Below are 144,179 nucleotides of genomic sequence, written 5' to 3'. Positions count from 1 at the left end.
ATATAAATGTAAGGAATTATTATTATTATTAAAATTTAATACGTTTTTTTTGTAATAATATGCAAACATTTACCGGCTAATATGGATGTCCTTCTCCACCTCTCTCTCTCTCGCACGCGCGCTTTGACGGTGAACTCTGAAAGTAAAAGATGCATAACGTTAACTTCACGAGTGAAAACTGCAAATATAACAATATATGATAAAATAATGAAAAAATAATGAGCAACTTTACCTTTCTGAGGTCAAAAAAAAAAAAAAAAAGTTGCATCACGTCGGTTAATCCAACTGAGAAAAAAAATCCCCCTCAAAATTACTGTACTATGACTCACAGGAAAATATAATTTTACTGTAAAATTATTAACCTGCTTTTGTAATTTTACCAATGATGCTTTGCAGATTTAAAGCAAAATACTATACATATATTCTACAGTATGGATTTGTTCATTTTACAGTAATAATGCTGTGAAAACTACAGAAATTTGTTGCAGTGTAGTGACCTTCAGTAAGTGATGTTTTATTAACAAGGTTTGGGAGGAGCACGCTCAGATAATCAGTCAATTCAACACAGGTGGAGCTCGTCTAGATAATCAACTTAACTAGCATGATATATAGGCTATATATACAACTCACCTCTGTTCCACTTTCCGGCATCCCTCCTCCACCCCAACTCCTCACTCTTAACTATTCTCATCCCAGACTACTGGGATTTGGGGGTTCTCTGGGTTTGGGTTACATTCCTGGCTCGGAGCCCTCTCTCAGGACTGCACACCAAATATGCCAAATATTTTCTCAATCCGATTATATTTAAGTGCAAACTCATGAACTTTTGATTCTGGAAGTCTAAAATATTTTCGAACCTGTAAGGCTTGGGGCATGTAATGTCATTATTGTTTTCATGCTTATTAATGCTTGTTCTTATAATGCAGGGATTTCCAATATTATTATTATTATTATTATTATTATTATTATTATTATTATTATTATTATTATTATTATATTTTTTTTTTTTGTCAGCCAAACCCCTTTAAATAAAATATTTACTTGAAATATATCTGAGGAAGTTAATACTTCAGTAATTTAACAGCACATTTGGACCTTTACAGTTCTCTAATATTCTGACATGCAGGTAAACACATAAATATTCATATTTTTAGTATTCAAGTGTCAAGTGTTGAGTATTTTATTTTACATTTTTGTGATTTAATTAATTATTATCTTTTTATCAACTCACAAACCCGCTTCAGTTCTTATATTAAGCCCAGTTTGGGAAACCCTGCAGGTGTAATGTTTAATGCATTTTATAATACTTATATATATATATATTCTTTCACTTTGCTTTTTTCTATATCAGCATGATACATTTAATGATAAGTATAAAACAAGTTTGATTGTAAGTAATCTAAAAATCAGTGAGAATACATTATTTTAAAATTTTTTTTTTTTCTAAAATTTATATAATTTTCTATCATTTTAGAAATATTTCTAAAATTAGTTACTAACTACAGTTTTCATCATGTAATCTGTAATCAGTAATGGACTACAATTTGGTTTTATTTAAAATCCACCCAGCACAGCTTATCAGTGGATGATGGCAGGTCACGTGACTCATCAGGAGCGGCTCCTGCCAGTCATCTGAACATTGAACCCATTTCTTTTAGAAAACATATCAATCTGTGAGAACATGAAGGAACTGTAAATCTGGACAAAGTTTTCAGTCCTACAGTAAAAGTGTAGCAATCAGGATGCAGTATTTCTGCAATTTTTAAGGCTGTTGTTGATTTATAGACTCGCAGACACACCTGTTTTACACACGTGACTCAAACTGAACCAGTAATCACAAGGGTTCAGGGAAAGAGACACTGAAGTGTAGTTGAGCTGTTGTGTGTTGTGTCTCTGTATTCATGCAGTAAAATGGCAGAAGCCAGAATTTCTCAGGATGAGTTCATGTGTCCAGTGTGTTTGGATCTCCTGAAGGATCCAGTGACCATCCAGTGTGGACACAGTTACTGTAAGAGCTGTATTGAAGGCAGCTGGGATCAGGAGGATCAGACAAGAGTCTACAGCTGCCCTCAGTGCAGAGAGACCTTCAGTCCAAGACCTGCTTTAGCTAGAAACACCATGCTGGCTGAACTGGTGGAGAAACTGAAGAAGAGGAAACGTCCTGCTGACTGTGATGCTGGAGCTGGAGATGTGCAGTGTGACGTCTGTACTGGAAGAAAATACAAAGCCGTCAAGTCCTGTCTGATGTGTCAGGAATCTTACTGTCAAATTCATTTTGACATTCATGAGGAATTTCATTTACGTAAGTCACACAAAGTGATTGATGCCCCTGGACGACTGAAGGAGATGATCTGCCAGAAACATGAGAAACATATGGAAATGTACTGTATTACTGACCAACAATGCATTTGTGAGCTGTGTACAAAATATGAACATAAAAACCACAACACTGTATCAGCCGCAGCCCAGAGGACAGAGAAACAGGTATTTAACACTAGCAATCAAGTTAATACTCAGTGTAGTGATCCAACAGTCAGATTGTTTTCTGTTTAGAGCCACAGATTAATGATACAGAAACACTTTAAATTTGAAGCTCTATGTCTGTGTCTGTGTCAGTTTCACTTTTATAATACTTACACTTGTAGCGTGAAACAGTTTTTAATATTCATTCACTCATGTACAATAGTGGTAAACTATCAATAATCCCTTTTAGAGTTTGAACCTACAGTCATTAGTTATCAGTTCCACTTTTACTTGATTCATCTGTTCACATGATGATTTAGTGCCAGTAGTTTTCTGTGAGATTCACTATCATCTGTTTGTCCTGCAGAAGCAGCTGAAGGAGACGCAGAAGACGCTCCAGCAGAGAATCCAGCAGAGAGAGAAAGATCTCCAGCAGCTGAGAGAGACTGTGGAGTCTCATAAGGTGAGTCTGGAGAAGAAGAGAAGTTTGTCTCTGTCTCAGTTCAGACTCACTGAAGCTGAATCACTGTGTGTCCTAACAGCGCTCTACACAGACAGCAGTGGAGGACAGCGAGAGGATCTTTACTGAGCTCATCCGCTACATTGAGAGAAGCCGCTCTGAGCTGATACGACTGATCAGAGATCAGGAAAAAACTGCAGTGAGTCGAGCTGAAGAACAACTGGAGCGACTGGAGCAGGAGATCAATGATCTGAGGAGGAGAGACGCTGAGCTGGAGCAGCTTTCACACACACAGGATCACATCCAGTTCCTGCAGGTAACACAGATCTACAAGAACAGGGTCAGAGTGGACTTGAGCAGATCCTGCTGTGACAGAGACTCACAGAGAAACATTTCATGAGTGTCTTATTATATAATCATCTTTTTTTGAAAGAGACGCCGTTTACAAATGGATCTCATCTCTGGAAATCTCTTAGGAATTTTTTCTCTGAGCTCTTTCTGCTGGAAGATATATTTAGCTGTCAAACACCACTAGCGCCACCAAACTTCTATAATTTAATGGTCCTTTTGAAATTTCTGTGCCTCTAACTGCTCTAAAAATATAAATGTTCATTCTAATCTCTGCCTTTCCTGAGCAAATCTACTCAACCCTACAATCAGACTCCATTGATGTGCTTGATCTCCCTTACCAAAAAGTAGTATACTCCAAGTTTATTTTATTAAGTATACTTAAGTAAAGTTCAAGTATATTTTTAAGTATACTTTATGTAGCAAGTATACAAATATCAGTGTTCTAGTAGCATACTTGTAAGTGTACTGTTTCAATACTCCTTGTGACAAAATTGGCCCACTTTCTAGTATATAAAAGTATACTTTTAAGTATACGCTAGTATATAAGTGTAAAATTTTGAGTACACAACTAGTTTACCTCTATGTTTGTAGTTTGTACTGCAATTATACTAAAAGTGAACTTAGGTATAGGTATACTGATAGTTTACTAATTAAATACTTTGTACTTTTTGAAGTATAGTCTCAGTAAACAACTAGTTTATTAGTTTTATACTGCAAGTATACTCATACGTTTTCTTTAAGTGAACTTTACATCATACTTTAAGTATACTACAATGTGCCTATTTAGTTATATGAATATTTGAACATAAAAAACATCCAAAGAAAGAACAGGGTATCTGCTTGTAAACAAAAACATTTTATTCTAGTTTCATGCATTCTTTTTTTAAACACTTTAATGTGGGTAAGTTTCATAAAAAATAAAGAAATAACATTTTGAACAAAAAGCTGAAAAAAAGACTATGAATTGGATTCAGAATGATAATCAAAACGTAGATGGAGTCGATCAACACCCCAAAGCTTGACTATAATTATTACCTCTTCGTCTGTCAACATTTTATTCCATAACGTCACAGTTTTGATGCTGTTTCATGTCAGATGATCGTGTTACATGTGTTAGTATCTGTTGTTTCTTTTTCTTCTTCACTTGTGTTTTCATGGAAATTCTGTACAGAAGATGTGTACTAGCGCCCTCTACTGTATAATAATGAAAACACAGATTCTAGTATAGTTCAAATATATTTACATTTACATTTATGCATTTAGCAGACGCTTTTATCTAAAGCGACTTACAGTACAGTGCATTCAGGCTAACATTTTTTTTAACCTAACATGGAACACTATTTAGAATATTTAGACTTTCTGTAAGTTTAAGTCAAGCATACTTAATGTCATTTTAAGTATATTTCTGAGAAGTACATAAATTGTGGATTAAATTTTTTTTTTCCTAATTTTTAGTTTAAAAGAAGTATACTAATAGCACACTTGAATAAACTTCCTTTTCGTAAGGGCTGTTAGATGGATATTTATTGTTTTAACAGATATTTAATCATCCAAACTATTTCCAAGAAGGTTTACATATAGTGTAAGTGGCAAATACTAGAATCAGTAGCTCTAATGTGATATAATGAATATGAGAAGAACGAAGCTGATGCTGTGAAAGTGCTGGATTGAGGTGAGTTACTAAAGATCAGTCAAGTCCACAAGAGCCGAACAAACCTGATCTTCCTGGAGGTTATTGGGTGAAGTGCGGAGCTGATGAGTTTTGATTTCTGTTTTCTGTAGAGTTTCCAGTCTCTCTCAGCTCCTCCTGAATCTACAGATGTAAATGATGATCTCTTCAGTTCTCTCTTCTCTTCTGATGCTCTGAGAGAATCTGTCCATCAGCTGAGAGACAAACTGGAGGATTTCTGCAAAGAGGAGCTCAAGAAGATCTCAGACAGAGGTAAAGTCCTGGAGATTCATCTGCCCTCAGAAATGGGTCCATCATCATCTCATATCGTGGAGAACATCATATTAGAAATGTCTTAGGAATAGATACAGGATCATGAGAATCACACTGTTCATGTCTGTTAATTTCCACAGTCACATTCACCAACATTGTTCTCTGGACCAGGAAGGACTTCCTACAATGTAAGTCAGTAAGACAACAAGCAGAAAACTCTCTGAGTGTGTTCATGTTCTTCCTGTAGAAGGTGAAAGAAGAGTTTTATAACTGATGATGTAAACAATGATTTGCACTGATATCTGGTCATCTGTACTGAGACACTGATGATACGCTGAACATGAAGAGTTCAGCTTCATGAAAATATCAAACAGATTCATAATTCCTGATTCTGGTGTGTTTTATCTCCATCAGATTCCCGTCAGCTAACTCTGGATCTGAACACAGCACATAAACGCCTCCGTCTGTCTGAGAACAACAGAGTGATTACTGAGACTGACACAGTCCAGCCGTATCCTGATCATCCAGACAGATTTGATGTGTCTCAGGTTTTGTGTAGAGAGAGTGTGTGTGGACGCTGTTACTGGGAGCTGCAGTGGAGTGGAGATAAAGGTGTTTGTATAACAGTGTCATATAAGAGCATCAGCAGGAAGGGATCAAGTAATGAGTGTTCGTTTGGATGTAATGATCAGTCCTGGAATTTGGACTGCTCACATTCCAGTTACTCATTTGGACACAATAACATATGGACTGATCTCCCTGTAAAGTCCATCAGCAGTAGAATAGGAGTGTTTGTGGATCACAGTGCAGGAACTCTGTCCTTCTACAGCGTCTCTGACACAATGAGCCTCAACCACACAGTCCAGACCACATTCACTCAGCCGCTCTATCCTGGGTTTGGTGTTTATATTGGATCATCAGTGAAACTGTGTTGATGAATCAGAATAGACTGATGAGAAATTCTACCTGTAATGCTTGAGCTGCAAGATAAATCAGTAACACTGAGATGTTATAGAGTCTCTTCTTTTCTCTTCATGACATTAATACTGCAACTGAGCTTCTTTCACTATAATAATGTGAATAATGTGTGTAACAAATCCTCATATAGACAGTAAGATTAGTGTGTGTGTAAGTCCTGTTTCTGTGCTTTTCTCAAACTCTGGGTGCTTTCACACTTAGTTCGATTGCCTGGTCCAAACCTGAGCTCGATTGCTCTTTGGGCAGGATAAGCCATAAATTGAGTGAGTAATATATAGTGAGTGTGTGAGTGGCGCACCGATGATACAGGAAACTGATCCAACACAAAATATATTTATTTATGTACATAATTGTAGGAATTTTACATAGTAAGGACTTTATTGATGACTTTAACAATTTTTTTTGGCTGGAGTTATGACAAAATATGATCGGGTCTTAATAGTTGGAGATTTTAATATCCATATCCGTTGTCCCTCTAAGCCATTCGTTAAAGATTTTTTAGATCTTATTGACTCTTTTAACTTGGTATAGTTTCTGAATAGCCCTACACATGAGCATGGGCATACATTCAGTCTGGTTTTGGCGTATGGTTTACCTGTTTGCAATATTGAGGTATGTGATGATACCTTCTCTGACCACATGCCTGTTCTGTTTGAAATGTATTTCTCTTGTAATCCTAAACCAATTGTCCCAGCTCGTCATTGTCATTCGTTTAGTCCTAAAACTGTTGAATTGTTTTCTGATGCTTTTAAAAGTATTGATGAGGAGTATGCAATGTCCTCTTTTTGTCTAAATACTGAAGAGTTAACTCTACTATTTAATTCAACATGCCATAACATTTTAGATAAAGTTGCTCCATTTAGGGTTACTCGTGCTTAACCAAAAGTTGAACCTTGGCTAAATGACACCACTTGTGCAGTTAGACAAGAATGTAAGAGAGCTGAACGCAGTTGGTAAAAAAGATAGGCTACAGGTGTCTTCCAATATTTTAAAGGAAGGTTTGCACAAATATCAAAAGACTGTTCAAATTGAAAATTCTAAGTACTTCTCAGATATTATTTCTAACAACTCACACAAGCCTTGTGTTCTTTACAGTACAGTACTATTAATAATGCTTTGAATACTCCTCAATCAACTAGTTTGGAGTTTACTCTCCAGATGTTTGAAAACTTTTTACATGTTTTTGTTGATAAGATTGCTGTTGTTAGAGCGCTCATTTTACTTCCTTCTGTCGATTTGTCTATCACCATTATGTGCTCTGCTGTTTTTGACCAGTTTGAGCCTGTGTCTCTTTCCTTTTTGAGAGATATCTTAACTTAAATGAAACCATCTGCCTGCTGCATAGATATCATTCCTTCTCAGTTTTTAAAGAATGTTTTTGAAACCCTTGGACTGAAATCATAAATAATAATCTGGCCTCAGGAGTTTTAAACATGCAATAGTGGTCCCATTGATTAAGAAATCAAATTTGGATAACTCAATTCTTGATTATTTTAGACCTATCTCAAAACTTCCGTTCCTTTCTAAAATATTAGAGATCGTTGTTTTTATTCAATTACAATCATTAAGTCAACATGGTTTGCAGGAAGTGTTTCAGTCTGGTTTTAAATCACTCCACAGCACAGAAATGGCCCTGTTGAAAGTTTTTAATGACCTGTTACTTGTTACTGACTCGGGTGATTATGCTGTCCTCATGCTCCTGGATCATACGGCTGCATTTGACACTGTAGACCATAACATCCTGGTTTCTCGGTTGGAGCATTGCGTTGGAGTTAGGGGAACTGCGCTGGAGTGGTTTAGATCTTTTTTGTCTGACAGAAGTTTCTCAGTCCGCCTTGGGGATTTTGTGTCATCCTCTGCATCACTCTCGTGTGGATTCCCTCAGGGTTCCATCCGTGGACCTATCTTATTTTCATTATATTTACTTCCGTTAGGGTTCATTTTTAGGAAATACACAATCTTGTTTCATTGTTATGCAGATGATACACAACTTTATCTCCCCTTTGAATTGGAAAGATTGTTGTATTTACTTCCGTTAGGGTTCATTTTTAGGAAATACACAAGTTCAATGAAGAAAAAACAGAAGTCATGATATTTAGACCTGGCAACACATGTGACCCTCTTGATGTAGGTTTGAGTGTTATAAAATCATTTGTAAAGCCAAATATTAAAAACCTGGGTGTTATAATGGACAGTGTTTTTAAATTGGATAAACAAATTTAATCCGTAATTAAATCTAGTTTTTTTTTCAGTTGAGGCAGTTATCAAGATGCAAAGTCTTTTTTTGTCTTTCAATGATTTTGAAAGGGTCTTACATCCTTTTATCTTGACCTCTCGTGACTATTGTAATGGCCTCTACGTAGGAATCAATCAGGCTTCCCTTAAACTGTTCCAGATGTTACAAAATGCTGCTGCTCGTCTGTTAACAGGGACACGCAAGTGTGAACAAATTACACCCATACTGGCTTCTCTTCATTGGCTTCCTGTTAGTTTTATAATTGATTTTAAGATTTTAGCTTTAGTTTATAAGTCATTAAATGGACTGACACCAAATTACCTTTCTGATTTAATACAACGGCATAATCCATCAAGAGCCCTTAGGTCAGCTGACAGTTTACTCTTGGTTGTACCTCGAACAAGGCTAAAAAGCAGGGGTTACCGGGCTTTTGCTGTCGCAGCCCCAAGGCTTTGGAATAACTTGCCCCTATATGTTCGGCATTCCCAGACACTTGCTGTTTTTAATTCCAGTCTTAAAATGTATTTGTATACTCTGACATTTAACTCAGTATGAGAGCTGTTGTGTGTATTTTTGTTAGTGTTAATATCTGCTATTTTTTCCCTGTGTGTAAAATTGTTTTATTTTGTTTATGCTTATACAGCACTTTGGTGAACAATTGTTGTTTTAAAAAAAGTGCTCTATAAATAAACTTTGATTTGATTTAATTTAGCAAGATATTAAACATGAACATATATCTGGTATAAATATCTGAAATTGATTCTAATATACAATGAATAATACAATACAAGCCTCTGTTACTATATTGCTCTATATTGTATTGAAATTAATGGTTTTGGATGTATAGTTTTGTGTATTTAGGTTTGTGTCATTTTAAGTCAGCATTATTTCTCTAAATAAGTTATGATGTGTATATTTTTAATGTTCTGATTGAACATCTATTTCAGACTCTTAAAGATCTCACAAATTTTATGGCATTTTATTAGCATTGTTTCCATAGAAGTAAAATGTTATCTTGAATTAATTAATAATTTAACCAATGTTAAAATCATTACCTACTTCAAAATTAATGTTGTTAATGCAATCATTGCTGAAACATTTGAAGTTAGCCTACTGTATACAGTAAATACAAACACTGTAAAAAAATTACATAAAGAGTAAATAACTGTGCAAGGCGAATTAAGGTATATATGCATACAAATCATAAATCTTTATTCAGATTTTGTGAGCACTTTGTCATTTGTAATACATATTTTGAAGATATAAAATGCCAGTTAGGTGACGATTTCAATGCTATAACATTAATCAATAGGACGTATGGGAATAATACTAATATGGTGGCACAGAGGCTTCACGTTTGTGACGTCATGAGTGATCCGGTTCTCTATTATAGATTAGTAATATTTACAAAGTTTGTCCAATTCAGGATTCAGGATAGCTGTTTCTACGTGTAATTAGCTTTGATTTGAAATAAAACGGCACATCTTTGTGGTGCAGGTGACACAGAAGATCATACGCAGCATACGGTGATATGGAGAGACATAGAGGAGACCGTTGACAAAGGAATTATTGAAAAAAGTTGTTATTTATGTTTTCTTCGCTTACAAAAAGTGTTCCGATTGCTTCATATAACCCAGATTGCCCGTCTGATGGCAGATGGAGTATTCTGACGACGACTTTCAGACCTTTTCTGGACCTTGACACTGTTATTTACTTGGCAGTCTATGGGACAGTCACAGGCCTGCCGGTTATATCTTAAATTGTGTTCTGAAGACGAACAGAGCTTTTACAGGTTTGGAACGACATGGGGTTAAGTGATTAATGACAAAAAATTTCATTTTGGGTTGGAGTATCCCTTTAATAGTGGCCCACTTCCATGATTCAGTAGGATTGTGAACCGTGCACTCCCGAGTTCAGAAAACAGATTCACATTATCCAAAAGAACCGAACTCTAATGTCAAATGATCCCGGGTACACACCAAAAGTGCTCGTGTAAAAGCCCCTGAAAACATTTAGTTTTTAATGTAGAGCCACATATAATTTTTATTATAACAATCAAAATGACCTTTTAATTCAAATAATCACACACAGTCAATAAATCATTTTCATTATTCACCTTGTGTAGCCCTGACCTTTTTCAGTGTTCTATGTTATTTTGTCTTCCAGTGTCACGAGTCAGTGTTTTTTTTTTCATGCATTAAATAGTTAAACACTTTTAACTGTTAACTGTGGAATTCCTTTTTATTTTATTTTTGTGTCTCTCCGTGTGTGTTCAGTAGTTCAGCAGTCTCCTCACTGACCGGAGTGTCAGGTCAGCTGACCGATCAGAAGTTCTGGGGTGCGTTTCCCAAAAGCATTGTTAGCTAACTATGGTGGTAAGTTCTATTGAACTCTATTGGTAAAGACAGATCTGGCGACCATAGTTGGTTTTGGGAAATGCTCCTCTAGGTAGTAATCTGGATTACATCATCAGATTCCAAAAATTAAGTACATGAAATTAGAGTATAATACATTTTAAAATGCTCATACTCAGATTATAGTTACTTTTTATGAATTACATGATTACATATTATTCACACAATGGCAGTAAATTATTCATAATTTATTGATTCTTCCTAATTACTTTTTTTAAATTATTTTTTATGATCCTTTCTAAAAATCCTGTCATAACATTTAGCTTGGACTACATTCACAAATGTCATGTAAATAAATTAGCAAATCATGCTTCTGAATTTGGGGGGAAACCACCTCTCAAGCAATTAGAGCATGTATGAAACAAAAAATTATGCAAGTTACCAAACACTAGTGATGTGTAGCTGTGAAAAACTTTTTCTTCATCATATCTAGTGACTTTCAGTAAGTGATGTTTTTATTAACAAGGTTTGGGAGGAGCACATTCAGATAATCAGTAACTTCAACACAGGTGGAGCTCGTCTAGATAATCAACTTAATTAATTATTAGCTTTTTATCAACTCACAAACCCGCTTAAGTTCTTATATTAAGCCCAGTTTGGGAAACCCTGCAGGTGTAATGTTTAATGCATTTTATAATGCTTATATATATATATATATATCAGTATCAGTATGGTACGTTTAATGATAAGTATAAAACAAGTTTGATTATAAGTAATCTAAAAAGCAGTGAGAATACATTATCTAAAATTAGTAACCTATAATACGTTAATAACTACAGTTTTCATCATGTAATCTGTAATCAGTAATGGACTACAATTTGGTTTTATTTACAATCCACCCAGCACAGCTTATCAGTGGATGATGGCAGGTCACGTGACTCATCAGGAGTGGCTCCTGCCAGTCAGCTGAACATTGAACCCATATTTCATGCTTTACAGACTCGCAGACACGTCTGTTTTACACACGTGACTCAAACAGAACCAGGAAAGAGGAATCACAAGGGTTCAGGGAAAGAGAAACTAAAGTGTAGTTGAACTGTTGTGTGTTGTGTCTCTGTATTCATGCAGTAAAATGGCAGAAGCCAGAATTTGTCAGGATGAGTTCATGTGTCCAGTGTGTCTGGATCTCCTGAAGGATCCAGTGACCATCCAGTGTGGACACAGTTATTGTAAGAGCTGTATTGAAGGTTGCTGGGATCAGGAAGATCAGACGAGAGTCTACAGCTGCCCTCAGTGCAGAGAGACCTTCAGTCCAAGACCTGCTTTAGATAGAGTGACAATGCTGGCTGAACTGGTGGAGAAACTGAAGAAGACCAAACTTTCTGCTGACTGTGACGCTGGAGCTGGAGATGTGCAGTGTGACGTCTGTACTGGAAGAAAATACAAAGCTGTCAAGTCATGTCTGATGTGTCAGGAATCTTACTGTCAAACTCATTTTGACCGCCATGAGGCATTTCATTCACGTAAACCACACAAAGTGATTGAAGCCACTGGACGACTGCAGGAGATGATCTGCCAGAAACATGAGAAACATCTGGAAATGTACTGTATTACTGACCAACAATGCATTTGTGAGCTGTGTACAAAATATGAACATAAAAACCATGACACTGTATCAGCCGCAGCCCAGAGGACAGAGAAACAGGTATTTATGATGCCAACCCCGCAGAGGACCTCAGATGATGCTAACCCTAAAACAACATACAGAACTACCAAATTTTGCTATAAGTTTGAGTGCATAATTGCTGTTAATAGTGTTCATCGTCTGTTTGTTTACGTCTTTAATTGATTTTTCCGAACATTTTTGCCGTATGCACATAAAGTGACAGTCATCACTGATAAAATACTACTAAATATTGTTGAAACATAATTTTCTGTAAAGTTGCTTTGAAATGATTTGTATCATAAAAAGCACTATACAAATAAACTTGAATTGAATTGAATTTAAAATTAGTGATCAAGTCAATACTCAGTGTAGTGATCCAACAGTCAGATTGTTTTCTGTTTAGAGCCACAGATTAATGATGCAGAAACACTTTAAATTTGAAGCTCTATGTCTGTGTCTGTGTCAGTTTCACTTTTATAATACTTACACTTGTAGTGTGAAACAGGCTTTAATATTCATTCACTCATGTACAATAGTGGTAAACGATCAGTCTTCTCTTCTAGAGTTTGAAGCTACAGCCATTAGTTATCAGTTCCACTTTTACTGTATTCATCTATTCACATGATGATTTAGTGCCAGTAGTTTTCTGTAATATTTACTGTCATCTGTTTGTCCTGCAGAAGCAGCTGAAGGAGACGCAGAAGACGTTCCAGCAGAGAATCCAGCAGATAGAGAAAGATCTTCAGCAGCTGAGAGAGGCTGTGGAGTCTCATAAGGTGAGTCTGGAGAAGAAGAGAAGTTTGTCTCTGTCTCAGTTCAGACTCACTGAAGCTGAATCACTGTGTGTCCTAACAGCGCTCTGCACAGACAGCAGTGGAGGACAGTGAGAGGATCTTTACTGAGCTCATCTGCTCCATTGAGAGAAGTCGCTATGAGCTGATACGACTGATCAGAGATCAGGAAAAGACTGCAGTGAGTCGAGCGGAAGGACGACTGGAGCGACTGGAGCAGGAGGTCAATGATCTGAGGAGGAGAGACGCTGAGCTGGAGCAGCTTTCACACACACAGGATCACATCCAGTTCCTGCAGGTAACACAGATCTAGAAGAACAGGGTCAGAGTGGACTTGAGCGAGATCTTGCTGACAGGAGACTTATTTATATAGTGCTTTTAACAATACAGACTGTAACAAAGCAACTGAACAGCATTAAATAGGAAAATAGTGTTTCAATAAAGCAAAAAGGCAGTTCATCATTGAATTCAATGTCACCATCCAGCTCCGATAATTTTAAATAGCATCTGTGCAATCAAGTCGATGAAATTGCTGGAAATTAAGTGGCCCCAACTAAGCAAGCCAGAGCTAGGAAGGAACAAAAACTCCATTGGTGACAGAATGGAGATAAAAACCTTGGGAGAAACCAGGCTCAGTCGGGGGGCCAGTTCTCCTCTGGCCAGACGAAACTGGCAGTTCAATTCTAGGCTGCAGAAAAATGTCAGATTTTGCAGAAGAATAATCTGTTTCCTGTGGTCTTGTCCTGGTGGTCGTCTGAGACAAAGACTTTACAGGGGATCTGTATCTGGGGTTCATCTAGGTGTCCTGGTCTCCGCTGCTGATCCCTGTTTCTTGTGGTCTAAGTACTGGGTCCAGGTGACTGCAGTAACCATCTGATCTGGATACAGACTGGATCTGGTGGCTATGGTGACCTCGGAATAAGAGCGAAACAAACTAATATTAGCATAGATGCCATTCTTCTAACGATGTTATGGGAAGTGTTCCCGGTTCCGGTTTACCTAATTGATGCAGCCTAAAAATCCTTTAATGGATTTGAGTATTAGAAATGTGTTATTGTGTTATGTGTAAGACAGGTTAAAGAGGTGGGTCTTTAATCTAGATGTAAACTGACAGAGTGTGTCTGCCTCCTGAACAATGTTAGGTAGGTTATTCCAGAGTTTGGGCGCTAAATAGGAAAAGGATCTGCAGCTGATCTGCCTACAGTTGATTTTGATATTCTAGGTATTATCAAATTTTCTAGGTTGTTGTTATCTTGGTTATGGCGGAGAATTGGAGTACTATATTGGATTGTTAGATTGTTTAGGTGGTTAGGTGTTAAGGGATTTATGGGTTTATTAGTAAGTTAGTTTTTAAGATTTTTAAATTGTTTGATAGGGAGCCAGTGCAGTGTTGACAGTACCGGGCTAATATGGTCATACTTCCTGGTTCTAGTAAGAACTCTAGCTGCTGCATTTTGGACCAGCTGGAGTTTGTTTATTAATAACCAATTAAAATGTATTAACCAATAAAGCATAATCTAACCTTGAGATCATGAACGCATGAATTAACGTTTCTACATTTGACATTGAGAGCATTTTTGAGATGGAAGAATGCAGTTTTACAAATGCTAGCAATGTGGCTTTCAAAGAAAATATCAAATAGCACACCTAGGTTCCTAACGCCTGTTTCACACATACTCCGTCTGCAGTGCGTATGCGTTGCATTTTTTTTTTTTACGCACCCATGTTAACGGATTCCAGCGTTCACGCGGTTGTGGTCCGTCAGTGCGTTCCAGGAGCGGTGCGTCTGCAGCAGTGCAGCGATCGTTTACGTACCGAGTCTATTTTTGCTGCGCTGCACACGCTGAATTAAAGTGACAGCGGATTGTTTGCGCTGAACATGGATTGACACGGAAATGCAGTAATTTCACAATAAATTGATACAATTAAAGTGTACTGTGTTTCACAGTCAACATGTGGCTTTTTGGCTATTTTTAAAACAAGACAAAAGGGCACTTTTAGATAAACAAGGAAAACAATATATTCACTTTTATGGAGGCAGAAAAACAAAGTTCTTTTAAAACCCGTGGGATTGCTTGTATTAAAGATTTAAATGCAAAAGACAGAACATGGATTGACCCGAGAGTCGACTGTTTCTGTCAGCGGTGAGTTTTAATTTTAAATGTTTGTGATAGCCTAACAAGAAAAGTAGGCTAAATCTTGTGTTTAACTTGAGCAACTTATTATACAAAGCTAGAAGTCAAATGCATAAATAATACCTTGTTTATATTTGAGTTTAAACTAATGTCTATGAAAGATTGTTACTGTACTGTGATAGAGTATCACAATGCTGAAAAAGCTTTTTTAATTATTATTATTTTTTTTTACATTATTTTTAATCAAAATAATGGACAAATGTTGTGTTTGTGGTAAAAAGCCGCAGATCAGTAGCGGACTGCAAACGCGTCCTGTGTGAAAGCACAGTGAGTCCGTGCTGTTTCTGCATCGCATACGTAACGCAAACGGACTGCATACGCACTGCAGATGGAGTATGTGTGAAACAGGCGTAACTGATGACAAAGAACAGAGCAGCCATCAAGTCTAAGACAGCGTTCTAGGTTATTACATGCAGAGTTTTTAGGTCCTATAATTAACACCTCTGTTTTTTTCAGAATTTAGCAGTAGGAAATTACTCCTCGTCCAGGTTTTTACATCGACTATGGTACTAAATTGGTATGTTTTTCCTGGCCTCGAAGAAATATAGAGCTGAGTATCATCAGCATAACAGTGAAAGCTAACACAGTGCTTCCTGATGACATCTCCCAAGGATAACATGTAAAGCATGAAAAGTAATGGCCCTAGTACTGAGCCTTGAGGTACTGCACTTGTGATCGATATGATACCTCTTCATTCACTGCAAGGAATTGATGGTGGTCAGATAAGTACGATTTGAAAGATGCTAATGCACTTCCACTAATGCCAACAAAGTTTTCTAGTCTATTCAAGAGAATGTTGTGGTCAATAGTGTTGAACGCAGCACTAAGATCAAATAGCACTAATAGAGAGATACAGAACAAGAGCAACACAAATCTTATGTTTGTTTAGGTTATTGAGTGAAGTGTGGAGCTGATGTGTTTTGATTTGTTTTCTGTAGAGTTTCCAGTCTCTCGCAGCACCTCCTGAATCTACAGACGTAAATGAAGATCCCTTCAGTTCTTTCATGCCTTCTGATGACTTAAGAGAATCTGTCCATCAGCTGAGAGACAAACTGAAGGATTTCTGTAAAACAGATGAGCTCAAGAAGATCTCAGACAGAGGTAAAGTCCTGGAGTTTCATCTGCTCTCAGAAATGAGTCCATCATCATCTCATATCACGGAGAACATCATATTAGAAATGTCTTAGGAATGGATGCAGGATCATGAGAATCACACTGTTCATGTCTGTTGATTTCCACAGTCACATTCACCAACATTGTTCCCAGAACCAGGAACGACTTCTTACAATGTAAGTCAGTAAGACAACAAGCAGAAAAACTCAAGAGTGTGTTCATGTTCTTCCTGTAGAAGAGTTTTATAACTGATGTTAATGATGATTTGCACAGGATATCTGGTCATCTGTACTGAGACACTAATGATGCACTGAACATAAAGAGTTCAGCTACATGAAAACATCAAACAGATTCATAATTCCTGATTCTGATGTGTTTTATCTCCATCAGATTCCCGTCAGCTCACTCTGGATCTGAACACAGTGAATAAACTCCTCCGTCTGTCTGAGAACAACAGAGTGATTACTGCCACTAGAAGAGTACAGTCGTATCCTGATCATCCAGACAGATTTGATGTGTATGTTCAGGTGTTGTGTAGAGAGAGTATGTGTGAACGCTGTTACTGGGAGCAGGAGTGGAGTGGAGATAATGGTGTTCGTATAACAGTGTCATTAAAGAGCATCAGCAGGAAGGGATCAAGTAATGAGTGTTCGTTTGGATGTAATGATCAGTCCTGGAGTTTGTACTGCTCTCATTCCAGTTACTCATTCATACACAATAACATATGGACTAATCTCCCTGTAAAGTCCATCAGCAGTAGAATAGGAGTGTTTGTGGATCACAGTGCAGGAACTCTGTCCTTCTACAGCGTCTCTGACACAATGAGCCTCATCCACACAGTCCAGACCACATTCACTCAGCCGCTCTATCCTGGGTTTGGTGTTTATAAAGGATCATCAGTGAAACTGTGTTGATGAATCAGAATAGACTGATGAGAGATTCTACCCATAATGCTTTGAGCTGCATGATAAATCAGTAACAGTAGATATTATAGAGTCTCTTCTTTTCTTTACGACATTAATACTGCAGCTAAAATTCTTTCACTGAAATAACATGTCTGAATAATGTGTGTAACAAATCCTCATATAGACAGTAAGATCAGTGTGTATGTGTGTCTGAGTCCTGCTGAGTGATGATATGTTTCTGTGCTTTTCTCAAACTCTGGGTGCTTTCACACTTGGTTCGATTGCCTGGACCGAACCTGAGCTCTTGCTCTTTGGACAGGATAAGGATTATATTTATATTGTTATTTTTGGTTATGTTTATATTTTTTTTTGTTTTTTTTTTTTTGGTGTGAGTTGTTTTTTTTGTTTAATTAATAATTAACTCAACGTTAAAATCATTACCTGCTTCCAAATGAATGTTAATGAAATCATTGCTGAAACATTTGAAGTTAGCCTACTGTACAAATAAAAACACTAACAAAATTAAATGAAGAGTGAATAACTGTACAAGGTGAATTAAGCTATATTTGCATTCAAAGCTTACATCTTTATTCAGATTTCAGAATGAGCACTTTCATTTGTAACACATATTTTAAGCGTGCCATGTTTATCATGTTCGTGTGATGTTCGCTGCTGTAATGTATAAGAACGTAACTTTTTAATGCACAGGTGAAATTCCCGACGTTGAACAAATAACTGTTTGCGTTGTAAGAATTTACTGAGATACTAAAGATATAAAAATGCTAACTGATTAGGTGATGCTTTATCATTAAAAGCACACAATTTTAATGCTAAAACATTAATTCAATAGAACGTATGGGAATAATACTAATATGGCGGCGCGGAGGCTTCACTTTTATGACTTAATGAGTGATCCAGTTCTCTATTATAGATTAGTAATATTTACAAAGTTTGTCCAAATCATATATCATTAATAGTGGCTCACTTCCGTGATGTAGTACAATTGCGTTCACATCAGAAGTGAACCGTGCACTCCCGAGTTCAGAAAACAGTTTTCACATTATCCAAAAGAACTGAACTCTGACGTCAAACAAACCTGGGTGCACACCAAAAGTGCTCGTGTGAAACCCCCCGAAATCATTTAGTTTTTAATGAAGAGTCACATATATTTTTTATTACAATCAAAATGACCTTTTAATTCAAATAATCACACACAGTCAATATGTTATTTTAGTTATTTGATTTGTGTGTCAATGAATTTTTTTAGTGTTTTGTGTTATTTTGTCTTCCAGTGTCACAAGTCAGTGTTTTTTTTTTTTTTTTAACTGTAGTTGAGTAGCTTTTTTTGTGAACTTCTACTTTTAAATTAATTTTTAAATCTGTGTAATTTTACTTTTACTTAAGTATATTTTGTTTGAAGTATTTTATTTTTTTTTTTAATTCGCATTAATTACTGAGTAAAAAAAAAAAATCGGTCCCTGGAAACTACTTCAGTAAAATAATGATCAGGAGAGCAAACTGGCGCTAAAATCACAAGAAAGATGCAGACGGACAGACAGGCGTTATGGTGCAGACCCAGCTGAAAATGAAACCCCGTAGTATTCTGCTGAAGTTGAGCTTGAAGAAAATGAACTGACCTGAACCCCATGACCATATTTATGCTCTATAATGCAGTGTAGCCTAAGCTGTGTAGACCAAACTAGCAGCTTATAAAATCTCGACATCAACCCTTCGAAAGCGTGTAGAGGTAAGGTTAATACTTACATTGTTGCATTGGTGGTTAAAATGAAGCTTTGACTAATTTGAGCAAAACCTTTTGCTCAAATTAGCCAAAAAGACAGTGATGCAGGGTGTGCGATCTGCGATAATATCTTAATTGTTGTTTTAACGATGTGCGATTTGACATTATCAGAACCTGACTTCACAACCTGCCTCAACATCAACTTCGGTGTTTGATAGAGGCTCTCAGCGCCGAAAAACAGAAGGTTTGCCTATACTTCCAGACTTTGTGACAGAGTTGCATTCTTCATGGAAGGTCCCAGGTTCCACTGCCCTCCCTAAGACACAGCTGGGCAGCCTGGCAGGGGCGGCAGCTTACGGGCTTGCTTCAGCTCCTCAGATTGGGCCCACATTTGCTATGTTGGCAGGAGCAACCACCAGGGCTGGCAAAGATGCTATACACCCTTACAAGCATTGTAGGTTAGTTGACAGTCAGGTAAAAAGAACCTATCATGCCTCTGCCTTGTCTGCAAGACTGGCATGCACCAATTCCCTCCTGTTGGTTTATTTAGAGGGTATACTGCAGGATTTGTCCTCTACCTTGACGAGTGATGACATTCCAGAAGCAGTTAAGGGTGGTTGACATGCTGATCCGAGGAACAAGTGCACATGCCCAAGCTCTGGGACAATCGATGGCCAGTGTGGTTCAAGTGCGTCGTCAAGTATGGCTGTCCCAGGCCAATCTTTTGGACCAAGACTGCATGGCAGTCGTAGCCACTCCATTGATCCCTGGCGAGGTCTTTGGGCCCCCTTCAGAGGCAGCATTGGAGCAGTCCCGTAAGACAAGGGAGTTGGCACGCTCTGTGCGTTGGGCACCAGTTATTCGTGGGCCTCAGACATCAGCGGGGAGCAGTAGCTGGACTCACCCAGAATCGTTACCCCAGGCCTACCCAGGGCAGCGAAGAACTGCTGGCCAAGGGGCTCTAGGGGGACCAGGCCAAGGAGTTCGACAGTCCTTTCGTAGGGGCAGACAGGCAGAGTCTTCCATCACACGGATGTCAGGCGGAAGAAATCGTCGCTGACAATCAGTCTCCGGCCACACACTTCTCCAGTCAACAGCTCCTCCACTGGCGCCAATGCACCCAATGTCCATGGGTGCTAAGCACCTTGGAGTTTGGATACAGGCTCCAGTTCAGATCAAAACCACCAAAGTTTTCAAGGGATTGTCCCTACTGTTCTGGGAGACGAGAAACAGTGCAAGTCTCTCACGGCAGAGGTATCGGTCCTTTTAGGAAAAGGAGCAATAACACACCTGCCCTTGGGAACAATGGGGCAGGGGTTTTTTTATTCCACCTATTTCCTGATTCCAAAAAAGGATGGGGGTCTTCTTCCCATCCTCAATCTCAAGGGATTCAACTGTCATTTAAAATGACTGCCTTTCCATATGCTCAACATATCAACCCCTTTTAACCTTCATCAGACAAGGGGACTGGTTCACAACAGTGGACCTTCAGGATGCTTATTTTCATATCCCAATTCACAGGAAACCACAGGAAGTACCTAAGGTTCTACTTTCAAGGCCACGCATACGAGTACAATGTTCTCTCCCCTTCGGTCTGTCATTGGCCCCCCGCACCTTTACAAAATGTATGGATGCAGCGCTCATCTCCCTTCTTCATCAGGGCATACGTATAGCAAATTACCTGGACGATTGGGTAATCTTTTCCCCTATAAAACAGCAACAACACAAAGGTGCTTCTAACCCATTTACAGAACTTGGGGCTGAAGCTGAACAGCAGGAAGAGTTGTCTCACATCCCACCAGGGCAGTGACATACCTAGGGTTGACTTTGGATTCAACAACGATGAGAGCATCTCTGACTTCTCAGAGGCGATTAGTGTTGGAAGAATGTCTATCCCGGCTCCTCTGGAAGGAGCAGGTTACAGTGAAATTTGGTCGGAGGCTGCTTGGCCATACGAGAATGGACAGTGACTGATTCCAAGGGACAGGGATTGTCTTCCAACAGTCCAGTGGTGGCTCTTGACTCCAGGCCTAAAGAAAGGAATCACACTGGGCCCTTTATGTTCAAGGGAGATGATAACAACAGATGCGTCACTGGAGGGCTGGGGTGCTGTCTGGCGAGGCAATCCAGCACAAGGACAATGGGATGCCTCGTGGACAGGAGCACACATAAATCTGCTGGAACTGGAGGCAGTATTTTGGGCCCTGATCCATTTTTCGGCCTCAGCTTCAGGAGAAGCATGTCATTGTTCGCTCAGACAGTACCACGGTAGTGTCATATATAATGGACCTTCTGTTATGGGCACATGCTCAGGGGGTGTCCCTGAGGGCCTTACACCTCCCGGGAGAGGACAATGTAGCAGCCGACCTTTTGTCCAGGGGAGGCCCCAGGCCAGGGGAATGGCGACTACATCCTGAATTGGTGCAGGAGATCTGGTCTCGGTTTGGGGTGGCTCAGGTGGGTCTCTTTGCCTCACTGGAAACCACGCATTGTCCCCTGTGGTATTCAATAGTGGGCCCCAAGGGGTCACTAAGGGTGGATGCTCTGGCAAACAAATGGCCTCCAATGCTCCTGTATGCATTTCCTCCATTCCCTCTTCTGCCAGTGGTCCTAGCCAAAGTAGGATCTTGAAGGCCAAAGTCCTGCTGGTGGCACCAGATTGGCCCCAGCAGGCATGGATGCCGGATTTGGTAGCATTACAGAGGGGACCGCCATGGTGTCTCCCAGTCAGGAAGAATATGCTGTCTCAGGGCCAGGGGAAACTCTGCCACCCGAATCCAGGGAGGTACAATCTGCATGTCTGGCCACTAGATGGGAGTCTTCCAGAGCTCTGGGAGAGGCGGTTCTAACAACATTGCATGCAGCCATAGCCCCATCTACAAGGAGACTGTATGCTGCTCGATGGGAAAGGCTCTCTCGATGGTGTCAGTCCAAGGGAATGGACCCAGTTTCATGTGGAGTGGAGTTAGTTTTGTCATTCCTCCAGTCCCTGTTGGAGACGGGTCTGACGGAGTCAACCTTGAGGGGATATATATCAGATAGCCATATGGACTATGGAGGCAGCACAATTGGTGTCCATCCTCTTGTGAAATGTTTTCTGAAAGGAGCTTGTAGATTAGGCCCATCTCAAGCTCGGTTGGTTCCCTCATGGGACTTGGGCATTGTCCTGAAAGCTCTGACAGAACATCCGTTTGAGCCATTAGACAAATTGGAGTTAGAAGATTCATCCATTTCTCTCCTTCCCGAACCCATCATTCCTGCCAAAAGTTTTTGGCTTGTTCTTATGTCTCCAGACCTTTGGGACTAAAACCCTTTCATCCCCTTCCTCATGATTCAGCAGAAGCAGCCAGATTACATCTAATCTGCCCAGTCAGAGCACTGAGGAGATACATTGCTTGCACTCAACAGATCAGACAGACTAATCAGCTGTTTGTCTGTTTCGGGGACTCAGTGCGAGGCCAGGCGGTGTCCAAGCAGCGGCTTGCAAGATGGGTGGTCAGGCTGATAGAACTAGCCTACCACAGCATGGGAAGGCCTCCTCCCAAGGGGGTGGTGGCCCACTCTACCAGAGGAATGGGGGCCTCTTGGGCATTATTTAAAGGGGCCTCTCTGGAAGAAGTGTGTGTAGCAGCAGGTTGGTCGTCCTCTTTGACATTTGCCAAGTTCTATCGTCTGGATCTTGCAAAGACAGTTTTCATCTACTATTCTGCAAACAGCAGAACAGGTATAAACTGCTTTATGTTAAGTTATGTCAAGGTATTATTACCTGGTGGTTTTGTTGTTATATGAAGAACTAATTTGTTGTTATATGAAGAACTAATAAAGGTTCTGTTGCATTAATCATGTCCTGGTTATTGCCCCGCTAGATTTCCCCTCATGACCTTATCTGGTACACAGTTGACCCATACTGTGGCGTGTTGACTAAAATGAAAGAGAACGAAGGGTTACACGGGTAACCTAGGTTCTATGAATGAAGTCAACACGCCACGAAGTGTGGTCACTCGGGGGACTGCTTTGAGCCAGTTTGGAAAAGAGAAAGGGCCGGCTGATTAACACCTGTATTTAAAGGAGGTGATTACAAGCGGGGAGTGGTTAATTTGATATACCGTCTCCTGACAGCTCATCCTTAATGAGGCTGACCCATACTGTGGCGTGTTGACTTCATTCATAGAACCTAGGTTACCAGTGTAACCCTTCGTTTTTCGACAACAATAAAATTCCAAACACAGCCACCATATCGCAGTTTGCGTCTCTGAGGAATGACGGTGTTTTTGTTCCTGAATGAATCACCCGTTTAAATGATTCAGTTCAATCGCAATGACTCACTTATTAACTGTTACTTGCTGACACCTACTGGCGATTTTAATTACACATTTAATGCATTTTTTTTATTATTTTTTATCATTTCAAATGAGTACTCAACGTTTTATGTTTTATGTATCAAAACCTTATTCATGCATTTGTAACTGCAGGTTAAATGCATTCATGTCTTGCATTAAACTGTGTGTAAGTACATCTAAATGCCACTTTAGATACAGCTTCTCTGCATTAAAAAGATGAATTTTGCTGATACTGGTAACAGCCCAAATGTCTTATTATTATAAATAACTGATTCCTTCAACTGGTTTGAGATTTAAAGGCCTATATGATTAGATTAGCTGGATCAGATGTGTTTAATTAGGGTTATATCTAAACTGTGCAGGGCTATGGCCCTCCAGGAACTGTGGTCCCATTTTTGCCTCCTTCCCACTGTTAAAATGTATTTAAGTAATATTTACTCTGAGTAAATTTTTAAATGAACTACTTTTTACTTTTACTTGAGTAGATTTTTAGACTGGTACTTTTACTTGTACTTAAGTAAAAATTCATTCATGTAATGGTATTTTTACTTGAGTAGAATATTTTTGTACTCTTTCCACCTCTGCATTTAATTGTTAAACACATTTAACTTTTAACCATGGAATTCTTTTTTTATGTTATTTTTGTGTCTCTCCTCACTGACCGGAGTGTCAGGTCAGCTGACCGATCAGAAGTTCTGGGGTGCGTTTCCCAAAAGCGTTGTTAGCTAACTATGGTGTTGAGTTCTATTGAACTCTATTGGTAATGCATTGTTGTTTTTTGGAAAACGCATCCTAGATAGATAGATAGATAGATAGATTCAGATTCCAAAAATTAAGTACTTGTAATTAGAGTATAATACATTTTTAAAATGCTCACACTCAGATTATAGTTACTTTTTTATGTATTACGTGATTACATATTATTCACACAATGGCAGTAATTACTAATTACTTTTTGTAATTTTTATTATTTAATGATCCTTTCTAAAAATACTGAGTGTCATAACATTTAGCTTGGACTATACTCACAAATGTCATGTAAATAAATTTGCAAATCATGCTTCTGAATTTTGGGGGGAAAGCACTTAGAGCATGTACACTTTTCAAAAGGTACACTTTTGTACCTATTGGGTTCTAATATGTACACTTTAAGTACTAATATGTACCTTTAAGGTACCAAAATGGGCCCTTAAGGTACAAATATGTACCTATTGAAAAGGTACCTCCCCAGTAACAGCTGTTGTACCTTTTATTTCTGAGAGTGTATGGAACAAAAAAATATGCAAGTTACTAAACACTAGTAACGGTTTTTCTTCATCATATCAGACTCAGACTCAGTAAAGGTTGTGGTTATATTGAAAATCTCTGGTCTTTAAAAGAGTCACTGAGGAGCATTTAAGGGTCTTAAAATTATCATTTAGTTCAGCTACAGTTCATCTAGGATAAATCAGACTTGACTTTAGTAAGTGATGTTTTATTAACAAGGTTCGGAGGAGCTCGTCTAGATAATCAACTTGAATGTTTTTTATTATGTTATCATGTTTTTGTTGTGTTTTATTGTGTTAGTTAGCTTTTTTTTAGTTCTTTTTAACCTAGTCAAAATAACCCAACTGCAGTTCGATTGAGATTAATTGGAATGCACAATGAAAAAACATGATTTCTGAGAATCATTAAAAAATGGAGTTATCTGTTTTTGCAAATTAACTCTTCATATACAGCCAACTCACCTCTGTCCTGCATCCCTCCTCCATCCCAGCTCATCACTCTTAACTATTCTCAGCCCAGACTATAGGGATTGGGGGGTTATCTGGGCTCGGGTTATATTCCGGGCTTGGAGCCCTCTTTCAGGACAGCATGCCAAATATGATTTTCTATTTTATATATTTTCTCAATCCGATTATATGTAAGTTAATATTTCAATAATTTTAACAGCACATTTTCATGTTTACAGTTCTCTAATATTCATATTGATATGCAGGTAAACAAATACATATTTATATTTTTAGTATTCAAGTGTTAAGTGTCAAATATTGAGTATTCTATTCATTATTTGATGGCAGGTCACGTGACTCCTGCCAGTCAGCTGAAGATTGAACCATATTCCTTTTAGAAACTAGATCCATCAATGAGAACATGAAGGAACTGTAAATCTGGACAAAGTTTTCAGTCCTGCAGTACAAGTGTAGTAATCAGGATGCAGTATTTCTGCAGTTTTTAAAGCTATTGTGCTGCTTCTCTGTAACTTGTATTCTTTGAGTGTTTGTCTGAGACTGACATCTAGTAGATATTTCATGCTTTACAAGACTCACAGACACGCCTGTTTTACACATGTGACTCAAACACAACCAGGAAACAGGAATTACATGACTTAAAGGAAAAAGAAAGTGAAAGGTTTGTTGTGTCTCTGTATTCATGCAGTAAATACAAAATGGCAGAAGCCAGAATTTGTCAGGATGAGTTCATGTGTCCAGTGTGTCTGGATCTCCTGAAGGATCCAATGACCATCCAGTGTGGACACAGTTACTGTAAGAGCTTCCACAACACTGTATCAGCTGCAGCACAGAGGACAGAGAAAACTGGTATTTAAAACTTGACTCTGATGAAATAAAGTAATGCAAGTTCCTTTGTTTTCCCATTTATTGACCCCCCCCACCCCACCAAAATACATAAATAAATACATTTACATAATTCCCAATGTATGTATAAAATGCCGAATTAAAAAAAAAGAAAGTGTTTTAGAGCATTTTAATACAAATTAGCATCAGTTAAGCTGCGATATCAAACAGGACCACAGTGAAACGCCAAAAGACGACTAAACCTGCTGCCTTAACCTGACTGTACATGCTACTATGGATCCATTCAGAATAATTAAACCACTGACCAGCACATAATCTATAATACCTTCAGCCGGCATTCATTATAAAACATCCAGACATGCATGAAAAAGGGCCAATACGATAAAGACTAAAATACTGAAGTGCCAGTACTTTCGTACCGGTGCGTACCGGCCCACTTCAAGCACCGGGTCCAACCCTAATCAAACACACCTGAACCAGCTAATCAAGGAGTTCAGGATCACTTGAAAAGTCAGAGAGCAGGTGTGCTGAAGCAGGTTGGAAATAAATTTTGCAGGGCAATGGGTCCCCAGGAGCAGGGTTGAAGACCTATGGGTTATAACATTCAGCAGAAATGAACAACAGCTGCAATAAGAGTTTTACTGTTTGGTGAAAATGCCCCGTAAACCTTTATCAACACAATTGTTGTAATATAGGCTTTGATTAAGCAAAATAAAATAATGGAGTGAACTATTCATCTGTTCTTTGACAAAATATATACTTCCATCTTTCAAAACACAAGTTAAATGCAGTGACAGATGACTTTCTATTCAGACTGAAGCCTGATGATTTCAGTCATTTATTCACTTTGTTCATTTTATTTTCTGTGTAGAGCCGCAGCTTAATTATATAGCAGAAACACTGTCAGTGTGAAGCTCTATGTCTCTGTCAGATTCACTTTTATAAGACTTATACTTTTAATGTGAAACAGGCTTAAACTTCATGTGAATTTGTGTACTCATGTCATGACTTCTGGAATTTGAACCTACAGCCATCAGTTCCACTTTTACTGGATTCATCTGTTCACATGATGATTTAGTGGCAGTAGTTTTCTGTAATATTTACTGTCATCTGTTTGTCCTGCAGAAGCAGCTGAAGGAGACGCAGAAGACGCTGTGTGTGTTCACTGCTGTGTGTAAAGTCCATAATCAGTAGAATAGGAGTGTTTGTGGATCACAGTGCAGGAACTCTGTCCTTCTACAGCGTCTCTGACACAATGAGTCTCATCCACACAGTCCAGACCACATTCACTCAGCCGCTCTATCCTGGGTTTGGTGTTTATAAAGGATCATCAGTGAAACTGTGGATGAATCAGAACAGATTATAGAGAAATTCTACCCATAATGCTTTGAGCTGCATGATAAATCAGTACCAGTAGATGTTACAGAGTCTCTTCTGTTCTCTTCATGACATTAATACTGCAGCTGAACTTCTGTCACTAAAATAACAATAAATGTGGGATAAATCCTTGTATAGACAGTAAGATCATTGCGTCTGTGTGAGTCCTGCTGTGCGATGATGTGTTTCTGTGTGTTTCTGATGTGTTTCTTTTCTTTTATTATTGCTATCAAAAATTACCTTTCAATTGAGTTACGTTTCAATTTTTAGGCTTACAATCAGGGTAAGATGTATTCACCTTATTTAGCCCCGGCCCTTTCCAGCGTTTTGAGTTTTCTGTCTTCCGGTGTCAAAATCTACTTTTTTTATTTTCATGCAATTAATTGTTACGTGTGTGTGTGTTTTCAGTAGTTCAGTAGTCACCTCACTGGCTGGAGAGGCAGGTCAGCTGACCTATCAGCAGTACTGGGTGTCACAGTTATGTTTAGATACTTCTTCAGAGAGATTAGAATATATTACATTTTAAAATGTTCATATTCAGATTACAGTTCCTTACTTTTTTATGAATTACATGATTACATATTATTCACATGATAGCAATCAATTGTTCATAATTTATTGATTTTCCCAAATAATTATTTTAATTAAAAAAAAAAAAAAAAAAAAAAAAAAAATTTTAATATATATATATATATATATATATATATATATATATATATATATTTATATACACACACTGCATATATATATATATTATCCTTTCTAAAAGTACTACTGTGTGTCTTACCATTTAGCTTGGACTATATTAACAAATGTCATGTACATAAATTAGCAAATCATGCTTCTGAATTTGGGGGAAAAAGCACCTCTCAAGCAATTAGAGCATGTTTGAAACAAATAATTATGCAGGTTAATAAACACTGGTGATATGTCGCTGTGAAACAATGTGGTTTCATCATATCCAGTGACCTTTAGCAAGTGATTCTGGAAATCTGGACAAAAAATATTTTAAACCTGGAAGACTTTGGACATGTAATGTCATTGTTGTTTTCATGTTTATTAATGTTTGTTCAAATAATACAGGGATTCCTAATTGTTTTTTTTTTTCAGTCAAACCCTTTAAAATAAAATATTTACTTGAGAAAATATATAAGTTAATATTTCAATACTTTAACAACACATTTGCATGCTTACAGTTCTGTGATGTTGAATAATGGTAATATTGACATGAAGGTAAACAAATAAATATTTACATTTTTAGTGCTCAATTGTTTGTCACGGACACACCAGGCTCATCCACCTACAGCGATCACAATCACCAAAGTTCTGAGCACGCACACCTGACAATCATAACCAATCATCAAACTGCACTATAAGAGCACACAGTTCACGCAGTCACATTGTCTGGTCTTCCTTGTGGAATGAAGACTCATCTCTACATGTTCACTTGCCTGCTTCAAGTCCCTTGATCTCCTTCGTCTCCCCTGTGTGCTCCTGTGTCTTCCCAACCCTACTTACCTGAAACAATTAATTGGAACCAGCTCCTGGATAACCCCTTCATCAATCCATTCACTCTCTGTGTGCTCCGTTATCCTGGTAAAGAGATCATCATCTTCATTATCTACATTCCCTGCATCAAAGACTCTATATTTGCCATTACTCACTTGCCATTGTTGCTCATTTCAATCTGTACAATAAACCTGCCTGCTTGGTTATAACTTGTCTGTGTCTGGAGTCTGATTTCAGAAGACCAGACATACCATCATGAACCGGACAAGGATGAACCCCTTCCAGGAGCTGGTAGATTCACTTTGCTGTATTCTCAATCCACCAGTCATGACCATGCCAGCACCTGCACCTGTTTCACCATCAGTCATTTCTTCTTTTTGAACAATCAACGCTGCCAGTCCCATGGTCAATCCAGCTCCCTACTCTGGCTCATTGGACGGTTGCAACGGCTTCCTCCTGCAGTGTTCGCTCGCCCTAGAAATACAACCACATCGTTTCCCAACTGAGAGGGCTAAAATCTTATTTATTCTGTCATTGTTAACAGGTCGAGCATTCCAGTGGACAGAATCCTTGTGGCAGCAAAATGGAATGGTCACTCAATCATTGGATGCATTCATCGCTCACTTCTGTGAAGTGTTCAGATGATCAGTAGGAGATTCTTCAATCGGTGAGCCACTTTATCATCTTAAACAAGGCATGAGTTCAATACAAGATTTTACTCTGTTTCCACACACTAGCAACCTCAAATGGTTGTAATGAGTACTCCCTGTTAACCTCATTTCGACAAGGACTAGAGCCATCTCTGCAGTTGCATCTCTCAGCCTATGACGACACCATCGAGTTTGAGCGCTTTATCCAACTCTCAATCCGAGTGGCAAATCAGATACAAGGCTGTATGGAGGACAATATTTGCCAAAATCTACCTTTTTCCGCCAGCCAGAACATCTCAGCACTCCAGAACCAACCCACAAGCCCATGCAAGTTGACAACACCTGTCTGACTTGTCTGTCCTTGGCCGAACATCAATGATGGCTGACCCAGGGATTATGTTTATACTGTGGCCAGAATGGACATGTGCTATGGGCATGTCCCATCCATCCTCCCCAACCTGTGAATGTGGTTTCCTCTCCTTTAGTTAACTTGCGTCCACTCACCATTGTTGTACAACTCCCTACTTCTCTCCACTGTATTCCAGTCCATTCCCACCTTGACTCTGGATCAGCTGGCAATTTCATCTCTGACAACTTATGCCACCAACTTCAACTCGAGACACAATGACATCCCGTACAAAGTCCAATCAATAACTAGAAGTCCCCTTGGCTGAGGACACGTCCGATACTGCGTGGGACCTATCAAGATCCAATTGTCAGTGCCACATGGAGGACATTTGTCTGGTTCTGGAGAAATCCACTGCTGTGATAATCCTAGGGTACCCATGGCTTTTTTTTTTTCTCTTCTTGATGATACCATTTTTTTGTGGGCTGGTGTAGTAGTGATGTTGTTGGGGGAGTGTTTTATACAATGTTTTCCTGATCTTCCAAGAGCCGTCTCATCAACCCCTTTGATTTCAGTCAACTCCACCTTCATCAAGAGTCCCATTGAATATCGCTCCATTGATGTACTTAAAGAATATGCCCACTTCAGTGACGTTTTCTGCCCAAAATGAGCCTCCCAATTACCACCTCACAGACCACGGGACTGTGCAATCTACCTTCTACCCGATGAACCAGTGCCCAGAGGTAAAATCTACTCTTTCTCCATCCCCGAACAGAAGGCCATGGAGGAGGCTCTACGACAAGGATCTGACCATCCATCTACTTCCCCTACTGCAAGTTTCTTCATGGCTAAAAAGGATGGAGGTTTGAAGCCCCGTAAATACCATTATCCACTTCCCCTCATCCCAGCAGCACTGGAACAGCTTTGGAAAAGCTGGACCTCAAGATTGCATAGTCTCATTCGGATATGTGAGGGGGACAAGTTGAAGAAAGCCTTTGAGACACCTACAGGCCACTATGAATACCTCGCCATGCCTAATGGACTTGTCAATGCCCCCTCCATATTCCAAGGTTATATGAATGAGGTGTTCCGGGAGTACTTTTAGTGCTTTGTGCTGGTTTACATCAATGACATTTTGGTGTACTCCCGGAATGAGGCCGAACATTGCCAGCATGTTTCTGAGGTCCTCCAATGGCTCTGAACATCAACTGTACCTAAAGGCTGAAAAGTGCACCTTCCACTAGTCTTCAATCCAGTTCCTAGGATATCACAGTCAAAGTATCAAGATGGAGAAGGGGAAGGTAGAAGCAATTAAGTCATGGCCCATTCCCACTACAATAAAAACTTCAACGATTCCTTTTGGTTTCTTCTATTTCTGTTTCATCCAGAAATACAGCTCAACTTACCAACCTCCTGAAAGGCAAGCCCAAGTCTGTCCTGGATGCCAGCTGTCACATCCGCCATGAAGATCCACCAAAAAGCCTTCACCTCGGCTTCACTCCTGGTCCATCCTGACCCACAAAAGCCCTTCGTTGTTGAAGTCGGTGCTTCTACTTCCTGAGTAGGAGATGTTCTGTCACAGCAGCAGGGGATTCCTCAATTCCATCCATGTGCCGCCTCTTCCTGGCGGAGTGAAATTATGACATCTGGAATAGAGAACTTGCCATCAAGCTCGCCCTTGTGCTTATAATTGCAATCTGGAATGGCTAGGTGGACAAGCTTATTGGCTTAATTCTATTTAGGCATGTTTTATTGTTTTGAGCAAATTCAATTTAAAATTATCTTATTGTACTATAAGAGCACACAGCTCACTCAGTGACATTGTCTGGTCTCCCTTGTGGAAAGAAGACTAATCTCTACTTGTTCACTTACCCCTGTGTCTTCCCAGCCCTACTTACCTGAAATGGTTCATTGGAACCATCTCCTGGAAAACCTCTTCATCAATCCATTCACTCTCTGTGTGCGCTGTTATCCTGGTAAAGAGATCTGTATCATCAGTATCTACATTCCCTGCATAAGACTCTATATTTGCCATTACTCTCCTGCCATTGTTGATCATTTCAATCTGTACAATAAACCCACCTGTTTGGTTCTAACTTGTCTGTGTCTGGAGTTTGATTTCATTACCATTAGGCCACAACTTCCCCAAATGCTTACATTCGACTACAGGTATAATAGTTGAATATACTAACATTGTGGGCACAGACACAAGAGAAATAAGGGCTGCTCCATGAGCGAGATAACTCCTCATGAATATCAGGGAAAAAGGGGAGAGACTGACGTTTTAGGTTCCTCCCCTTGGCCACCCGACAGGAATCTATCATCAAGCTTGGAGCGCCTGGGGTTCTCCTGCTCCAGTGGCCAGTCTAACTTAAGCCTGGGCACTGGGTGAGTAAGCACCTCGAGTAGCTTCCCAAATGATTTATCACATGAGGAGTGATCAGAGATGGCACTTTCGATATCCATATCACCAGAGGCAAAAGAAACCGCTCACTCTGAAGAAGCTCCAGGGCGTGCTTCAACAGCAGATGTGAGAATGCTGAGCTCTGGTGAGAGCACAAGAGAAGGGAACGTGCCCTCCTCTGATATCTCTGCCAACTCAATATATGAGCCCCATGATCGTAATGAGGATGCAGAGGCTTGCCCTTCCTAAAAGAAGGTGAGCCTGGAGCAGTGCAATCCTCACACCCCACGTTCTTTGAAGGTAATGTGAGATGGTGTGATATCTCTGCCAACTCAATATATGAGCCCCATGGTCTTAATTTGGACGCAGAGGCTTGCCCCTCCTAAAAGAAGGTGAGGGTATATATATATATATATATATATATATATATATATATATATATATATATATATATATATATATATGTATGTATGTATGTATGTGTGTGTGTGTGTATTGTTTATATTGCTTTACAGCACAACTCTTCTTCTACATATATTGCTTTACAGACAAAAGAAACACTCTTCTTCTACACACACACAGTGCAGTTTAACCCCTCAGGTGCACGTAATCCAATGACATCACCCACCAAGGTTATTTAAGCCAGTTCTTGGCGTGTTTGACATACGTGCTTCACAACAGGTCGAACAAGGAATGTTCTCATATGCATTATTGAAACACAGCTTCAAGAGTTACTTTTGATAGGGAACTGCATATGGCAAACAGTGTAATAACAAAAGTGGTACCACTTCAAGAAATGCTGCAGGTCCAGGCAAACAAACCAGTCAAAGTGACGCCACACCAAAACAATTAACAACACTGAATCACACCAGACAAACAGTGATGAAGAGGAGTAATTTTTCATTGATAGAGTAACTGCAGCGTATGTTGATTCCATTGCTAACCTAGCACAAAAGAGTTAACTGTACAGCACTGTCACGTACATGGTATCCCTGTAGAACTGAAAGTGGACTCTGGAGCAAACTGCAATATGATGGCGTTAGACACTTTTTATTGGAACCTTCACCTCTACCCTTCAGAGAGATCCATGCACAGCTCACAAAGAAAATATCTTCTGTGTGTCACAGTTATGACTTAACTAGTAAATCACTGAGCACACTCTTCACAGGACAAGTTGTGAGGATGCAAACCCCTCAAGTGTATGATAGCAAACGAATAATGAGGGAACTAAGGCCTTACATTGTCTTGTCTGGAAGATAGGATTATAGGAGAAACCCCAGACACCTCTGATCTGTGAAAGAGCCTTTGCCAATCAGCAGGATGATACTGATCACCAGTCCACATCCCAAACAGAGTGAATGAACCAGTTTCAGTGCTGAATGATGTACCCTTACAAACAGTTGATCTCTCAGTCTCACCCACATTTGAAAACCAGTTCCTATGTGACACAGTTTGGATGTATAGTTCGTCCTAACCCAAAATACAAAGACTTAAAAAACTAGACATGCTATTGAATTACACATTCATGTTTTGTTTCATTGTTCATCTAGATTAAGCAGACCAGTTTTGTGTTGTGACTGCACAATACACTTAACGCAACAGTTACTTGGTATTGATATTTTTTTCAGATTTGATGTACATTTGCTGTTCCAATTAAGATATGGGTTAAAAGAGTAGGAGACGAAACAAGAATTAATTGTGAAGAAGTTTCGATATAATGTGTCCACTGTATGTGGTTGTCATTAAAGCCATAACTTTTGAAGTTACAGTCTACATTTGTTTTACATTATACGAGTCAACTATCACGAAGAAACTGTAAATCTGGACACAGTTTTCAGTCCTGCAGCACAAGTGTAGAAATAAGGATGCAGCATCACTGCAATTTTTAAGTGTGTTGTCCTGCTTTCTGCGACTTGTGTTCTTTAAGTGTTTGTTTGAGACTTACATCTAATACACATTTTTTATATTTTTTTTTATTTTTTATTATTAATATCATGCTTCCCCATTCCTAGTCCAGGAGAGACAGTTTCTAACAGACTTTAGTTTGATCTCTACTTAAATGCACCTGAATCAACTAGTCAAGGACTTTGTGTTTACTTGTCAGTAGTGTTGAAACTGAACTCTGGCTCTACAGAAGCAGGTGTGATGTACCTGTTTTACAGACTCATCGACACACCTGTTTTACACACATCACTCAAACACAGAACCAGGAAACAGGAATCACCTGAGTTCAGAGAAAGAGAAACTGAAGTGTAGTTGAGCTGTTGTGAGTTTGTGTCTCTGTCTTTATGCAGTAAAATGGCAGAAGCCAGATTTTCTCAGGATGAGCTCTTGTGTACAGTGTGTCTGGATCTCCTGAAGGATCCAGTGACCATCCAGTGTGGACACAGTTACTGTAAGAGCTGTATTAAAAACTGCTGGGATCAGAAGAGAGTCTACAGCTGCCCTCAGTGCAGACAGACCTTCAGTCCAAGACCTGCTTTGGGGAAAAACACCATTCTGGCTGAACTGGTGGAGAAACTGACGACGATTACACTTTCTGCTGACTGTTACGCTGGAGCTGGAGATGTGCAGTGCGACGTCTGTACTGGAAGAAAATACAAAGCCACCAAGTCCTGTCTGATGTGTCTGAACTCTTACTGTCAAACTCATTTTGAGTTGGGTGTGGAGTTTTTAATTGAGGAGTATACAAAGCCACCAAGTCCTGTCTGATGTGTGCAGGAGATGATCTGCCAGAAAACATGAAGAAGCTCCTTGAGGTTTTCTGTTGCACTGACCAGAAATGTATATGTGTGCTATGTATGATGGATGAACATAAAAACCACGACACTGTATCAGCTGCAGCACAGAGGGCAGAGAAACAGGTATTTAAATCTTGACCGTCTGTACTGGAAGAAAATACAAAGCCACCAAGTCCTGTCTGATGTGTCTGAACTTTTGTTGCAGGGGTAACGCATTACAAGTAATGTGAATTACGTATTCAAGTAACTAGTAAAGTAACACATTACTTTTAAATTTACAACAAAATATCTGAGTTCAAATAAGTAATGCAAATTCCTTTGTTTTCACATTTATTGATGGATAGCTCTCTTGTGGGTTTTTTGATATTAAAAAATAAACAAGTAAGCCCAGCCAAGGTGACAAAAAGTAACACAAAAGTAAGTATTGCATTACTTTCCATAAAAGTTACTAACACAATTACTTTCCATAAAATGCAATTAGTTACTATTTATGGAGTAATGCAATATTGCATTACTTTAAAAAGTACATTTCCCCAAAACTGTTTATATTTGCACCCATATTAACAGGTTATAGCATTCAGCAGAAATGAACAGCAGCTATTAGAAGAGTTTCACTTTTTGGTGAAAATGCAGTGTAAACCTTTATCAACACAATCTTTTGTAAAATAGGCTTTGATTAAGCAACACAAAATAATGGAGTGAACTATTTATCCGTTCTTTGACAAAATATTTACTTCCATCTTTCAAAACACAAGTTAAACGCAGTGAGAGATGACTTTCTATTCAGTAAATCTGAGTGAATCCTGATCATTTCAGTCATTTATTCACTTTGTTCATTTATTTTCTGTGTAGAGCCGCAGCTTAATTATGCAGCAGAAACACTGTCAGTGTGAAGCGCTTCGTCTCTGTCAGTTTCACTTTTACAATACTTACACTTTTACTGTGAAACAGGCTTAATCTTCATGTGAATTCGTGTACTCATGTCATGACTTATGGAGTTTCAATCTACAGCAATCAGTTCCACTTTTACTGGATTCATCTGTCCATGTGATGATTTAGTGCCAGTAGTTTTCTGTGACATTCACTATCATCTGTTTGTCCTGCAGAAGCAGCTGAAGGAGACGCAGAAGACGTTCGAGCAGAGAATCCAGCAGAGAGAGAAAGATCTTCAGCAGCTGAGAGAGGCTGTGGAGTCTCATAAGGTGAGTCTGGAGAAGAAGAGAAATTTGTCTCAGTCTCAGTTCAGACTCACTGAAGCTGAATCACTGTGTGTCCTAACAGCGCTCTGCACAGACAGCAGTGGAGGACAGCGAGAGGATCTCTGAGCTGATACGACTGATCAGAGATCAGGAAAAGACTGCAGTGAGTCGAGCTGAAGGACGACTGGAGAGACGAGCTCAATGATCTGAGGAGGAGAGACGCTGAGCTGGAGCAGCTTTCACACACACAGGATCACATCCAGTTCCTGCAGGTAACACAGATCTACAAGAACAGGGTCAGAGTAAACTTGAGCAGATCCTGCTGTGACAGAGACTCACAGAGAAACATTTCATGAGTCTCTTTTTATATCATCAGTCAGACTCTCATCTGATCATCCCCAAACCTGATAAAATAGATTTTTGTTTGCCTGTAGAAATTGATGAATTTGACTATGAAGACCCCAAATATTGAGGCAATATATTAGCAATCAGTCCAATCAGGATTTCGCTAGAATTTTTTTTTTTTTTTTTTTGCACTAAAATGACTGAATTTGTGATGGCTTTTCCTCAAAAATTGTGGTATTATTTGTAATATTTGCAGGCTACTGGTGTAATCAGGTATTATGTGGACTAGCAAATATTCGGCCCAATATACATTATATTCAGTATCCATATAGTAGTACAATAGTAGCCTTTCTTTAAAGCTCTAGTCTAGAAACGTTAATTTTGTCCCACGCACTGAACACACAAATATAAACAAGACATTTGATTGTTTGTGCAGCTGTGTCTCTTGCTCTATCAGAAACCAAAAGGTTGAAAAGTCAATAGATGTGTAAGTCATGAATGAATGATTGGGAGAGATTACTTGAAATATTAAATATTATTACCCTGCCCATCACTCAAATACCTCTCATGTCAGAACTTTTCTTTAGCTTTATATCACTTGTATAAGTGGCATCCTGTGTGGAGCTGATGAGTTTTGATTTCTGTTTTCTGTAGAGTTTCCAGTCTCTCTCAGTACCTCCTGAATCCACAGCCGTAAATGAAGATCACTTCAGTTCTCTCGTCTCTTCTGATGATATAAGAGAATCTGTCCATCAGCTGAGAGACAAACTGGAGGATTTCTGCAAAGAGGAGCTCAAGAAGATCTCAAACAGAGGTAAAGTCCTGAAGATTCATCTGCTCTCAGAAATGAGTCCATCATCATCTCATATCATGGAGAACATCATATTAGAAATGTCTTAGGAATGGATGCAGGATCATGAGAATCACACTGTTCATGTCTGTTGATTTCCACAGTCACAGTCACCAACATTGTTCCCAGAACCAGGAAGGACTTCCTACAATGTGAGTCAGTAAGAAAACAAGCAGAAAAACTCACTGAGTGTGTTCATGTTCTTCCTGTAGAAGGAAAAAGAAGAGTTTTACAACTGATGATGTAAATGATGATTTGCACTGATATCTGGTCATCTGTACCTAGACACTGATGATACACTGAACATGAAGAGTTCAGCTACATGAAAAGATCAAACAGATTTATAATTCCTGATTCTGATGTGTTTTATCTCCATCAGATTCCCGTCAGCTCACTCTGGATCCGAACACAGTGAATAACCGACTCCGTCTGTCTGAGAACAACAGAGTGATTACTGACACTAACACAGTCCAGCCGTATCCTGATCATCCAGACAGATTTGATTATTATCTTCAGGTGTTGTGTAGAGAGAGTGTGTGTGGATGCTGTTACTGGGAGCTGGAGTGGAGTGGATGTGTTCGTATATCAGTGTCATATAAGAGCATCAGCAGGAAGGGACGGGGTTATGAGTGTGTGTTTGGACGTAATGATCAGTCCTGGGGTTTGGACTGCTCTCCCTCCAGTTTCACTTTCTCACACAATAACAAATGGACTGATCTCCCTGTAAAGTCCATCAGCAGTAGAATAGGAGTGTTTGTGGATCACAGTGCAGGAACTCTGTCCTTCTACAGCGACACAATGAGCCTCATCCACACAGTCCAGACCACATTCACTCAGCCGCTCTATCCTGGGTTTTGGGTTTCTGGATCATCAGTGAAACTGTGTTGATGAATCAGAATAGACTGATGAGAGATTCTACCCATAATGCTTTGAGCTACATGTTAAATCAGTATCAGTAGATGTTATAGAGTCTCTTCTTTTTCTCTTTAATACTGCAGCTGAACTTCTGTCACTGAAATAACATGTCAGAATAAATGTGTGTATTAAAACCTCATATAGACAGTGTGTGTGAGTGAGTCCTGCTGAGTGACAATGTGTTTCTATGCTTTCCTAACCTCTGTTTTTGTTGACTGAAATCATTGAAGAGTACAAATGCACCAAAGTGAGACTAGACATGACCCTGACCGAGTCTCAGGATGCTATAATACAAGCAGCTGCTCCCAGACTGGCAACTGGGAGGAATTGGACCCCAACTGAGAACATACAGCAAGCAAAACACTTTCTCAGACATGGAGACTTGTAGGGCAGGTTCAGCAGGGAAGAGGGTATTTTTTTGACTCAGGACAAGCCAACCCAAATCGTACAAGACAACATTTGCCCAGAGAAAAAAGCTGGTAGTAGCCAAGGTCCGACAGCAAGGGGAGGGAGAGAAATGTACAAAGGCAGTCTTGCAGTTCAGACAGGGACAATGAACTAACTGGGAAAAACTGGAGGAACGTAAGCTCACCTGGAAGGATCTTTGGGAGATAGAGGGAAGCAGACTGAGTTTCATCATCAGAGCCACCTACGGCACTCTTCCCACATATAAAAACCTAAACCAGTGGATTGGAGAAGATCTACCATGTCCTGTCTGTCAAACCCCAGCAGCATTAAGGCACATTCTTGTCTGCTGAAAAACCAATTTTTCCCAAGCCTGTTACACCTAAAGGCAAAATCACCTGAGATGCCCGGTGTAGCTGTTGAGCTCTTTGGAAGTGCCATGGGCCTATTAATGAAACTCCAAGGAAGGATTTTTTGCTCTTATTCGATGTGGATTGGGAGTATATGTTGTTAAGGGATTGTGATATCAAGTTCTATACACGCTCAACAGTCATTTAGTTTTTAATGTTAATTATCCTTTCTAAAAACCCTACTGTGTGTCACACCATTTAGCTTGGACTATATTCACAAATGTCATGTAAATAAATTTGCAAATCATGCTTCTGAATTTGGGGTGTGGGGTGGGGGGGGTGGGGGGTTGAGCACCTCAAGAAATTAGACCATGTATGAAACAAATAATTATGCAAGTTACTAAGCTGTACGTTGTTGATGGATGTGTGTGAATGTGTTTTGTCTTCATCAAATCCAGTTAGTTTAATGTTGTTTTTGGTTGTGTGGTGAAAAATGTATTTCAAACCTGTAAGCGTTATTTTATGTAGACTTGGAGATAATGAAATATAGAAACAGATGTTTACTTTTCAAAGCAGAACAGGTGAGAATACTGATTATAAACAGTTCATAAAACATGGAGAGTGTATAATAGATTGTCCTTTCCTTACAGAAGATTGCACTTACTGGAGATCTTGGATATCTTGTAGGGACATGCAGGTGTATGTGATTAGTATTCGGGAGAGTATGTTTGTTATGATTGGCTGGGTGGATTGCCTGGCTGGTCTGTGACAAAACCGGGAGTCCAAGGTCTTCTTTACCCTGTAGACAGTACCATCCTCCAGGATCAATTACAGATCCTCCAGTGTGACCATGGATGGTTGGGAAGGGGCAGTGGAAGGAGCTTGCCATAGGTAAATAGCATGGACTCTTGGAGATGTTACATAGTTCCTTTCATGCCGGGGTAAGCTTTTTGGAAAAATAGGCACATGGATGGAGTCTGGCCGAATCCCCCTCCTCCTGAGACAACACCGCTCCTACTCCTGTTGTGGAAGGGTAGAAGTTCGCAAAGCCGAGCAAGCACTGCAACTCCTTGGAGGTATGTGTAGACCATTCTCGGACTGCTACCACCTTCGGCTGCATTTCCAGGGCCAATGAACACTGAAGGAGGAAGCTGTTACAATTATCCTCCGTGCAGGAGTAGGGTGCTGGTTTGGCCATGGGACTGTCGATAACGGAGTCGTGGTGGCGGTGGTTGACACAGTGGTGGAAGATGGAGCAGATGAGAGGAGAACTTGACGCAAGCCATCCCTGATCTCCTGAAATGTATCGGTTGTGCTCATGGAGCTATTAGGGTTTAGGTCCAGTCTTCTGGGGAAGTCTTGGCCTAGTGGTTAGAGAGTTTGACTCCTAACCCTAAGGTTGTGGGTTCGAGTGGTTTTAGGTCCAGTCTTCTGGTGAATTATTGGCCTTGTGTTGTTTGAATATTTGTTTGTTAATCAGGCGCCGCAGCATAAATGGCTGCCCACTGCTCCGGGTGTGTGTTCATGGTGTGTGTGTGTGTGTGTGTTCGTGCCCACTTTGGATGGGTTAAATGCAGAGCACGAATTCTGAGTATGGGTCATCATACTTGGCTGGATGTCACGTATGTAGACTCGGAGACAGTGAAATATAGAAACAGATGTTAATTTTCATCACGGAGCACACAAGCAGGTGAGAATAGCTGGTGTGGTTGCCTAAGTGGAAAGCCTGGCTGGTCTCTGGCTGCATTTACACTTGGCATTTAACATGCCACCTGTATCCGGATGTTGTCCACATGCACATTGAAAAGACAAGTGTAAATGCACTTCTGATCGGAATGTTATCTGATCAGCATGTCCTGGTCCAGAGGTAGTCGAGGACCCATTGTGATAGGATCTCAGTGTAATGTAATCCAGATAGAGAAGTCACGATGTTGCCAAGTGTAAATGTGCCATGGTCCTGATTGACTGATGATCCGATCCGCTTTTCTTTCAGATGAACTAATTTGACCTAAAATACTTTGTTTTGGTTAATCTAAATTTTTTTTATGATTTTGCAGCTTTATTAGAAACGTGGTCGTTCAAGCAGTGGTCAATGCACAGGTAAGGCAGTGGAGCAGGGCAGACAGAATCATAAACAGTTACCAGGCGTGTGGCAGGTGGCAATCAAAGAACAACGATAATCCAATATGAGGTAAACAGTCCAAGCGACAGGCAGCAAAATATCGGTAACGAAGGCAGGCAGGGTAATAACAATAGGTAGTCCAAAAAAAATAAAAGAAATAAGACTTCGCAAAGAGCCTGAGCGTGGGCCTGCTATAAATAGCTGAGTTAATGAGGTTCAGGTGTCAGAGGTGATCAGTACCAGGCATGGGGCTTATGGGAAATGTAGTGCGGGGAGAATTATCAAAACTCCGGTGATGAAACCCTCTGATGGCACAAAGAGGGAGTTACGGAAAAGTTTTATGATTATTAACTTTTTATCAACTTACAAACCCACTGCAGTTCTTACATTAAGCCCAGTTGAACAAACCCTGGTGTAATGTAATGTAATGTTTAATGCATTTGAAAATGTTGATAATTTATATCAATATGGTACGTTTAATGCTAAGTTTAAAACAAGTTTGATTTTAAAAAAAAAAGCAATCTAAAAAAAATCTAAAAAGCAGTCAGAATAAGTAAAATGAGTAACTTAAACTACAGTACATTACTAACTACAGTTTTTATCATATAATCTGTAATCAGTAACAAGATTACAATTTGTTAGTAATCTACCCAGCACTGTCTAACAGTGGATGGTGGCTGGTCATGTTTTTAAGGCTGTTGTCCTGCTTCTTTGCAGCTTGTACTTTTTGAGTGTTTGTCTGAAACTGACATCTAGTAGACATTTCAAGATGTACAGACTCACAAACGCAAATGTTTTACACATCACTCAAACACAGACACAGGAAACAAGAATCACATGACTTAAAGGAAAGAGAAACTGAAGTGTAGTTGAGCTGTTGTGTGTTGTGTGTTGTGTCTCTGTATTCATGCAGTAAAATGGAAGAAGCCAGATTTTCTCAGTTTGAGTTCATGTGTCCAGTGTGTCTGGATCTCCTGAAGTATCCAGTGACCATCCAGTGTGGACACAGTTACTGTGAGAACTGTATTACAGATTGCTGGGATCAGGAGGATCAGATGAGAGTCTACAGCTGCCCTCAGTGCAGACAGACCTTCAGTCCAAGACCTGCTTTAGCTAGAAACACCATGCTGGTTGAACTGGTGGAGAAACTGAAGAAGAGGAAACGTCCTGCTGACTGTTACGCTGGAGCTGGAGATGTGCAGTGTGACATCTGTACTGGAAGAAAATATAAAGCCGTCAAGTCCTGTCTGATGTGTCCGAACTCTTACTGTCAGAATCACCTCGAACAACATGAGAGTTTCTTTAAAGGAAAGAGACACAATTTGACTGATGCCACTGGAAGACTGCAGGAGATGATCTGCCAGAAACATGAGAAGCTCCTTGAGGTTTTCTGTCGCACTGATCAGAAATGTATATGTGTGCTGTGCATGGATGACCACAAAAACCACAACACTGTATCAGCTGCAGCACAGAGGACAGAGAAACAGGTATTTAAAACTAGCGATCAAGCTAATACTCAGTGTAGTTATCCAATAGTCAGACTGTTTTCTGTATAGAGCCACAGATTAATGATGGAGAAACACTTATGATGATTTATTGCCAGTAGTTTTCTGTGAGATTCACTATCATCTATTTGTCCTGCAGGAGCAGCTGAAGAAGACACAGAAGACGTTCCAGCAGAGAATCCAGCAGAGAGAGAAAGATCTTCAGCAGCTGAGAGAGACTGTGGAGTCTCATAAGGTGAGTCTGGAGAAGAAGAGAAGTTTGTCTCTGTCTCAGTTCAGACTCACTGAAGCTGAATCTCTGTGTGTCCTAACAGCGCTCTGCACAGACAGCACTGGAGGACAGTGAGAGGATCTCTGAGCTGATACGACTGATCAGAGATCAGGAAAAGACTGCAGTGAGTCGAGCTGAAGGACGACTGGAGCGAATGAAGCAGGAGATCAATGATCTGAGGAGGAGAGACGCTGAGCTGGAGCAGCTTTCACACACACAGGATCACATCCAGTTCCTGCAGGTAACACAGATCTACAAGAACAGGATCATAGTGGACTTGAGCGAGAGTATTATTATATCATGTTATGTTATTATGCATTATTATGATCATCATCTTGAGCCTTTCAGCTCTGGAAATCTCTTATGAATCATTTCTCTGAGCTCTTTATTCTGGAACATATATTCAGCTGTCAAACACCACTAGCGCCACCAACAGTTCAAAATTTCACTAACATTTCAACTTTTTAAAAGTTGGATCAGGTGATCTTCAAAGCTGATAAAATTAATTTTTATTTGCCTGCATGATGAATTTGATCATGATATATTAGCAATCACTCCCACAATGACTTCAGACAAAAATGCCAGTGTTTACTTGATTGTACCTTAAAGGGATAGTTCAGCCAAAAAATGAAAATTTGCTGTTTGTTCTTAATTTACTCATCCTCAGGCCATCCAATATGTAGTTTTCTTTAGTAGAACAGTAAAGATTTTTTGCTGAAACTGTGTTCCTTTGATAATGCAAGTCAGCAGCTGACTGTTTTTGAGAATAAAAATAAAGCAAATAAGGAAACACAAAATTAATACCCGTGGCTCCTAACGATATACTGAGGTCTTATGAAGCTAAACAATCTGTCTGTACAAGAAACTGAACATTATTTACAACATTATTACCGGTAAACCAAAGCCTCAGGCAACATGGAAATCCAGTTCTAACCGATTATTCAGGGTATATGGAAGTCTAGTTCTTCATGGAAATCCAGTTCTTTCAAAAAAAAAAATTATTTTGGCGTAGGCCCCATCCGTAGCGTGGATCTGAAGTTTGTAGATACCAGCTAATCGTGCCGAAGACGAAGGCAGGGCGGAGCCTACCCCCCGCAATGGACAGGGCCAACCTGGTGGTGGGTGGGGAGGAGGATGGAGGGAAAATGACAGCGGCGTTATCTGCAAACACAAAATTAGGATGGTGAGTTAGTGCGCTTTTTATATCCTCGTGTTGAAAGCCGATTGGCTAGACCTTATTGTAAATGTGAACGTGACATTTAGTCTTCCTAGTAGAACGTACCGCTTACATTCTACCAGAAAAGACTCAGGGAGGTAGAGAATAAGACTGAAGTATTTATTTACAACACAACACATCAAAAAAAAAAATTTTGGCGTAGCCCCATCCGTAGCGTGGATCTGAAGTTTGTAGATACAGCTAATCCTGCCGCGAAGACGAAGCAGGGCGGAGCCTACCCCAAAAGAAAGAAAGAAGAAATAATGTATACGCACCAGATGAAGTATTTTTAGTAGAGGATCCTGGAACATGAACGAAAGAGATAAATTTGAGATAATTAGCCAGACATAAAAATACAACATCAGATTATAGCTAAAGTGTTAGCTTATAATGGCAAGAAGATAGACCACAGTGAGCCTTTGGAGAGAGCCACGATAGGCCGGACAGTGAGGAGAGAGGCAGGCCACGATAGGCCGGCAGTGAGGCAGAGAGGCAGGCACGATAGGCCGGAACAAGTGCTGCCGAGAGACAGGGATATGTCCGACAGTGAGGTCAAGAGACAGTCCACGATGGCCGGACAGTGAGGCAGAGAGACGCCACGATAGACAGTGGGAACGGCCCCGGCGGGCCACAGTGGGGGGGGGGGGAACGGCCCCCGGCCCACAGTGGGACCTCCCCGGTCGGGCCCAAAAAGAAAGCCAACGAAGGCCGCGAGAGAAAGGCCTAGCTCGCCCCGCAGAGGAGGATGTCCAAATTGACCATAGTGATAAAGCCCAAGAGGGTCCCCGGTAGAATAGTGTGAAATGCAGTATGCACAGAGAGGAAGGCCATGTAACGTAGACCACGGTGGGAACACCACGAGATTGGTAACTAGGTGGAGGCCTACGAAAGACGGGCCACAAAGAAAGAACAGTAAGCCACAGTAATCAGGCGTTGGGAGTAATATAAGGCCGCAGTCAGATTACCTTGATGACAGCTTCTCATAACCTTAAGGTTTAGTAGCAGTGAGGCAGGATGATACGATAGGCCTCGGACAGTGAGGCCAGGGAGGCAGCCACGATAGGCCGGACAGTGAGCAGAGAGGCAGGCCAGATAGGCCGGACAGTGAGCAGAGGAGAGCGGAGAGACAGCCACGATAGGCGGACAGTACAGGCACGATAGGCGGACAGTGGGAACGGCCCGGCGGGCCACAGGGGAACGGATGCCACAAAAAGAATTTAGAGAGAACACAGGCCTAGCAGCCCGACGAGGGGAGGAGTCCAAATTGGACCTCAAATGAAGTGAGGGTGAAAGGCAGTATGTCCAGAGAGGAGAGGCCCTGTTAAGCACGGGGGGAAACAACATCGAGATGGGTAACAGAAGGAGGGGAAGGCTACGATGAAAGACGGGCCACAAAAGAAAGAAACAAGTTAACCACAGTAATCAGAGGTTGTTGGAGAGTAGTAATATGAAGAGGACTTGTAACCACCACCATTATTTGCATATAGCTTACCTGAGACCAGCTTTGATATCCCTAAGATGTTTAGTATTTCAGGTCTAATGTGGGAATTCCAATGCGGAGGGTGTTATATGACCATATTCCCAGTTGGAGTAGCTTCATATCTGATGTTTGTTACTCTCCGAGTTGACAACAGCATTAGTGACCAGTACAGAGAGCAGAGTGACAGGACCGCAGTTCTAAACGTGACTACATTGAACTGAACCAGCCGCAGCGACAAAGGCCCCGATAGGCCGTGAAAGACACGCTACAAGAGGCCGTAGAGAGTATAGCTGCTAAGGCCATGACGGAAGCCTGCGAGAGCTGTGGAAGAGAGTAAAATGAAGAATAGGTGTAACACCACCACCACCAGTATTTGCTTAATTTACCTTAAACACACGCATTACATTACGTTGATGGGCAATGTACTTTTTTCTTTAAGCTATGTGATGTGAAAGCCTTGTGTAGATGACAACGATAGATAGACCATTGTGTGTGAAAAATCATGATAAACTGGACATGGGGAGCATGTGAGAAGTAGTCACCGCCAGTAGTTTGCTGTACCTATACTGTACCTTGAGCATTACGTGAATAAAGTCTGATCTTGACGGACATCCAATGAGGAGGATCATGAACATAGCAGCCTGAAGGCAAATTACAGGAATTCTAAACCACCTCACTGAGAAGGTGATTAGGTTTAATTGATAAAGAGTAGAATTAGGGTTCTAGCAGACATAAGAGCATATACACAGATACAATTCTTTAGGCTAGACTCCTGCGTCACTCTTGATAAAACTCCACCTAACTGCCAGAAACTTGCAAGCAACCTATCCTCCCCCCCCCAAAAAAAATAGAAAATGAGACCCAGACAGCATGACCATAAAAGAGATACTCAATTTTAAGCAAAGTCGTTGTGACATGTGGAGGCCCACAATAGGCCAGAACCTTCATACTGTAATGGACACCGTCCCTGATGACCATCATAGCAGAGTTTATCAAAAATGCCTCAGCAGTCTGTGTAAGGTGCAGGCGCAGCAGTGTAAGGCAGCCTCGAATAACTTAAAGGTCTGCGTGAAAGCAAATTGACTTTAACTATCACACAGTGGCTAGTATTAGATGTAAATGATTGTGCAAGTTTATAAAGAAATATCTTCTTTGTAATCCTTAACAAACAATCGGAACATTTCCTTCCACTGTGAAAATCAGTGAATCAGTTTGACGGCACGAATATTTACACACCCTCCACATTAGTTTTGTGATAATGGCATCCCAAAAACCATGCCCATCTAGATTCCGTTTCAGCTGGACATACTCACCAGCAACCTCAGTTCACTTGGACTTTAAAGACTGAATACCTAGAACGCAGTGAAAGATGACCATATACATCAGCTTGATAGCAGCCCGGCTTCATAATGCGATCGCGTCTGAAAGAGCAAACAAAGAAAGGCCTGTATTGATGTAAATGATCTGAACGTTTCGCTTGAAAAAGAAAAGACCTACTCGATAATGAAAACATTTACTTCCTGTGGAATTGATTCTTCTCTAATGAAGTCAGCATGGGCAGAATTATGCCTTAAACACACCCCTCAGCCCATTAGTGATAAGTGAAAGACAGTACAGACTAGAACGTTGACAAAAAACAGGCCCTCTATTCAATATTCCGTTTCTGCAGAAATCATCACCACAGAGAATAAAGTCGCAGCACGACCTCCATTCACGTGGACTTTAAAGAGATGAGCGACTCCTTACCTAGGAACTCAGGATGAAAGATGACCATATACTCAGCTTGATAGAGCCTGCTTCATAATAGCGCCAGTCCCAGATAGTGACCTGCGTAAAGATGAGGTGAGAGCCAAAGTTCTCTGCATCTGCAGCCATGGAATTCCACAAAGCTTGATGACTCCATATAACCATCATGAACCCGACGAGTGACCCCCATTTCTTATACGAGGCACTTCAGAATTATGTCGATAGATGCAGATGAAACATGCCTGAATAAACAAAGACAAAAGCATATGATTAAGACAAAAATACTTAAGGTGTGACAAAACTAGCCCCTTTTTCAGAAGGAACTAATGCGAGCAACGATCTTTATCAGTAGGAGGCTAAAAAGATTGTAAGCCTTTAATAACAAGCCTTAAATGCCTTAAGAAGAGTTGTTCCGAACATTGAATGTTTATTAGTTTTAGAGTTACACATCTTGATCATGCAGCGCAAGTTTGCTAGATAAACCATCACGCACAACACCAAACGCTTTATCTTAAACGGTTGAGCAAATCACCTTGCAGAGAATAAAATGTATGCCCAAGCGCATAAAACCAAATGATACTTATAAGATGTAGGCTGATGAAGCGAGATGCCGAAAGAGACCGTCAGCAGGCCCAGAGAGATTTACATGCGTGCAGGTTCACGTGAGAGTACAGATGAAATATTTTGTTGATAGAGACACAAGCAGCGCCGCGCCCGACGCGACAGCTCGGAATGCACCGGCGTTGCCATGTCCTCGATTTTTCTGAGAAATTGGGATATTGGTAACACTGTTTGCTGCGGGTTGCTTTTTACATGTCCCACGAGTTGAAGCGACCCCAATAATGTGCTATTTCATAGCAGCGCCTGGAATGTGAATTTTTTTTTTTTTTTTTTTTTTTTTTTTTTCGTAAGGGCATCTGTTTTTCCTTCTCGAAACGCGATTGGGCTAGTTTTGAGTAGCAATTGCGGTTTTGAAAAAACCTGGCAACACTGGAAAGCACTCGGAACTCCGCCAATGTTTCACATCCTCTGCCGAGAAAACTCCGAAGCCTGTGTATCATCAAACGCTACTACGACCAAACATTAACGACACCAGAGCAAAGCCAACTATCTAATGTGCATCTTGAGAGGAATGTCAAACTCGCAATAGCTTGCAGGAGACGAACTTAACTGCAAGTAACCCAGTGAAATCAGGCAATAGCCTAAACGACGGTTTGCGCAAAAAACAGCGGCGTTATCTGCAAACACAGTAGTGCGCTTTTTATATCCAAAGCGATACCTTAAAAGGACATTGAATAAACTTTCATCTTAATAATCAGCAATCACCTTTTAGCACAATTAGAATATAAACCTAACGCTTCAGGGATGTTTTAGATGTCTAATTTTATAACTTGGTCAATTTCACTAAATAAACTACATAATCACTGAAACCATCATCTTAAATCAGAAGCAAACCTTTTTAATGAACAATGGTAACCATAAAAAACACCTTTTTACATGAACAATGTGAAACCATTAAATTTTTGTATCTTTGTCTCTTCTTTGTATTGGTTGGTTGTTGAATTTTTTTATCAGTTCGGTGAGTGTTGGTGGAAATTTTGATATGAATGAGTTCAACCATCATAGGATCAGATACAATGTTATTTTGGCTAATTTTGAATCGGAGTGACTGGCAGGCGTCCGAAAGTTAGTTTTGATTGAGGAACTTGTAGATCTGTGCTGCTCGAGACACGGACTGTTTCAGACGGTTCAATCCGATCTGGTTCAACTAGTTCACCAAAAAGAACCAGTTCAAAAGAATGATTTGTTTATAAGCCAGACATCACTCCAGACTGTTTGCCTAAGGCACTGGATTACAGGTACACCTACATCTTGGATGGCCTGAGGCTGAGTTAATTAACAGATATTTTTGGGTGAACTATGCCTTTAAGAAATGGTCAGGTTTTGATTGTTTTCAATGTTCATTGTTCAGTCACAAATTTTATGAGACATCAAACACTGCATTATTTTGCAGCACCTTGCATTTTTGTCTTAAGAATCCCGATGAGACTGATTGCTAATATACAGCCTCATGTTTGTAAAGTTTTAGTTTCTCTAACCGTTCTGAAATTATAAATATTGGTTAATCTAACCATAACCTTTGAGCTGCCTTTTTGAGCAAATCTACTCAACCCTACAATGAGACTCCATTTATGCTGTTAGATGGACATTTATGTTCTTAGCAGATGTTTTATCATCCAAACTATTTTCTGGAAAGCTCAAATATAGTGTAAGGGGCAAATACTAGAATCTGTAACTCTAATGTGATATAATGAATATGAAAGTAATGAAGCTGATGCTGTGAAAGTGCTGGATTGAGCTGAGTTAATAATGATCAGTCAAGTCAAGAAGAGCTGCACAAATCTGATGTTCCTGCAGGTTATTAAGTGAAGTGTGAAGCTGAAGATGGCGGCGCGTCCACACGCAGCAGCTTCTCTCTCTCCCGTCAGCATGGTGTTTTCGTGTTTTTTGTCTTGTGAGTCGCAGTGTTTTTGTACATCTTTATAAAGAGCATCTTGACTAGCTGTATCACTGTGTGATATGGCGCCTGCAACGCGTCCTGCCGGAAGACCCTTCAACAAATAGTGTGGGTAGCTGAGAAGATCGTTGGTGTCTCCCTCCCCTCCCTCCAGGACATTTATGGAACCTGCCTCACCCGTAAATCCCTCTGCATTGCAGATGATCCCACTCACCAATCACACAGCTTCTTTAGTCTGCTGACATCAGGGAGGAGACTGCGGAGTCTCCAGGCCAGGACCAGCAGACTGAAGGACAGCTTCATTCATCAGGCTGTCAGGAAGCTGAACTCCCTCCAGACCATGCCCCCCTCCCCTCTTTGTCCCCATGCACCACTGAACTCTGAACCTCAGCCCCATCCCCCCCCACCAGCTCCCAATACACAGAGACCTGCACCAGACACTTTGTGCAGCATTGGTCTTCTCACTACCTCATTCAGCATTTAACTGACCTCATTCAACTACCTCTTCTGTCAATCTAAATGAAGAACTGCTCTCTGAGATTTTTGACACTTTAATCAGATTGAATAAGCTCTTTGCACTACAATCATTATATCTGCACTGTTTGTTTTCTTCACTGGTTTGCACTATATCTGTCATGTGCCTTGTGCTGCTTTACTTATCTTTCTTTTTACATGACCTATTTGTATATTTGCATAGTTGTATTTTATATTTTATCTGTATTTAAAGTTCTACTGTTAATGTTATCTGTATGCACCAAAGGTCTGAGAGTAATGCCATTTAAATTCTCTGTATGTATGATCTGTACGTGTGGAAGAATGGAAGAATTGACAATAAAGCAGACTTGACTTGACTTGATTTGTTTTCTGTAGAGTTTCCAGTCTTTCTCAGCACCTCCCGAATCTACAGACATAATTTATGTTGAGTTTAGTTTTGTCGTCACGTCTGATGGTCTGAGAAAATCTGTCCATCAGCTGAGAGACAAACTGGAGGATTTCTGCAAAGAGCAGCTCAAGAAGATCTCAGACAGAGGTAAAGTCCTGGAGATTCACCTGCTCTCAGAAACCAGTCCATCATCATCTCATATCATGGAGATCATCATATTAGAAATGTCTTAGGAACAGATGCAGAATCATGAGAATCACACTGTTCATGTCTGTTGATTTCTACAGTCACAGTCACCAACATTGTTCCTAGAACCAGGAACTACTTCCTACAATGTAAGTCAGTAAGAAAACAAGCAGAAAAAACTCACTGAATGTGTTCATTTTCTTCCAGCAGAAGATGAAAGAAGAGTTTTATAACTGATGATGTAAATGATGATTTGCACTGATATCTGGTCATCTGTACTGAGACACTGATGATACACTGAACATGAAGAGTTCAGCTACATGAAAAGATCAAACAGATTCATAATTCCTGATTCTGATATGTTTTATCTCCATCAGATTCCCGTCAGCTCACTCTGGATCTGAACACAGTGAATAAACACCTCCGTCTGTCTGAGAACAACAGAGTGATTACTGACACCAACAGACTCCAGTCGTATCCTGATCATCCAGACAGATTTGATAGTCATTCTCAGGTGTTGTGTAAAGAGTGTGTATATGGACGCTGTTACTGGGAGCTGGAGTGGAGTGGACGTGTGTTCACATCAGTGTCATATAAGAGCATCAGCAGGAAGGGATTGGGTAATAAAGGTTTGTTTGGATCTAATGGTCAGTCCTGGAGTTTGTACAGCACTCCCTCCACATACTCTTTCAAACACAATAACATATGGACTGATCTCCCTGTAAAGTCCATCAGCAGGAGAATAGAAGTGTTTGATGATGATGATGTCAGGAGAATAGGAGTGTTTGATGATGATGATGATGTCAGGAAAATAGGAGTGTTTGATGATGTTTTTTGATGATAGGATGATGGTGTTGTTTGATTATGATGATGAGTGTTTTGATGATGATGATGTCAGGAGAACAGGAGTGTTTGATGATGATGATGATGATGATGATGACGATGATGATGATGATGATGTCAGGAGAATAGGAGTGTTTGTGGATCACAGTGCAGGAACTCTGTCCTTCTACAGTGTCTCTGACACAATGAGCCTCATCCACACAATCCAGACCACATTCACTCAGCCGCTCTATCCTGGATTTGGTGTTTATAAAGGATCATCAGTGAAACTGTGCTGATGAATCAGAATAGATTGACGAGAGGTTCTACCCATAATGCTTTGAGCTGCAAGATAAATAAGTAACAGTGAGATGTTATAGAGTCTCTTCTTTTCTCTTCATGACATTAATACTGCAGCTGAACTTCTGTCATTAAAATGACATGAATCAGAATAAATGTGTGTATCAAATCCTCATATAGACAGTAAGATCAGTGTGTGTGTGAGTCCTGCTGAGTAACAATGTGTTTCTATGCTTTTCTCATGCTCTGTATGTGTTGACTGAAATCAGTCATTTAGTTTTTAATGTAGAGTCACATCAGTTATTTTTATTATTACTATCAAAATTACCTACCGATTCAAATGATCACAGTCAATAAATCATTTTCATTATTCATCTTATGTTTCTCCTACACTTTTCAGTGTTTTGTGTTTTTCTGTCTTCCGGTGTCATAAGTCACTGATTTTATTGTCATGCCTTTTTGTGTGTGTGTGTGTGTGTGTGTGTGTGTGTGTGTGTTCAGTAGTTGCCTCACTTGTTGGTCTTGAATTTGAGTTTAAGTTTAAGTATTGGTGGTGATTGGCTGTTTATTATTAATTTGAATTCCAAAAATTAAGTACTTGTAATTAGAGAATATTACATTTTAAAATGCTCATAGTTACTTTTGGTTACACTTTATTTTAAATCTGCAGTCCGTAACTTTCTTTGGTTAAAAATGATCCAAAATAAAATCAAACTATCTCCTGACCTTTTTAGCCCAATTCACAACTGTAAGCTTGTAATAATGTTTTCTAATTTGAGTGCTACTGGTAGGTTTTCGTGGGAAATACAAGCATGCCACCGTTATATTCCAGTTTTAAATGTGCATCCCAGATACACGGGATTACACAAGATCAAAGAGAACCAGTTGTAAGGAACATAAATTAGCTTTTTGGGTTAAAAGAACAATTTATTTATGTGAAACTCGAATGGTATGACAATTAGAGATTAGACTGTACAGAAATTGAATTCTACAAGTAACGCTAATACACACTATATACACGTTGTCACGCAATGCTGATGTTATTAACATTAACAATTTGAGAACAAAGTATAATAATAATAATAATTTGCATGGTTTGATGTGATATGAGCTAAGCGATCGTTAGATTTAATCACCATTGGTAGCGTGATTTATTGCAATGCTTTTTTTCTCTCAGTTAGTCAGAAGAAAAGTGGCAGACATGTTGGCCTGAATTTAATTTTGGAAAATGGGGGAGAATTCCCCCTTTAGGGTGCTCTTATGGGGGTGGGGGGTGGGGGGGGGGGGGGGGGGGGGTTGGGGGGGGGGGGTTTGGGGGGGGGGGGGGTAAGGGGTGGGGGGTAAAAAGACTAGGGGGGGTGGAGGGGGGAGGGGGGGGGGGGGGGGGGGGGGGGGGTAAGTAAAGATAAGTAAAGCAGCACAAGGCACATGACAGATATAGTGCAAACCAGTGAAGAAAACAAACACTGCAGATATAATGATTGTAGTGCATTTTTTAAACTACCAGGAAACAGGAAACACATGACTTAAGGGAAAAAGAAAGTGAAAGTGTAGTTGAGCTGTTGTGTGTTGTGTCTCTGTATTCATGCCGTAAAATGGCTGATGCCAGATTTTCTCAGGATGAGCTCTCGTGTACAGTGTGTCAGGATCTCGTGAAGGATCCAGTGACCATCCAGTGTGGACACAGTTACTGTGAGAACTGTATTACAGACCGCTGGGATCGAGAGGATCAGACGAGAGTCTACAGCTGCCCTCAGTGCAGACAGACCTTCAGTCCAAGACCTGCTTTAGCTAGAAACACCATGCTGGCTGAACTGGTGGAGAAACTGAAGAAGACCAAACTTTCTGCTGACTGTGACGCTGGAGCTGGAGATGTGCAGTGTGACGTCTGTACTGGAAGAAAATACAAAGCCGTCAAGTCATGTCTGATGTGTGAGGAATCTTACTGTCAAACTCATTTTAACCATCATGAAGAATTTCATTCACGTAAACCACACAAAGTGATTGATGCCACTGGACGACTGCAGGAGATGATCTGCCAGAAACATGAGAAACATCTGGAAATGTATTGTATTACTGACCAGCAATGCATTTGTGAGCTGTGTACAAAATACGAGCATAAAAACCACAACACTGTATCAGCCGCAGCCCAGAGGACAGAGAAACAGGTATTTAAAACTAGTGCTTACACTTGTAGTGTAAAACAAGCTTTAATCTTCATTTTCATTCATGTACAATGGTGGTAAACAATCAATCATCCTTTCTGGACTTTGGGTTATCAGTTCCACTTTTACTGGATTCATCTATTCACATGATGATTTAGAGCCAATATAGTTTTCTGTAATATTTAATGTCATCCATCTGTCCTGCAGAAGCAGCTGAAGAAGATGCAGAAGACGTCCCAGCAGAAAGAGAAAGATCTTCAGCAGCTGAGAGAGACTGTGGAGTCTCATAAGGTGAGTCTGGAGAAGAAGAGAAGTTTGTCTCTGTCTCAGTTCAGACTCACTGAAGCTGAATCTCTGTGTGTCCTAACAGCGCTCTGCACAGACAGCACTGGAGGACAGTGAGAGGATCTTTACTGAGCTCATCCGCTCTACTGAGAGACGCTGCTCTGAGCTGGTACGGCTCCTGATTCCTGATATCAGAGATCAGGAAAAGACTGCAGTGAGTCGAGCTGAAGGACGAATGAAGCAAATGGAGCAGGAGATCAATGATCTGAGGAGGAGAGACGCTGAGCTGGAGCAGCTTTCACACACACAGGATCACATCCAGTTCCTGCAGGTAACACAGATCTAGAAGAACAGGGTCAGAGTGGAGTTGAGCAGATCCTGCTGTGACAGAGACTCACAGAGAAACATTGCTGTGATTGTGTTGTTTTATAATCAACTTCTTTTGAAAGAGACGCTGCTTACAAATGGCTTTCACCTCTCTTTCTCATTTCTATCAACTCTCTCTTCTGGAAGATATATTAAGCTGTCAAACATCACTAGTGCCACCAACAGTTCAAAACTTCACTAACTTTTCAACTTTTTAAAAAATGAATCAGGTGATCTTCAAAGTATATATCTTTAAAGCTGTATATTAGCAATCAGTCCAACAAGGATTTCAGACAAAATTCAAGGTTTCGCAAATAATTTGTTTTTTACTGAAACTGTGTTCCTTAGTGATTGGGCGGCATGACAATGGAGTAAGGGATCCAAGTGCAAGCTTTAATAAAGTGCGTAGTTGAAACAGGCAGGGTCAAACAACAGCAAACAACTATGTCCCAGGGCAAAACAAAAGAGTAATCCAAATAACAGGCATTGGTCAGAGCAAGCAGCAAACAATCACAAACCAGGGAACAATCCAAAGACAAAAACACAAAGGCAAGGAAACAAGGAAATGTTTAGAAATGTCTCTTAACAGCAAAACAAGACTCAGCAATGTGTGAGAGTGCAACTTAAGTAGTCCTCCTAATGGGAAACAGGTGTGTTGTTGTGTGTTTATTGGGTTGGTTTGCTGGGGTTTCTGGGAAATGGAGTCTGGGGTGAAAAGGTGGATGAAGTGCCCTCTAGAGGAGCTGATGGGCAATCCAGCTGGAGATGACAGAGCACCCCCCGCCCCCTTAATGAGCAGCTTCCAGATGCTCCCCAAAGCGTCATACAACTCCAGGAGTGAGGCGGAGCAGAACAGGGGGAGGCCCAGGTCCCTATGGAATTGGAGGATCTGGAGACTGAGGCAGAGCCAGTGGAGCAGGGAGCCAGGGTGAATCCTGAAGAGCAGGAAGACAGGGCAGAGCCGAAGACCACCAGGACAGAGGAGGTGAAGCTGAAGACTAAAAGGGTGGAGCTGAAGAGAACGAGGGCAGTGTTGAGGACCACCACAACTGAGCAGATGGGACTGAAGATCCCCACAGTGGAGCTGATGGTGCTGAGGACCATTTCAGTGGAGCTTATGGGTGCAGGAAACCACCACGGTGGATCAGGCGAGACTGGAATAGAGAGCACAGAGAGGTTAACAACGGCCTCTGTGGCTGTAACAGGACAGACAGACATTTCAGAGATGGCATCTTTGGCCATAACAGGGCAAGCAGAGAGTGCTTACTTGGTCTTGACAGGACTGGTTGAGAGTTCAGAAGTGGGGTGGGCGCCACTGCCCAGAGAGAAGCTGAAACAGAACACACAGACATGGAAGGTTTTTGCAGCAGATGGCCGTCACCAAAAAAAAAAAAAAAAAAAAAAATTATTATAAAAATCCTCATCAAAAGCCCGACAGTGAAGGAGGAACCACACAACAGCAGGGGCATAATCCAGAAACTGACAAAAGCGGTGCAAGCTTTAATAAAGAGCGTAGTTGAAACAGGTAGGGTCAAACACCAGCAAACAACTATGTCCCAGGGCAAAACAAAAGAGTAATCCAAATAACAGGTATTGGTCAGAGTGGGCAGCCAACAATCACAAACCAGGGAACAATCCAAAGACAAAAACACAAAGGCAAGGAAACAAGGAAATGATTAGAAATGTCTCTTAACAGCAAAGGTATTGTCAGCAATGTGTGAGAGTGCAACTTAAGTAGTCCTCCTAATAGGAAACAGGTGAGTCTGTAATCAGTTCCTAGGCTGGGGTTTCTGGGTAATGGACTCTGGGGTGAGAAGGTGAAGGTAAGGGATGAAGTGCCCTCTAGAGGAGCTGATGGGCAATCCAGCTGGAGATGACAGAGCACCCCCCGCCCCCTTAATGAGCAGCTTCTAGATGCTTCCCAAAGCGTCATACAACTCCAGGAGTGAGGCGGAGCGGAACAGGGGGAGGCCCAGGTCCCTGTGGAATTGGAGGATCTGGAGACTGAGGCAGAGCCAGTGGAGCAGGGAGCCAGGGTGAATCCTGAAGAGCAGGAAGACAGGGCAGAGCCGAAGACCACCAGGACAGAGGAGGTGAAGCTGAAGACTAAAAGGGTGGAGCTGAAGAGAACGAGGGCAGTGTTGAGGACCACCACAACTGAGGCAGATGGGACTGAAGATCCCCACAGTGGAGCTGATGGTGCTGAGGACCATTTCAGTGGAGCTTATGGTGCAGGAAACCACCACAGCGGATCAGGCGAGACTGGAAGAGAGAGCACAGAGAGGTTAACAACGGCCTCTGTGGCTGTAACAGGACAGACAGACATTTCAGAGATGGCATCTTTGGCCATAACAGGGCAAGCAGAGAGTGCTTACTTGGTCTTGACAGGACTGGTTGAGAGTTCAGAAGTGGGCGCCACTGCCCAGAGAGAAGCTGAAGCAGACACCACAGACATGGAAGGTTTTGCAGCAGAGGCCGTCACCCAAAAAAAAAAAAAAAAAATTATTATAAAAATCCTCATCAAAAGCCCGACAATGAAGGAGGAACCACACAACAGCAGGGCATAATCCAGAAACTGACAAAGCGACCCTCGAAGACCATCATGAATGATGAATGACTTCAATCGTTCATTAAGTCCATGACAGACAAAGAAAATCCAGGAGATCAGAGAGATATGCAATGTCCAGAAAGTCTTGAATGTGGTCCTCAAAGGAATGCCATCCCTGACGGAGGCAAACTAACCTGATTGCTGGGTCTATGATTGGTCTGGAAAACACTTGAAAAGACACTGTATCCAGGCATGGTGTTGAGTCTTCTGTTACGGGGCGATGTGACAACGGAGTAGGGATTGGGTGAGAAGGTGAATATCCAGGGTCCGGGGTAAGAATGTGAAGGTAAGGGATGGAGTGCCCTCTAAAGGAGCTCTTGGGCACTCCAGCTAGAGATTGTGACAGATACGGTATAATGGAAGTCAGCGACTGCACGTTTTTGAGAATAAAAATAAAGCAAATCAGAAAACACAAAATTAATACCCATGGCTCCTGATAATATATTGAGATCTTATGAAGCATAACGATCTGTCTGGACAAGAAATTTAACATTATTATTGGTAATCTAGACACTCAGGCAACATGGAAATCCAATTCTCTCAGACAGTTCATTACAATGAACCGGTTCTCTTTAGTAGTTCATTTACATAATCACGCAGTGACATTATGTATATTAAAGTACCCAATATTGATGTGAAACATGGATGTCTTATGTCTAGAGCTTATAAAGTGAAAAACCTAGTCTCACCTTTTTACATGAACAATGAGAAACCATAAAAAATTAATCTCTTCCCTACATTCAAGTGTTCAGTCCACGCATGCACATATCAGCGGCTTATCGGTCTTCGGTTTAACTGTTTTCTAAGTTCAGTGACTGTTGGAGGAACTGGAGCGCGGAATGAGTTCACAGGTATTCATTTTGTGTTCCTTGATATGCTTTTTTTTAATTCTCAAAGATGGGAAGTCGCTAACTTGCATTTTATGAATCACAAAGGACCACAGTTTCAGCTAAAAATCTTCTTTACTGATCTATGGAAGAAAGAAAAATTACCTACATGTTGGATGGCCTGAGGGTGAGTAAATTAAAAGAAAATGTTAATTTTTGGGTGAATTATGCCTTTAAGACACGGTCGGGTTCTGTTTGGTATCAATGCGCTGAAGCATTATTCAGTCACTCCAGAATTTCTTGATTCTGTGATTGTACAATTTTATGCAAAATTAAAAAACTGCATTATTTGTAGCTCCTTGCATTTTTGTCAGAAATCTTTATAAGACTGATTGCTTATATACAGAGTCAAGTATGTGTATTTTCAGTGTCACTATCTGCTCTAAAGTTATAAATAATGGTCAGTCTAATTAATTGTAGACTTTGAGCTGCCTTTTTAAGCAAATCTACTCAACCCTACAATGAGACTCCACTGATGTGCTTGAGCTGTTAGATGGACATTTATGTTCTTAGCAGATGTTTTTTCCATTCAAAACTATATTCTAGAAAGTTCACAAGACAGTGTAGGGGGCAAATACTAGAATCTGTAGCTCTAATGTGATATAATGAATATGAAAAGAACGAAGCTGATGCTGTGAAAGTGCTGGATTGAAGTTAGTTACTAATGATCAGTCAAGTCAACAAGAGCTGCACCAATCTGATGTTCCTGCAGGTTATTGGGTGAAGTGTGGAGCTCATGAGTTTGATTTCTGTTCCTGTAGAGTTTCCAGTCTCTCAGCACCTCCTGAATCTACAGACATAAATGAAGATCCCTTCAGTTCTCTCGTCTCTTCTGATGGTCTGAGAGAATCTGTCCATCATCTGAGAGACAAACTGGAGGATTTCTGCAAAGAGGAGCTCAAGAAGATCTCAAACAGAGGTAAAGTCCTGGAGATTCATCTGCCCCCCTAAACCAGTCCATCATCATCTCATATCATGTAGAACATCATATTAGAAATGTTTTAGGAATGGATGCAGGATCATGAGATTCACACTGTTCATGTCTGTTGATTTCCACAGTCACGTTCACCAACATTGTTCCCAGAACCAGGAACGACTTCCTACAATGTAAGTCAGTAAGAAAACAAGCAGAAAAACTCACTGACCCTTATGAAAAAGAAGTTTATTCAAGTGTGCTATTAGTATACTTATTTTAAACTAAAAATAGGAAAGTATACTTTTAGTTTACTTTTTATGTACTTCTCAGGAATTTGCTTTATGACTTCTAAGATATATACTTATAATGACAATTAAGTATACTTGACTTATACTTACAAAAAGTCAAAATATACTTGAACTTTACTTAAGTATACTTAATAAAATAAACTTGAAGTATACTACTTTTTGGTAAGGGGAGTGTGTTCATGTTCTTCCTGTAAAAGGACAAATAAGAGTTTTATAACTGATGATGCAAATGATGATTTGCACTGATATCTGGTCATCTGTACTGAGACACTGATGATACACTGAACATGAAGAGTTCAGCTACATGAAAAGATCAAACAGATTCATAATTCCTGATTCTAATGTGTTTTATCTCCATCAGATTCCCGTCGGCTCACTCTGGATCCAAACACAGCATTTAAACGCTTCCATCTGTCTGAGAGCAACAGAGTGATTACTGTTAGTAAAACAGAGCAGCCATATCCTGATCATCCAGACAGATTTGATACGTTTCGTCAGGTGTTGTGTAGAGAGAGTGTGTGTGGACGCTGTTACTGGGAGATTGAGTGGAGTGGAGGTGAATATGGAGTGCGTATATCAGTGTCATATAAGAGCATAAGCAGGAAGGGACGGGGTCATGAGTGTAAGTTTGGATATAATGATCAGTCCTGGAGTTTAGACTGCACACCCCCGAGTTACTCATTCACACACAATAAGATAGTGACTGATCTCCCAGTAAAGTCCATCAGCAGTAGAATAGGAGTGTTTGTGGATCACAGTGCAGGAACTCTGTCCTTCTACAGCGTCTCTGACACAATGAGCCTCATCCACACAGTCCAGACCACATTCACTCAGCCGCTGTATCCTGGGTTTTGGGTTTCTGGATCATCAGTGAAACTTTGTTAGAATCAGAATAGACTGACGAAAGATTCTACCCATAATGCTTTGAGCTGCAAGATAAATCAGTAACAGTAGATGTTATAGAGTCTCTTCTTTTCTCTTCATGACATTAATACTGCAGCTGAGCTTCTGTCAGAACTTCTGTCACTACTTGGCAGTCTATGGGACAGTCAAAAGCCTCCCGGTTTCATCCAAAATATCTTAAATTGTGTTCCAAAGACGAACAGAGCTTTTATGGGTTTGGAACGAAATGGGGGTAAGTGATTAATGACAAAATTTTAATTTTGGGGTGGAGTATCCCTTTAAAGCCAGCCATTTTTTATGTCTTTTATTGATTTTTCCAAACATTTCTGCTGTATGCACATAAACTGACAGTCATCACTGATAAGCTACAACTAAATATTGTAGAAACTTAATCTTCTGTAAAGTTGCTTTGCAATGATTTGTATCGTAAAAAGCACTATACAAATAAACCTGAATTGAATTGAACTGAATTGATGTTTTATTAACAAGGTTCGGGAGGAGCACGTTCAGATAATCAATCAATTCAACACAGGTGGAGCTCGTCTAGATAATCAACTTACTGTAACTAGCACGATATGTAGCCTACATATATACAGCCAACTCACCTCTGTTCCACTTTCCTGCATCCCTCCTCCACCCCATCTCCTCACTCTTAACTATTCTCATCCCAGACTACAGGGATTGGGGGGTTCTCTGGGTTTGAGTTATATTCCGGACTCAGAGCCCTCTCTCAGGACAGCACGCCAAAGATGATTACTATTTTCTCAATCCGAATATATGTAAGTGCAAACTTGTGAACTTTTTATTCTGGAAGTCTGGACGAAAATATTTTCAAACCTGTAAGGCTTTGGGTGTGTAATTTCATTGTTGTTTTCGTAATGTAATGTTTAATGCATTTTATAATGCTTTTTTATATCAATATGGTATATTTAATGATAAGTATAAAACAAGTTTGATTATAAGCAATCTAAAAAGCAGTGAGAATACATTATCTAAAATTAGTAACCTAGAATATGTTACTAACTACAGTCTTCATCATGTAATCTGTAATCAGTAATGGAGTACAATATGGTTTTTACAATCTACCCAGAATTGCCTATCAGTGGATGATGGCAGGTCACGTGACTCATCAGTAGCGGCTCCTGCCAGTCAGCTGAAGATTGAACCCATATTCCTTTTAGAAAACAGATCCATCAATGAGAACATGAAGGAACTATAAGTCTGGACAAAGTTTTCAGTCCTGCAGTACAAGTGTAATAATCAGGATGCAGTATTTCTGCAGTTTTTAAAGCTATTGCTTCTCTGTAACTTGTATTCTTTGAGTGTTTGTCTGAGACTGACATCTAGTAGACATTTCATGATTTACAGACTCGCAGACACGCCTGTTTTACACACGTGACTCAAACACAGAACCAGGAAACAGGAATCACATGAGTTCAGGGAAAGAGAAACTAAAGTGTAGTTGAGCTGTTGTGTGTTGTGTCTCTGTATTCATGCAGTAAAATGACGGAAGCCAGAATTTCTCAGGATGAGTTAATGTGTCCAGTGTGTCTGGATCTCCTGAAGGATCCAGTGACCATCCAGTGTGGACACAGTTATTGCAAGAGCTGTATTGAAGGTTGCTGGTATCAGGAAGAACAGATGAGAGTCTACAGCTGCCCTCAGTGCAGAGAGACCTTCAAGCCTGCTTTACGGAAAAACACCATGTTGGCTGAATTGGTGGAGAAGCTGAAGAAGACCAAACTTCCTGCTGACTGTTACGCTGGAGCTGGAGATGTGCAGTGTGACGTCTGTACTGGAAGACAATACAAAGCCATCAAGTCCTGTCTGATGTGTCTGAACTCTTACTGTCAGAATCACCTCGAGCAGCATGAGAGTTTCTTTAAAGGGAAGAGACACAATTTGACAGAAGCCACTGGACGACTGCAGGAGATGATCTGCCAGAAACATGAGAAGATTCTTGAGGTTTTCTGTCGCACTGACCAGAAATGCATATGTATGCTATGTACGATGGATGAACATAAAAACCACGGCACTGTATTAGCTGCAGCACAGAGGACAGAGAAACAGGTATTTAAATCATGACTCTAATGAAATATTGCTAAAAATTTTCATATGTGCCCATTTCATATGTGCTTATATTCAGTGGCGGGGGTAACGCATTACAAGTAATGTGAACAAGTATTCAAATTACTTTTCTCAAGTAACTAGTAATGTAACACATTACTTTTAAAATTTACTACGAAATATCTGAGCTTTTCTTTCAAATAAGTAACGCAAATGTCACAATCTGTGTTGGGAAAAGCACGGAACAAGGAGACAGGGAGTAAATAAACAGTCTTTAATCCATTGGTATGACGGGAATTTCACAACATCCAACAAGCAGAACCAACAAAGAAAGACTGAACAAACAGGAACTCAAATACAAGGGATATTTACTAAACACAGGTGTCAGGAATCATAAACTAAACGAGGACAGGAACATGACCAAATAAGGAAAAACAGGAACAGAAACAGGGGCAAAACATGACACAGAACAGTCCAGAATCCCAACATATCGCCTCCCACCCGGAAGGTGCGTCCTCGCACTGTAGAACAACGGGGGGGGTTGGTGAACTAAGGGGGAGGTTCCAGAGGAGGATGGACACCTGGGAGGGGGGCCGGCAGACAGAGTAAGGTGTGGGGTCGGGATGTGGTTGGAGAGGGAGGAGCCCAGCTGGACCCAGGCCACAGCCATAATGTCGACCCACAGTGAAGCCGACGGAGGGAGGAGCCATGGAGGAGGAATGGCCGCCGACTCCTGGGGGCCAACCAATTGCGGCAGAGCAGGTGGTGGAGGTGCCCAAGGCGAGGACGGAGAGCTGATGAGCCAAGGCGACGCGGAGAATCTGGAAGTCCTAGGCGGAGCAGATGGCACCGGCAACCGACGCGAAGATGTGGATCCGGCAGACCGTGGTGGAGCCAGAGTCCAGGGCTTAGAGGCTGGAGGCGGAGTCAAGGGAAACGCCAGCCATGGTGCCCTGGAGGATGGCAGTCCCATGGAGCTCGAACCGCATACATGGTGGGCTGAGGGTGAGCTGAGGGGCTTCCAGATGATAGTGGAGGAGGAGGAGGAGGCGAGAGCGTGTAGGAGGGTGGGCATTTCTGATCCTCCATTCATGGTTAAACTCTGGATTGGGAGCCCTCCCCTAGGCTGAACACGGGCACAGGATGGTGCTCTGAAGGAGCGGGCACTGGAAGGGCGCCTTCTAGTAGTGGGCACTGGAGGGCACTCTGGACTGGATTTGGGGACTGGAGCCCTCTCCTCTTCATTTTGGCACTTTCGCCGTGCCATTCTCAGCTCACCCTCAGCTGCAGTGCAGGGGGAGGAGCTCCTCTACGTGCTCACACCATCCGTGGATTTCTCCCTCGTGGTGGGCTCTGTAGCCGGCTCTCGCACCTGGACTGATGTCACAGCCTCCGGCTCCGCGGCGTTCCTCAGTTCTGTCGCTCTCTCTAGCGATGGCTTATTGATCGTGGCAGGCTCTGGCTCTCGTTCAGCATTGGGCTCGGGCTGATGCTCCACACCGCGATCCATTTCTCGCCGAGTCCACTCCACGAGGACCATCTTCAGACGACGGTGCTCTGCACACAGTGTTCAGGCTAGCGTCATAGAACACGCAGAGCATGTGTCGTCCGGGTAGCTGGTAAGTTCGGCAAGGGCCAGAAAGAGTCTGGTATGGTCCTCGAGCAAGCACTCACCCTGTTCCAGCAGGAGTAGGAGGAATTCGGGGCAAAAGAAGGGATCCATAGACACAACGGGAAACACTACGGAAACAAAAAGACTGAGAGAAAAAAAAAACACACGGAGGTAACTGTATTCTGTCACGATCTGTGTTGGCAGGAGCGCAAAACGAGAAGACTGGGAGTAAATAAACAGTCTTTAATCATTGGAATGACGGGAATTTTACAACATCCAATGAGTAGAACTGACAAAGGAAGACTAAACAAACAGGAACTTAAATACAAGGGATATTTACTAAACACAGGTGTCAGGAATCATAAACTAAACGAGGACAGGAACATGACCAAATAAGGAAAAACAGGAACAGAAACAGGGGCAAAACACGACACAGAACAGTCCAGAATTTATTGACTGATAACTCTTCTTTGGGGTTATTGTTATTAAAATATAAATAAGCAAGCACAGCCCGGGCTACAAAAAGTTGAGGAATGGATTACTTCCCATAAAATAACTAATGCAATTAGTTCCACTTTTACTTGATTCATCTGTTCACATGATGATTTAGTGCCAGTAGTTTTCTGTAATATTTACTGTCATCCATTTGTCCTGCAGAAGCAGCTGAAGGAGACGCAGAAGACGCTCCAGCAGAGAATCCAGCAGAGAGAGAAAGATCTCCAGCAGCTGAGAGAGACTGTGGAGTCTCATAAGGTGAGTCTGGAGAAGAAGAGAAGTTTGTCTCCCTCTCAGTTCAGACTCACTGAAGCTGAATCACTGTGTGTCCTAACAGCGCTCTGCACAGACAGCAGTGGAGGACAGTGAGAGGATCTCTGAGCTGATACGACTGATCAGAGATCAGGAAAAGACTGCAGTGAGTCGAGCTGAAGGACGACTGGAGTGACTGGAGCAGGAGATCAATGATCTGAGGAGGAGAGACGCTGAGCTGGAGCAGCTTTCACACACACAGGATCACATCCAGTTCCTGCAGGTAACACAGATCTACAATAACAGGATCATAGTGGACTTGAGCAGATCCTGCTGTGACAGAGACTCACAGAGAAACATTTCATGAGTCTTATATAATCATCAGTCAGACTCTTATCTGATCATGTTTTGAAAGAGATGCTGCTTACAAATGGCTTTCAGCTCTGGAAATCTCTTAGGAATCATTTCTCTGAGTTCTTTCTTCTAGAAGATATATTCAGCTGCCAAACACCACTAGCACCACCAACAGTTCAAAACTCCAATACTGTTTCAACTTTTTACCTATTTTTCCTTCTCATTTATTACATCATGGTGAAATCAGTGAACTCCATAAGTTTGAAAACGTTTAGCTTAAATGTTTAATATGAATAACCAGTGCTAATAAACGGCTGCTGATGTAGTATTCAAATGAAGCGAGTTGAGGCTTGGACCCGGAAACAGCGCTTCTTACGTCACCACTTAACAACCAAATAGATGTTTAGGTCGTGAATGAATGATTGGGAGAGATTACTTGGAAATATTAAATATTATTACCCTGTCCATCACTCAAATGCATCTCATGTCAGAACTTTTCTTTCTCTTTATATCACTTGTATAAGCGGTGTCCCCGTGTGGAGCTGATGAGTTTTGATTTCTGTTTTCTGTAGAATTTCCAGTCTTTCTCAGCACCTTCTGAATCTACAGACGTAAATGAAGATCCCTTCAGTTCTCTTGTCTCTTCTGATGCTCTGAGAGAATCTGTCCATCAGCTGAGAGACAAACTGGAGGATTTCTGCAAAGAGCAGCTCAAGAAAATCTCAGACAGAGGTAAAGTCCTGCAGATTCATCTGATCTCAGAAACCAGTCCATCATCATCTCATATCATGGAAAACATCGTATGTGACCCTGCAGCACAAAAGCAGTCTTAAGTCGCTGGGGTATATTTGTAGCAATAGCCAAAAATAGATTGTATGGGTCAAAATTATCGATTTCTCTTTAATGCCAAAAATCATTAGGATATTAAGTAAAGATCATGTTCCATGAACATATTTTGTAAATTTCCTACCATAAATATGTTAAAACTTAATTTTTGATTAGTAATATGCATTGCTAAGAACTTCATTTGGACAACTTTAAAGGTGATTTTCTCAATATTTAGATTTTTTGCACCCTCAGATTCCAGATTTTCAAATAATTGTATCTCAGCCAAATATTGTCCTCCTAACAAACCATACATCAATGGAAAGATTATTTATTCAGCTTTCAGATGATGTATAAATTTCAATTTTGAAAAATTGACACTTACAGTATGACTGGTTTTGTGCTCTGTAGGGTCAAACATTAGAAATGTCTTAGGAATGGATGCAGGATCATGAGAATCACACTGTTCATGTCTGTTAATTTCCACAGTCATATTCACCAACATTGTTCCCAGAACCAGGAACGACTTCCTACAATTTAAGTCAGTAAGAAAACAAGCAGAAAAACTGAGTGTGTTCATGTTCTTCCTGTAGAAGGAGAAAGAAGAGTTTTATAACTGATGATGTAAATGATGATAGGCACAGGATATCTGGTCATCTGTACTGAGACACTGATGATAATAAAGTATCATCAGTGTATCAAACATGCAGTATAATAAATCAGGCAATGCCCAAACAACAAAACAACAAGTAATCCAATACATACATACTGACCAATATTACTAGACCCAATATATATAGAGCAAAAACAAAACCAAGCAAAAACCAAAAACAACATAGACCTCACCATTTTAATACTGACTGAATATACTCTGTTTATACTTATACTTAAACTGACCAATATTACTACAACTTTTAAGATTATCATGCAAGGAGTTCCACAATTTTACTCCCATAACTGAAGGGCACATTTGTTTTATTTGTTTTATCGTGCAAATTGATGTTTAAAATTATACCTTCTCCTACTAAACTCTTTTTCTAACTGATAAAGGTGTTGTATTTTCTCTGGTAAAATTTTATGTCTTGCTTTAAACAAAATTATTAGTGTTTGAAACTTAACCAAATCTTCTAACTTTAATATTCTGGATTTCGCAAATAATTTACTTGTATGTTCTCGATAGTTAACTTTATGAATAATTCTTATGGCTCTCTTCTGTAGAATAGATAAAGGTTTTATATTTATCTGATATCTGATTCTATGCAATAAATAAAATATGGTACGATGAGTGAACTATAAAGTATTTTCATTGTTTCCTTATTTAATACCTCCTTCACATTGTTTAAAACAAAAAATGTTTTGGCAGATTTTTCTTTTAATGTGTGCTATGTGAGGTTTTCCATGATAACTTATCATCCATAATTACACCAAGAAAAACGAAACTCAAACACTCTCTCAATATCAACTCCATCTATGGATAAGGCAACAGATTCATTTATTTTCCTATTTCCAAAGACCATAAATTTTGTCTTTTTTAAATTCAATGACAACTTATTTACATCAAACCATTTCTTCAGTTTTGTCATTTCATATTCAATAGATTCTACTAATTTCTGTATATTATTTCCAGAACTGAAGAAATTAGTATCATCTGCAAATAAAACAAACTGTAATAATTTGGAAACATCACAAATATCGTTAATATATAAAAGAAAAAGTTTAGGTCCCAAAATAGAACCCTGTGGTATCCCCCTTTTAATTTCCATAAGTTCAGATTTGACATCAGTTAACTGTACATATTGTTTCCTGTTATGCAGATAACTTCTCAACCAATTAAGGGCCATTCCTCTCATTCCATACCAACTTAATTTAGAAAGTAAAATATCATGATTCAAAGTATCAAATGCCTTTTTCAAATCAATAAACACTCCTACTGAGAATCTGTTGCTGTTGTTATTTCTTCAACAATATTCATTAAGGCAGTCGCTGTGGACCTTTTTTGCCTAAAGCCATACTGGCTTTCACTCAGCAGGTCATGCTTTTCTAAAAAACTTTCCAACTTATAAACAAAAAGTTTTTCCAGTACCTTTGAAAATTGTGAAAGTAATGAAACCGGTCTATAGTTATCGAAGCTTTGCTTATTTCCTGCTTTAAATAGTGGAATAACTTTTGCCCTCTTCATTCTATCTGGAAAAATACCACTTCCAAAGGAAAGATTACAAATATAACAAAGGGGTTTGACCAACAGTCAATTGTCTTTTTTAATATAATCATATCTATTCCATCACAGTCAATGGAAGTCTTACTCTTTGACTTAGAAACAATAGAAATAATTTCTGATTCACTAACAACCCCTAAAAACATTGACTGCAGTACTCTGCTATCTCCTCTCCCCCCTCTTTGTAATGACATGTCATGTATCTTGATACTATCTGCCAGATTTGGCCCCATATTTACAAAAAAAGAATTAAATTCATTAGCCACCTCATTCAAATCATGCAGTGTCTTATTATTATAAATAAAATGATCAGGCAGGGCTGTATGTGCTGTTTTGTTACCCATTACTTTATTCAAAATGTTCCATGTACCTTTTAAACTATTTTTATTATCATCCAACAGTTTATTATATAATAATCCTTCTTAGCCTGTCTCATAATTACTACTAGCTTATTTTTATACACCTTATATTTCATTTCAGCAGTATTTGTTCTATATTTTATAAAATTTCTATAAAGTTTGTTTTTCTTTTTGCATGCCTTCATCAATCCTTTTGATACCCAGGCCCTTTCTATTTTCATTTACTTTTGTTTGTGTACCACTATTGGACAATGTTTATCATAATATGTTATATACCTTTTCAAAAAAGGCATTGTAGGCAGCATCAACATCCTCCACATACACCCCTTGTCCCATTCTTCATTTAGGAGATCATTCCGAAACCTATTTATAGCATCATCGTTTCTTACTCTTACCAGTCTACACCCTATCTCCTCTTTACTTCTTTTTAATTGCCAAGAAAAAGTAACAAAAATTGGCAAGTGATCACTTACATCATTTATAACTAATCCACATTTTATGTTTTCTTTAAAGCAGTTTATAAAGATATTATCGATTAAGGTTACTGATTGCTCTGTAATTCTACTGGGTTTATCAATCAACGGATATAACCCTCTTCCATACATTATCTCAAGAAAGTCCGCGGATGACTTCTGCTTGGTAACCTTTAATAAATCAATGTTGAAATCTCCACATACTAAAAAAGTTTTATTTTCATTTACCTTACTTAATAACTCATCCATCTTTTCTATAAATGTATCCATCAGAGACCACTGAGATGTTATAGAGTCTCTTCTTTTCTCTTCATGACATTAATACTGCAGCTGAACTTCTGTCACTAAAATGACATGAATCAGAATAAATGTGTGTATTAAATCCTCTTATAGACAGTAAGATCAGTGTGTGTGTAAGTCCAGTGGTGATGTTTCTGTGCTTTTCTCATCCTCTGTATGTGTTGACTGAAATCAGTCATTTAGTTTTTAATGTAGAGTCATTTTTATTTTATTTTTATTTTTATTATTACTAAATAAATAAAAAAATCAGTTTTTTCTTTCAGTTCAAATGATCACAGTCAATAAATCATTTTCCTTATTCATCTCATGTTTCTCCAAAACTTTTCAGTGTTTTGTGTTTTTCTGTCTTCTGGTGTCATGAGTCACTGATTTTATTGTCATTCCATTGTGTGTGTGTGTGTGTGTGTTCAGTAGTTGCCTCACTTGTTGGACTGGCAGGTCAATCTGCAATTGGATTCTCAAAATTAAGTACTACAAGTATATTACATTTTAAAATGCTCATAGTTACTTTTGGGGACAGTTTATTTTAAAGGAGCCATGTGTAATGTCTGGCAAAAAAATCAAGTCATACTCCACATTCCATACCAGATGGGGGCAGTATGCCTCAATAAAGTGAATTGGTCTACTCTAGAGTAACAAACGAGAAACGGCATAGTCTCTATGCTCCGCCCCTACCTTCACAACAACCCTAGAGCCATAGCCGAAGCCTAAAGGACGTTTTGCCTCCAGAGGAACGTTGGGTGATGTCAAGTGATTTTGAAACATGACATCTTCAAGCTACTCCCCTTCACCTTTACCAGTGAATATGTTTCATATTCGTTTTGTTCATATTACATTTTGAGTTGTATATACACATTATTTGAATTAAATTAATTTGACAGACAGCATTCTGTCAACATCAGACAGCTGATGTTGACCAAGCTAGCGCCAACCAACGTAACCAGAGCTGCCAACTCTCAAGCATTCACCGTGAGACACACGCAATTGACTCTTTTCACACGCTTTCAAAAACTTGACCGCTCTGAATATAGTGAGTGAGTGTGCGCGCGGCCGGGGCGCTCTCTCTCTCTCTCTCTCTCTCTCTCGGGTTCATTATCATCGAAGACATTTCAAGCTTCTTAGGTAATGTTACATTTTAGCATCAGCTTGGTAGAGACGGGCTTTGGTAGATAACAAGGTGAAAACCGGATCGGATCTGTGGGTAAGTTATAGCTAGCTAATTATCAAACGCAGCTACGGTTAGCCATCGCTAACATTAGCACGTTTATCGAACAGCCTTCGATACATTTCTATGTTATAACTTCCCGAAAAAAAATACGCAAACATATAAAACAAACTTCTAGCGAAATACTAACAGCATCTTACTTACCAAGTTCGGAGTCGAACCTCATTTCTTTCAAGTCCATCAGTTGTCTCCAGCGATGGAAAGCAGTGCCGATGTTTACTCTGTTTCGGCTCCTTTTCTTATCGGATTTGATTTGTGATTCCGAGCGCGGTTATTTCCCTGTAGCGGGTGGTGGTGGTAGGTTTCTCTTGCCAAGGGCTTCAGCCATCCTTCCGCTCTCTTCCCTGAACTGAAATGAAGTGGTGGGCTGTACTTTCCACACGATTGACATCAGGTTCCAGTACGCCCACAAGCCGTGCGAGTTATTCGTGCATTGCAGGTTGGCTGGTGGTTATGTTGCCCGCATACCGCCTCCCATGGCCGAAACTGGTATTACGACACCTGTCGGGCCGTGGCTAGTAATGCTAATGCTAATTAAGGTTGATATCTCTGCAGCACTATAACTTGACATTTTTTTAATGACATCATCGCCATTATTTCTTCTCATTCTTTTGATGCGTGTAGGTAATTTTTTGGATATTTTTACCTCAATTTTTACACATGGCACCTTTAAAGCTGCAGTCCATAACTTTTCTTTGGTTAAAAATGATCCAAAATCAAATTTTGAGCAATTACATAACCAGCCAAGGTTTCAAAACTATCTCCTAACCTTAGCCCGATTCACAACGGTTAGCTTGTAATAATGTTTTCTAATTTGAGTGCTACTGGTAGGTTTTTGTGGGAAATACAAGCATGTCACCATTATATTCCAGTTTTAAATGTGCATCCCAGATACACGGGATTACACAAGATCAAAGAGAACCAGTTGTAAGGAACATAAATATACATAACCCATAAGCTTTTTGGGTTAAAAGAACAATTTATTTATATGAAATTCGAATGGTATGACAATTAGATTAGAAATCTACAAGTAACGCTAATACACACTATATACACATTGTCACGCAATACTGATGTTATTAACATGAACAATTTGAGAACAAAGTATAACAATAATAATATATATAATGTAATTTTTTTTCCCTCAGTCAGAAGTAAAGTGGCAGACATGTTGGCCTGAATTTCATTTTGGAAAATGGGAGAGAATTCCCCCTTTAGGGTGCTCTCATGGGGAAGATTTTTTTTTTTTATTTGATGGGGGAGTTGGGGTATTTCCTTTAGACATATTTTAAACTTCCAAAAAAAAAAATAACAAGGAAACACATGACTTAAGGGAAAAAAGAAAGTGAAAGTGTAGTTGAGCTGTTGTGTCTCTGTATTCTTGCAGTAAAATGGAAGAAGCTAGAATTTCTCTGGATGAGCTCTCCTGTACAGTGTGTCAGGATCTCGTGAAAGATCCAGTTACCATCCAGTGTGGACACAGTTACTGTGAGAACTGTATTACAGACCGCTGGGATCAGGAGGATCAGATGAGCGTCTACAGCTGCCCTATGTGCAGACAGACCTTCAGTCCAAGACCTGCTTTAGCTAGAAACACTGTGCTGGCTGTACTGGTGGAGAAACTGAAGAAGAGGAAACGTCCTGCTGACTGTGACGCTGGAGCTGGAGATGTGCAGTGTGACGTCTGTACTGGAAGAAAAATAACAAAGCCGTCAAGTCCTGTCTGATGTGTGAGGAATCTTACTGTCAAACTCATTTTGACCATCATGAGGAATTTCATTCACCGTAAACCACACAAAGTGACTGATGCCACTGGACGACTGCAGGAGATGATCTGCCAGAAAACATGAGAAACATCTGGAAATGTTCTGTATTACTGACCAGCAATGCATTTTGTGAGCTGTGTACAAAATATGAGCATAAAAACCACAACACTGTATCAGCCGCAGCCCAGAGAACAGAGAAACAGGTATTTAAAACTAGTGCTTACACTTGTAGTGTGAAACAAGCTTTCATCTTCATTTTCATTCATGTACAATGGTGGTAAACAATCAATCATCCTTTCTGGACTTTGGGTTATCAGTTCCACTTTTACTGGATTCATCTATTCACATGATGATTTAGAGCCAGTATAGTTTTCTGTAATATTTACTGTCATCCATCTGTCCTGCAGAAGCAGCTGAAGAAGATGCAGAAGACGTCCCAGCAGAGAGAGAAAGATCTTCAGCAGCTGAGAGAGACTGTGGAGTCTCATAAGGTGAGTCTGGAGAAGAAGAGAAGTTTGTCTCTGTCTCAGTTCAGACTCACTGAAGCTGAATCACTATGTGTCCTAACAGCGCTCTGCACAGACAGCAGTGGAGGACAGTGAGAGGATCTTTACTGAGCTCATCCGCTCCACTGAGAGACGCTGCTCTGAGCTGGTACGACTCCTGATTCCTGATATCAGAGATCAGGAAAAGACTGCAGTGAGTCGAGCTGAAGGACGACTGAAGCAAATGGAGCAGGAGATCAATGATCTGAGGAGGAGAGACGCTGAGCTGGAGCAGCTTTCACACACACAGGATCACATCCAGTTCCTGCAGGTAACACAGATCTAGAAGAACAGGGTCAGAGTGGACTTGAGCTGTGAGAGAGACTCACAGAGAAACATTTCATGAGTGTCTTATTATATAATCATCTTCTTTTGAAAGAGACGCTGCTTACAAATGGCTTTCACCTCTCTTTCTCATTTCTATCAACTCTCTCTTCTGGAAGATATATTAAGCTGTCAAACATCATTAGTGCCACCAACAGTTCAAAACTTCACTAACTTTTCAACTTTTTAAAAAATGAATCAGGTGATCTTCAAAGTATATATCTTTAAAGCTGTATATTAGCAATCAGTCCAACAAGGATTTCAGACAAAAATTCAAGGTGTCGCAAATAATTTGTTTTTTACTGAAACTGTGTTCCTTAGTGATTGGGCGGCATGACAACGGTGTAAGGGATCCAAGTGCAAGCTTTAATAAAGAGCGTAGTTGAAACAGGCAGGGTCAAACAACAGCAAACAACTATGTCCCAGGTCAAAACAAAAGAGTAATCCAAATAACAGGCATTGGTCAGAACAAGCAGCAAACAATCACAAACCAGGGAACAATCCAAAGACAAAAACACAAAGGCAAGGAAACAAGGAAATGTTTAGAAATGTCTCTTAACAGCAAAACAAGACTCAGCAATGTGTGAGAGTGCAACTTAAGTAGTCCTCCTAATGGGAAACAGGTGTGTTGTAATCAGTTCCTAGGCTGGGGTTTCTGGGTAATGGACTCTGGGGTGAGAAGGTGAAGGTAAGGGATGAAGTGCCCTCTAGAGGAGCTCATGGGCAAACCAGCTGCCCCCTTAATGAGCAGCTTTTAGATGCTTCCCAAAGCGTCATACAACTCCAGGAGTGAGGCGGAGCGGAACAGGGGGAGGCCCAGGTCCCTGTGGAATTGGAGGATCTGGAGACTGAGGCAGAGCCAGTGGAGCAGGGAGCCAGGGTGAATCCTGAAGAGCAGAAAGACAGGGCGCATCCGGCAGAGCAGGAAGACAGGGCAGAGCCGAAGACCACCAGGACAGAGGAGGTGAAGCTGAAGACTAAAAGGGTGAAGCTGAAGAGAACGAGGGCAGTGTTGAGGACCACCACAACTGAGCAGATGGGACTGAAGATCCCCACGGTGGAGCTGATGGTGCTGAGGACCACTTCAGTGGAGCTTATGGTGCAGGAAACCACCACAGCGGATCAGGCGAGACTGGAAGAGAGAGCACAGAGAGGTTAACAACGGCCTCTGTGGCTGTAACAGGACAGACAGACAGTTCAGAGACGGCATCTTTGGCCATAACAGGGCAAGCAGAAAGTTCTGGAATTGCCTACTTGGTCTTGACAGGACAGGTTGAGAGTTCAGAAGTGGGCGCCACTGCCCAGAGAGAAGCTGAAGTAGACACCACAGACATGGAAAGTTTTGCAGCAGAGGCCGTCACCCAAAAAAAAAAAAAAAATTTATTAAAAAAATCCTCCTCAAAAGCCCGACAGTGAAGGAGGAACCACACAACAGCAGGGCATAATCCAGAAACTGACAAAGCGACCCTCGAAGACCATCATGAATGATGAATGACTTCAATCGTTCATTAAGTCCATGACAGACAAAGAAAATCCAGGAGATCAGAGAGATATGCAATGTCCAGAAAGTCTTGAATGTGGTCCTCAAAGGAATGCCATCCTGACGGAGGCAAACTAACCTGATTGCTGGTCTATGATTGGTCTGGAAACACTCGAAAAGACACTGTATCCAGGCATGGTTGAGTCTTCTGTTACGGGCGATGTGACAACGGAGTAGGGATTGGGTGAGAAGGTGAATGTCCAGGGTCCGGTGTAAGAATGTGAAGGTAAGGGATGGAGTGCCCTCTAAAGGAGCTCTTGGGCACTCCAGCTAGAGATTGTGACAGATATAATGCAAGTCAGCAACTGCACGTTTGTGAGAATAAAAATAAACCAAATCAGGAAACACAAAATTAATACCCATGGCTCCTGATAATATATTGAGATCTTATGAAGCATAACGATCTGTCTGTACAAGAATTTTTACATTATTATTGGTAATCTAGACACTCAGGCAACATGGAAATTCCAATTCTCTCAGACAGTTCATTACAATGAACTGGTTCTCTTTAGTAGTTCATTTACATAATCACGCAGTGACATAATGTATATTAAAGCACACAATATTGATGTGAAACATGGATGTCTTATGTCTAGAGCTTATAAAGTGAAAAACCTAGTCTCACCTTTTTACATGAACAATGAGAAACCATAAAAAAATTAATCTCTTCCCTTCATTCAAGTGTTCAATCCACGCATGCACATATCAGCAGCTTATCGGTCTTCGGTTTAACTGTTTTCTTAGTTCAGTGACCGTTGGAGGAACTGGAGTGCTGAATGAGTTCACAGGTATTAATTTTGTGTTCCTTGATATGCTTTTTTTTTTAATTCTCAAAGATGGGAAGTCGCTAACTTGCATTTTATGAATCACAAAGGACCACAGTTTCAGCTAAAAATCTTCTTTACTGATCTATGGAAGAAAGAAAAATTACCTACATGGCCCTAAGGGTGAGTAAATTAAAAGAAAATGTTAATTTTTGCACGTGAATTATGCCTTTAAGACACGGTCGGGTTCTGTTTGGTATCAATGCGCTGAAGCATTATTCAGTCACATTCATCTGTGATTGTACAATTTTATGAGTAATTAATGAATTATTTGTAGCTCCTTGCATTTTTGTCAGAAATCTTTATAAGACTGATTGCTAATATTACAGAGTCAAGTTTGTGTATTTTCAATGTCACTATCTGCTCTAAAGTTATAAATAAATGGTCAGTCTAATTAATTGTAGACTTTGAGCTGCCTCTTTAATCAAATCTACTCAACCCTACAATGAGACCTCCACTGATGTGCTTGAGCTGTTTAGATGGACATTTATGTTCTTAGCAGATGTTTTATCATCCAAACTATTTTCCAGAAAGTTCACATACAGTGTAAGGGGCAAATACTAGAATCAGTAGCTCTAATGTGATATAATGAATATGAGTAGAACGAAGCTGATGCTTTGAAAGTGCTGGATTGAGGTTAGTTACTAATGATCAGTCAAGTCAACAAGAGCTGCACCAATCTGATGTTCCTGCAGGTTATTGGGTGAAGTGTGGAGCTCATGAGTTTTGATTTTTGTTTTCTGTAGAGTTTCCAGTCTCTCTCAGCACCTCCTGAATCTACAGACATAAATGAAGATCCCTTCCGTTCTCTCGTCTCTTCTGATGGTCTGAGAGAATCTGTCCATCAGCTGAGAGACAAACTGGAGGATTTCTGCAAAGAGGAGCTCAAGAAGATCTCAGACAGAAGTAAAGTCCTGGAGATTCATCTGATTTCATAAACCAGTCCCCATCATCATTTCATATCATGTAGAACATCATATTAGAAATGTCTTAGAAATGGATGCAGGATCATGAGAATCCACACTGTTTCATGTCTGTCGATTTCCACAGTCCACATTCACCTACGTTGTTCCCAGAACCAGGAACGACTTCCTACAATGTAAGTCAATAAGACAACAAGCAGAAAAAACTCTCTGAGTGTGTTCATGTTCTTCCTGGTAGAAGGTGAAAGAAGAGTTTTATAACTGATGATGTAAATGATGATCTGCACAGCTATCTGGTCATCTGTACTGAGACCACTGATGATACACTGAACATGAAGTGTTCAGCTTCATGAAAATATCAAACAGATTCATAATTCCTGATTCTTATGTGTTTTATATCCATCAGATTCCCGTCAAGCTCACTCTGGATCTGAACACAGTGAATAAACCCGACTCCGTCTGTCTGAGAGAAACAGATTTATTACTTACACTAACACAGTCCAGCCATATCCTGATCATCCAGACAGATTTGATTTTTGGCCTCAGGTGTTGTGGTAGAGAGAGTGTGTGTGGACGCTGTTACTGGGAGATTGAGAGGAGTGCTGGTGTATCAGGTGGTGTGGATATATCAGTGTCATATAAGAGCATCAGCAGGAAGGGAGGAGGTGAGTGTGTGTTTGGACGTAGTGATCAGTCCTGGAGTTTGTTCTGCTCTCCCTCCAGATTCTGTTTTGGACACAATAACATATGGACTGATCTCCCAGTAAAGTCCATCAGCAGTAGAATAGGAGTGTTTGTGGATCACAGTGCAGGAACTCTGTCTTTCTACAGCGTCTCTGACACAATGAGCCTCATCCACACAGTCCAGACCACATTCACTCAGCCGCTCTATCCTGCGTTTTTGGTTTCTACGCGATCATCATTGAAACTGTGTTGATGAATCAGAATAGACTGATGAGAAATTCTACCCATAATGCTTTGAGCTGCATGATAAATCAGTAACAGTGAGATGTTATAGAGTCTCTTCTTTTCTCTTCATGACATTAATACTGAAGGCTGAACTTCTGTCACTAAAATGACATGAATCAGAATAAATGTGTGTATAAATCCTCTTATAGACAGTAAGATCAGTGTGTGTGTAAGTCCAGTGATGATGTTTCTATGCTTTTCTCATCCTCTGTATGTGTTGACTGAAATCAATAATTTAGTTTTTAATGTAGAGTCACATCAGTTATTTTTATTATTACTATCAAAAAAAAAAAAATTATTTCAATTCAAATGATCACAGTCAATAAATCATTTTCCTTATTCATCTCATGTTTCTCCAACACTTTTCAGTGTTTTGTGTTCTTCTGTCTTCTGGTGTCATGAGCCATGATTTTTTTTGTCATTCCTTTGTTTATGTTGTGTGTGTGTGGTGTGTGTGTGTGTGTGTGTGTGTGTGTTGTCATTCCTTTGTGTGTGTGTGTGTGTGTGTGTGTGTGTTCAGTAGTTGCCTCACTTGTTGGACTGGCAGGTCAGCTGATCTATCAGCAGTGCTGGGCAGTAACTGATTAATCTGCAATCGGATTCCAAAAGGTTTCAAAACTATCTCCTAACCTTAGCCCGATTCACAACTGTAAGCTTGTAATAATGTTTTCTAATTTGAGTGCTACTGGTAGGTTTTTGTGGGAAATACAAGCATGCCACCATTATATTCCAGTTTTAAATGTGCATCCCAGATACATGGGAGTACACAAGATCAAAGAGAACCAGTTGTAAGGAACATAAATTAGCTTTTTGGGTTAAAAGAACAATTTATTTATATGAAATTCAAATGGTATGACAATTAGATTAGAACGCTAATACACACTATATACACGCAATGCTGATGTTGTTAATATTAACAATTTGAGAACAAAGTATAACAATAACAATAATTTGCATGGTTTAAGGTGATATGAGCTAAGCGATCATTAGATTTAATCACCATTGGTAGCGTGATTTATTGTAATGCTTTTTTTCCTTCAGTTAGTCAGAAGAAAAGTGGCAGACATGTTGGCCTGAATTTCATTTTGGAAAATGGGGGAGAATTCCCGCTTTAGGGTGCTCTTATGGGTGCTTTTTTTAATTTGATGGGGGAGTTAGGGTATTTCTTTTAGACATATTTAAACTGCCAGGAAACACATGACTTAAGGGAAAAAGAAAGTGAAAGTGTAGTTGAGCTGTTGTGTGTTGTGTCTCTGTATTCATGCCGTAAAATGGCAGAAGCCATATTTTCGCAGGATGATCTTTTGAGTTCAGTGTGTCTGGATCTCCTGAAGTATCCAGTGACCATCCAGTGTGGACACAGTTACTGTGAGAACTGTATTACAGACCGCTGGGATCAGGAGGATCAGATGAACGTCTACAGCTGCCCTCAGTGCAGACAGATCTTCAGTCCAAGACCTGCTTTAGCTAGAAACACCATGCTGGCTGAACTGGTGGAGAAACTGAAGAAGAGGAAACGTCCTGCTGACTGTGACGCTGGAGCTGGAGATGTGCAGTGTGACGTCTGTACTGGAAGAAAATACAAAGCCGTCAAGTCCTGTCTGATGTGTCAGGAATCTTACTGTCAAACTCATTTTGGCCATCATGAGGAATTTCATTCACGTAAACCACACAAAGTGACTGATGCCACTGGACGACTGCAGGAGATGATCTGCCAGAAACATGAGAAACATCTGGAAATGTTCTGTATTACTGACCAGCAATGCATTTGTGAGCTGTGTACAAAATATGAGCATAAAAACCACAACACTGTATCAGCCGCAGCCCAGAGGAACAGAGAAACAGGTATTTAAAACTAGTGCTTACACTTGTAGTGTGAAACAAGCTTTCATCTTCATTTTCATTCATGTACAATGGTGGTAAACAATCAATCATCCTTTCTGGACTTTGAACCTACAGCCATTGGTTATCAGTTCCACTTTTATTGGATTCATCTCTTCACATGATGATTTAGAGCCAGTAGTTTTCTGTAATATTACTGTTATCCATTGGTCCTGCAGAAGCAGCTGAAGAAGATGCAGAAGACATTCCAGCAGAGAGAGAGAAAGATCTTCAGCAGCTGAGAGAGACTGTGGAGTCTCATAAGGTGAGTCTGGAGAAGAAGATAAGTTTGCCTCTGTCTCAGTTCAGACTCTCCTCTTTCAGTCTCACTGAAGCTGAATCACTGTGTGTCCTAACAGTGCTCTACACAGACAGCAATGGAGGACAGTGAGAGGATCTTTACTGAGCTCATCCGCTCCACTGAGAGACGCTGCTCTGAGCTGGTACGGCTCGTGATTCCTGATATCAGAGATCAGGAAAAGACTGCAGTGAGTCGAGCTGAAGGACGACTGAAGCAAATGGAGCAGGAGATCAATGATCTGAGGAGGAGAGACGCTGAGCTGGAGCAGCTTTCACACACACATCACATCCAGTTCCTGCAGGTAACACAGATCTAGAAGAACAGAGTTATAGTGGACTTGAGCTGTGACAGAGACTCACAGAGAAACATTTCATTAGTGTCTTATTATATAATCATCTTCTACTGAAAGAGACGCTGCTTACTAATGGCTTTTAGCTTTGGAAAACTCTTTCTTATTTCTATCAGCTCTCTCTTCTGGAAGATATATTTAGCTGCCAAACATCACTAGCGCCACCAACAGTTCAAAACTTCACTAACTTTAAAATATGGATCAGGTGATCTTCAAAGTATATATCTTTAAAGCCGTATATTAGCAAACAGTCCAACGAGGATTTCAGACAAAAATTCAAGGTGTCGCAAATAATTACTTTTTAACTGAAACTGTGTTCCTTAGTGATTGGGCGGCATGACAACGGAGTAAGGGATCCAAGTGCAAAGCTTTAATAAAGAGCGTAGTTGAAACAGGCAGGGTCAAACACCAGCAAACAACTATGTCCCAGGACAAAAACAAAAGAGTAATCCAAATAACAGGCATTGGTCAGAGCAAGCAGCAAACAATCACAACCAAGGGAACAATCCAAAGACAAAAACACAAAGGCAAGGAAACAAGGAAATGATTAGAAATGTCTCTTAACAGCTAAACTGTCACGACACGCACACAAATAGGTAGATCCAAAAGCAGTGTTTATTAAGGGTAATCCAAAATCATAATCCAGCCAGGCAAAGGTCACAATCCAGGTAAGCAGTCCAAAAACAAGAAACATGAACAACAGCAAGGAAAACACGAAATACCAGGGGTGACATTAAACAAGGACTCCATAACAATGACAGAAACAAACAGGGGTATTTATAGACCGGTGCAAACAATGTAAGTGGGAACAGCTGAATACAATGAACAGTGATGAGTGCTGACGAGGCTTGTGGGAAATGTAGGACTGAAGTGGGGTGACGATAAGGGGGAAGTGAGATCTCTAGTGGACACCCAGGGATACACAGACCAGACACTGTTGACATTACCCCCCCCCCCCCCTAAGGAGCAGCTTCCAGATGCTCCTCCGAAACAAAAAAAAAACAAAGAGACCAGGAGGGAGGTGGACTGGTGGAGGTAGAACAGGGGGAGGGATGGAGGGCCAGGCCCATGTAGGGGAACAGGGACAGGAAGCGATGGCTCCACTGGTAGCCAAGGTGGATCAGTCAGTTCAGGGGGCCAGGGTTGACCTGAAATTTCAGGGGGGCCACAAGGGACCAGGCAGTTCAGGTGGCCATGAAGGATCAGTCAGTTCAGGTGTTGCAGACGGCCAGGTAGAAACCTGCCATTTGAGCGGCCAGAGCGGGACCTGTCATTCCGGAGACCCTGCGGAGACGTGAAGGTACTCTGGAAGGCCTGAGGAGACGTGAAGGTGCTCTGGAAGGCCTGTGGAGATATGAACTGCCTCGGCTTCGGGAACTGCCTCGGGCACTGACTCTGGGATGGCTGTGGGCGGCTCGGGGACGGCAGCGGGGTGCTCGGGGACGACCTCCGGGACGGCAGCGGGCTGCTCTGGAATGACCTCCGGGACAGCAGCGGGCTGCTCTGGAAAGACCTCCGGGACGGCAGCGGGCTGCTCTGGAACGGCCTCCGGAATTTGAGGAATGGTAGATGAATCTCTCATCTTTCTCCGCCCCTCTATGATGGCGAGTCGGTGGCACCTTGTCTGGAGACTCAGGCATTGTCGGCCATCTTGTCTGGTGACACAGGTGTAGATTCGGCCATCTTGTGCAATGGCGCTGGGCTGGCGGCCATCTTATGCTGTGGCGCTGGGCTGGCAGCCATCTTGTGCTGTGGCGCTGGGCTGGCGGCCATCTTGTGCAGTGGCTCTGGGCTGGCAGCCATCTAGTGCAGTGGCGCTGGGCTGGCGGCCATCTTGTGCAGTAGCGCTGGGCTGGCGGCCATCTTGTCTGGAGACCCAGGCGTAGATTCGGCCATCGTGTCTGAAGAGACGGGTGTGGTCGGTGTATCCCACTGAGCACGATGGTGTAGGTAACTGGTGAACCCCCAAAAGTCCAAGATCTCCAGCATCTCCCACCCAGGCACAGGGTCATCCAGGCAGGTGTATCCCACTGAGCACGATGGTGTAGGTAACTGGTGAACCCCCAAAAGTCATAGTCCAAAACCTCTGAGCCAAACCACCCACCTCACTCCCCCTTTGACGGAGGGTGGTTAGATTCAGAAGTCTCCCCCTCCGCTCCTCCTTGGTGACTGGGGAACGGATTCGAAATCCCACACCGCTGGATCTGAGCATGATGGAGTCCTTCTGTCACGACACGCACACAAATAGGTAGATCCAAAAGCAGTGTTTATTAAGGGTAATCCAAAATCATAATCCAGCCAGGCAAAGGTCTAAATCCAGTTAAGCAGTCCAAAACAAGAAACATGAACAACAGCAAGGAAACACGAAATACCAGGGTGCATTAAACAAGGACTCCATAACAATGACAGAAAACAAACAGGGTATTTATAGACAGGTGAAAACAAATGTAAGTGTGAACAGCTGAATACAATGAACAGTGATGAGTGCCGACAAGGCTTGTGGGAAATGTAGTACTGAAGTGGGGTGAACGATAAGGGAAGTGAGACCTCTAGTGGACACCCAGGGATACACAGACCAGGACACTGTGACATAAACAAGACTCAGCATGTGTGAGTGTGAAAGTGCAACTTAAATAGTCCCTCCAAATTGGATACAGGTGTGTTCATATTCTTTTCGTAGGCTGGGGATTCTGGCAAATGGAGTCCGGGGTGAGAAGGTAATGGTAAGGGATGGAGTGCCCTCTAGAGGAGCTCATGGGCAAACCAGCTGGAGATCGTGACAGAGCTGCTGCGAGCCGAAGACCACCAGGACAGAGCAGGTGAAGCTGAAGACCAAAAGGGCGGAGCTGGTGGAGCTGAAGAGTTCCAGGGTGGAGCTGAGGACCACCACAGTTGAGCAGATGGGACCAAAGATCCCCACGGTGGAGTTGATGGTACAGGAAACAACCATGGCTGATCAGGCGGGTCTGCAATAGAGAGCACAGAGAGTTTAATAACACCATCTGTGGCTGTAACAGGACAGACAGACAGTTCAGAGATGGCCATCTTTGGCCATAACAGGGCAAGTAAAAAGTTCAGGAATGGCCTCTTGGCTGTGACAGGACAGGTTGAGATTTCATGGGATGGCCTCCTTGGTCAGGGACAGGACAGGTCATGAGAGTTCAGAAGTGGGTGCCATGCCCAGAGAGGAGCTGAAGTAGACACCACAGACTGGGGAGGTTTTGCAGCAGAGGCTGTCACTGGAGCAGACTCATGCTAAATCCATGCATGGTTTGAAGTCTTCTGTTACAGGCGATGTGACAACGGAGTAGGGATTGGTGGAGAACGTGAAGGTCCGGGTCCGGGGTGAGAATGTGAAGGTAAAGGATGGAGTGCCCTCTAAAGGATCTCATGGGCACTCCAGCTGGAGATCATGAGAGATATAATGCAAGTCAGTGGCTGCACGTTTTTGAGAAAAAAAATAAAGCAACTCAGGAAACACAAAATTAATACCCGTGGCTCCTGACAATATATTGTGGTCTTATGAAGCATAACAATCTGTCTTCACAAGAAACTGAACATTACTACCGGTAATCCAGTACAGTGGTTCTCAACTCCAGTCATCAGGACCCAGTGCTCTGCACATTTTGTTTGTCTCCCTTATTTATCGCACCCTGATTCAGATCATCAGCTCATTAGGAGAGAGATCCATGAAACTGAACTGAGTGTGTCAGATTCAGAAACATTCAAAATGTGCAGAGCAGCGGGTCCCGAGGCCTGGAGTTGAGAACCACTGATCCAGACCCTCAGGCAACATGGAATCCAGTTCTCCTCAGACAGTTCATTTCAATGAACTGGTTCACTTTCACTATTTCATTTACATAATCATGCAATGACGTAATGTATACACAGTTAGAATATTAAAGCACCCAATAATGATGTGAAACATGGATGTCCTTGTGTCTAGAGCATATAAAGTGAATAAAATAGCCTCTCACCTTTTTATGTAAACAATGAGTAACCATAAAAAACACTAATTCTTCCCTTCATTCAAGTGTTCGGTTCACTCATCGGACAGTTCAGTTCAGTTCAGTTCAGTTCAGGACAGTTTCAGTTCAGTTCCTCTCAGAGCGCTGAATGAGTTCACAGGTATTACTTTCGTGCTCCTTGATATGCTTTTTTTTTCTTTCTTAAAGATGGGAAGCTGCTGACTTCCATTTTATTTAATTAAATTAAATTTATGCATTTAGCAGACGCTTTCATCCAAAGCAACTTACAGTGCATTCAGGTTAACATTTTTTACCTAACATGTGTTCCCTGGGAATCGAAGCCACAACCTTTTGCTTTGCTAAAGGAAGGCTCTACCACTGAGCCACAGGAACACTATGAATTGTTAAGGACCATGGTTTCAGCTAAAAATCTTCTTTACTGCTCTACTGAAGAAAAAAATTATTACCTACATGTTGGATGGCCTGAGGGTGAGTAAATTAAAAGAAAATGTTCATTTTTGGGTGAACTATGTCTTTAACAGTTTGGTTCTATTTGTAATCAATGCGCTGAAGCATTGTTCAGTCACTCTCCAGGATTTCTTTATTCTGCAATTGCACAATTTTATGCAAAATCAAACACTGCATTATTTGTAGCACCCTTGCATTTTTGTCTGAAATCCTGATAAAAAACTGATTGCTAATGTACACGAGTCATGTTTGTTGTAGTTTCAGTGTCACTATCTGCTCTAAAGTTATTAAATAACAGTCAGTCTAAAGGAAGCGTTTGAGCTGCTTTTTTTTTTTTTTAGCAAATCTACTCAACACTACAATGAAACTCATTGATAGATTTATGTTCTTAGCAGATGTTTTTATCATCCCAACTATTTTCCAAAAGTTCACATACAGTGTAAGGGGCAAATACTAGAAATCAGTAGCTCTAATGTGATATAATGAATATGAAAAAAACGAAGCTGATGCTGTGAAAGTGCTGGATTGAGGTGAGTTTACTAAAGATCAGTCAAGTCAACAAGAGCTGCACAAATCTGATGTTCCTAGCAGCAGAGTTATTGGGGTGAAGTGTGGAGCATCATGAGTTTGATTTCTGTTTCTGTAGAGTTTCCCAGTCTCTCTCAGCACCTCCTGAATCTACAGACAATAAATGAAGATCCCTTCAGTTCTCTCTTCTTTTCTGATGCTCTGGGAGAATCTGCCCATCAGCTGAGAGACAAACTGGAGGATTTCTAATAGCAAAGATGGACGCGCTCAAGAAGATCTCAGACAGAGGTAAAGTCCTGGAGATTCATCTGCTCCCCCTCAGAAACCAGTCCACTCATCATCTCATATCATGGAGATTCATCATATTAGAAATGTCTTACGAATGTATGTATGATCATAGAGAATCACACTGTTCATGTCTGTTGATTTCCACAGTCACGTTCACCAACATATTGGTCCCAGAAACCAGGAACGACTTCCTACAATGTAAGTCAGTAAGAAAACAAAGCAGAAAAAAACTCACTGAGTGTGTTCATGTTCTTCATATAGACCAAGTGAAAGAAGAGTTGGTTACACTTTATTTTGATGATTGAACAGTCTGTTGACACTAAGTAACGTTGCACCTACATGTCAACTAACTCTCATTAGAGTATTAGTAGACTGTCTGCTTTATATCTGTTTAACTTTTTATTCTAACCCTAACCCTACCGTCTAGCTATATACTCTACTAACACTCTAATGAGAGTTGTAGTAGCCATGTAGGTGCAATATTAGTTATAGTTAACAGAAATGTAGGTTAAAAGGACCATCAAATAAAGTGAAAAAGAAGAGGGATATAATTGATCATGTAAATGATGATTTTCATAGGGATTTCTGGTCATCGTAATGAGACAACTGAGATAACAAACACTGAATATGAAGAGTCCAGCTACATGAAAAGATCAAACAGATTCATAATTCCTGATTCTGATGTGTTTTATCTCCATCAGATTCCCGTCAGCTCAGCTCTGGATCCAAACACAGCATATAAACGCATCCGTCTGTCTGAGAACAACAGAGTGATTACTGGCAGTAGAACAAGAGCAAAATTCGATATCCTGATGCATCCAGACAGATTTGATGATGTGACTCAGGTGTTGTGGTAGAGAGAGTGGTGTGGACGCTGTGTTACTGGGAGCTGGACGTGGAGTGGATGTGAATCTGGAGTGCGTATATCAGTGTCCATATAGAGCATCAACAGGAAAAAGGACGGGGTTTTTGATTGTAAGTTTGGATATAATAGGAGGTCCTGGTGTTTTGGACTGCACTCCCCGAGATACTCATTCAGACACAGTAACATACGGACTGATCTTCCAGTAAAGTCCATCATCAGGAGAATAGGAGTGTTTGTGGATCCACAGTGCAGGAACTCTGTCCTTCTACAGCGTCTCTGACACAATGAGCCTCATCCACACAGTGCAGACCACATTCACTCAACCGCTCTATCCTGGGTTTTGGGTTTCTAGGGCATCATCAGTGAAACTGTGTTGATGAATCAAAATTGATTGATGAGATATTTCTACCCGTAATGCTTTGAGCTAGAGGTTCTTCAACGGGTCCAAAAATTTGTGCCCGAACCCGAAAGAGACCCGTAATGTACTACACGAACCAACCTGGACCCTCTATTATTTCAAAAGCTGGACCCGGACCCTTGTGAGATCCTAGAAATGCCTACCCCCGGACCCCCGACCTGTTGGACCCGTCTATTATTTGAAAGCTGGTCCCCGAACCCCGCCGGGAAGACACAGAACCGACTGGCCCGATTGTCCCACATATTCCATCATAAATTCCTATTACAAGTCAATAAACCTGTTGCGAAAAATACAACTTTTTGTCTTTCCTAAAGTAAGGAGCCGTAGGCTCTCTTCCTGTACCTGACTGCCCTGTGATGCATTACAATCCTCCGACATCAAAGTTATCCATGTTATTCCTCTCGTTTTTCCAAAGTCCCAAGCTTAATCCACTCATTATTTCAGCTTCAAAAGTCCACTTGATGTCACGGTAACGGATGACAAATGCAACTGTGCACATGTACATTCTGACTCGAGTTAACATAATAACGCATAATCGAAAACTTCTGATGGTGTTTGCCCTTTTGAACTATAATAACGATTGCTCGTTCAGTGCCTTGGCCACTGACGGTAATTTATTTTCTATCGGACCCTCTGTGCCTCTGCTTCCTGCGTCGAAGTCTGAATCTGACCACTAAAACTTTAAGATTAAACGGGTTCATTTATATTAATCATAAAAAGGTGAGAAACATGTAAAAAGTGTAATGTAACAAAAAAAAAGGCGCTCACTCTGAAGATTGGGTCAAAAAAACATTTTTACCACACGACCTGGTATGCTTTAAAAGACTGCGATGTGCCGCCAGTTTTTTGCTGAATCAAAACTTCAACAGTGCGGTCACACACTTAGTAGTAGTAAATCTTCATGTAGCGCCTTTTCTTATTTTTACATTACGCTTTACTTTTTTCTCCCATTTTTTATTAATAATATAAATGAAACTGTTTAATCTTAAAGTTTTAGGTGGTCAGAATTTCAGGACTCGACGCAGAGCATCCTTCATGCATATTGTAGACGAACATCAGAAAAAAGTGAGTGCAGTTAAGTGTAATACGGTATTACACTTAACTGCACTCACTTTTTTCTGATGTTCGTCTACAATATGCATGAAGGATGCCCAGACAGAAGAGGTGCCCATAGGTTTTACCTCTTTATACTCATTTTTTAGCTTTTTTCGCACATCGCTCATGAACGTATCCATTATCACAGTGCGCACACTTGCATTAAATCTGAGACTGCGTGCTCTGCTCTGCCTTTTTTTTTTTTTTAGGCTCACACTTTTCTTTTCCCCTAATTTTACAAGTTGCAAGTTACAAAAAACACAAGCAGTGTCTGATCACGGCCTGGTGTTCTCCGATCCGATGACTCAGATCGCACGGGTTTACACACAATGTTAAACAGACCCAAGACCCCGAAGTAATAGAATTCGGACCAGACCCTGCTCCCGGCTGATGCATTTAAAATCCTAGACCCGAACCCCGGTACGGGTCCCGGGTTCGACGGGTCTCGGGTGCACTGTGACGACCTCTACTTTGAACCCTGGCATGCCTAAATCGGGAACAGTGATATGTTATCCACTGTAAACTCTGATTAGTTAGGCTTACTTTTACTTTTGCTTTGTTTGTACTTTTTTTGTTTTGTTTTTTTGCTGCCAATTTTATTTTGCTGGTTTTGTGTCAGTCAGTAGCACTAACAAGAGCAAATCCCAAATTGTTTAGGTTACACATTAAAAATTAATTATAAATGATAATTGCGCTACTATTGTTGTGTTTGTGCATGCTGAATGTTTGCCGTCTGGGTTGTGACTCAAGCAGGGTTTTGATTTGCACGATATTGTCATAAATATTGAAGGATTACATTAACTAATTCACAGTTTAAACAAGGTGTTCATGAAGCAAATGTTAGCCAATACGAATTTGTCAAAAGTGTCAAAGTTAGATTACCTAGTTAACACAACCTATTTATTATTTATTATATTGCCATGAAAGCACCAAATACCTGATTTCATGTTGCATCACCTGTATGAAGTAGGAAGAGACTTACAATAATATATAATTTAAATTTCCAAGTGCCCAACCAAAGGGAACACTAATCACTATGATTGGCGAGTTCAATCACCAGCATTATAAGAAGAATCAACATTTATTTATGGAGTCAACCTTATGTGAGGTTGTCTCAAATTTTTTAGTTTGCATTGACCATTTCAACAATCAAGTGACCTTTAGAAATAAGTGAATACGCAAATAGCAGAAAAGATTACCTGCAAGAAGTGGAGGGAAAAATGAATGAGAAAGAATTGATCCCGCCTCAAATAGCCCGCCTAGGCTTTAAGATGGTTTCGCTACCTCACTGTCCTAAATATCGCTACACGACTTTGTTTTCATTTGCAATGGGTATTCCATTTCATTTATCGCGCAGTAACAACTACTGGAGTGCCACAAGCGTCCTGTCCTAGGTCCCTCTGTAATTTTCAATATACAGGTGCCCCTGGGTCATATTATTTAGAAATACGGGTTGATGAGTTTCCAACTGTTTATGCTTGATGATAACTTAACTTCATATATTCAACAAGCCACAGGTGAAACTTCTATAATTATCTAAAGCTCAACAGATGTGTGTTTAAAAAATTTGTAAAAGATTGGATGACCATAATTTTCTCTCCCTATAAATTGGGATTAAGACAGAGATATTTACTTATTGTGACCAGAAAAAACAGTACACAACACAAATCTTTGGATTACAATTGTGCAACTAGACGGATGTACTGTTGACGTTCCTCTACAGTAACAGTCAAAATCTGGGTGTTTATCTTAGACAGCCAACTTGTTCTTCTTGACAACAAATCATATTTACCATGTTACAAAAAAACAACATTCTGCCATCTTGAGAAACATTGCCAAGCTACGAAACATGTTACGCTTGGTTTCTGATGCTCAGAAAAAGCTCAAGCTTCATGCGTTCATGACCCTTAGGACCTAGGACTAATGTAATGCACTGCTAGATGTTTGTCTCTGCACTCTTCAATAAACAAGCTACAGGTAGTCCCAAAATGCAGCGGTTAGAGTCCTTACCAGGTCAAGCAAATATGATCAATATTACACCCAATTTTACAGTCTTTGCACTGGTTATTACCTATTAAGTTCCGTATCAAGTTACAAAATATTATTACTTCAAATATAAAGGCCCTTAATGGTTTAGCTCTTTGCTTAACCTAACTAGTCTTCTACCACGCTATACAACCCATCGCACGCTCCCTAAGGTCACACAAAACGCTGGACGTTTGATAGTACCTAGGATAGCAAAGTCCACTTAAAGGAGGTCAAGCTTTTTCGCATTTGGCTCCCAAACTCGGGAATAGCCTTCCTGATAATGTTCGGGGTTCTTCAGACACACTTTCTCTGTTTAAATCTAGATTATAAAACACATCTCTTTGGCCAAGCATTCAATATAATGCATCTCATAATTTTGGACTGCTGTTATATCCTGATCAAATGCACATTATTATTCTTTAGCCTTGGGTTAAACTAATTAATTTTACTTGCTGGAACAGCAGCTATGTAATTATGTCTCTATTTGTTTCTCTGTTTTCCCACGGGATTTAACATGTGTGTTTACGTCTCTTTAATTGATGTTTTTCTGAACATTCTTGCCGTATGCACATAAACTGACAGTCATCACTGATAAGCATAAATATTTTTAGAAACTTAATTTTCTGTAAACGTTGCTTTGCAATGATTTGTATGGTAAAAAGCACACTATACAAATAAAACTTGTATGAAAATTTTATGAAAGTCATGAGTGATCCAGTTCTCAATGATAGATTCGTAATTTTACAAAGTTTGTCCAATTCATACATCATTAATAGTGACGTTGTTCATCAGAAGTGTACCGCTCTGTGCTGCCCCAAGTTCAGGGAAAACAGCGTTCAGCACCTTATCCAAAAGAAAAAGAACTGTACTCTGACGTCAAACAAATCTGGGTGCACAACGAAAGTGCTTGTGTGAAACCCCCCTGAAATCATTTTCGTTTTTAATGTAGAGTCACATATAAGTTTTAATATTACAATCAAAAATTACTCCTTTTAATTTAAATAATCACACACAGTCAATAAAATCATTTTCATTATTAACCTTGTGTAGCCCCGACCCTTTTCAGTGTTTGGTGTTCTGTTCTCTTTCAGTGTCACGAGGGTCAGTATTTTTTTTCTTCATTGCATTAATTGTTAAACACATTTAACTGTTAACCATGGAAATCTTTTTTTATTTTTATATTTTGTGTGTCTCTCTGTGTGTGTTCAGTAGTTCAGCGGTCTCCTCACTGACCGAAAGAGTATCTGAGTCAGCTGACCGATCAGCAGTTTCTGGGGTGAATTTCCCAAAAGTATTGTTAGCTAACTATGGTGGTGAGTATGTTGAACTCTATTGGGTAATGCATTGTTGATTTTGGGAAAGGCACCCCTGGGGTAGTAATCTGGATTTTTATCATCAGATTCCAAATCCTGAATTCCAAATTCTGAATCATGATGATTTCAGTCAGTTATTCCTTTGTTCATTTCTTTTCTGTGTAGAAATCGCAGCTTAATTATGCAGCAGAAACCCAGTTCTCTGTCAGTTTCACTTTTATAATACTTATATTTGAAGTGTGAACACAGGCGTGTTAATCTTTCATGTGAATCCGTGTACTCATGTCATGACTTCGGGAGTTTCCGGTCTACAGCAAATCAGTTCCACTTTTACTGGATTCAATCGTTCACATGATGATTTAGTGCCAGTAGTTTTGTCCATCATCTGTTTGTCCTGCAGAAGCAACTGAAGGAGATGCAGAAGACGCTCCAGCAGAGAATCCAGCAGAGAGAGAAAGATCTATCAGCAAGCTGAGAGAGACTGTGGAGTCTCATAGGGAGTCTGGAGAGAAGAAGAGAAGTTTGTTCCGTCTCAGTTCAGACTCACTGAAGCTGAATCACTGTGTCCATGTCCTAACAGCGCTCTGCACAGACAGCAGTGGAGGACAGCTGGAGAGGATCTTTACTGAGCTCATCCACGACATACATTGAGGAAGCCGCTCTGAGCTGAAACGAACTAGCTGATCAGAGCATCAGGAAAAGACTGCAGTGATTCGAGCTGAAGAACGACCTGGAAGCGACTGAAGCAGGAGCTCAAATGATCTGAGGAGGGAGAGACGCTGAGCTGGAGCAGCTTTCACACACACAGGATCACATCCAGTTCCTGCAGGTAACACAGATCTAGAAGAACAAGGTCAGACGTGGACTTGAGCAGATTCTGCTGTGACAGAGACTCACAGAGAAACAATTAATGATGTGTCTTATTATTATAATAATCATCAGTCAGACTCTCATCTGATCATCTTCTTTTGAAAGAGACAAATGGCTTTCAGCTCTGGAAATCTCTAAGGTAAAATGACTGAATTTGTGACAGCTTTTTTCTCAAAAATTGTGATATTATTTGTAATATTTGCAGGCTACTGGTGAAATCAGGTATTATGTGGAACTAGATACTATGCGGTCCCAGATATACAATTATATTCAGTAATACATTCTGTAAGTACAATAGTAGTGTCTCGCTGCTTGTATTAAAAACCAAACAGGTTGAAAAGTCAATGTATGTGTAGGTTGTGAAATGAAATGATTGGGAGAGATTAATGAAATGTTTAAATATTATTACCTGTCCGTCGCTCCAAAAAATGGCTCTCATGTCAGAACTTTTCTTTCTCTTTTATATCACTTGTATAAAAGCAGGGCAGCATCCGTGTGGGTGGATGAGTTTTGATTTCTTTTTTATTGTGATAGAATTTCCAGTACTTTTTCTCTAGCACCTCCTGCATCTACAAGCACGGTAAATGATGATCTCTTTTCAGTTCTTGTCGCATGTCTTTCTGATTTGATAGATTTGAAGAGCATCGTCCATCAGCTGAGAGACGGAACTGGAGGATTTCTGCAAAAGAGCAGCTCAAGAAAATCTCAGACACGAGGGTAAAGTCCTGGAGAGATTCGTGCTGCTCTCAGAAACCAATCCATCATCCTCATCTCAATTTCATGGAAATTCATATAGTAGAAATGTCCTTAGTCGGCAGAGGCAGGATTTATGAGAATCACCCTGTTCATGTCTGTTGATTTCTACCAGTCACAGTTCACCAAACATTGTTCCCAGAACCAGGAAATACTTCCTACAATGTAAGTCAGTAAGACAAACAAGAAGAAAAAAATCACTGAATGTGGGTCATGTTCTCCAGCAGAAGGAGGAAAGGAAAGAAGGAGTTTTCAAACATGATGATGTAAATGATGCTTTGCACTAATATCTGGTCATCTGTACTAAGGACACAGATGATACACTGAACATGAAGAGTTCAGCTACATGAAAAGAATCAAACAGATTCATAATTCCTGATTCTGATATGTTTTATTCAATTCAGATTCCCGTCAGCTCACTCTGGATACCCCCCCCCCCCTGAACACAGTGAATAAACCACCTCCGTCTGTCTGAGAACAAACAGATTGATTCTGACACCAACAGACGTCCAGCCATATCCTGATCATCCAGACAGATTGGATTATTTCATCAGGTAGGGTGTTGTGTAGAGAGAGTGTGTATATGGACGCTTGTTTTACTGGGAGATTGAGTGGAGTCGAGTGATGGTGTGTTGGTATCGCAGTGTCATATAAGAGCATAAGCAGGACAGGGATTGGGTATGTTTATGAGGTTTGTTTGGATCGTAATGAGTGTCAGTCCTGGGAGTTGTTTTCAGCACTACCTCCAAATCACTCATGTCAACACATAAACATATGGACTGATTTCTCCTGTAAAGTCCATCAGCAGTAGAGATATGAGTGTTTGCTGATGATGACAGTGCAGGAGAAATAGGAGTGTTGAGCGTTCTCTGATGATGTCAGGATAATCCAGACGTGTTTGATGAGGATGATCATGATGATGCGCTCTATCCTAGGATTCGTGTTTGTTCTTGATCATCAGTGAAACTGATGATGATGATGTCAGGAACGAACGATGAGAGACTCTACCCCATAATGTGATGATGATGGATGAAAATCGACGAACAGTGATGATTGATTGTAGAGGCTCTAGAATCTTAGAGTCTCTCTGTTATCAGAGTGCTTTCTCTTGCAGGACGTTCTACAGTGTCTCTGACACAATGAGCCTCATCCACACAATCCAGTTCAATTTCACTCAGCGCTCAAGTCAAGGGTTGTTGGTGTTTATAAAGCGCTTTAGGCAGGAAAGATGTGTTTGATGAGATCCCCACAAGGTGGGACGAGTGGTTTCCTACCCATAAGGCTTTGAGCAGCACGATAAATGACGGCCAAACAGTGAGATGTTATAGAGCTCTTCGGGTCTCTTCATGTAGCAGTTAATACTGCCAGCGAACTTCTTTCATATTTAAATGACATGAATCGAATAAATGGTGTAGTGCCCAAATCCTATATAGACACATAAGATCAGTGGTGTGTGTGAGTCCAACTGAGTAACAATGTGGCAAGAAGATGCGTTTTATCATGCTCTGTATGTGGTGACTGAAATCAGCATTTAGTTTTTTGATGTAGAGTAACTGTCAGCTCCGCATTATTACTATCAGGGGGCACCTAGCTGATTCAAATGATCACAGTCGCATAAATGCATTGCATGATCATCACAGGTTCGCCTACACTTTCAGTGTTTTGTGTTTTTCGAAGAAATTGTCATAAGTATCATGATGGCGATAAAACATGCCTTTTTGCCGTGTGTGTGTGTGGACATGGTGTGTGTGTGTTCAGTAGTTGCCGACACTTGTTGCACTGCTTTAGGTCAGTGACCTATCAGAGTGCTGGGCAGTAAAGTGATGTAATCTGCAATCAAATTCCAAAAATTAAGTACTGGTAATTAGAGCCGGACCCATTTTAAAATGATCATTAGTTACTTGTGGCTATACACTCGATTTTTATCGTCTGCGTTTCCGTAACTTTCGAGGATTAAAAAGATCTTCAAATAAAATCAGACACTATCTCAACGACCTTTTCGCCAATTCAGCAACTGTAAGTTGAATAATGTTTTCAATTGTGAGTGCTACTGTAGGTTTTTGTGGGAAAGGCACTCAACGCCACCGTTATATACAAACCTTGCAAAATGTTTATCCCAGATACAGGGATTACACAAACTCAAAGAGACACAGTTAAAGACACCATAAATTGCTTTTTGGGTTTTTTAAGGAGAACCATTTATTGATGCGAATCTCGGAATGCCTTATGTGCAATTAGAGCCTTGAATTTGTACAGAAGTTGAAACGCGTACAGTACAACTGAATTAACAGATCACTCTATATGAGACTCGCTGTAAAATGTGATGTTATTAACATAAGAATTGCAGTAGGCGACAGCGGCAAGGAACCAATACTCCAGGTGACAGATTGCCTGAAAACAAGTTTGATGTGAATATGAGGCTAAAGCGGGATCGTTAGATTTAATCACCCAGTGGTTACCAGCACGAATTTCATTGTAATGGCGCATTCTAAATTCATGCTAGTGCAGTAAGAATCAGTCTGCAGACATGTTGGACTGAATTTAATTTTGGAAAATGGGGGAGAATTCCCCCTTTAGGGTGCTCTGTCTCGGGGGGGGGGGGGTGGGGTTGGTAAGGTACTTGTCTAGTAATAGCAGACAAGGCACATGACAGATCTAGTGCAAACCAGTGAAGAAAACAAACAGTGCCAGATATAATGATTGTAGTGCATTTTTTTAAAACTACCAGGAAACAGGAAACAATGACTTAATGGGAAAAAGGAAAGTGAAAGTGTAGTTGAGCTGTTGTGTGTGTGTCTCTGTATTCATGCCGTTAAAGGGCTGGATGCCAGATTTTTAGGATGAGCTCTCATGTACAGTGGGCAGGATCTCGTGAAGGATCCAGTGAAACTTACAGTGTGGACACAGTTACTGTGAGAACTGTCGTACAGACGCTGGGAATTCAGGAGGATCAGATGCGAGTCTACAGTGCCTCAGTGCAGACAGACCTTTCAGTCAAAGAACGCTTTACTAGAAACACCTGCTGGCTGAACTGGGAGAAACTGAAGAAGAGCGGAAATTCTAGGTCTTATCAAATTGCCTGAGTTTTGAGACCGCAGCGGACACGTGGAGGATTATAATGTAAGGAAGAAAATACAAATCCGGTCAAGTCCTGTCTGATGTGTCAGGAATCTGTATGCAAATCATTTTGACCATCCATGCGGAATTTCATCACTAAGCACACAAAGGGATTGATGCCAACTGGACGACTGCAGATGATGATACTGGCCAGACACATGAGAAACATCTGGAACTGTATTGTATTACTGACCAGCAAGCATTTGTGAGTGTGTTTACAAAATACGGCGCATAAAAACCACAACACGTATCAGCGAGCCCAGAGGATCGGACCTTGAAGTAGAACGCTGTATGGATAAACTAGTGCTACACCTTGTAGTGTTAAAACATAGGCTGTCATCTAGATATATTCATGAGATGGAAACAATGCAGTGGGTAAACAAATGCTAGAATCGGGGCCTTCTAAGGACTTTGGGGGTATCAGTTCATCCTTTTTATGGATTCTATCTGTTCACGATGAATGAGTTAGCAAGCCATCAATTCTTAGACAGCTGTATAGGTTAATTCATCCTCTGTCCTGCAGAAGCAGTTGAAGAAGACCACAGTTTTTAGAGTCCCAGCAGAAAGAGAAAGATCTTCAGCAGCTGAGAGAGACTGTGGAGTCTCATAAGGGAGTCTGGAGAAGAAGAGAAGTTGTCTCGTCTTCAGTTCAGACTCATGAAGCTGAATCTCTGTGTGTTCCGTACAGCGCTCGCACAGAAAGCAGTGCGAGGACAGTGAGAGGATTTACTCGAGCTCATCCGCTCTACTGAGAGACGCTGCTCTGCGTGGTACGACTCTGATTCCTGCTATCAAGAGCTCAGGAAAGACTGCAGTGAGTCGAGCTGACGGACGAATGAAGCAATTGAGGCAGGAGATCAATGATCTGAGGAGGAGAGACGCGGAGATGGGCGCAGCTTTCACAACACAGTGATCAAATCCAGTTCTTGACGGTAACCACAGATCTAGGAAGAACAGGGTCAGATGGACTTTGCGCAGATCCTGCTGGGACAGAGGATCTCACAGAGAACCATTTCATGAGTTCTTATTATGTAATCATCTTCTTTGAAAGAGACGCTGCTTACAAATGGCTCAACTCTCTTTCCATTTCTATCAACATCTCTCTTCTGGAAGATACTTAAGCGTCAACCATCACTAGTGCCACCAACAGTCAAAACTTCACTAACTTTTCAACTTTGTAAAAAAAAATGAATCAGGTGATCTTCAAAGATTCTCTTTAAAGCTGTATAGTAGCAAATCAGTCCAACAAGGATTTCAGACAAAAATTCAAGGTTTCGCAAATATTTGTTTTTTTACTGAAACTGTGTTCTTAGTGATTGGGCGGCAGACAATGGAGTAAGGGATCCAAGTGCAAGCTTAATATAAACGTGCGTAGTTGAAACTAGTCAGGGTCAAACAACAGCAAACAACTAAGTATTCCCAGGGCAAAACATTTTAAGAGTACACCAAATAACAGGCATTGGTCAGAGCAGGCAGCCAATACTCACAACCAGGGAACAAATCAAAGACAAAAACACAAGGCAAGGAAACAAGGGGAAATGTTTTGAGCATGTCTTTAACCAGCCAAAAAAACAAGACTATCAGCAAGTGTGAGAGTGCCAATTTAAGTAGTCCTCCTACTAGCAACAGGTGTGTTGTAATCAGAGTCCTAGGCTGGTAGGTTTCTGTGGAAAAGGGAGCTTGTCACCATTATAGGTGATACTAAGGGAGAAGTGCCCTCTAGGGATACTGAGGGCAATCCAGCTCAAAGATGACTAGCACCCCCCGCCCCTAAATGGCAGCTTCCCGAAGCTAAAACAAAGCGTCATACAAACTCACCAGGAGTGAGCGGAGCAGAACAGAGATTAGGCAGGTCCATATGGAATTGGAGGATCTGGAGACTGCTTAAGAGCCAGTGGATACACGGTCAGCTAATGGTGAATCCTGTAAGAGCAGGAAGACGTGCTTAGAGATGGCTGTAGAAGACCACAGGACAGAGGATAGCTGCAAGCTGAAGACTAAACGGGTGGAGCTGAAGAGGAACGAGGGCAGTGTTGAGGTGACCACCATCAACCTGAGCAGTATGGCTGGACCGGAAGATTCATCCACAGTGGAGCTGATGGTGCTGAGGACACACTTCACATGGAGCTTAGGGTGAAATTAAAACCACCACATGCGGATCAGGCGGAGACCTGACTAAGCAGATTCACCAGAGAGGGTTATACACACGGCCTCACACACATACACAGATATACATACACACACCTTTTGATGTTTGTAAATAAGTGATAGGGTGATACAAAACTTATTGCAAGCTACTTTTTCTTTTGAGAGTTTAAGATGTCATTTTCAGGTTTCAATTTAATCATAATCTGACAAAGACACCACAAAGCTGATATTTCTGTATGAACAAAATCGTTAACATTGACTCCAAAGTGAGTATTTATAAATGTTATAAATCAAAGTGATATTATAATGTTTAAGCAATGGAATCCATCAAACCTTTTGAACAGTACTGATTAACAGCGAAGCTGAATGAGCCCATTAGTGGTCTTCCGCTGCCATCTAGTGGTTATAAATTGCAATTTCCCCATACCACACTGTGTTTTTAATCTTTTTAACTATTAGAGTGTTATTTTTTGCCCAGTCTCTCTTAAATTTGCATGCTTGTTTAGAATGAAATTATTGATTATTCTTTTACACAGTCTCAGGAATTTGTGGGCTTTCTGTTTGTATTACATTAGGCCTTTGGGTACACTAACATAAAGAACATATCATGGTTGAGAAATGACCAAATTATTTTTTTAAAAATGCAAATGTTCAAATTTTTTTTTTTATAATTATTGACCTAAAGAGGCTAGGTGACGGATGGAGTGCTACCCAAGTTTCAAGTGAAGGTTTTGAGTTTTCGCTTAGGTTTTATAGGCTATTGGGTATTATAGCCACACCCCTTTTTGAAAATTAACCTGTTATAGCTAACCAAAGGACAAAATTCAATTTTGTTTTGATAATTATTGATTTCGAGAGTCCAGAGAATTGTTCAGTAGTGGTTTGATCGAGATAAATTGAAAAAAATAGGACTAGTTCAAGAAAAAATAGGTTTTTAATTCATTTGTGAATATTTAATGAATGATTTGATTGACAGCATTAATCCCAGAGGCAAAGTTGTTCAGAACGAGGAGATCTATCATATGATATGAAGATCCATAATTTGTGTGAATATATGAACATGTTCTATAATATCAGGTCATTTTCTATTGAAATCTTGATTTTTTTGAGACCCTTTTTACTGTTATAGCGCCACCTAAAGTCCGATCACCATGAAACTTTATATGCTTCCTAAAAGTCATCTGAGATATTTTTTCACCACGTTTCATAAAGTTTTGAGTTTTCGTTTAGGTTTTATAGGCTTTGGGGTATATTTGGCCACACCCCTTTAATAAATGACACTGTTACAAGTAACCGGCTAGGACAAATTTCAACATTTTTTTATAATTATTGATCTAGGAGTGTCCAGAGAATGTTACTGCAGTGGTTTGCATTCTGATTGGGTAAAAAAACCTAGGACTAGTCTTCGCCAAGAAAAGTATACTTTTTAACATATGTGAGTAATTATTGAATGATTTGATTGACAGCAATGGTTCTTGAGGATAAGTTCTGCATTATGAGGAGAGCTATGGCTAAATGATATGCATATTGTGTTGATTTGTGAAACACACACGTGATTACTGAGCCATAAACTGCGCTACTAGCGCCAACTAGTGGCTGATTTCTTTCTAAATTCTTAGAGACTCTTAGGGCCATGATTTGAACAGGCCCAATGGAGTTTCATCTCGATCGTCTTCCGTTAACCTTGTCAAATAGGTGCTCAAATTTCATTGGCCAATGGCGGCATGTTTTTGAGATAATGCTAATGTCCTCATAGATACTTGTATAAGACTCGTGACTAAAGACACTCTATACAAAATTTCAGGTCCATCGGTCCAACGTACTTTTCCAGTTATAGTTTTTCAATCTTATAGCGCTTACTAAGTGGCATATGAGTATTGCATTTTTTTTTTTTTTTTTATTTGACCAAAGTTTATATTAATATTTCTGTAGTGGTTTAGTTCTTGGTCGGGCTAAAAACCTTGACTAGCTCGTAAATTATCTTTATTAATTAATCTTGAATATTTAATTGAAAAGTTTTATTGAGAACATTGTTCCCAGAGGCAAAGTTGTTCAGCATGAGAAGATCTATCTTATGATATGAAGATATAGTGTATGTGTGAATATATGAACCTTTTTGTACAATTTATTGATGTTATAATTGAAATATTGTGTTTTTTGGAGACTTTATTTACTGGTATAGCGCCACCTATGGTTCGGACATTCATGAAACTTAAGCATCCTTTGTTAAGAGTCATCGGACACGTTTTCACTGTGTTTCAAATTTGAGTTTTGAGTTTTTGCTTAGATTTTATAGGCATTTGGGTATATTTTTTGGCCATGCCCCTTCTCTAAATGACAGCGTTACAAGTAAACCAAAGGAAAAATTCAACATTTTTTTGATAATTATTTATCTAGAGAGTCCAGAGAATTGCACTGCAGTGGTTTGATGGAGATTGATTTTTTGATATTTTTTTATATTTATTTTTCTGGGGATTGCAGAGCATTGTTTTGATTGTTTTTTGAAATATTTTGTTGTTTGAAATGGTTCTTGAGACAAAGTTGTTTGTTATGAGGAGGTCTATCAAATGATATGCATATTTTGTTGATGTGTGAAAAATTGTACAATATACAATCGTTTACGTACTTGAAAAACACAATTTCACCCCCTTAATGGCCAATTTCTTCTAAAATTTTACAGACCTTAAGGGCCATGAGTCGAACATGCCCACTGAGTTTCTGCTCAGATCAACCTCCGTTAAACTGTTGTCAAATAGGTGCTTAAATTTATTGGGCCAATGGCGGCCATGTTTTTTGAGATAATGGGAATGTCCTCATAGAAACATTTTGTGCCCTAAAGATGAGTCTTTAGATGTTTTTTGAAAATGAGTAAAGACTCAGCTGTTCTTTTTGAATCGGGGAGGTCATTCCACCAGCTGGAAGCAGCCTCAGGAAAAAGTCATGTGAGAGTGATTTTGAACCTCTTTGGGATGGCACCATCTCAAGTCAGATTCACTTGCAGAGCCGCAAACTCTGGAGGGCACATAAGATTGATCTAATGAGCTTAGGTATGTTGGTGCCGTGCCAGTGGTGGAATCTTGTAGGCAAGCATCAGTACCTTTGAATTTGATGCGGCGGCTCCTGGTAGCCAGTGTAACCTTGATGAGGAGAGGAGTAACGTGAGCTGTTTTGGCTCGTGAAGACAACCCTTGCTGCTGCATTCTGGATCAGTTGTAGAGGCTTGATAGTACATGCAGGAAGGCCCACCAGGAGAGAATTACAATAGTCCAGTCTGGAGAGAACAAGAGATTGGACAAGAAGTTGGGTGGCTTGCTCTGACAGGAAGGGCTCTAATCTTCCTAATGTTCTATATAAGGCAAATCTGGCAGTGTTTGTGGTACAGTGCAGGAACTCTGTATTATACAGAGTCTCTGACACAATGACTTTCATCACACAGTCCAGGGACCCACATTCACTCAGCAGCCTCTCTCCGGTTGTGGGTTTCTGGATCATCAGTGAACCTTTGTTAGAATCAGAATAGACTGACGAAGCTTCTACCCATAATGCATTTGAGCTGAGGATAAATCAGTAACAGTAGATGTTATAGATCTCTTCTTTGTCTCATGAATTAATACTGCAGATGAGCTTCTGTCAGAACTTCTGTAACACTTTGCAGTTATGGACAGTCAAAAGCCTCCCGGTTTCATCCAAAATACTCTTACATTGTGTTTCAAAGACGAACAGGCTTTATGGGTTTTGGACCGGAAATGGGGGTAGTGATTAAGGACAAAAATTTTAATTTTGGGGTTGGAGTATCCCTTAAAGCCAGCATTTTTTATGGTACTTTTATTGATTTTCCAAACATTTTGCTGTATGCAACACATAAACTGACAGTCATCACTGATAAGCTACAACTAAATAGTGTTAGAAACTTAATCTTCTGTAAAGTTGCTTTGCAATGATTTGTCTATCGTAAAAGCACTATACAAATTAAACCGTGAATTGAATTGAACTGAATTGATGTTTTAATTAACAAGGTTCGGGAGGAGCACGTTCAGATAACTTCAATTCAAGTTCAACACAGGTGGAGCTCGTATAGCGTAATCAACTTACTGTAACTAGCACGATATGTAGCCTACATATATACAGCCCAACTCACCTCCTGTTCCCACTTTCCTGCATCCCTCCTCCACCCCATCTCCTCAATCTTAAACTATTCTCCATCCCAGACTACAGGGATTGGGGGGTTCCTCTGGTTTGAGTTATATTCCGGACTCAGAGCCTCTCTCAGGGACAGGCACGCCAAAGATGATTACTATTTCTCAATCCGAATTAGTATGTAAGTTGCAACTGTGAACTTTTGATTCTGGAGCTATGGACGAAAATATTTTCAAACCTGTAACGGGCTTTGGGTGGTTAATTTCCTTGTTTGTTTTCGTAATGTAATGTTTAATGCATTTATAATGCTTTTATATCAATATGGTATATTTAATGATAAGTATAAAAAATTTTGCTTATAAGCAATCTAAAAAGCAGTGAGAATACATTATCAAAGTGTAACATAGAATTGTACTAACTCCAGGTCTTCATAATGTTAATCGTAATCAGTAATGGAGTACAGTGGTTTTTACAATTCCCAGAATTGCCTAGCAGTGGATGATGAGGTCACGTGACTCATCAGTAGCGGCTCCTGCCAGTCAGCTTGAAGATTGAACCCATATTCCTTTTAGAAAACAGATCCATCAATGAGAAAAGACGCCAGACATGAAAGAGAAACAAAGAGTTTGTAGAACGAGAATTGGCTCAGACTAGAGACAAAGGTTTTCCCGTCCTGCAGTACAAAGTGTATTAAGATCAGGATGGCAGTATTTCCTGCAGTTGGTTTAAAGCTATTGCACTTCTCTGTAACTTGGATTCGTTTGAGTGTTTGTCTGAGGACTGGACACTCTAGTAGAACATTTCATGATTTACAGGACTCGCAGAAACGCCTGTTTTTAGCACATGTGAACTCAAACACAGAAGAACCAGGAAACAGCGAATCACATGAGTTCAGGGGAAAGAGAAAACTTTAAAGTGTAGTTGAGGCGTTGTGTGTTGTGTCTCTCTGTATTCAGCAGTGAAATTACGGAAGCCAGAATTTCTCAGAATGAGTTAATGTGTCCAGTTGTGGTCTGGTCTCCTGAAAGGATTCAGTTTTTTGACCATCCAGTGTGGACACAGTTATTGCAAGAGCTGTATTGAAGGTTGCTGGTATCTAGGAAGAACAGATGAGGGTCTACAGCTGCCCTCAGTTGCAGAGGAGGACCTTCAAGACCTGCTTTACCGGAAAAACACCATGCTGGCTGAATTGGTGGAGAAGCTGAAGAAGACCAAACTTCCTGCTGACCTGTTACGCTGGGAGCTGGAGATGTGCAGTGTGGACCGTCTGCTGACTGGAAGACAATACAAAGCCATCAAGTCCTGTCTGATGTGTCTGAACTCTTACTGTCAGAATTACCTCGAACAACATGAGAGTTTCTTTAAAGGGAAGAGACACAATTTGACTGAAGCCACTGGAACGACTGCAGGAGATGATATGCCAGAAACCATGTGAGGAAGCTCCTTGAGGTTTTCTGTCGCACTGGACCAGAAATGCATATGTATGCTATGTACGATGGATGAACATAAAAAACCACGGCACTGTATTCAGCTGGCAGCCCAGCAGGACAGAGAAACAGGTATTTAAAATCATGAACTCTAATGGAAATATTGCCTAAGAAATTTTCATATGTGACGCCATTTCAATATGTGCTTATAGGTCAGTGGCGGGGGGTAAACGCCATTACAGTAATGTGAACAAGTATTCAAATTACTTGTTCTCAAGTAAACATAGTAAATGTAAACACATTACTTTTAAAATTTACTACGAAAATAGCTGAGCTTCTCCTTTCAAAAACATAAGTAACGCAAATTTCACAATCTGTGTTGGGAAAAGCAACGGAACAAGGAGAACAGGGATAAATAAACAGGTCTTGCATCCTTGGTATGCCGGGAATTTCACAACCATCCAACAAGCCAGAACCAAACAAAAGAAAGACTGAACAAACAGGAAACTAAATACAAGGAGATATTTACTAAGCCACAGGTGTCAGGAATCAGAAAACATAAACGAGGACAGGAAACATGGACCAAAATAAGGAAAAACAGGGAACACGAAACAGGGGCAAAAATTTAACATGAACACAGAACACGTCAGAGCCCATCCCCAAACATATCGCCTCCCACCCGGAGAAGGTGCGTCCTCGCACTGTAGAACAACAGGGGGGGGGGGGACTAAGTGGGAGGTTCCAGAGGAGCTCGGACACCTGGGAGGGGGCCAGCAGACAGAGTCCAGAGTGGAGACAGGAGGGGCTTGGAGCAGGAGGAGCCCAGCTGGACCCAGGCCACAGCCATAATGTCGACCCACAGTGAAGCCGACGGAGGGAGGAGCCATGGAGGAGGAAATGGGCCGCCGACTCCTGGCGGGCCAAAACCAATTGCGGCAGAGGCAGGGTGGTGGAGGTGCCCAAGGCAAGGATGGAGAGCTGATGAGCAAAGGCGACGGGGAGAATCTGGAGGTCCTAGGCGGAGCAGATGGCACCGGCCAAACCGACGCGAAGGATGTGGATCCAGCAGGACCGCAGTGGAAGACGGAGTACAGGGCTTAGAGGCTGGAGGCAAGAGTCAAGGGAAACCTCCAGCCATGGTGACGCTGGAGGATGGACAGTTCCCATGGAGCTTCGCACCGACCTTACATGTTGGGCTGAGGGGTAAGATGAGGGGCCTTCCAGATGATAGTGGAGCAGGAGGAGGCAGGCGGAGAGGCGTGTAGGAGGGTTGGGCATTTCTGATCCTTCCATTCCATGGTTAAACTCTGGCTTAGATGGGAGCCCTCCCCTAGGCTGGACACAAGGGCACAGGATGGATGCTCTGAAGGAGCGGGCACTGGAAGGGCGCCTTCTAGAAGTGGGCACTGGATGGAGCTCTGGACTGGATTTGGGGACTGGAGCCCTCTACCTCTTAATTTTGGCACTTTCGCCGTGCCATTCTCAGCTCACCCTCAGCTGAAGTGCAGGGGCAGGAGCTCCTCTCCGCGCTCACACCATCCATGGCTTTCTCCCTCATGGCGGGCTCTGTAGCCGGCTCTCGCACCTGGACTGATGTCACAGCCTCCGGCTCCGTGGTGTTCCTCAGTTTCTGTACGCTCTCTCTAGCGATGGCATTATTGATCGGTGGCAGGCTCTGGCTCTCGGTCAGCATTGCGGTCTCGGGCTGATGACTCCACACACCGCGATTTCCATTCGCGCCGAGTCCATCCACGGGAACCAGTTCAGACGACCCCCCCGGTGCTCTGCACCACAGTGTTCAGGGCTAGAGTCATAGAAACACGCAGAGCATGTGTCGTCCGGGTAGATGGTACAGTTCGGCAAGGCCAGAAAGAGTCCTGGTTGGTCCTCGAGGCAAGCACTCACCCTGTTCCAGCAGGAGTAGGAGGAATTCGGGGGAAAAGAAGGGATCCATAGACACAACCGGGAAACACTACAGAAGCAAAAAGACTGAAAGAAAAAAAAAATGGAGGGACCACACGGAGGTAACTGTATTCTGTCATGATCGGTGTTGGCAGGAGCGCAAAACGAGAAGACTGGGAGTAAATAAACAGTCTTTAAGTCATTGGAATGACGGGAATTTTCACAACATCCAATGAGTAGAACTGACAAAGGAAGACTAAACAAAACAGAAGAACTAAATACAAAGGGATTTTACTAAACACAGGTGTCATGGAATCATAAACTAAACGAGGACAAGAACATGAACAAATAAGGAAAAACAGGAAACAGAAACAGGGGCAAAAACACGACACAGAACAGTCCAGAATTTATTGACTGAATAACTCTTCTTTGGGGGTTATTGTTAGGTAAAATATAAAGATAAGGCAACGCACAGCCGGGCTACAAAAAGTTGAGGAAAGCCTGGATTACTTCCATTATAAAAATAAAAACTAATGCAAATTAGTTCCCACTTTTTACTTGGTGATTCATCTGTGTTTCACATTGATGATTTAGTTGCCAGAAGTAGTTAGCTTTGCTGGTAAATATTTACTGTCATCCATCTTGTCCTGCAGACGCGGAAGCCAGCTGAAGGAGACGCAGGAAGAGACGCTCCAGCAGAGGAAATCCAAGCAGAGGAGGAGACGAGAAAGAAAGATCTCCAGCAGCTCGAGAGAGACTTGCTGGAGTCTCATAAGGTGAGTCATGGAAGGAGACGAAGAGAAAGGTTGTCTCCGTTCTCAGTTCAGGGACGCACTGAACGCTGAATCACTGCGGGTCCTAACAAGCGCTCTGCACAGGGAACAGCAGGTGGCGAGGACAGTGAGAGGATCTCTGAGCTGATACAGACTGATCAGAGATCCAGGAAAAAGGACTGCAGTGAGTCGAGCTGAACGGAACCGAACGGAGTGACTGAAGAGCAGGGGAGATCAAATGAATCTGAGGAGGAGAAGACCGCTGTGGAGTCTGGAAGCAGCTTTTACAACACACGGCTACCATCACAGTTCCTGCTGCAGGTTAACACAGATCTACAAATATACAGGGGACTCATAGTGGGACTTGAGCAGATCCTGCTTGTGACAGAGACTCAAACGAGAGAAACATTTCATGAGCTGTCTTATATAATCATCAGTCAGACTCTTATCTGATCATGGTGTGAAAGAGATTGCCTTGTGCTTACAAAATGGCCTCTTCAGCCTCTGGAAAATATTCTTAGGAATCATTTCTTATCTGAGTTCTTTCTTCTAGCAGAGATATATTCAGCCTGCCAAAAAACACCATTAGCACCACCAACAGTTCAAAAAAACTCCCAATACTGTTTCAAACCTTTTTACCTATTTTTTTTCCTTCTCGGATTATTACATTCAGGCGTTGAAAATCAGTGTGAAACTCCATTACAGTTTGAAAAACGTTTAGCCTTAAATGTTTTAAATATGAATACCCAGAGTGCTAATAAAACGGCTGTGATGTGTAGTATTCATGAAATGAAGCGAGCTCTTGAGGCTGGGAAAAAGGAGGAAACAGCGCTTTCTTACGGTCACCTACTTAAACAAACCCCAAATAGATGTTTAGGGTTCGTTGGAATGAATGATTGGGAGCAGATTTACTTGGAAATATTAAATATTAGTACCCTGTCCATCACTTCAAGGATGCTCCTCATGTCAGAAACTTTTCTTTCTCTTGATTAATTCACTTTATAAGCGGTTTTTGTCCCCATGTGGCACGATGAATGAGTTTTTGATGTTTCTGTTTTCTGTAGAATTTTCCAGTCTTTCTCACAGCACCCCTTCTGAATCTACAGGACGTAAAAATTGGAAAAGATCCACTTCAGTTCTCTTGTTCTCTTCAGATGGCCTCTGAGAGAATGCTGTCCATCAGCTGAGAGACAAACTGGAGGGATTTCTGCAAAGAGCAGACCAAGGAAAAGAACATCTCAGACAGAGGTTAAAGTCCTGCAGATTCATCTGATCTCAGATAACCAGTCCATCATCATTCTCATATCATGGAAAACAATCGTATGTGGACCCTGCAGCACACAAAAGCAAGTCTTAAGGTCGCCTGGGGTATAGTTTGTAAGCAAATACCCCAAAAATACAGTTGTAGGGTCAAAATTATCGACATTTCTCTTTGTATGACAAAAAAATCATTAGGATATTTAAGTAAAGATACATGTTCCAATGAAGATATTGTAAATTTCCTACCATAAATATAATTAAAACTTAAATTTTTGATTAGTAATATTGCATTGCTAAGAACTTCATTGGGGAAAACTCTTAAAGGTGATTTTCTCAACTATTTAGATAGATTTTTTGCACCCTCAGATTCAAGGATTTTCACTAATAAATTGTATCTCAGCCAAATATTGTTCCTCCTAACAAAAACCATACATCAATGGAAAGATTATTTAATTTTCAGCTTTCAGATGAGTGTATAAATTTCAATTTTGAAAAATTGACACTTACAGTATGGAATCTGGTTTGTGCTCTGTAGGGTTTCAAACATTAGAAATGTCTTACGGAAAATTGGATTGCAGGTCAATGAGAATCACACTGCTTCATGTCTGTTTAATTTCCAGCCCAGTAAGTCACACTTCACCAACATTGTTCCCAGAACCAGGAACGGACTTCCTACCAATTTGTAAGTCAGTGTAAGTAAGGGGGGGGAGGGGAGGGGGGGAGGGGGGGGAAGGGGGGGAAAAGGAAAAAAAAACACAACGCAGGAAAAAAACAAAAAAGGAATAAAAAAAAAAAAAAAAAAAAAAAACCTGAGTTTTAGTGTTGTTATCATGGTCGTCTAATTGTCCTGTAGAAGGGAGGAGGGGGGGGAAAAGAACGAGAGAAAGACTAGGTTAGAGAAAGAGTTAGTTTTTGGTTTATAATGTTGATTGATGTAAATGATGATAGGCACAGGATATCTTGGTCATCTGTTACTGAGACACTGAGATAATAAAAGTATCATCAGTGTATCAAAACATTGGCAGTATAATAAATCAGGCAAGCCCCAAACAACAAAACAAAACAAGTAATCCAATACATAACATACTGACCAATATTACTAGACCCAATATATATATAGACAAAACAAAATACGCAGGCAAAAAACAAAAGCAAAAACCAAAAACAACATAGACCTCACCATTTTAATCCCTTGACTGAATATACTCTGTTTTATACTTATACTTAAACGTGACCAACTATGTACTACAAAATTTTAAGATTTATCATGCAAAGGAGTTCCACAATTTCTACTCCCATCCGATAACTGAAGGGCACATTTGTTTTATTGTTGTACGTGCAAATTGATGTTTAAAATTATACCTCTCCTCACTACTTAAAATCTCTTTTTCTAAAGACTGATAAAGGTGTTGGTATTTTCTCTGGTAAAATTTTATGTCTTGCTTTTAAACAAAATTATTAGTGTTTGAAACTAACCAAATCTTCTAACTTTAATATTCTGGATTTCGCAAATTTTACTTGTATGTTCCTCCGATAGTTAACTTTATGAATAATCTTCTTATGGCTCTCTTCTGTAGAATAATAAAGGTTATAATTTATCTGATATCTGATCTCATATGCAATAAATAAAAATGGGCTTCGGTACGATGAGTGAACTATAAAAGTATTTTTCCATTGTTTTCCTTATTTTAATACCTCCTTCACATTGTTTAAAAACAAAATGTTTTTGGCAGATTTTTCTTTTAATGTGTGCTATGTGGAGGTTTCCCATGATAACTTTATCATCCATAATTACACCCAAGAAAACGAACTCAAACGTCCTCTATCAATATCAAACTCCATCTATGGATAAGGCAACAGATTCATTTATTTCCTATTTCCAAAGACCATAAAATTTTGTTCTTTTTTAAATTCAATGACACTTATTTACATCAAACCATTTCTTTCTGCAGTTTTGTCATTTCATATTCAATAGATTCTACTAATTTCTTTAATATTTTTCCAGAACTGAAGAAATTAGTATCATCTGCAATAAAACAAACTGTAATAAGTTGGAAACATCACAAATATCGTTAATATATAAAAGAAAAGTTTTTAGGTCCCAAAATAGAACCCTGTGGTATCCCCCTTTTAATTTCCATAAGTTCAGATTTGACATCAGTTAACTGTACATATTGTTTTCCTGTTTATGCATATAACTTCTCAACCAATTAATAGGGCCATTCCTCTCATTCCATACCAACTTATTTAGAAAGTAAATATCATGATTCAAAGTATCAAATGCCCTTTTTCAAATCATAAACACTCCTACTGAGAATCTGTTGCTGTTGTTATTTTTTCTTCTTCAACAATATTCATTAAGGCAGTCGCTGTGGCCTTTTTTTTGCCTAAAGCACATACTTGTCTTTCACTCAGCAGGTCATGCTTTTCTAAAACAAACTTTTCCAACTTATAAACAAAAAGTTTTTCCAGTACCTTTGAAAATTGGTGAAAGTAATGAAAAAAACCGTTCTATAGTCTTATCGAAGCTTTGCTTATTTCCTGCTTTACCAATAGTGGAATAACTTTTGCCCCTCTTCATTCTATCTGGAAAAATACCACTTCCAAAGGAAAGATTACAATATAACAAAGGGTGTTTGACAACAGTCAAATTGTCTTTTTAATATAATCATATCTATTCCATCACAGTCAATGGAAGTCAAAAACTCTTTGACTTAGAAAACAAAAAGAATCTCCCCTCTATTTCCAATTCTGATTCACTAGAAACAACCCCTAAAAACATTGACTGCATTACTCTGCTATCTCTCCCTCTCCCCCCTCTTTGTAATGACATGGTCCTGTATCTTGATACTATCTGCCAGAATTTGGCCCCATATTTACAAAAAAAGAATTAAATTCATTAGCCAACCTCATTCAAATCATGCAGGTGTCTTATTATTATAAATAAATGATCAGGCAGGGCTGTATGTGCTGTTTTGTTACCCATTACTTTATTCAAAATGTTCCATGTACCTTTTAAACTATTTTTATTATCATCCAACAGTTTATTATAATAATCCCTTCTTAGCCTGTCTCATAATTAATACTAGCTTATTTTGATACACCTTATATTTCATTTCAGCAGTATTTGTTCTATATTTTATAAAAATTTCTATAAAGTTTGTTTTTTTCTTTTTTTGCATGCCTTCATCAATCCTTTTGATACCCATGGCTTTCTATTTTCATTTACTTTTGTTTGTGTACCACTATTGGACAATGTTTTATCATAATCTGTGTATATACCTTTTTCAAAAAAGCATTGTAGGCAGCATCAACATCCTCCACATACACCCCTTCCCATTCTTCATTTAGGATATCATTCCGAAACCTCTTTATAGCACATATCGTTTCTTACTCTTACCAGTCTACAACCCTATCTCCTCTTTACTTCTTTTTAATTGCCAGAAAAAAAGTAACAAAAATTGGCAAGTGATCACTTACATCATTTATAACTAATCCACATTTTATGTTTTCTTTAAAGCAGTTTAATAAGATATTATCGATTAAGGTTACTGGATTGCTCTGTAATTCTACTGGGGTTTATCAATCAACGGATATAACCCTCTTCCCCTACATTATCTCAAGAAAGTCCGCGGATGACTTCTGCTTGGTAACCTTTAATAAATCAATGTTGAAATCTCCACATACTAAAAAAGTTTTATTTTCATTTACCTTACTTAATAACTCATCCATCTTTTCTATAAATGTATCCATCAGAGACCACTGAGATGTTATAGAGTCTCTTCTTTTCTCTTCATTGACATTAATACTGTGCAGCTGAACTTCTGTCACTAAAATGACATGGAATCAGAAATAAATGTGTGTATTTAAATCCTCTTATAGACAGTAAGATCAGTTGTGTGTGTAAGTCCAGTGGTGATGTTTCTGTGCTTTTCTCATCCTCGTATGTGTTGACTGAAAATCAGTCATTTAGTTTTTAAATGTAGAGTCATTTTTATTTTATATTTTTTTATTTTTATTATTAAAAAAAAAAAAAAAAATCAGTTTTTTTTCTTTCAGTTCAAATGATCACAGTCAATAAATCATTTTCCTTATTCATCTCATGTTTCTCCAAAAACTTTTCAGTGTTTTTGTGTTCTTCTGTCTTCTGGTGTCATGAGCCACTGATTTTATTGTCATTCCTTTGTGTGTGTGTGTGTGTGTGTTCAGTAGTTGCCTCACTTGTTGGACTGGCAGGTCAATCTGCAATTGGATTCTCAAAATTAAGTACTACAAGTATATTACATTTTAAAATGCTCATAGTTACTTTTGGGGACAGTTTATTTTAAAGGAGCCATGTGTAATGTCTGGCAAAAAAAATCAAGTCATACTCCACATTCCATACCAGATGGGGGCAGTATGCCTCAATAAAGTGAATTGGTCTACTCTAGAGTAACAAACGAGAAACGGCATAGTCTCTATGCTCCGCCCCTACCTTCACAACAACCCTAGAGCCATAGCCGAAGCCTAAAGGACGTTTTGCCTCCAGAGGAACGTTGGGTGATGTCAAGTGATTTTGAAACATGACATCTTCAAGCTACTCCCCTTCACCTTTACCAGTGAATATGTTCATATTCGTTTTGTTCATATTACATTTTTGAGTTGTATATACACATTATTGAATTAAATTAATTTTGACAGACAGCATTCTGTCAACATCAGACAGCTGATGTTGACCAAGCTAGCGCCAACCAACGTAACCAGAGCTGCCAACTCTCAAGCATTCACCGTGAGACAACACGCAATTGACTCTTTTCACACGCTTTCAAAAAACTTGACCGCTCTGAAATATAGTGAGTGAGTGCGCGCGCGGCCGGGGGCGCTCTCTCTCTCTCTCTCTCTCTCTCTCGGGTTCATTATCATCGAAGACATTTCAAGCTTCTTAGAGACGGGCTTTGGTAGATAACAGGTGAAAACCGGATCGGATCTGTGGGTAAGTTATAGCTAGCTAATTATCAAACGCAGCTACGGTTAGCCATCGCTAACATTAGCACGTTTATCGAACAGCCTTCGATACATTTCTATGTTATAACTTCCCGAAAAAAATACGCAAACATATAAAACAAACTTCTAGCGAAATACTAACAGCATCTTACTTACCAATCCAAAAGAAATGTTGCAAGTTCGGAGTCGAACCTCATTTCTTTCAAGTCCATCAGTTGTCTCCAGCGATGGAAAGCAGTGCCGATGTTTACTCTGTTTCGGCTCCTTTTTCTTATCGGATTTGATTTGTGATTCCGAGCGCGGTTATTTCCCTGTAGCGGGGGGTGGTGGTGGTAGGTTTCTCTTGCCAAGGGCTTCAGCCATCCTTCCGCTCTCTTCCCTGAAACTGAAATGAAGTGGTGGGCTGTACTTTCCACACGATTGACATCAGGTTCCAGTACGCCCACAAGCCGTGCGAGTTATTCGTGTATTGCAGGTTGGCTGGTGGTTATGTTGCCCGCATACCGCCTCCCATGGCCGAAACTGGTATTACGACACCTGTCGGGCCGTGGCTAGTAATGCTAATGCTAATTAAGGTTGATATCTCTGCAGCACATAACTTTGACATTTTTTTAATGACATCATCGCCATTATTTCTTCTCATTCTTTTGATGCGTGTAGGTAATTTTTTGGATATTTTTACCTCAATTTTTACACATGGCACCTTTAAAGCTGCAGTCCATAACTTTTCTTTGGTTAAAATGATCCAAAATCAAATTTTGAGCAATTACATAACCAGCCAAGGTTTCAAAACTATCTCCTAACCTTAGCCCGATTCACAACGGTAAGCTTGTAATAATAGTTTCTAATTTGAGTGCTACTGGTAGGTTTTTGTGGGAAATACAAGCATGCCACCATTATATTCCAGTTTTAAATGTGCATCCCAGATACACGGGATTACACAAGATCAAAGAGAACCAGTTGTAAGGAACATAAATATACATAACCCATAAGGTTTTTGGGGTTAAAAGAAACAATTTATTTATATGAAATTCAAATGGTATGACAATTAGATTAGAATTCTACAAGTAACGCTAATACACACTATATACACATTGTCACGCAATACTGATGTTATTTAACATGAACAATTTGAGAACAAAGTATAACAATAATAATATATATAATGTAATTTTTTTTTCCCTCAGTCAGAAGTAAAAGTGGCAGACATGTTGGCCTGAATTTCATTTTGGAAAAATGGGAGAGAATTCCCCCTTTAGGGTGCTCTCATGGGGAAGATTTTTTTTTTTTATTGATGGGGGAGTTGGGGTATTTCCTTTAGACATATTTTAAACTTCCAAAAAAAAAAGTTGGGTAACAAGGAAAACACATGACTTAAGGGAAAAAAAAGAAAGTGAAATTGTAGTTGAGCTGTTGTGTCTCTGTACTTCTTGCAGTAAAATGGAAGAAGAAGCTAGAATTTCTCTGGATGAGCTCTCCTGTACAGTGTGTCAGGATCTCGTGAAAGATCCAGTTTACCATCCAGTGTGGACACAGTTACTGTGAGAACTGTATTACAGACCGCTGGGATCAGGAGGATCAGATGAGCGTCTACAGCTGCCCTATGTGCAGACAGACCTTCAGTCCAAGACCTGCTTTAGCTAGAAACACTGTGCTGGCTGTACTGGTGGAGAAACTGAAGAAGAGGAAACGTCCTGCTGACTGTTACGCTGGAGCTGGAGATGTGCAGTGTGACGTCTGTACTGGAAGAAAATACAAAGCCGTCAAGTCATGTCTGATGTGTGAGGAATCTTACTGTCAAACTCATTTTGACCATCATGAGGAATTTCATTCACGTAAACCACACAAAGTGACTGATGCCACTGGACGACTGCAGGAGATGATCTGCCAGAAACATGAGAAACATCTGGAAATGTTCTGTATTACTGACCAGCAATGCATTTGTGAGCTGTGTACAAAATATGAGCATAAAAAACACAACACTGTATCAGCCGCAGCCCAGAGGACAGAGAAACAGGTATTTAAAACCTGTGCTTAGACTTGTAGTGTGAAACAAGCTTTCATCTTCATTTTCCATTCATGTACAATGGTGGTAAACAATCAAATCATCCTTTCTGGACTTTGGGTTATCAGTTCCACTTTTACTGGATTCATCTATTCACATGATGATTTAGAGCCAGTATAGTTTTTTCTGTAATATTTACTGTCATCCATCTGTCCTGCAGAAGCAGCTGAAGAAGATGCAGAAGACGTCCCAGCAGAAAGAGAAAGATCTTCAGCAGCTGAGAGAGACTGTGGAGTCTCATAAGGTGAGTCTGGAGAAGAAGAGAAGTTTGTCTCTGTCTCAGTTCAGACTCACTGAAGCTGAATCACTATGTGTCCTAACAGCGCTCTGCACAGACAGCAGTGGAGGACAGTGAGAGGATCTTTACTGAGCTCATCCGCTCCACTGAGTAGACGCTGCTCTGAGCTGGGTACGACTCCTGATTCCTGATATCAGAGATCAGGAAAAGACTGCAGTGAGTCGAGCTGAAGGACGAATGAAGCAAATGGAGCAGGAGATCAATGATCTGAGGAGGAGAGACGCTGAGCTGGAGCAGCTTTCACACACACAGGATCACATCCAGTTCCTGCAGGTAACACAGATCTAGAAGAACAGGGTCAGAGTGGACTTGAGCTGTGACAGAGACTCACAGAGAAACATTTCATGAGTGTCTTATTATATAATCAACTTCTTTTGAAAGAGACGCTGCTTACAAATGGCTTTCACCTCTCTTTCTCATTTCTATCAACTCTCTCTTCTGGAAGATATATTAAGCTGTCAAACATCACTAGTGCCACCAACAGTTCAAAACCTCACTAACTTTTCAACTTTTTAAAAAAAATGAATCAGGTGATCTTCAAAGTATATATCTTTAAAGCTGTATATTAGCAATCAGTCCAACAAGGATTTCAGACACAAATTCAAGGTGTCGCAAATAATTTGTTTTTTACTGAAACTGTGTTCCTTAGTGATTGGGCGGCATGACAACGGAGTAAGGGATCCAAGTGCAAGCTTTAAATAAAGAGCGTAGTTGAAACAGGCAGGGTCAAACAACAGCAAACAACTATGTCCCAGGTCAAAAAAACAAAAGAGTAATCCAAATAACAGGCATTGGTCAGAACAAGCAGCAAACAATCACAAACCAGGGAACAATCCAAAGACAAAAACACAAAGGCAAGGAAACAAGGAAATGTTTAGAAATGTCTCTTAACAGCAAAACAAGACTCAGCAATGTGTGAGTGTGAGAGTACAACTTAAGTAGTCCTCCTAATGGGAAACAGGTGTGTTGTAATCAGTTCCTAGGCTGGGGTTTCTGGGTAATGGACTCTGGGGGTGAGAAGGTGAAGGTAAGGGATGAAGTGCCCTCTAGAGGAGCTCATGGGCAAACCAGCTGCTGCCCCCTTAATGAGCAGCTTTCAGATGCTCCCCAAAGTGTCATACAACTCCAGGAGTGAGGCGGAGCGGAACAGGGGGGGGAGGGATGGAGGGCCAGGTCCCTATGGAATTGGAGGATCTGGAGACTGAGGCAGAGCCAGTGGAGCAGGGAGCCAGGGTGAATCCTGAAGAGCAGAAAGACAGGGCGCATCCGGCAGAGCAGGAAGACAGGGCAGAGCCGAAGACCACCAGGACAGAGGAGGTGAAGCTGAAGACTAAAAAGGGTGGAGCTGAAGAGAACGAGGACAGTGTTGAGGACCACCACAACTGAGCAGATGGGACTGAAGATCCCCACGGTGGAGCTGATGGTGCCTGAGGACCACTTTCAGTGGAGCTTATGGTGCAGGAAACCACCACAGCGGATCAGGCGAGACTGGAAGAGAGAGCACAGAGAGGTTAACAACGGCCTCTGTGGCTGTAACAGGACAGACAGACAGTTCAGAGACGGCATCTTTGGCCATAACAGGGCAAGCAGAAAGTTCTGGAATTGCCTACTTGGTCTTGACAGGACAGGTTGAGAGTTCAGAAGTTGTCTTTTTGGTTTTGAGGGGAAGGGTTGAGTTCTCGAGATGCGTGTTTTGTTTTGAAGGGGAGGCCGTCACCCAAAAAAAAAAAAAAAATTTATTAAAAAAATCCTCCTCAAAAGCCCGACAGTGAAGGAGGAACCACACAACAGCAGGGCATAATCCAGAAACTGACAAAGCGACCCTCGAAGACCATCATGAATGATGAACGACTTCTATGGTTCATTAAGTCCATGACAGACAAAGTCAATCCAGGAGATCAGAGAGATATGCAATGTCCAGAAAGTCTTGAATGTGGTCCTCAAAGGAATGCAATCCCTGACGGAGGCAAACTAACCTGATTGCTGGGTCTATGATTGGTCTGGAAACACTTGAAAAGACACTGTATCCAGGCATGGTTGAGTCTTCTGTTACGGGCGATGTGACAACGGAGTAGGGATTGGGTGAGAAGGTGAATATCCAGGGTCCGGGGTAAGAATGTGAAGGTAAGGGATGGAGTGCCCTCTAAAGGAGCTCTTGGGCACTCCAGCTAGAGATTGTGACAGATATAATGCAAGTCAGCAACTGCACGTTTGTGAGAATAAAAATAAACCAAATCAGGAAACACAAAATTAATACCCATGGCTCCTGATAATATATTGAGATCTTATGAAGCATAACGATCTGTCTGTACAAGAATTTTTACATTATTATTGGTAATCTAGACACTCAGGCAACATGGAAATCCAATTCTCTCAGACAGTTCATTACAATGAACTGGTTCTCTTTAGTAGTTCATTTACATAATCACGCAGTGACATTATGTATATTAAAGTACCCAATATTGATGTGAAACATGGATGTCTTATGTCTAGAGCTTATAAAGTGAAAAAACTAGTCTCACCTTTTTACATGAACAATGAGAAACCATAAAAAAATTAATCTCTTCCCTACATTCAAGTGTTCAGTCCACGCATGCACATATCAGCGGCTTATCGGTCTTCGGTTTAACTGTTTTCTAAGTTCAGTGACTGTTGGAGGAACTGGAGTGCTGAATGAGTTCACAGGTATTAATTTTGTGTTCCTTGATATGCTTTTTTTTTTAATTCTCAAAGATGGGAAGCCGCTAACTTGCATTTTATGAATCACAAAGGACCACAGTTTCAGCTAAAAAAATCTTCTTTACTGCTCTACGGAAGAAAGAAAAATTACCTACATGGCCTAACATGTTGGATGGCCTGAGAAATGTTAATTTTTGCGTGAATTATGCTTTTAAGACACGGTCGGGTTCTGTTTGGTATCAATGCGCTGAAGCATTATTCAGTCACATTCAGATTGTACAATTTTATACAAAAGTAAACACTGCATTATTTGTAGCTCCTTGCATTTTTGTCAGAAATCTTTATAAGACTGATTGCTAATATACAGAGTCAAGTTTGTGTATTTTCAGTGTCACTATCTGCTCTAAAGTTATAAATAATGGTCAGTCTAATTAATTGTAGACTTTGAGCTGCCTTTTTAATCAAATCTACTCAACCCTACAATGAGACTCCACTGATGTGCTTGAGCTGTTAGATGGACATTTATGTTCTTAGCAGATGTTTTTCCATTCAAACTATTTTCTAGAAAGTTCACAGACAGTGTAGGGGGCAAATACTAGAATCTGTAGCTCTAATGTGATATAATGAATATGAAAAAAACGAAGCTGATGCTGTGAAAGTGCTGGATTGAGGTTAGTTACTAATGATCAGTCAAGTCAACAAGAGCTGCACAAATCTGATGTTCCTGCAGGTTATTGGGTGAAGTGTGGCGCTCATGAGTTTGATTTCTGTTTTCTGTAGAGTTTCCAGTCTCTCTCAGCACCTCCTGAATCTACAGACATAAATGAAGATCCCTTCAGTTCTCTCGTCTCTTCTAATGCTCTGAGAGAATCTGTCCATCAGCTGAGAGACAAACTGGAGGATTTCTGCAAAGAGGAGCTCAAGAAGATCTCAGACAGAAGTAAAGTCCTGGAGATTCATCTGATTTCATAAACCAGTCCATCATCATCTCATATCATGTAGAACATCATATTAAAAATGTCTTAGGAATGGATGCAGGATCATGAGAATCACACTGTTCATGTCTGTTGATTTCCACAGTCACATTCACCAACATTGTTCCCAGAACCAGGAACGACTTCTTACAATGTAAGTCAATAAGACAACAAGCAGAAAACTCTCTGAGTGTGTTCATGTTCTTCCTGTAGAAGGTGAAAGAAGAGTTTTATAACTGATGATGTAAATGATGATTTGCACAGATATCTGGTCATCTGTACTGAGACACTGATGATACACTGAACATGAAGAGTTCAGCTTCATGAAAATATCAAACAGATTCATAATTCCTGATTCTGATGTGTTTTATATCCATCAGATTCCCGTCAGCTCACTCTGGATCTGAACACAGTGAATAACCGACTCCGTCTGTCTGAGAGAAACAGATTGATTACTTACACTAACACAGTCCAGCCATATCCTGATCATCCAGACAGATTTGATTTTTGGCCTCAGGTGTTGTGTAGGGAGAGTGTGTGTGGACGCTGTTACTGGGAGATTGAGAGGAGTGCTGGTGTATCAGGTGGTGTGGATATATCAGTGTCATATAAGAGCATCAGCAGGAAGGGATCGGTGGTGAGTGTGTGTTTGGATTTAATGATCAGTCCTGGAGTTTGTTCTGCACTCTCTCCGGATACGGTTTTGGAAACAATAACATATGGACTGATCTCCCTGTAAAGTCCATCAGCAGTAGAATAGGAGTGTTTGTGGATCACAGTGCAGGAACTCTGTCCTTCTACATCGTCTCTGACACAATGAGCCTCATCCACACATTCCAGACCAGATTCACTCATCCGCTCTATCCTGGGTTTTTTGGTTTCTACGCGATCATCATTGAAACTGTGTTGATGAATCAGAATAGACTGACGAGAGATTCTACCCATAATGCTTTGAGCTGCATGATAAATCAGTAACAGTGAGATGTTATAGAGTCTCTTCTTTTCTCTTCATGACATTAATACTGAAGGCTGAACTTCTGTCACTAAAATGACATGAATCAGAATAAATGTGTGTATTAAATCCTCTTATAGACAGTAAGATCAGTGTGTGTGTAAGTCCAGTGATGATGTTTCTATGCTTTTCTCATCCTCTGTATGTGTTGACTGAAATCAATAATTTAGTTTTTAATGTAGAGTCACATCAGTTATTTTTTATTATTACTATCAAAAAAAAAAAAAATTATTTCAATTCAAATGATCACAGTCAATAAATCATTTTCCTTATTCATCTCATGTTTCTCCAACACTTTTCAGTGTTTTGTGTTCTTCTGTCTTCTGGTGTCATGAGCCACTGATTTTATTGTCATTCCTTTGTGTGTGTGTGTGTGTGTGTGTGTGTGTGTGTGTTTGTGTGTGTGTGTTTGTGTGTGTGTGTGTGTGTGTGTGTGTGTGTGTGTGTGTTCAGTAGTTGCCTCACTTGTTGGACTTGCAGGTCAGTTGACCTATCAGCAGTGCTGGGCAGTAACTGATTAATCTGCAATCGGATTCCAAAAGGTTTCAAAACTATCTCCTAACCTTAGCCCGATTCACAACAGTAAGCTTGTAATAATGTTTTCTAATTTGAGTGCTACTGGTAGGTTTTTGTGGGAAATACAAGCATGCCCACCGATGTCACCATTATATTCCAGTTTTAAATGTTAATCGGGGTTACATGGGATTAAAGAGAACCAGTTGTAAGGAACATAAATTAGCTTTTTGGGTTAAAAGAACAATTTATTTTTGTGAAACTCGAATGGTATGACAATTAGATTAGAACGCTAATACACACTATATACACGCAATGCTGATGTTGTTAACATTAACATTTTGAGAACAAAGTGTAACAATAATAATAATTTGCATGGTTTGATGTGATATGAGCTAAGTGATGTTTTTGTTTGATGAAGGTAGCAGATCATCTGAGCTAACTCTTCATGTGTTTGGATGCTGCAGGTAGCAGATCATCTGAGATATGTTTGCGTTAATTTCATTTTGGAAAATGGGGGAGAATTCCCCCTTTAGGGTGCTCTTATGGGGGTGGGGGGTGATTTTTTTTAATTTGATGGGGGAGTTAGGGTATTTCTTTTAGACATATTTAAAACTTAAGGGAAAAAGAAAGTGAAAGTGTAGTTGAGCTGTTGTGTGTTGTGTCTCTGTATTCATGCCGTAAAATGGCAGAAGCCAGATTTTCTCAGGATGATCTCTTGTGCCCAGTGTGTCTGGATCTCCTGAAGTATCCAGTGACCATCCAGTGTGGACACAGTTACTGTGAGAACTGTATTACAGACCGCTGGGATCAGGAAGATCAGATGAGAGTCTACCGCTGCCCTCAGTGCAGACAGACCTTCAGTCCAAGACCTGCTTTAGCTAGAAACACCATGCTGGCTGAACTGGTGGAGAAACTGAAGAAGAGGAAACGTCCTGCTGACTGTGATGCTGGAGCTGGAGATGTGCAGTGTGATGCCTGTACTGGAAGAAAATACAAAGCCCTCAAGTCCTGTCTGGTGTGTCAAGAATCTTACTGTCAAACTCATTTTGACCATCATGAGGAATTTCATTCACGTAAACCACACAAAGTGACTGATGCCACTGGACGACTGCAGGAGATGATCTGCCAGAAACATGAGAAACATCTGGAAATGTTCTGTATTACTGACCAGCAATGCATTTGTGAGCTGTGTACAAAATATGAGCATAAAAACCACAACACTGTATCAGCCGCAGCCCAGAGGACAGAGAAACAGGTATTTTAAAACTAGTGCTTACACTTGTAGTGTGAAACAAGCTTTCATCTTCATCTTTCATTCATGTACAATGGTGGTAAACAATCAATCATCCTTTCTGGACTTTGAACCTACAGCCATTGGTTATCAGTTCCACTTTTATTGGATTCATCTCTTCACATGATGATTTAGAGCCAGTAGTTTTCTGTAATATTTACTGTTATCCATTTGTCCTGCAGAAGCAGCTGAAGAAGATGCAGAAGACATTCCAGCAGAGAGAGAAAGATCTTCAGCAGCTGAGAGAGACTGTGGAGTCTCATAAGGTGAGTCTGGAGAAGAAGATAAGTTTGCCTCTGTCTCAGTTCAGACTCTCCTCTTTCAGTCTCACTGAAGCTGAATCACTGTGTGTCCTAACAGTGCTCTACACAGACAGCAATGGAGGACAGTGAGAGGATCTTTACTGAGCTCATCCGCTCCACTGAGAGACGCTGCTCTGAGCTGGTACGGCTCGTGATTCCTGATATCAGAGATCAGAAAAAGACTGCAGTGAGTCGAGCTGAAGGACGACTGAAGCAAATGGAGCAGGAGATCAGTGATCTGAGGAGGAGAGACGCTGAGCTGGAGCAGCTTTCAAACAAACATCACATCCAGTTCCTGCAGGTAACACAGATCTAGAAGAACAGAGTTATAGTGGACTTGAGCTGTGACAGAGACTCACAGAGAAACATTTCTTGAGTGTCTTATTATATAATCATCTTCTATTGAAAGAGACGCTGCTTACAAATGGCTTTCAGCTTTGGAAATCTCTTTCTCATTTCTATCAGCTCTCTCTTCTCGAAGATATATTTAGCTGCCAAACATCACTAGCGCCACCAACAGTTCAAAACTTCACTAACTTTAAAATATGGATCAGGTGATCTTCAAAAAAGTATAGATCTTTAAAGCCGTATATTAGCAAACAGTCCAACGAGGATTTCAGACAAAAATTCAAGGTGTCGCAAATAATTACTTTTTAACTGAAACTGTGTTCCTTAGTGATTGGGCGGCATGACAACGGAGTAAGGGATCCAAGTGCAAGCTTTAATAAAGAGCGTAGTTGAAACAGGCAGGGTCAAACACCAGCAGCAAACAACTATGTCCCAGGACAAAAAACAAAAGAGTAATCCAAATAAACAGGCATTGGTCAGAGCAAGCAGCCAACAATCACAAACCAGGGAACAATCCAAAGACAAAAACACAAAGGCAAGGAAACAAGGAAATGATTAGAAATGTCTCTTAACAGCTAAACTGTCACGACACGCACACAAATAGGTAGATCCAAAAGCAGTGTTTCATTAAGGGTAATCCAAAAATCATAATCCAGCCAGGCAAAGGTCACAATCCAGGTAAGCAGTCCAAAAACAAGAAACATGAACAACAGCAAGGAAACACGAAATACCAGGGTGATATTAAACAAGGACTCCATAACAATGACAGAAACAAACAGGGTATTTATAGACAGGTGCAAACAATGTGAGTGGGAACAGCTGTATACAATGAACAGTGATGAGTGCTGACGAGGCTTGTGGGAAATGTAGGACTGAAGTGTGGGTGACGATAAGGGGAAGTGAGATCTCTAGTGGACACCCAGGGATACACAGACCAGACACTGTGACATTACCCCCCCCCCCCCCTAAGGAGCAGCTTCCAGATGCTCCTCCGAACCAAAAAAAAAAACAAAAGAGACCAGGAGGGAGGTGGACTGGTGGAGGTAGTACAGGGGGAGGGATGGAGGGCCAGGCCCATGTAGGGGAACAGGGACAGGAAGCGATGGGCTCCACTGGTAGCCAAGGTGGATCAGTCAGTTCAGGGGCCAGGGTGGACCTGAAAGTTCAGGGGGCCACGAGGGACCAGGCAGTTCAGGTGGCCATGGAGGATCAGTCAGTTCAGGTTGTGCAGACGGCCAGGGAGAAACCCGCCATTTGAGCGGCCAGAGCGGGACCTGCCATTCCGGAGGCCCTGCGGAGACGTGAAGGTACTCTGGAAGGCCTGTGGAGACGTGAAGGTGCTCTGGACGGCCTGTGGAGATGTAAACCGCCTTGGCTTCGGGAACCGCCTCGGGCACCGCATCAGGAATAGCTTCGGGCGCTGCCTCTGGGCGGCTCGGGGACGGCAGCGGGGTGCTCGGGGATGGCAGCTGGCTGCTCAGGAACGGCCTCCGGGACGGCAGCGGGCTGCTCGGGTACGGCCTCCGGGATGGCAGCGGGCTGCTCGGGGATGGCCTCCGGGCTTTGAGGAATGGTAGACGAATCTCTCATCTTCCTCCGCCCTCTATGATGGCGAGTCGGTGGCACCTTGTCTGGAGACTCAGGCATTGTCGGCCATCTTGTCTGGTGACACAGGTGTAGATTCGGCCATCTTGTGCAATGGCCTGTGGTTGGCAGCCATCTTGTGCTGTGGCGCTGGGCTGGTGGCCATCTTGTGCAGTGGCTCTGGGCTGGCAGCCATCTAGTGCAAAGGCTCTGGGCTGGCAGCCATCTAGTGCAGTGGCGCTGGGCTGGCGGCCATCTTGTGCAGTAGCGCTGGGCTGGCGGCCATCTTGTCTGGAGACCCAGGCGTAGATTCGGCCATCGTGTCTGAAGAGACGGGTGTGGTCGGTGTATCCCACTGAGCACGATGGTGTAGGTAACTGGTGAACCCCCAAAAGTCCAAGATCTCCAGCATCTCCCACCCAGGCACCGGGTCATCCAGGCAGGATCGTGTCTGAAGAGTAAGTGCCTTATCATTATACCCCAGCCCTACTGCCATAGTCCAAAACCTCTGAGCCAAACCACCCACCTCACTCCCCCTTTGACGGAGGGTGGTCAGGTTCAGAAGTCTCCCCCTCCGTTCCTCCATGTTTGCTGGGGAGGAGATTGGTAATCCAGGCAGGCGTTGGTGACTGGGGAACGGATTCGAAATCCCACACCGCTGGACAAATAGGTAGATCCAAAAGCAGTGTTTATTAAGGGTAATCCAAAATCATAATCCAGCCAGGCAAAGGTCACAATCCAGGTAAGCAGTCCAAAAACAAGAAACATGAACAACAGCAAGGAAACACGAAATACCAGGGTGATATTAAACAAGGACTCCATAACAATGACAGAAACAAACAGGGTATTTATAGACAGGTGCAAACAATGTAAGTGGGAACAGCTGAATACAATGAACAGTGATGAGTGCCGACAAGGCTTGTGGGAAATGTAGTACTGAAGTGGAGTGACGATAAGGGGAAGTGAGACCTCTAGTGAACACCCAGGGATACACAGACCAGACACTGTGACATAAACAAGACTCAGCAATGTGTGAGTGTGAAAGTGCAACTTAAATAGTCCTCCAAATTGGATACAGGTGTGTTCATATTCTTTTCGTAGGCTGGGGATTCTGGCAAATGGAGTCCGGGGTGAGAAGGTAATGGTAAGGGATGGAGTGCCCTCTAGAGGGAGCCCATGGGCAAAACCAGCTGGAGATCGTGACAGAGCTGCTGCGAGCCGAAGACCACCAGGACAGAGCAGGTGAAGCTGAAGACCAAAAGGGCGGAGCTGGTGGAGCTGAAGAGTTCCAGTGTGGAGTTGAGGAGGTGGAGATTTGGGCAGATGGGACCAAAGATCCCCACGGTGGGGTTGATGGTGTGGGGTTGATGGTATGGCTGATCAGGCGGGTCTGCAATAGAGAGCACAGAGAGTTTAATAACACCATCTGTGGCTGTAACAGGACAGACAGACAGTTCAGAGATGGCATCTTTGGCCATAACAGGGCAAGTAAAAAGTTCAGGAATGGCCTCTTGGCTGTGACAGGACAGGTTGAGATTTCATGGATGGCCTCCTTGGTCATGACAGGACAGGTCATGAGAGTTCAGAAGTGGGTGCCACTGCCCAGAGAGGAGCTGAAGTAGACACCACAGACTCGGGAGGTTTTGCAGCAGAGGCTGTCACTGGAGCAGACTCATGCTAAATCCAGGCATGGTTGAGTCTTCTGTTACAGGCGATGTGACAACGGAGTAGGGATTGGGTGAGAACGTGAAGGTCCAGGGTCCGGGGTGAGAATGTGAAGGTAAAGGATGGAGTGCCCTCTAAAGGATCTCATGGGCACTCCAGCTGGAGATCATGAGAGATATAATGCAAGTCAGTGGCTGCACGTTTTTGAGAAAAAAAATAAAGCAACTCAGGAAACACAAAATTAATACCCGTGGCTCCTGACAATATATTGTGGTCTTATGAAGCATAACAATCTGTCTTCACAAGAAACTGAACATTACTACCGGTAATCCAGTACAGTGGTTCTCAACTCCAGTCATCAGGACCCAGTGCTCTGCACATTTTGTTTGTCTCCCTTATTTATCGCACCTGATTCAGATCATCAGCTCATTAGGAGAGAGATCCATGAACTGAACTGAGTGTGTCAGATTCAGAAACATTCAAAATGTGCAGAGCAGCGGGTCCCGAGGCCTGGAGTTGAGAACCACTGATCCAGACCCTCAGGCAACATGGAAATCCAGTTCTCTCAGACAGTTCATTTCAATGAACTGGTTCACTTCACTAGTTCATTTACATAATCATGCAATGACGTAATGTATACACAGTTAGAATATTAAAGCACCCAATAATGATGTGAAACATGGATGTCTTGTGTCTAGAGCATATAAAGTGAATAAAATAGCCTCTCACCTTTTTATGTAAACAATGAGTAACCATAAAAAACACTAATTTCTTCCCTTCATTCAAGTGTTCGGTTCACTCATCGGACTTCACTCGAAATGTTTCCTCAGTTCTTAGTTCAGTTTTGTTTTTATTAGTGGGATTTATGTGTTAATGTTTATTAATTTCTTGCTGCTTGATTTGGTTTTTTTTTTTCTTTCTTAAAGATGGGAAGCTGCTGACTTCCATTTTATTTAATTAAATTAAATTTATGCATTTAGCAGACGCTTTCATCCAAAGCAACTTACAGTGCATTCAGGTTAACATTTTTTACCTAACATGTGTTCCCTGGGAATCGAAGCCACAACCTTTTGCTTTGCTAAAGGAAGGCTCTACCACTGAGCCACAGGAACACTATGAATTGTTAAGGACCATGGTTTCAGCTAAAAATCTTCTTTACTGCTCTACTGAAGAAAAAATTATTACCTACATGTTGGATGGCCTGAGGGTGAGTAAATTAAAAGAAAATGTTCATTTTTGGGTGAACTATGTCTTTAACAGTTTGGTTCTATTTGTAATCAATGCGCTGAAGCATTGTTCAGTCACTCCAGGATTTCTTTATTCTGCGATTGAACAATTTTATGCAAAATCAAACACTGCATTATTTGTAGCACCTTGCATTTTTGTCTGAAATCCTGATAAAACTGATTGCTAATGTACAGAGTCATGTTTGTTTAGTTTCAGTGTCACTATCTGCTCTAAAGTTATAAATAACAGTCAGTCTAAAGGAAGCGTTTGAGCTGCTTTTTTTTATAGCAAATCTACTCAACACTACAATGAAACTCCATTGATAGATTTATGTTCTTAGCAGATGTTTTATCATCCAAACTATTTTCCAGAAAGTTCACATACAGTGTAAGGGGCAAATACTAGAATCAGTAGCTCTAATGTGATATAATGAATATGAAAAGAACAAAGGTGATGCTGTGAAAGTGTTGGATTGAGGTGAGTTGTTAGAGTTTGTTATGGTCAGTAAGGTCGATATAGTTTGATTTATTTGATGTTAATGGAGGTTATTTGGTGATGTGTGGTGAGTTTGATTTCTGTTTTCTGTAGAGTTTCCAGTCTCTCTCAGCACCTCCTGAATCTACAGACATAAATGAAGATCCCTTCAGTTTCTCTCGTCTCTTCTGATGCTCTGAGAGAGAATCTGTCCATCAGCTGAGAGACAAACTGGAGGATTTCTGCAAAGAGGAGCTCAAGAAGATCTCAGACAGAGGTAAAGTCCTGGAGATTCATCTGCTCTCAGAAACCAGTCCATCATCATCTCATATCATGGAGAACATCATATTAGAAATGTCTTACGAATGTATGTATGATCATGAGAATCACACTGTTCATGTCTATTGATTTCCACAGTCACGTTCACCAACATTGTTCCCAGAACCAGGAACGACTTCCTACAATGTAAGTCAGTAAGAAAACAAGCAGAAAAACTCACTGAGTGTGTTCATGTTCTTCATGGAGAAAGTGAAAGAAGAGTTGGTTACACTTTATTTTGATGATTGAACAGTCTGTTGACACTAAGTAACGTTGCACCTACATGTCAACTAACTCTCATTAGAGTATTAGTAGACTGTCTGCTTTATATCTGTTAACTTTTATTCTAACCCTAACCCTACCAGTCTGCTAATACTCTACTAACACTCTAATGAGAGTTAGTAGACATGTAGGTGCAATATTAGTTATAGTTAACAGAATGTGGTAAAAGGACCATCAAAATAAAGTGAAAAAGAAGAGGGATATAATTGATCATGTAAATTATGATTTTCATAGGATTTCTGGTCATCTGTAATGAGACACTGATGATACACTGAATATGAAGAGTCCAGCTACATGAAAAGATCAAACAGATTCATAATTCCTGATTCTGATGTGTTTTATCTCCATCAGATTCCCGTCAGCTCACTCTGGATCCAAACACAGCATATAAACGCATCCGTCTGTCTGAGAACAACAGAGTGATTACTGGCAGCAGAACAGAGCAGTCGTATCCTGATCATCCAGACAGATTTGATGATGTGACTCAGGTGTTGTGTAGAGAGAGTGTGTGTGGACGCTGTTACTGGGAGCTGGAGTGGAGTGGATGTGAATATGGAGTGCATATATCAGTGTCATATAAGAGCATCAACAGGAAAGGACGGGGTTTTGAGTGTAAGTTTGGATATAATAAGGAGTCCTGGTGTTTGGACTGCACTCCCCTGAGATACTCATTCAGACACAGTAACATACGGACTGATCTTCCAGTAAAGTCCATCATCAGGAGAATAGGAGTGTTTGTGGATCACAGTGCAGGAACTCTGTCCTTCTACAGCGTCTCTGACACAATGAGCCTCATCCACACAGTGCAGACCACATTCACTCAGCCGCTCTATCCTGGGTTTTGGGTTTCTAGGGCATCATCAGTGAAACTGTGTTGATGAATCAAAATTGATTGATGAGATATTCTACCCGTAATGCTTTGAGCTAGAGGTCTTCACGGGTCCAAAAATTTGTGCCCCGAACCCGAAAGAGACCCGTAATGTACTACACCGAACCGACCTGGACCCGTCTATTATTTCAAAAGCTGGACCCGGACCCGTGTAGATCCGAGAAATGCCTACCCGGACCCGACCTGGACCCGTCTATTATTTGAAAGCTGGACCCGAACCCGCCGGGAAGACACAGAACCGACTGGACCCGATTGTCACATATTCCACCATAAATTCCTATTACAAGTCAATAAACCTGTTGCGAAAAATACAACTTTTTGTCTTACCTAAATTAAGGAGCCGTAGGCTCTCTTCCTTGTACCTGACTGCCTGTGATGCATTACAATCCTCCGACATCAAAGTTATCCATGTTATTCCTCTCGTTTTTCCAAGTCCAAGCTTAATCCACTCATTATTTCAGCTTCAAAAGTCCACTTGATGTCACGGTAACGGATGACAAATGCAACTGTGCACATGTACATTCTGACTCGAGTTAACTCGCATAATAACTTCGACTGTTTGCCCTTTTGAACTATAATAACGATTGCTCGTTCAGTGCCTTGGCCGCTGACGGTATTTATTTGCTATCACCTCTGTGCTCTGCTCTGCGTCAAGTCTGAATCTGACCACTAAAACTTTAAGATTAAACGGTTCATTTATATTATCATAAAAATGGGAGAAAATGTAAAGTGTAATGTAAAATAAAAAAAGGCGCCACTGAAGATTGGGTCAAAACATTTTTACCACACGACCTGGTATGCTTTAAAAGATGTGATGTGCCAGTTTTTGCTGAATCAAACTTCAACAGTGCGTCACACACGTATTAGTAATCTTCAGTGGCGCCTTTCTTATTTTACATTACGCTTTACATTTTCTCCCATTTTTATAATAATATAAATGAACTGTTTAATCTTAAAGTTTTAGTGGTCAGATTCAGACTCGACGCAGAGCATCCTTCATGCATATTGTAGACGAACATCAGAAAAAAGTGAGTGCAGTTAAGTGTAATACGGTAGCGGGTGCGTCACACGTATTACACTTAACTGCACTCACTTTTTTCTGATGTTTGTCTACAATATGCATGAAGGATGCCCAGACAGAAGAGGTGCCCGTAGGTTTTACCTCTTTATACAAATTTTTTAGCATCGCTCATGAACGTATCCATTATCACAGTGCGCACACTTGCATTAAATCTGAGACTGCGTGCTCTGCTCTGCTTTTTTTTTTTTTAGGCTCACACTTTTCTTTTCCTAATTTTACAAGTTGCAAGTTACAAAAAAAACACAAGCAGTGTCTAATCACAGCTGGGTTTTCTCCGAGTCCGATGACTCAGATCGCACGGGTATTACACACAATGTTAAACAGACCCAGGACCCGAAGTAATAGATTCGGACCAGACCCGGATCCGGCTGATCATTTAAAATATAGACCCGAACCCGTACGGGTCCCGGGTCGACGGGTCTCGGGTGCACTGTGAAGACCTCTACTTTGACCTGCATGATAAATCGGGAACAGTGAGATGTTATACACTGTAAAATCTAATTAGTTAGGCTTACTTTTACTTTTGCTTTGTTTTACTTTTTGTTTTGTTTTTTGCTGCCAATTTTATTTGCTGTTTTGTGTCAGTAGTAGCACTACAAAGGGCAAATACAAAATGTTATTGTTACAATAAAAATGAATAAAATGTAATTGCTACTATTGTTGTGTTTTGCATGCTGAATGTTGACGTCTGTGTGTGACTCAAGCAGGGTTGATTGCAAGATATTGTCATAAATATTGAAGGATTACATTGACCTAATTAAAAGTTTAACAAGGTGTTCATGAAAAATGTTAGCAATAAAATTGTAAAAGTGTAAAAGTTAGATTACCTATTTAAAACAACTTATTTATTATTTATATTTGCATGAAACCAAATAACTGATTTCATGTTGCATCACTGTATGAATAGGAAGAGAATTACAATAATATAATTAAAGTTCCAAGTGCCCAACCAAAGGGAAAACTAATCACTATGATGGCGAGTTCAATCAAAAGCATTTTAAGAAAATCAACATTTATCTATGGAGTCACCTTATGTGATGTTGTCTCAAATTTTTTAGTTGCATTGACAATTCAACAATCAAGATGACTTTAGGAAATAAGTGAATGCAACTAGAGAAAGATTACTGCAGAAGTGGAGGAAATGAATGAAAAAGAATTGTGCCTCCTCAAATAGCCGCAGGCTTTAAGATGGTTTAGATCCTACCTGTCCAATCGCTACCATTTTGTTTATTTAAATGGGTAGTCATCTCATTTATCGCCAGTAAAATATGGAGTGCCACAAGGATCTGTCCTAGGTCCTCTGCTATTTTCAATATACATGTTGCCCCTTGGTAATTTTCTTTGTGTATGTTGGATTAGTTTCCACTGTTATGCTGATGATACTTAACTATATATCTCAACAAGACCAGGTGAAACTTCTAAATTATCTAAGCTAACAGAGTGTGTTAAAAATGTAAAGATTGGATGACCAATAATTTTCTCCTATTAAATTGGGATAAGACAGAGATATTACTTATTGGACCAAAAAACAGTACACAAAATCTTTTGGATTACAATTTGCACTAGACGGATGTACTGTTACTTCCTCTTCAGTCAAAAATCTGGGTGTTATATTAGACAGCAACTTGTCTTTTGAAAATCATATTTACCATGTTACAAAAACAACATTCTTCCATCTTAGAAACATTGCCAAGCTACGAAACATGTTACCTGTTTTGTTATGCAGAAAAGCTAGTTCATGCGTTCATGACCTCTAGACTAGACTAATATAATGCACTGCTAGGTGGTTGTCCTGCATCTTCAATAAACAAGCTACAGGTAGTCCAAAATGCAGCGGCTAGAGTCCTTACCAGGTCAAGAAAATATGATCATATTACCCCAATTTTACAGTCTTTGCACTGGTTACCTATTAAGTTCCGTATCAGTTACAAAATATTATTACTCACCTATAAGGCCCTTAATGGTTTAGCTCTTGCTTACCTAACTAGTCTTCTACCACGCTACAATCCATCACGCTCCCTAAGGTCACAAAATGCTGGACTTTTGATAGTACCTAGGATAGCAAAGTCCACTAAAGGAGGTCAAGCTTTTTCACATTTGGCTCCCAAACTCTGGAATAGCCTTCCTGATAATGTTCGGGGTTTCAGACACACTTTCTCTGTTTAAATCTAGATTAAAAAACACATCTCTTTGGCCAAGCATTCAAAATAATGCATCTCATAATTTTGGACTGCAGTTATATCTGATCAAATGCGCATTATTATTCTTTAGCTTGGGTTAAACTAATTAATTTTACTTGGCTGGAACAGCAGCTATGCTAATTATGTCTCTATTTGTTTCTCTGTTTTGCCACGGGATTTACATGTTTGTTTACGTCTTTAATTGATTTTTTTCTGAACATTCCTGCCGTATGCACATAAACTGACAGTCATCACTGATAAGCTAAATATTTTAGAAACTTAATTTTCTGTAAAGTTGCTTTGCAATGATTTGTATGGTAAAAAGCACTATACAAATAAACTTGAATTGAATTGAAATTTATGAAGTCATGAGTGATCCAGTTCTCTATTATAGATTAGTAATATTTACAAAGTTTGTCCAATTCATACATCATTAATAGTGACGTTCATCAGAAGTGTACCGTGTGCTCCCAAGTTCAGAAAACAGCGTTCACATTATCCAAAAGAACTGTACTCTGACGTCAAACAAATCTGGGTGCACAACGAAAGTGCTTGTGTGAAACCCCCCTGAAATCATTTAGTTTTTAATGTAGAGTCACATATAAGTTTTAATATTACAATCAAAATTACCTTTTAATTTAAATAATCACACACAGTCAATAAATCATTTTCATTATTAACCTTGTGTAGCCCCGACCCTTTTCAGTGTTTGGTGTTCTTTTCTCTTCCAGTGCCACGAGTCAGTGTTTTTTTTCTTCATGCATTTAATTGTTAAACACATTTAACTGTTAACCATGGAAATCTTTTTTATTTTATTTTTGTGTCTCTCTGTGTGTGTTCAGTAGTTCAGCGGTCTCCTCACTGACCGGAGTATCTGGTCAGCTGACCGATCAGCAGTTCTGGGGTGCATTTCCCAAAAGCATTGTTAGCTAACTATGGTGGTGAGTTCTGTTGAACTCTATTGGTAATGCATTGTTGATTTTGGGAAAGGCACCCCTGGGTAGTAATCTGGATTTTATCATCAGATTCCAAATCCTGAATTCCAAATTCTGAATCCTGATGATTTCAGTCATTTATTCACTTTGTTCATTTATTTTCTGTGTAGAATCGCAGCTTAATTATGCAGCAGAAACAGTCTCTGTCAGTTTCACTTTTATAATACTTATATTTGAAGTGTGAAACAGGCTTAATCTTCATGTGAATTTGTGTACTCATGTCATGACTTCTGGAGTTTCAGTCTACAGCAATCAGTTCCACTTTTACTGGATTCATCTGTTCACATGATGATTTAGTGCCAGTAGTTTTGTCCATCATCTGTTTGTCCTGCAGAAGCAACTGAAGGAGATGCAGAAGACGCTCCAGCAGAGAATCCAGCAGAGAGAGAAAGATCTCCAGCAGCTGAGAGAGGCTGTGGAGTCTCATAAGGTGAGTCGGGAGAAGAAGAGAAGTTTGTCTCCGTCTCAGTTCAGACTCACTGAAGCTGAATCACTGTGTGTCCTAACAGCGCTCTGCACAGACAGCAGTGGAGGACAGTGAGAGGATCTTTACTGAGCTCATCCACTACATTGAGAGAAGCCGCTCTGAGCTGAAACGACTGATCAGAGATCAGGAAAAGACTGCAGTGATTCGAGCTGAAGAACGACTGGAGCGACTGGAGCAGGAGCTCAATGATCTGAGGAGGAGAGACGCTGAGCTGGAGCAGCTTTCACACACACAGGATCACATCCAGTTCCTGCAGGTAACACAGATCTACAATAACAGGGTCAGAGTGGACTTGAGCAGATTCTGCTGTGACAGAGACTCACAGAGAAACATTTAATGAGTGTCTTATTATATAATCATCAGTCAGACTCTCATCTGATCATCTTCTTTTGAAAGAGACAAATGGCTTTCATCTCTGGAAATCTCTAAGGTAAAATGACTGAATCTGTGGCGGCTTTCCTCAAAAATTGATGTATTTGTATTATTTGCAGGCTACTGGTGAAATCAGGTATTATGTGGACTAGCAAATATTCGGCCCAATATACTTTATATTCAGTATCCATGTAGTAGTATCAGGTATTATGTAGTGTCTCTCGCTCGTTTAAAAAACCAACAGGTTGAAAAGTCAATATATGTGTAGGTTGTGAATGAATGATTGGGAGAGATTACTTGGAAATATTAAATATTATTACCCTGTCCGTCGCTCAAATGGCTCTCATGTCAGAACTTTTCTTTCTCTTTATATCACTTGTATAAGCGGCGTTCCCGTGTGGAGCTGATGAGTTTTGACTTCTGTTTTCTGTAGAGTTTCCAGTCTTTCTCAGCACCTCCTGAATCTACAGACGTAAATGATGATCTCTTCAGTTCTTTCGTCTCTTCTGATGATATAAGAGAATCTGTCCATCAGCTGAGAGACAAACTGGAGGATTTCTGCAAAGAGCAGCTCAAGAAAATCTCAGACAGAGGTAAAGTCTTGGAGATTCATCTGCTCTCAGAAACCAGTCCTTCACCATCTCATATCATGTAGAACATCATATTAGAAATGTCTTAGGAACAGATGCAGGATCATGAGAATCACACTGTTCATGTCTGTTGATTTCCACAGTCACATTCACCAACATTGTTCCCAGAACCAGGAACGACTTCCTACAATGTAAGTCAATAAGACAACAAGCAGAAAACTCGGAAGAAGTGTGTTCATGTTCTTCCTGTAGAAGGAGAAAGAAGAGTTTTATAACTGATGATGTAAATGATGATTTGCACTGATATCTGGTCATCTGTACTGAGACACTGATGATACACTGAACATGAAGAGTTCAGCTACATGAAAATATCAAACAGATTCATAATTCCTGATTCTGATGTGTTTTATCTCCATCAGATTCCCATCAGCTCACTCTGGATCCAAACACAGTGAATAACCGACTCCGTCTGTCTGAGAGCAACAGAGTGATTACTAACACTAACACAGTCCAGCCATATCCTGATCATCCAGACAGATTTTATTATTTTAAGCAGGTGTTGTGTAGAGAGAGTGTGTGTGGACGCTGTTACTGGGAGATTGAGTGGAGTGGATGTGATGGTGTTCCTATATCAGTGTCATATAAGAGCATCGGCAGGAAGGGAGAGGGTTATGATTGTGTGTTTGAACGTAGTGATCAGTCCTGGAGTTTGTTCTGCTGTCCCTATAGATACTCATTTGGACACAATAACATATGGACTGTTCTCCCTGTAGAGTCCATCAGCAGTAGAATAGGAGTGTTTGTGGATCACAGTGCAGGAACTCTGTCCTTCTACAGCATCTCTGACACAATGAGCCTCATCCACACAGTCCAGACCACATTCACACAGCCGCTCTATCCTGGGTTTCGTGTTTGTTCTTGATCATCAGTGAAACTGTGTTGATGAATTAAAACAGACTGATGAGAGACACTACCCATAATGCTTTGAGCTGCATGATAAATCAGTAACAGTGAGATGTTATAGAGACTCTGTTATAGAGTCTCTCTGTTATAGAGTTCTTTTCTCTTCATGACATTAATACTGCAGCTGAACTTCTGTCATCCAAATAACATGTCAAGTCAAGTCACCTTTATTTATATAGCGCTTTAAACAAAAAAGATTGGTAGGGGAGATCCCAACAAAGTGGTACAGTGGTAGGGGAGAAAGTTTCAGTTCAGCACGATGGATGACGGCCAAACCACCCCCACGTCCAGAATTGCGGGCTTTCTTCAGGTAGCAGTAGCCCTGGGGGCATGCTTCATTTAGCACTGAGTAATCCCCTGGTTTATGCCAAGTTTCAACCAGGCACATGAAATCCAGCTTTTTGTCCAAAATATGTTTGTGGATAAGAAGAGATTTATTAGTAAGGGATTGTGTATAAAATAATTCCATAGTCTTTTTTGATGCGAGTCTCTGTAAGCTCCGCAATATACAAAAAGGGGCAGGTAGCTGCTACGAAGTCCAGACGCATCAGTGCTCTGATGACGCCCCACAGGTGCGACACGTACGGTCGAAGACCAGATGGAAGAAATTGAACCAGCATCATGCTGGCGATAAACAAACTTTTTTTGCGGGAACTTCTGTGGACATACCAGGGTCGACGGAGAAGTCCGAGCTGCTTTATGACAGGAATGCAAGGTGGAGGTAAACACCGGTTGTAACTCAGCAACTGAGAAATGGAGTATTTGAGAATAATGCCGGACACCATTGGATTTTGCCCAGCACGAACAGTGGCTATTCAGTCGATGTTCATCGTCTCAGTTTGGGCAGCAGGCGAGGTGACAAAGTCTTCAGCCAAGTCAGACACCAATCCAACTGAAGGTTAGCCAACCAGCCAAGCACCGAAAACAGTCTTAGCAGTTGTAACTTCACTGAACTAAATCATAGAGTCACTAAACTAAGTGATAGACCTGCAAATTTTAAAACTAATAAACTAATAAAACTAATAAAACAAGTAAAACAAATAAACAATTAAATACTAGGTCAGAGATGGAGAAGCGGCGAACAAACAATGCCTACGTCCTCTCCCTGCCTCATTTTGATTCACAAGTTTAAATCGTATCTGTGCAATAATTTGCAATCAAGTCAATGATATCGCTGTAAATGAAGTGTCCCCAACTAAGCAAGCCAGAGGCGACAGCGGCAAGGAACCAAAACTCCATCGGCGACAGAATGGAGAAAAAACGTTGGGAGAAACCAGGCTCAGTCGGGGGGCCAGTTCTCCTCTGACCAAACGAAACCAGCAGTTCAATTCCAGGCTGCAGCAAAGTCAGATTGTGCAGAAGAATCATCTGTTTCCTGAGGTCTTGTCCCGGTGGTCATCTGAGACAAGGTCTTTACAGGGGATCTGTCTCTGGGGCTCTAGCTGTCCTGGTCTCCGCTGTCTTTCAGGGCTGTAGATGTCCTTTCTAGGTGCTGATCCACCATCTGGGTTGGATACGTACTGGATCCGGGTGACTGCAGTGACCCTGTGACTTGGATACAGAGTGGATCTGTTGGCTATGCTGACCTCGGAATAAGAGAGAAACAGACTAATATTAGCGTAGATGCCATTCTTCTAATGATGTAGCAAGTACATCGGGTGTTATGGGAAGTGTTCCCGGTTCCGGTTTAACTAATTAATGCAGCCTTAAGATCCTTTAACGGTTTTGGATATGAGAAGCGTATTAGTGTGTTATGTGTAAGCCAAGTTAAAGAGATGGGTCTTTAATCTAGATTTAAACTGCAAGAGTGTGTCTGCCTCCCGAACAATGTTAGGTAGCTTATTCCAGAGTTTAGGCGCCAAATAGGAAAAGGATCTGCCGCCCGCAGTTGACTTTGATATTCTAGGTATTATCAAATTGCCTGAGTTTTGAGAACGTAGCGGACGTAGAGGAGTATAATGTAAGAAGAGCCCGTTCAAATACTGAGGTGCTAAACCATTTAGGGCTTTATAAGTAATAAGCAAGATTTTAAAATCTATACGATGTTTGATAGGGAGCCAGTGCAGTGTTGACAGAACCGGGCTAATATGATCATACTTCCTGGTTCTAGTAAGAACTCTAGCTGCTGCATTTTGGCATAACTGGAGTTTGTTTACTAAGCGTGCAGAATAACCCCCCCAATAAAGCATTACAATAATCTAACCTTGAGGTAATAAACGCATGGATTAACATTTCTGCATTTGACATTGAGAACATAGGTCGTAATTAAGATATATTTTTACGTTGGAAAAATGAAGTTTTACAAATGCTAGAAACGTGGCTTTCAAATGAAATATTGCTATCAAATAGCACACCTAGGTTCCTAACTGATGACGAAGAATTGACAGAGCAGTAATTAAGTTTTATTTTGCGTTCTAGGTTATTACAAGCAGAGCTTTTTGGCCCTATAAGTAACACCTCTGTTTTTTTTCAGAATTTAGCAGTAAGAAATTACTCGTCATCCAGTTTTTTATATCGTTCAGAATTTATGTGTTAGTTTTTCAAATTGGTATGTTTCGCCGGGCCCGCGAAGAAATATAGAGCTGAGTATCACCAGCATAACAGTGAAAGCTAACACCGTGTTTCCTGATGATATTTCCCAAGGGTAACATGTAAAGCGTGAAGAGTAACGGCCCTAGTACTGAGCCTTGAGGTACTCCATACTGCACTTGTGATCTATATGATACCTCTTAATTCACTGCTACGAATTGATGGCGGTCATATAAGTACGATTTAAACCATGCTAATGCACTTCCATTAATGCCAACAAAGTGTTCTAGTCTATGCAAAAGAATGGTGTGGTCAATAGTGCTGAACGTAGCACTAAGATCAAATAGCACTAATAGAGAGATACAACCACGATCAGATGATAAGAGCAGGTCATTTGTAACTCTAAGGAGAGGAGTTTCAGTACTATGATACGGTCTAAATCCTGACTGGAAATCCTCACAGATACCATTTTTTTTCTCTAAGAAGGAATATAATTGTGAGGATACTACCTTTTCTAGTATCTTGGACAGAAAAGGGAGATTCGAGATCGGTCTATAACTAACTAGTTCTTTGGGGTCAGGGGCTTAATAACAGCCAGTTTTGAAGGTTTTGGGGACATATCCTAATAACAATGAGAAATTAATAATAGTCAGAAGAGGATCTATGACTTCTGGAAGCACCTCTTTTAGGAGCTTAGATGGAATAGGGTCTAACATACATGTTGTTGGTTTAGATGATTTAATAAGTTTATACAATTCTTCCTCTCCTATAGTAGAGAATGAGTGGAACTGTTCCTCAGGGGATCTATAGTGCACTGTCTGATGTGATACTGTAGCTGACAGCTGCATAGTTACAATTTTATCTCAAATAGTATCGATTTTAGAAGTAAAGTAGTTCATAAAGTCATTACTGCTGTGATGTTGGGAAATGTCAACACTTGTTGATGCTTTATTTTTCGTTAATTTAGCCACTGTATGGAATAAATACCTGGTATTATGTTTGTTTGCTTCTAAAAGAGACGAAAAATAATCAGATCTAGCAGTTTTTAATGCTTTTCTGTAGGATAGGTTACTTTCCCTCCAAGCAATATGAAATACCTGTAGTTTTGTTTGCCTCCAGCTGTGCTCCATTTTTCCGGGCTGCTCTCTTTAGGGTGCGAGTGTGCTCATTATACCACAGTGTCAGACTGTTTTCCTTAACCTTCCTTAAGCGTAAAGGAGCAACTGTATTTAAAATGCTAGAAAAGAGAGAGTCCATAGTTTCTATTACATCATCAAGTTGTTCTGAGGTTTTGGATATGCTAAGGAATTGGAATACATCAGGAAGATTACTTACAAAGCATGTCAGAATAAATGTGTGTATTAAATCCTCATATAGACAGTAAGATCAGTGTGTGTGTGTGTGTGTGTGTGTGTGTGTGTGTCCAGTGACGATGTTTCTATGGTTTTCTCATCCTCTATATGTGTTGATTGAAATCAGTCATTTAGTTTTCATTGTAGAGTCACATCAGTTAATTTTATTATTACTATCAAAATTTAAAATTGAAGACTTTTCTTTCAGTTCAAATGATCACAGACAATAAATCATTTTCATTATTCACCTTATGTTTCTCCAACACTTTTCAGTGTTTTGTGTTCTTCTGTCTTCCAGTGTCATGAGCTACAGAAGCCTCACTTGTTGCACTGGCAGGTCAGCTGACCTATCAGCAGTGCTGGGCAGTAACTGATTAATCTGCAATCGTATTCCAAAAAGTAAGTATTACAAGTGTATTACATTTTAAAATAATCATTGTTACTTTTGGTTACACTTTAATTTAAATCTGCAGTCTGTAACTTTCTTTGGTTAAAAATGATCCAAAATCAAATTTTGAGCAAGTATATAACCAGCCAAGGTTTCAAAACTATCTCCTAATCTTAACCCGATTTACAACTGTAAGCTTGTTATAATGTTTTCTAATTTGAGTGCTACTGGTAGGTTTTTGTGGAAAAAACAAGCATGTCACCATTATATTCCAGTTTTAAATGTGCATCCTAGATATACAGGATTACACAAGATCAAAGAAAACCAGTTCTAAGGAACATAAATTAGCTTTTTGGGTTAAAATAACAATTTATTTATATGAAACTCGAATGGTATGACAATTAGAGATTAGACTGTACAGAAATTGAAATCTACAACGCTAATACACACTATATACACGTTGTCACCCAATGCTGATGTTGTTAACAATAACAATTTGAAAACTAAGTATAACAATAATAAATATAGCTGCAAGCAGCAATTACCGGGGTTCATGCACTTTAAGGCCTTTGAGGTGGTCTTGGTCAACCTGGATGTATGGCTGACAGTTAAACACATCCAAAATGGAGAATAGGCTCACAGACACACAACACACATACACACACTGAAATTAAATGATTAAACTTTTATATTAATACTCTATAAGCATATTCACGTAGACACACATACACACAAATACATATACGTACACAGATACATGCACACACATTTTGATATTTGAAATAAGTGATAGGTGATACAAAACTTATTGCAAGTCTTTTCTTTTTAAGAGTTTAGATGTCATTTTCAGGTTTCACTCTAATCATAATCTGACAAAATTGTAAAAGCTGATATTTCTGTATGAACAAAATCGTTAACTTTGACTCAGTGAGATTTAAAATGTTATAACAGTGATTTTATAATGTTTAAGCATGAATCCATCAAACCTTTGAACAGTACTGATTAAGTTAGCTGAATGAGCCCATTAGTAGTCTTCCGCCTCCATCTAGTGGTTATAAATTGCAATTTCTCATACCACACTGTGTTTTTAATCTTTTTAACTATTAGAGTGTTATTTTTTGCCCAGTCTCTCTTAAATTTTGCATGCTTGTTTAGAATGAAATTATTGATTATTTTACACAGTCTTGAGAATTTGTGGGCTTTCTGTTTGTATTAATAGGCCTTTGGGTACACTACATAAAGAACATATTATTATATGATATGTTTAAATATTTGTAGTTTTTAGTTTTTTAAATTTTTTTTTTATAATTTTTTTTTTTAAGAGGCTAGACAATTGTTTTCACCAAGTTTCGTAAGGTTTTGAGTTTTCGTTTAGGTTTTATAGGCTTTTGGGTATTATAGCCACACCCCTTTTAAAAATTAACCTGTTATAGCTAACCAAAGGACAAAATTCAATTTTGTTTTTGATAGTTATTGATCTAGAGAGTCCAGAGAATTGTTCAGTAGTGGTTTGATCGAGATTAAGTGAAAAAAATAGGACTAGTTCGCAAAAATAGGTTTTTAATTCATTTGTGAATATTTAATGAATGATTTGATTGACAGCATTAATCCCAGAGGCAAAGTTGTTCAGAACGAGGAGATCTATCATATGATATGAAGATCCAGTATTTGTGTGAATATATGAACATGTGCTATAAGTTCAGGTCATGTTCTATTGAAATCTTGTGTTTTTGAGTCCCATTTTACTGTTATAGCGCCACCTAAAGTCTGATCACCATGAAACTTTTTATGCTTCCTAAGAGTCATCTGAGATATTTTTTCACCAAGTTTCATAAAGTTTTGAGTTTTCGTTTAGGTTTTATAGGCTTTTGGGTATATTTGGCCACACCCCTTTAATAAATGACACTGTTACAAGTAACCGAAGGACAAATTTCAACATTTTTTTTATAATTATTGATCTAGAGTGTCCAGAGAATGTTACTGCAGTGGTTTGGTTCCGATCGGGTAAAAAACCTAGGACTAGTTCGCAAAAGTATGTTTTTAACATATTTGTGAGTAATTATTGAATGATTTGATTGACAGCAATGGTTCTTGAGGATAAGTTCTGCATTATGAGGAGAGCTATTAAATGATATGCATATTGTGTTGATTTGTGAAACACCACGTGATTACTGAGCCATAAAACTCGTTAGCGCCAACTAGTGGCCAATTTCTTTCTAAATTCTTAGAGACCTTTAGGGCCATGATTTGAACAGGCCCACCGAGTTTCATTCCGATCGTCTTCCGTTAACCTTGTCAAATAGGTGCTCAAATTTCATTGGCCAATGGCGGCCATGTTTTTTGAGATACGCGAATGTCCTCATAGATACTCGTGCCATTTTGGACAAAGACACTCTATACAACATTTCAGGTCCATCGGTCCAACGGTTTTCCAGTTATAGTTTTTTCAATCTTATAGCGCTACTAAGTGGCATATCTGCATTTTTTTTTTTTTTATTTGACCAAAGTTTATATTAATATTTCAGTAGTGGTTTAGTTCTGGTCGGGCGAAAAACCTTGGACTAGCTCGCAAAATTATCTTTATTAATTAATCTTGAATATTTAATTGAAAGTTTTATTGAGAACATTGTTCCCAGAGGCAAAGTTGTTCAGCATGAGAAGATCTATCTTATGATATGAAGATATAGTGTATGTGTGAATATATGAACCTTTTTTGTACAATTTATTGATGTTATAATTGAAATATTGTGTTTTTGGAGACTTTATTTACTGGTATAGCGCCACCTATGGTTCGATATTCATGAAACTTGGCATCCTTGTTAAGAGTCATCGGACACATTTTCACTGTGTTTCGTTTTGATTTTTTTTTTTTTTTTTGGGTTTTTTTTTAGTTTTTGTATGCTTTTGGGTATGTTTTTTCTATGAATGTTATCTTTATGACATAGTTAAAGGTAAAATTAGGAATAATTTTGATAATTATTAATCTAGAGCGTCCAGAGAATTGCACTGCAGTGGTTTGATTGAGATTGAGCAAAAAACCTAGGACTAGTTCGCAACAGTATGTTTTTAACATAATTGAGAATATTTAATGAACAATTTGATTGACTGCAATGGTTCTTGAGACAAAGTTGTTTGTTATGAGGAGGTCTATCAAATGATATGCATATTTTGTTGATGTGTGAAAAATTGTACAATATACAATCGTTTACGTACTTGAAAAACACAATTTCACCCCCTAATGGCCAATTTCTTTCAAAATTCTTACAGACCTTAAGGGCCATGAGTCGAACATGCCCACTGAGTTTCGTTCAGATCGACCTCCGTTAAACCTGTCAAATAGGTGCTTAAATTTATTTGGCCAATGGCGGCCATGTTTTTTGAGATACGTGAATGTCCTCATAGAAACTTGTGCCTAAAGATGAGTCTTTAGATGTTTTTTGAAAATGAGTAAAGACTCAGCTGTTCGAATTGAGATCGGGAGGTCATTCCACCAGCTGGGCGCAGTCCAGGAAAAAGTCAGTGAGAGTGATTTTGAACCTTTTTGGGATGGATTGATTTGTGTTAGTTGATTTATTTTTTCTGGCGTATATGTACAGTGTACAGATTGATCTAATGAGCTTAGGTATGTTGGTGCCGTGCCAGTGGTCATCTTGTAGGCAAGCATCAGTACCTTGAATTTGATGCGAGCGGCTCCTGGTAGCCAGTGTAACCTGATGAGGAGAGGAGTAACGTGAGCTGTTTTTGGCTCATTGAAGACAACCCTTGCTGCTGCATTCTGGATCAGTTGCAGAGGCTTGATAGTACATGCAGGAAGGCCCGCCAGGAGAGCATTACAATAGTCCAGTCTGGAGAGAACAAGAGCTTGGACAAGAAGTTATGTGGCTTGCTCTGACAGGAAGGGTCTGATCTTCCTAATGTTGTATAAGGCAAATCTGCAGGACCGGGTCATTGTAGCAATATGGTCTGTGAAGCCTAACTGATGAACCATCACAACTCCTAGGTTTTCTGGCTGTCCTGGAAGGAGTTATGGTTGACGAACCCAGCTGTATAGAGAAGTTGTGATGAAACGATGGGTTAGTTAGAACCACCAGCAGTTCAGTCTTAGTAAGGTTGAGCTGAAGGTGATGGTCATTCATCCAGTAAGAAATGTCACTCAGACAGGCTGAAATGCGAGCAACTACCGTCGGGTCATCTGGGTGGAAGGAGAAGTAGAGTTGAGTATCATTAGCGTAGCAGTGATAGGAAAAGCCATGCTTCTGAATGACAGATCCTAATGACGTCATGTAGATCGAGAAGAGAAGTTGTCCAAGTACTGAGCCTTGAGGAACCCCAGTAGCAAGTTGCTGTGACTTAGAAACCTCATCCCTCCAAGACACCATGAAGGATCTATCAGAAAGGTAGGAGTTAAACCACTGGAGTGTGGTTCCAGAGATGCCCATCTTTCTGAGGGTGGACAGGAGAATCTGGTGATTAACGGTGTCAAAAGCAGCAGACAGGTCCAGCAAAATGAGTACTGAGGATTTTGAAGCTGCTCTTGCCAGTCGCAGGGCTTCAGTAACCGAGAGCAGGGTAATCTCAGTTGAGTGGCTGCTTTTGAAGCCAGATTGGTTGCTGTCCAAGAGGTTGTTCTGTACAAGAAATATACAGACAGCTGTAAGAGTCGATGGAGGAGGAGGTGGAGGTGGATTA

General features: G+C 40.5%; 5 protein-coding genes and 2 pseudogenes across 5 annotated transcripts; all 7 read left to right on the top strand.

Moving 5' to 3' along the window:
* Window positions 1–1,863: 1,863 nt before the first annotated feature.
* On the top strand, window positions 1,864–6,166 carry LOC109107392 (tripartite motif-containing protein 16-like; the record flags this gene model as incomplete). The annotated part of the gene is made up of 6 exons (XM_042714929.1): window positions 1,864–2,484; window positions 2,831–2,926; window positions 3,006–3,239; window positions 5,057–5,216; window positions 5,357–5,404; window positions 5,631–6,166. Coding segments are annotated over 6 exons (1,680 nt in total), but the record flags the coding sequence as incomplete, so codon positions are not given.
* A 5,675-nt stretch (window positions 6,167–11,841) lies between these two features.
* Window positions 11,842–17,463, top strand: LOC109083564 (tripartite motif-containing protein 16-like). Its single transcript, XM_042714949.1, has 6 exons — window positions 11,842–12,489; window positions 13,131–13,226; window positions 13,306–13,539; window positions 16,375–16,537; window positions 16,678–16,725; window positions 16,940–17,463. The coding sequence occupies exons 1-6, from the start codon at window positions 11,917–11,919 to the stop codon at window positions 17,461–17,463; spliced, it is 1,638 nt and encodes a 545-aa protein (XP_042570883.1). The 5' UTR covers window positions 11,842–11,916.
* Window positions 17,464–41,863: 24,400 nt separating this feature from the next.
* Window positions 41,864–86,282, top strand: LOC109107729 (E3 ubiquitin/ISG15 ligase TRIM25-like). The gene is made up of 6 exons (XM_042714928.1): window positions 41,864–42,811; window positions 42,969–43,064; window positions 73,203–73,448; window positions 76,612–76,771; window positions 85,688–85,738; window positions 86,242–86,282. Exons 1-6 carry the CDS (start codon window positions 42,242–42,244, stop codon window positions 86,280–86,282), a joined length of 1,164 nt encoding a protein of 387 aa, XP_042570862.1. The 5' UTR covers window positions 41,864–42,241.
* A 19,275-nt stretch (window positions 86,283–105,557) lies between these two features.
* LOC109111909 lies at window positions 105,558–119,933 on the top strand (annotated as a pseudogene).
* Window positions 119,934–120,798: 865 nt separating this feature from the next.
* On the top strand, window positions 120,799–129,488 carry LOC122135434 (tripartite motif-containing protein 16-like). The gene is given in 6 exon segments (XM_042714847.1): window positions 120,799–121,428; window positions 121,647–121,730; window positions 121,825–122,067; window positions 127,179–127,341; window positions 127,482–127,529; window positions 128,016–129,488. Coding segments are annotated over 6 exon segments (1,638 nt in total). The 5' UTR covers window positions 120,799–120,855; the 3' UTR covers window positions 128,543–129,488.
* A 3,646-nt stretch (window positions 129,489–133,134) lies between these two features.
* On the top strand, window positions 133,135–133,861 carry LOC122135432 (SAFB-like transcription modulator). The gene is made up of 2 exons (XM_042714845.1): window positions 133,135–133,239; window positions 133,319–133,861. Exons 1-2 carry the CDS (start codon window positions 133,159–133,161, stop codon window positions 133,631–133,633), a joined length of 396 nt encoding a protein of 131 aa, XP_042570779.1. The 5' UTR covers window positions 133,135–133,158; the 3' UTR covers window positions 133,634–133,861.
* On the top strand, window positions 133,767–135,201 carry LOC122135482 (annotated as a pseudogene).
* The last annotated feature ends 8,978 nt before the right edge of the window (window positions 135,202–144,179 follow it).

This window comes from Cyprinus carpio, chromosome A24, assembly GCF_018340385.1.
Source record: "Cyprinus carpio isolate SPL01 chromosome A24, ASM1834038v1, whole genome shotgun sequence".
NCBI lineage: Eukaryota > Metazoa > Chordata > Actinopteri > Cypriniformes > Cyprinidae > Cyprinus > Cyprinus carpio.
Note: the sequence above shows the minus strand (reverse complement) of the source record. Positions and strands in the feature narration are given on the sequence as shown.

What these genes read in the sequence shown, in the direction of transcription:
- LOC109107729 (XM_042714928.1), top strand. Translation starts at nt 42,242, where the DNA reads ATGGAAGAAGCCAGATTTTCTCAGTTTGAGTTCATGTGTCCAGTGTGT. An exon ending in CACAGAGGACAGAGAAACAG is followed by an intron (nt 42,812 to 42,968) that starts GTATTTAAAACT and finishes TTTGTCCTGCAG; the next exon opens with GAGCAGCTGAAGAAGACACA. An exon ending in ATCACATCCAGTTCCTGCAG is followed by an intron (nt 73,449 to 76,611) that starts GTAACACAGATC and finishes TGTTTTCTGTAG; the next exon opens with AGTTTCCAGTCTCTCTCAGC.
- LOC122135432 (XM_042714845.1), top strand. Translation starts at nt 133,159, where the DNA reads ATGCAGAAGACGCTCCAGCAGAGAATCCAGCAGAGAGAGAAAGATCTC. An exon ending in AGGCTGTGGAGTCTCATAAG is followed by an intron (nt 133,240 to 133,318) that starts GTGAGTCGGGAG and finishes GTGTCCTAACAG; the next exon opens with CGCTCTGCACAGACAGCAGT.
- LOC109083564 (XM_042714949.1), top strand. Translation starts at nt 11,917, where the DNA reads ATGGCAGAAGCCAGAATTTGTCAGGATGAGTTCATGTGTCCAGTGTGT. An exon ending in CCCAGAGGACAGAGAAACAG is followed by an intron (nt 12,490 to 13,130) that starts GTATTTATGATG and finishes TTTGTCCTGCAG; the next exon opens with AAGCAGCTGAAGGAGACGCA. An exon ending in CAGGAACGACTTCTTACAAT is followed by an intron (nt 16,726 to 16,939) that starts GTAAGTCAGTAA and finishes TATCTCCATCAG; the next exon opens with ATTCCCGTCAGCTCACTCTG.